General features: G+C 39.7%; 1 protein-coding gene across 2 annotated transcripts; it reads left to right on the top strand.

The window, feature by feature from the left end:
- The first annotated feature begins 35,041 nt into the window (after nucleotides 1-35,041).
- Nucleotides 35,042-141,452, top strand: ABCB7 (ATP binding cassette subfamily B member 7). Of its 2 annotated transcripts, none has more exons than XM_004592764.4 (16): nucleotides 35,042-35,251; nucleotides 88,539-88,616; nucleotides 91,729-91,815; nucleotides 109,094-109,213; nucleotides 125,547-125,679; nucleotides 126,527-126,795; nucleotides 127,908-127,996; nucleotides 128,089-128,176; nucleotides 129,515-129,689; nucleotides 130,759-130,916; nucleotides 131,472-131,635; nucleotides 131,793-131,922; nucleotides 135,436-135,607; nucleotides 136,938-137,041; nucleotides 139,530-139,637; nucleotides 141,143-141,452. In XM_004592764.4, the coding sequence occupies exons 1-16, from the start codon at nucleotides 35,084-35,086 to the stop codon at nucleotides 141,356-141,358; spliced, it is 2,259 nt and encodes a 752-aa protein (XP_004592821.1). In that variant the 5' UTR covers nucleotides 35,042-35,083; the 3' UTR covers nucleotides 141,359-141,452. The 2 variants fall into 2 exon arrangements, with proteins under 2 accessions (XP_004592821.1, XP_004592820.1); XM_004592763.4 differs by having other exon boundaries at nucleotides 88,536-88,616.
- Nucleotides 141,453-144,179: the final 2,727 nt, after the last annotated feature.

Below are 144,179 nucleotides of genomic sequence, written 5' to 3'. Positions count from 1 at the left end.
GCGGCTGGCCGCCCCCCAGGGCTCAGGGCGGCCCTGGGGGAGCAGCCCAACCAGGCCGGACCCGAGAACGAGGACTCAGCATGCCAAGACCACCACTGCAAGGCAGTGAGGGGATCCCTGGCTTCGGGCGGCCAGTGCACCAAATGGTGCCAGGCTCTGCCTGCTGGCTGCCCGGCGGCGAGCTATGGAGTTTTATGATCAGAAAAAGCTGCTCAGGGACATTCTTGAATAAGGACAGCCTTTGTGTCGGTCAGAGATGAATTTCTGGTGATTCCCAGCAATAGTAAACATAAACGCTAGGGCAAGAGTGGGACTGAGACATGAAGGTTTGAATGAGATTACCCATAAGAACTATTAGAAACAGATTGAATTACCAACCAAACCAAGACCCAGAAGCTCCAGTGTCCTAGTAGGGAAATAATGGACATCTTCCTCCTAGGTAACTACCCCTCTGATGAACACGAAACCAAGATAGGGATGGGAATTCTAAATGAAGCTCATATGCCAGTATTTATCTGGGATGGGTAGAGGGCTGGTCAGGTCGAGTTTGGCTTCAAAATGCATCAATAATTTCCGGAGTTTAATGAGAGGCTGGACAGACTGAACAAGACTGCGGTAATGTTTTTATGTCAGTCTGATTGCTCCCAAACAATCTCTTTCCACTAAAATTCATCACGTGCTCATGAAGCAGACGATGGCATCATTTTTCCCAAAAGACTTCTGTGTTTCCTTTTAATTAAGCATGTATAGGTTACTCAGAGGCGCATTATTTTACTAGGGTGCTATACTCTGCTGTTGATGTTGTTGTGGTGGTGGTAATTGATGTGGCTGTCATGAAATGAAGTCAATCCAGAAAACAGTAATATTGTTTCAACCCCAAACAGCCTGTGTCTCATGCAATAAGACATTGTGAGGTGGCCAATGAACCAACAATCGATATGAGTCAGATTGCTTATGATCTGCATCAAGAATTGTAAGACCCAATAAATTTGTAAGGCCCTATGATACTTGGAAATGGGAGGGAGGGCAGAGAGATCTTACATCACCCCAGTAGGTGTGAGGAAGACGGGGGAAGTATAACCCATCAGGATCATAACAGGTAACTCATAGACAGCAGACTGGAGTCAGCATTAGACAATAGCAAAACTACAAAGACATGTGGAGGGAATCAGGAGCAATCCTAACAACCTCTTAACAGGAGGTCATACGCATAGAGCAGGACGGGGCCCCAGAGTGGAGCAGGGGGACAGGAGGAGGCTTTTATCCCAACCCTCAGGACTCCCAAAGGACTATCGGTACGACCACCGAGGACTACATCCCTACTGCCAAGGAGACTGCGGGGGAAAAGGAGTGCCTTCAGAGGCCAAGAACTCTGAGATCACCCACTCCCATTTGGATCTACAATGTGGGATGGAAGAAGCCCAATTCCTCCTTTGAAGGATCCAGGGTCATCGGAACGACAACCAGGATCCCTGAGCAGTCCGCAGAAACAGAAGAACAGTAAACTTCCATCGGAACTAGGGAGAGGAGCTTTCTCTGGCCCTTGCCTGCTTCCAACTTTGGGTCCCCACCCTCTTTTGTAAGGACCATCAGGATTGCTCCAGAAACCCCTCACAACAAACAAGAGTGTTTTCACAAGTTGCTCTGCTTATAATCCTGCTTCAGTTTATTTGAAATGATAGCCTTGCAAGCTTCTTGATCTCTTATTAACCCAACACTGAGTCAAAAGGTTGCCTATTTTGAATGCAAAAGTTCTGCCATAGAAGATTCACTAAGACAACCTAATCCAAAATATTTCCAGGAGCACAATCCTGTTTTAATCATCTTTGAAAATTTCATTCCTATATACATTATGGAATTCCCATGTAGTATTATTTCCATTTTGCCTGAAGCATATCTAACAGGATTTCCTTTAGTAAAGAACTGTTGGTGGAGAATTTTCCTATATGCTTTTTGTAGTAAGATGTCTTTATGTTATCTTCTTTTTTTAAAGAAAATAAAGACTAATTTTATTATTTACACTCAAGGCAGAGTTAGAGGGAGAGAAAGAGAGAGAGAGAGAATACCTTTCTTCCTCTGGTTTACTCCCCCAAATGGCTGCAACACCAAAGGCTGGGCCAGGCCTAAGCCAGGAGCCAGCAGGTTCTTTCAGGTCTCCCACATGGGTGTCAGGGCCCAAGCACTTGTACAATTTTCCACTGCATTCCCAGGAGTATTAGAGAGCAGGATTGGAAGTAGAGCAACCATGATGCTGGTGTTACAGGCAGAGGCTTAATCTAGAATGTCATAATGCTGGCCCCAAACCTTTCTTGAAACATATTGTTCAGAATTTTGAGGCAGAAGGCCCAGTGCAGTAACCTAGTGGCTAAAGTCCTCACCTTGCATAAGCCCGGATCCCATAAGGGCATCAGTTCCTGTCCTGGCTGCCCACTTCCCATCCAGTTCCTTGCCTATGGCCTGGGAAGGTGGTAGAGGATGGCCCAAGGTCTTGGGACCCTGTGCCCAAGTGGGAGATCTGGAAGAAGCTCCTGGCTTTGGATCAGCTCAGCACTGGCCATTCTGTTCACTTGGAGAGTGAATCAGCAGATAGAAGATCTTTCTCTCTGTATTTCCCCCGCTGTAAATCTACTTTTTCAATAAAAAAATTAATTTGAAAAAAATTTCTAGGCAGAAATTCTAAGTCTGCAATTATTTTCTCTCATTATATTAAAATAAACTCACTACAAGAAAACAAACTACTTGGTACAGAAACAGAGAAGATCAGTGGAACAGAATAGAGACATTAGAAGGAAGCCCACACATGTATAGTCAATTAATCATTGACAAGAAAACTGAAAACAATTCAGACAAAAATCCAGGTCTATTCAACAAATGCTGTTGGGACAACTGGATAGCAGCATGCAGAATTAAGAAGCAAGACCCACACCTGTCACATTATACCAAAATCAGCTCTAAATGGATCAAGGACCTAAATCTACACCCAGAAACCATCAAACTGTTAAAGGAAAACATAGGAAACACACTCCAAGATATAGGAACAGGAAGAGACTTCTTAGAAAAGACACCAAAAGCAAAGGCAATCAAATCCAAAATGAACAAATGGGACTACATCAAACTAAAAAGTTTCTGTACAGCAAAGGAAACAATTAACAAAGTGAAGACGCAACCAACAGAATGGGAGAAAATTTTTGCATAGTACACAAGTGATAGGGGACTGATATCTAGGATTTACAAAGAGCTTCAGAAACCCAGGTACAGCAAAAATAACAACACTGTAACAAAATGGGCAAAAGAAATGAACAGACATTTCTCAAAAGAACAGATTCAAATGGCTAACAGACATATGAAAAGATGCTCAAGCTCCCTAACCATCAGAAAGATACAAATGAAAACCACATTGAGGTACCACCTAACTCCAGTGAGATTGGCCTACATTCAGAACTGTACTAACAACACCTGCTGGCGTGGATGTGGGGAGAAAGGCACCCTCTCCTTCACTGCTGGTGGTAGTGTAGGCTAGTACAACCACTGTGGAAATCAGTATGGAGAGTTCCTGGAAAATTGCAAATAAACCTGGAATATGACCCAGCTATCCCGCTCCTAGGAATATACCCAAAATGAGTGAAATCTGCATGTGAGAAGGGGATCTGTAATCCTATATTTACAGCAGCACAATCTACAACAGCAAAGACATGGAAACAAACCAGATGTGCTTCCAAGAAAGAGTGGTTAAAAGAAGCTGTGGTACATCAACTCAATGGAATATTATTCAGCTATTAAGAAGAATGAAATTACTCTATTTACAACCAGGTGATCCCAACTAGAGACCATTATGCTCAGTGAAATGAGTCACTCACAAAAGAACAAATACCATATATTCTCTCTTATATAAGGAAACCAACATGGAAAGTGTAACTCCAATAGTCCAATCCATACTGTTTTTTGATTGTTTGTTTGTTTTTTCTTTTTTTTTTTTTTTTGGCAGTATCCCATGTGTTTTGATGTTTTTATTTCAGTTTGATTCTTTCCAAATAATTTCTCTTCTCTAGTCTAATTCATCATGGGCTCATGAGTTATACGATGACATCATTTTTCCCAAGTGACTTTTGTGTTTCCTTTTTTTTTTTTTATAAATATTTATTTTATTTTATCAGAAAGGCAGATGTACAGAAAGGATGAGAGACAGAGAGGAAGATCTTCCGTCCAATGGTTCACTCCCCAAGTGGCTGCAATGGCCGGTGCTGTGCCGATCCGAAGCCAGGAGCCAGGAACTTCTTTCCAGGTCTCCCACGTGGGTGCAGGGTCCCAAGGCTTTGGGCCATCCTTGACTGCTTTCCCAGGCCACAAGCAGGGAGCTGGATGGGAAGTGGAGCTGCCGGGACTAGAACCGGCACCATATGGGATCCTGGCGCATTCAAGGCGAGGACCTTAACCATTACGCTATCGCACCAGGCCCTGTGTTTCCTTTTTGTCACCCATGTATTGGTTACTCAGCAGCACATTTTTTATGGTGCTGTAATTTGTTGTTTTGTTGTTGTTGTTGTGGTTGTTCTATCTCATGCCAGCTGTTGACCTTGTTTCATGGCTTCTCACTTATGGTAATGTATGGTGATGGAGTCCTGGGGTCTATCATATACAGACGTGGGGGTGTAATGGAACATGCATCCCTGCTTCCAGATGAAAGATGGATTCCCAATGAAACTGTTGGAGATGTATTGACAATGGAATGCTGGACTGTCTGACATTGTCTGTACCAACAATGTCGGGGTTCACTTAAATAAGATTCTGATAGAATTATGATTCCTTATGAAGGACTACACTATTGTAACAAAAAGGGAAAAAATCTGACGGGGGTGGGAGGTTTTTTTTGGGGGGGAATCCCTGCCTATACAAATTTTTTTTTTAAAGATTTTATTGTTATTGGAAAGCTGGATATACAGAGAGGAGGAGAGACAGAGAGGAAGATCTTCCATCCAATGATTCACTCCCCAAGTGAGCCGCATCGGGCCGGTACGCGCCAATCCGAAGCCAGAAACCAGGAACCTCTTCCGGGTCTCCCACGCAGGTGCAGGGTCCCAAAGCATTGGGCCATCCTCGACTGCTTTCCCAGGCCACAAGCAGGGAGCTGGATGGGAAGTGGAGCTGCCGGGATAAGAACCGGCACCCAAATGGGATCCCGGGGCTCTCAAGGTGAGGACTTTTAGCTGCTAGGCCACGCCGCCGGGCCCACCTATACAAAATTGTAAATAATAATAATAATAATAATTTTAAAAATAAAAAATTATAAAAAAGAAAAAAAAAACGAAAACAAGCTACTATCTTCGGCTTCCATCATTGTTATTGAGAGGTTGGTTGTCATTCTGATTATCACTGCACTTCTCTTTGTACATGTCTTAGAGTTCTCCAGAGAAACACAAACAATAGGATATATATCAACATAGATAATGATATAGTGAATGGGGAATTTGCCTTACAAAAATATGGAGACTAAGAAGTCGCATGATCTTTCATCCATGAAAGCCACTGGTGTAATTCAATCCAAGTTTGAAAGGGGGAGCTGATGATACAAATCCCAGTCCAAAAGCAGAAGATGAGATGTCCTAGCTTGAACAGTGAGGCAGGAAAAAAGAGCAAATTACTTCTTCCTCTGTCTTTTGTTCTCCTCAAATTCTCAATGGACAGATGATGCCCAATCACACTGGGGGAGGCAATCTTCAATAGGAGTCCACTGATTCAAATGCTAATCTCATCTAGAAATACCTTCACAGATACACTCAGAAGCATTATTTATGTCCCATTCAAATCAGAAAAAAAAAAAGAATGTTGCTGGTATTTTGATGTTATACTATTTTTCCCACCGTTTTATGCATGGGTGTTGATTTCCGCTATCTTCTCTCTTTCCTTCCTCTTCTTCTTTTTTTAAAGATTTATTTAATTTTATTGGAAAGGCAGATCCACAGAGAGAAGGAGAGACAGAGAGAGACCCTCCATCTGCCGGTTCACTCCCCAAGTGGCCACAATAGCCAATGCTGAGCCAATTAGAAGCCAGGAGTTTCTTTTGCATCTCCCACGCAGGTGCAGGGTCCCAAGGCCTTATGCCATCCTCGACTGCTTTCCCAGGCCACAAGCAGGGAGCTGGAAGGGAAATGGAGAGCCAGCACATTAATTGGCACCTGTGTGGGATGTGGGCTTATGCAAGGCGAGGACTTTAGCCACTAGGCTACTGCACCGGGCCCCTCCTTTCCTTTCTTTGACTGTTTGAGGTTCATTTGAATTCCTGCCTTTAATTGGTTATGGAAAATTGTCAGCTATTACGTCTGCAAATTGACCTTGGATCATTATTTCTTGTGTTTCTGGAACTTTTTTTAATAAAGATTTTATTTATTTTTATTACAACGTCAGATATACAGAAAGGAGGAGTGACAGAGAGGAAGAGCTTCCATCCGATGATTCACTCCCCAAGTGAGCCGCAACGACTGGTGCGCGCTGATCCGAAGCCGGGAACCAGGAACCTCTTCCAGATCTCCCACACGGGTGCAGGGTCCCAAATCTTTGGGCCGTCCTCAACTGCTAACCGCAACGGCCGGTGCTGCGCTGATCCCAAGCCAGCAGCCAGGAACCTCCTCCAGGTCTCCCACGCAGGTGCAGGGTCCCAAGGCTTTGGGCCGTCCTCTCCTGCTTTCCCAGGCCACAGACAGGGAGCTGGATGGGAAGTGGAGCAGCCAGGATTAGAGACGGTGCCCATATGGGATCCCGGGGCGTTCAAGGCGGACACTTTAGCTGCTAGGCCATGCCGCCGGGCCCAGTGAATACAGTTTTAAATTCGCTTTTCTCTGAAGAATAATGATGCTAACCTTTTTTCAAATGCCTATTGGACTTTGTAAAGTGTTAAATTTCTTGACTGTATATGATTGGGTTTCTTTTTTGTCCATTTCTTAGATGGTTTTGGAAGTGTTATATGTCCTAGATACAAGTTCTATGTCAGATACATGCATTGTACAATCATTTCTTAGTGGTTCATTGAACTTTTAAATGTATCTTACTTCAATTATTACTTTTTATTTCCAGTTTTATAATGTGTGAACCTTCATGGATCAGATTTGTTTTCAAATTTACCTTTTTTTTTTTTTTTTTAAAGTACAGGGGACAGATTCATACAGAAATCTTTCCTGACCCAGTTCACTCCTTAAATGCCTACGAAGGCTGGGACTAGCTCAGGCTGAAGCCAAGAGTCTGGGACTTAACTCAAGTCTTTCATGTAGCTAGTGAAAGCCCATATTGTGCTCCCTAGAGCATGCAAGAAACTGGAACTGGAAGCAGAGCTAGAACTGAAATCTAGGTATTCTGAGAAGAGATGTGGTCGTCCCCAGCGGCAGCTTAGTAACTGGGTCAGGTATCCATCCTCATGAATCTCATTCTGCTGCCTGTATTTTCTCTCTTTCATGTGGCCCTGTGTTCTGAAATTTTTGCTGTGCTTTCATATATCTTGGAAATCTATCAATGCTGATTCTTTGAGTCATAGAATAAAAGTGGATTTATCCAGAAAAACTTGTGCTTACAGTTACAAACTGAAATTCTGAGAGTATTTTTACATACTAAATAGTAGAAATTTGGATGTCAATACTGGTTTTGCTCAAGAACACTCCAGGGAGACTAGCCTCTTGCTTTTTCTTTTTCCTGCATGGCTGTATTTGAATTTCTTCTGTTTGTTAGTGAGTGGAGTGGGAGACAGAATTATTTATGGTGAATATTTTGTTGAAGGGATAGCCAGGGGAGTCTCAGCTTTATAATGAGTCTTTTTTTTTTTTTTTTAACTTTTCTTGGGAATGAACACTCAACTTTTTCACCTCTTTCCTCACAATCCACCTGACTGTGAAAGCTGAAACCCAGTTTAACTGGGATCAGCAAGTACTCTCCCTGTGAAAGCTAAGTTAGGTGTTTTACTCCGCTCTGCTGATTTTTACTTCATTGACGCATTATCCAGTATTATTAGTTTCTACTAGAAACATTGGTCAAGATAATCAGACCTCTGTACTGCTAGAAATGATATAGCATTTTAATTTAAAATCAGTAATTCATTCAACTGCTCATTTGTAAGCTCCAGATAATTAAATTTACTCATTTAGCAGAATGTGTATTAAGACTCTATCATGTGCTGAACCAAATTAAGTTAAAAATTACATAAGAGGCAGATGTTTGGCGCAGTGATGAACTCACCACTTGAAAAACTTGTGTCCCATGTTGGAGCGCCTTGTTCAAGTCCTAGGTACTGTACTTGTGATTCAGCTTTCTGCTAGCGCACATCCTGGGAAGCAGCAGGGCATGACTCAAACACTTGGATCCTCACCACACGTGTGGTAAGGGAAAATTGGGATTAGAAACAGACCAGACTAACTCCACCCCACTGCCCCTTGCCAGCAAATACAAACTGCAGTTTCCTGTCAGCACATACACTGAACAAAATAGGATACAAGTTCAGATATAACAGCATTTGCCACTGAACAACAAGATTTAAGTTTTGACCAAACAAAAAGTTAGAAAAGGTCCCATTAAGACTATCTTTACCCTTACAATAGCTATTGTGTAGTCACTATGTTTGCTTTTTGGAGATGATGTGTTAAAGACATACAAATACCAATAGACTGTGAGACCTCAGCAACCTGGTCTTCTTCCTTTGAATCTCTCCACCCCCCCCCCAAAGACCCTTCCATTCCTGGAAGCTACTCTGTTTTCTATTCAAATAAAACCACTTCTCTTTTCACCATTGTATCCAGTCTCATAAATTGTCACCGATAACAGGAAACCAATCTAGACTCATCCCACCAGTTCTCCTGCAACACCAGGAGACTTGAATGGAGTTCCAGGCTCCTTGGCTTTATCCTGGCTGGCCCAGCCATAGCTCTGGTGGATCATAACTGATGTACCAAACTCCTATCCTAACAAGCATATACTTCAAAATGATGAACTCAATGTTATGCGAAGTGTATCTCAATAAAACATGCTATGTGGGGGCCTGGCCAGGTTTGGTTGCGATAAAAACAGTACAAAACACCAAATGCCAAGGTGAAATGGCCTGTGCCAATAGGGAATGCAGCATCCAACCAGCACACCTCCCACTGGTTTAGGTGAGGGACTAGTGTGTGATGGGCAGAGCTGGGAAGAGCTGCAATACTCATTGGTTCCAATGGAGGTCAGGGCTCAGAATAGAACCAACCCAGGGGTTACAACCACCAGCTGATAGGAGTGATGGACTGTGGTAGGCACTGTGCTTACTAGTAGTGCATGTAGGAGCCAGAACTGGGAACACCTCAAAGTTTCTTTGGGGATCCCCTGAACAAAATGGAGGAATCAAAACATTAACCAAGAAAAGATAGAAGGTGGAGTAGATCAATCAACCACCTGAGCTATATGTTTGCAGCGGAAAACTGGACAAGGGGAAACTCTAAGATGGACTATGTCAATCAGTGGACTCTGCACCAGCCTCATCATACCTGGACTGTTGCTGATGATATGTTGGAGCTTCTAATTGATCGAGGCGATGCTCTGCTGGCTCTGCCTTCAAACCTGACAGGGCCTCCCTAACAGGCCGTTGAACTTGACTGGACAAGTGGGATGCTGGACTCTGTATGGTGTGAGCTTTTAATTAGGGAGTCTCGGTGGAACTTGGGCTGTGGTTATGCATCAAGGTGGGGGGACTCACCATGGGGGAGGGGTTTGGGGTGAAGGGGGGGGAATCCCAGTACCTATGAAATTGTGTCATGTAATGCAATGTAATTAATGAATAAATGAATAGAAAAAAAACATGCTATGAAAAGAGAAAACTAGTATTTACAGGAATAAGATTTCTTGCCTACTTTGAGGATTATTTTGCAATATATAGTCAGTTTCTTTAAAAAAAAGATTTATTTACTTTTTTCTTACAAAGTCAGATATACAGACTGGAGGTGATACAGAAAGATCTTCTATCCACTGGTTCATTCCCCAAGTGGCCGCAACAGCTGGAGCTGGGCCGATCCAAAGCCAGGAGCCAAGAGACTCCTTCAGGTCTCCTACGCGAATTCAGGGTCCTAAGGCTTTGGACCGTCTTCGACTGCTTTCCCAGGCCACAAGCAAGGAGTTGGATGGGAAGCAGATTAGAGCAGCTGGGACACAAGCTGGTGCCCATAGGAGATCCTGGCGTGTGTAAGGTTAAGACTTTAGCCACTGGGCTATCGTGCTGGGCCCTAAAGAGTCACTCTTAATCAGGATATCTTTTTTTCTGTTATGTCTAGATTCTTTCTTTTTTGATCATCAAAATTTCTAGAATCTATTAAAAAATAAATGAAAATAAATAAAACATAAATTCAAAAATGTATACAAGTATTAAAAATTTTTCTAGAATCTTATTTCTCCTATCTCAGTGATAGATTTCATTTCTCAAATTTGTTTTACATGATTTTATTTAGGTATTCTATCACACTAAATACAAACATCTTCAATAGGTATTTACAGGATTCTTAGGCAAGGTATTGCAGTAAGTAATATGGGGAAAATGTCCTCAAATGCCATATTGTGATAATCATTATTGAATATGTCAAAAGAATCACTTCTCAGCCTTTTGGCTAAGGTCAAGGAAATATGTCAAAAGAAGAAATGCTTCTAGGAAAGCCCATGGAAATACTAAAATTCAAGCTCATTATCATCAATATGATTGCCAACATTTGAGGAGCTATTTTAGGCACTAGAAGTTGTCCTACAAATTATGTAACACCGAAATCACTTGAATACAAGCTGCAACTGACCAATGTTGGGCCCTGTAGAGCGTGGCAGCCATGATTTAGTAGCCATTCATAGTTTAAAATGTCAAGCAAAACGAATGAATTTTTACTTTGATGCAAATGAAGAATTTTTTTATGACAGAAACCCTACTATCTTATGTGTTTTTGAAAGAACTTTAAGAGTAGTTACTTTGGGCCTGATGCAGTAGCCTAGCAGCTAAAGTCTTTGCCTTGAACGCTCCAGGATCCCATATGGGCACCGGTTCTAATCCCGGCAGCTCCACTTCCCATCCAGCTCCCTGCTTGTGGCCTGGGAAAGCAGTCGAGGACGGCCCAAAGCTTTGGGATCCTGCACCTGTGTGGGAGACCTTGAGGAGGTTCCTGGTTCCTGGCTTTGGATTGGCACAGCACCGGCCATTGCGGTCACTTGAGGAGTGAATCATTGGATGGAAGATCTTCCTCTCTGTCTCTCCTCCTCTCTGTATATCTGACTTTGCAATATAAATAAATAAATCTTTAAAAAAAAAGAGTAGTTACTTTACTCCAGGCATCAATTTCTATCTGTATGCTCTAGCAGGGCCACAATCACAGCACGTTCTAAACCACTCAATACTTCCTTCTATCCCTCTTTCTCCATCAGGTACCCGAAAACTTATTCTTTTTTCTGTGTCCCTTTTTTAATTTAAATGCATTACCATCTTTCAAGTTTTCATGACTAGAAACCCCCTTGATTCTGTTCACATTTTCCATCTGAACAGTCAACAAATGTTGTCCCTATAAAATCAAAACCTTCTCTTCCTTCTCATTTCTTCTGTGAATATCCTTTCTCAGTCCTCTGTCACTTGTTAATTAAACTGTTGCCATAGTCTACCAACTTATTCTCTTGTTTTTAAACTCTGTCCCTCTCAATTTATCATTTTCCTTGTTATTTGTTGGCTTCCTAATACAAGATGAATCATATTTGCTCTCCTCAAAAGAGTTGTCATTGCTTACAGCATAAATTCTGAGATCCTTAAGTCACAGCGTCTGGTAATAAAGAACATAAACTGTTAACATTGTATAGTTGGGGGCCCGGCGCGTGGCCGAGCGCCTAAAGTCCTCGCCTTGAAAGCCCCGGGATCCCATATGGGCGCCGGTTCTAATCCCGGCAGCTCCACTTCCCATCCTGCTTGTGGCCTGGGAAAGCAGTCGAGGACGGCCCAATGCACTGGGACCCTGCACCCGTGTGGGAGACCCGGAAGAGGTTCCTGGCTGCTGGCTTTGGATCGGCGCACACCGGCCTGTTGCGGCTCACTTGGGGAGTGAAACATCGGACAGAAGATCTTCCTCTCTGTCTCTTCTCCTCTGTGTATATCCGGCTTTCCAGTAATAATAAAATCTTTAAAAAAACATTGTATAGTTGGGCCTGAATCTTTGTTGCACTGCTTCCTCATTGTATCAGAAACTATTTACTTAACCTATCTGAGCCTCAGTTTCTCCCTTCATGATATGATACGGAGAGTATATTCCAGCCCATAGTTGATGTATAAACGAATGTTAATGAGATCATGCTATGTGCTTAGTATCATATAAGAGTTCAGTGTTAGCTACTATTAATACTATTATTAGACCTCCATAGTCTCATCTGTTCTACTTCTCTTTCTTGAATTTACTTTTTTGTTTAAAAGACAGATCGAAGAGAGATAGCCAGAGATTTCCATTCACTGGTTCACTCCCCAAATGTCCACAGCAGCCAGGGCTGGGGCCAGACTAATGCCAGGAGTCTAGAATTCAATTGGAGTATCCCACATGGGTGACAGAGATCCAAGAGTTTGAGCCATCACTTGCTGTCTCCCAGGGTGCGTATTAGCCAGGAAATGGAACTGGAAGCAGAACCACAACTAGAACACAGGCACTGTGACAGGTGTGCAAGCATCCCAAGTAGTGTCTTAACTGCTGTAAGGAATGCTTGCCCCTCTGTTCTACTCTCAGTGGAGTTTTTGCCTGCTTACTACGTCGCTCTCACCGTATTGTGAAAACATTCTTTGTATTCTTATTTTTTGTTGGTTCATTAACCTGGAGTGCTGTCTATCCATCTCTTTTCCTATTAGAATTCTCTTTCAAAATTCAGTTCTGATGTTTTTCATTCTGTAATATTTTCTGATCCAGGCCCCTTCTCAGTCAGAATTATTTTTTCCGTTTCTTACTGATAGCATTATGTTTATTCTTCTAATTAATACTTCTTTTGTTCTGCATTGTATTACTTACATATTTACTTATGTTTCTATGCCCTTTGCTATGCTATGGGTTATTTAAAGGACAAAGAGCTATTATTGTAACATTTTCGTTTTTGCACTGATTATCGTGCCTTTTTAAGTACCACAGTGCCTTCATATACACATTTGCTGAGTCAATTAAATAGCATGCAATGAACAGTAAGGGAATCCAAGAAAAAACTACTATTTTTTTTTTTTTTGGCAACAGAGTAGTTTGTCACCTTAGAAGCTCTTTGTCTATACTTTTAAGGATTTATTTTATTTATTAGAAAGGCAGAGTGACAGAAAAGGAGAGAGAAAATCTTGTTTATTTATTTATCTACTTACTTAATCTATTTAAAAAGCACAATTAGAGAGAGAGTGAGCAAGAAAGAGAAAATGTTCCATCTACTTGCCTATTCCCCAAGTGGCCAAATGGCCCCAGTGGCACAGGATCAGCCACATTGAAGGAAAGAGTCTGGAACTCCATCTGGTTTTCCCAGGTGGGTGACAAGGGCCTAAGCATTTGGGCCATTTTCCTCTGTTTTCCCAGGCATGTTAGTAGGGAGCTGGATCACAAATGCAGCAGCCAGAACTATCACCAGTGCTCATATGGAATACTGGCTCAAAGGCTTAACCTGCTGTGCCAGAATGCCAGCCCTAGGTAACTTCTTTTTAGTCTTTCAGTTGAAGATCCAATCTTTCCAGAACCAGAACAATTGTGTAGCTGAACACTTAAGCAATTCCTCTTTCAAAGCATATGGAGATAATATATTGCATAATGCTGTTTGAAAATTAACTTTGAAATCATAAAATTAAATATGTGCACACTTGGGCCCGGCGGCGTAGCCTAGCGGCTAAAGTCCTCATCTTGAACACCCCGGGATCCCATATGGGTGCCGGTTCTAATCCCGGCAGCTCCACTTCCCATCCAGCTCCCTGCTTGTGGCCTGGGAGAGCAGTCGAGGACGGCCCAAAGCTTTGGGACCCTGCACCCGCGTGGGAGACCCGGAAGAGGTTCCAGGTTCCCAGCTTCGGATCGGCACAGCACCGGCCATTGTGCTCACTTGGGGAGTGAATCATTGGATGGAAGATCTTCCTCTCTGTCTCTCCTCCTCTCTGTATATCTGACTTTGTAATAAAATAAATAAATCTTTAAAAATATGTACACAAAGTTGAACATAATAGTTAAAAGCTACATAGAAATCAATTCACTTATGTTCTTCGATGATTTAATCAAAACATTGCTTAGATACTTCTTACAGGTTTAATAATGTTGCCTAGTTGCTTAAAGATGATAAAGAGATATATATAGTTCATATCCATGAATCATTTAAAGAGCAATACTAAAGTATTTCCAGCAAAGCTATATAATTCTGTTTCAGAAGATTCAGTGTGGGAGATTTTTGTGACACATGTAACCAACAATGAACTTATATCAGAATATATAAACATGCTTACAAAGAAAAAACAAAAAGGAGTAAAATGAGAAATCTTGAAAAGCATGTCACAAAAATATCCCAATTTCTGATAAATATGAAAAACGTAAAAATTTTAGAGAGTACAAAATTACAAAAATTAACTACAAATTGAGAGTAGGATACAGCACTGTATATCAACAGTATGTATAAAAGGAAAAATATGTATACATCAGTACAAGTTCAAGTCCTGGTGAGGCTTGTGACTCAGCAATTCTTCTTCTAGGTCTATTCACAAGAGAATCGCATGCCCATGCACACCAATGGAAAACTTATAGGAGCCAGCGTTGTGGTATAGTATGTTAAGCCATTGCTTGCAGTGCTGGTATTCCACATAGGTGTTGATTCAAGTCCTGGCTGCTCCACTTATGATCCAAATTTCTGTTAATGTGTCTGAGTAAGCAGTAGATGGTGGCCCAAGTACATGGGAGAACTGGATAAAACTCATGGCTCTTGGCTTTGGCTTGAGCCAGTCCTAGCTGTTGTGGCCATTTGGGGAATGAACTAACGAACAGAAAATCTCTATTTTCCCCCTCTCTCTGTCTACCTCTCTCACTCTGTAACTCTGTCCTTCAAATAAAAAGTAAATCTTTAAAAAGAATACATACAGTAACATGACTCACAATGGTCTCAAATTGGAAACAACTCGAATGTCTATAAAACAGGAAAAAGGATAAAATCATGTGATGATATTATGACAGAATATCAATGTAACAGAATATGACATGCTAATAAAAATGAATTATACAGCTGCATGTAAATACATGAATGTATTTCACAAACAGAATGTTGGGTAAAAATATGACAGGGAAAATCAGCATATGATTTCATTGACTATAATAAAGCAAGTCTAGTTCCAGTAAAGGTTTCTTTAGTTTTCTTTAGTTTTTTTCTGGGGAGAGGGAAGTTTGTAATTGGGGACCTCTAGAAGTTTAGTAATGGTCTATTTCTTCGCCCAGGTGATGGTTGCTTGGATATGTTAATAGAAATAGTCATTTTACCTTTTATATACTTTGATTTAAATTATTCTTCACAATAGAAATAGTTAAAATATAATTTAAAAACAGACTATTTGGTGAACAAAATACCTGAGCAGAAGAATTTAAATGCTTTTAAGGAATGGAGCACATGCAATCATAGTCTTTAAACATACATCTTCATTATGGAGAAAGCCCCATGGAAAAGTCTGTAAAGTTCTGTCAGGCTGGCTTCCTCTTTCCTAGAAAGTGTTAGAAACAAGCTGGCAAGTCTTAGCTTTTCAACTCTTTCCCCACTATGCAGAAACCTGATGTTTCTATTTTTATTGGTTACCGCAATATCATTCATCTCAAAGTGAAATTTCTTTTCGAAATACATTTGTGTCTTAGTCTCTTCTGTATTGCTGTCAAAGAATGCCTGAAGCTTGATAAGATTAAGATTGATTTAGTTCAGAGTTCTGAACATTTAAGACCATGATGCTGATATCTGCTTGGCTCTAGTGAGATGACACAACAATGGTGAAAATACATGTGAAATGAGCAGTGTATGTAGAAGATGGATCCAAGGAAAGGCATCAGACTCCCTTATAACGACCCATTCTCATGAGAGCAAATCTAGTCCCACAATATCTGCAATAATCCCTTCTGTAGTTGGTTCCACCATGACCTAAATATCTTCCCCAACACCCCATTTTTCTTCTTTAAAAGATATTTATTTTTATTCAAAAGACAGATTTTAAATAGAAGTAGAGACACAAGAGCGGGCTTTCATCTGCTGGTCCACTCCACACAGGGCCAGTTGCAAAAGCCAGAGCTGAGCTGATTCAAAGCCTGAACAAGGAGCTTCCTCTCAGTCTCCCATGCGGGTGCAGTGTCTCAAGTCTTTGGGCCATCTTCTGCTGCTTTCCCTGGCCATAAGCAGGGAGCTGGACTGGAAGGGGAGCAGCCAGTACCCATAATGGTATGCTGGCACCACAAGTAGAGGATTAGGCTTTCTAAACCACTGTCCTGGCCCCTAGTCACATTTCTTAAAGGATCCACATGACCACATTGGGAACCAACTCCCCAGCACATGGATCTCTGGTAAACAAACCGTATCTAAATCATAATAGTTGGTAAAAAAAAAAAAAACCCTATAATAAATAGACAAACAACAAAAAGTAGAGCTTGGAATCTGACAGGAAAGAGCTGGCGTGGATTGGCTCATGCCTCGCTGGGGGGGACACAAAGATTAGTCACTCCTCACCATGGTGTTGAGGATTTTCCTGCACACCCCTCCCCCCCAAAAAAAATGTTCTGCACCTTAATTGTCGACAAATGTCTTATTAGAATTACAAGCCAGTCTAGATTATCCTAAAATCTGCCAAGATCAGCAAAATTATACTTCAACACAACAAATGGCTAAATACTGAAATGAAATAGACACGAGACAGCTGAATGGTACCTTATAGCCATTTTAAGGTATTTAGCAGCTGGTCCTGTATATAAACTAAAATTGAAATGTCAATGAGCTAATCATAGGTTGTGGTTAAGAACTTGCTTTTTTTTTTTTTTTTTTAAACATACTGGTTACTCAAAACCATGTCAATTCCATAATGTTGCAAATTGCTGTCGATGTTATATTGGGACTCTTAATTGACTGGGATGATATTCTACCAGCTCTAACTTCGGACCAGAAATGGTCTCCCCAAGAAACTGTTCAACCCATCTGGACAATAAGATGCTGGACTCTATGTTTGGTATACGTTTGCAAGGAAAGAATCTTGATTGAATTTGAACTGTAATACTGCATCAAGGTGGAGGAATCCACCAGGGGGGAGGGGCGGGGGAAGGGGTGGGGAGATTCCCAGAGCCTATGAAACTGTCACATAATGCAAAATAATTAATAAAAAAAAATCATAATAGTTGGAAATTGGTCAGTAGGGAGAAGATAGGCAGGAAATGTTTAAAACATGGGGAAGATATTTGGAGGGCAGAATTTTAAAATTTATACTAATTTTAGTTTTTGCATATCATAAGCATTATGAGTATAAAAGGGATAAGAGGCCAATTTTGTACAAAATTCTTCTAAGATTAAACTTGGACAGCTAACCATTCCATTTTTCACAGTTACTCTAGTTTTAGTATTAAAAATTCTGTATCACATTTTAATATTAAATGTTTTTATTGATTATATTTTGGATTGATGACTTCTTTTCCTGATCTTTTTTTTAAAGATTTATTTTTTTTATTACAAAGTCAGATATATATAGAGGAGGAGAGATAGAGAGGAAGATCTTTCGTCCCATGACTCACTCCCCAAGTGAGCGCAACCGCAAGTGCTGAGCCAATTTGAAGCCAGCAGCCAGGAACTTCCTCCAGGTCTCCCACACTGATGCAGGGTCCCAAGGCTTTGGGCCGTCCTCGACTGTTTTCCCAGGCCACAAGCAGGAAGTTGGATGGGAAGTGGAGCTGCCGGGATTAGAACCGGCGCCCATATGGGATCCTGGCACGGTCAAGGCAAGGACTTTTTAGCCGCTAGGCCATGGCGCCAGGCCCTCTTTTCCTGATCTTATGAATAATCTGCCTTTAGCACCACACTATAGAATGAACTCTCCCTTAAGAACATGTCACAATATGTGAATTCTTCATCATTTTAATGACATTATTTATTTTAAAACAAAACTATATAAAATTATTAAAATTTTAAAAACTAGCTTCTGATGTTTTCAATTTTCTTTTTAATTTTTTCCCCACAAAAATATTTTTGTGTTCATTTAGCCTTTCCCTGTAGGCATTTTTAATATGTCATTGACATGTCTGTCAATCTTTGTGATTTCATCTGCTGCTTTAAACCTTAGAAAACTGTAATCCCTGTGGATTTTTTTTAGTTTCAATTAAATAAATGTCTTCCAGTCCCTCATATCTTATCCTTTCCTTGACCTTTGCTTTAAATATTGCTTGTTATGGATAGACCCCAAGGTAGATCTTACTTTTAAGCTTGCAGCCTTGTTTATCTCTTACATATAAAAGGATCAGATGAAGGGCAATGATATTTCAATTTATGAGGATTTATGAGTAAAGGTTAGAGAAATTGGGCTTGTTTAGCTTTGAAACTGGATTAGCTTATTGATGCTGAGGACAAGGACTGAAGAATTTTAAATAAAAGACTTCAAGTAGATGAAAGGGATAGATAGTCCTGAGCACCTGTTCTCCATTTCTGTTGAGAGTGAAAAGAAATGAACGTATGAGGGCAAGGATTTAGTCTTGAAAATATAGAAAAGATGCCCAGCCATCAGGATGAATATTTTGGGTGCTATTATCAAGAGAGCCTGAAAAAGAATTACGTTGATCCTGCCTTTGATTGTAAAGCTACAGACTACTTAAAAATAATTTTAAAATTTTGTTTAGCATTTTACAGTTTAGAGAGCAGTTCCTGGTAATTCATTCATTTGAACCTCACTGCAACCTTTGTGAAGTGGAATTATGTCTGTTTGAGGATAGTACTACATCCATTATATCCACTTAACGTTGGGGAAATTCAGTCTGAATTATCAAGCTTCAAAGGAGATAGCAAGTAGTACAGCTCAATTTCTTAACACAGCTTTATTAGGTATAATTAGCAGCCACTCCACCATTTCCCCATCTGTATTCCATCTTTATAAGCCTATTCATGTCGGTCATTTCATATAAATGGAATCAGGTTTGGGGTTTTATTTTATTTTATTTTTTTCACTTAGCATCTTTTTGAGGTACACAACTTTTGAAGCGGATACCAATGTTTATCCCTTTGTATAGCTGCAAAAATAACTCATTGTATACACATACAACAATTTTATTCATCCTGTCACAAGTTTATGGTCCAACATTTTGTACAGTTTTGCGTGTGTGTGAACATATTCTCATTACAACTTGGTCTTTTTTTAAAGATTTATTTTATTTTTATTAAAAAGTCAGATATACTGAGAGGAGGAGAGCTAGAAAGGAAGGGGAGCTGCCGGGATAGAACCAGCGGCCATATGGGATCAAGGTGAGGACCTTAGCCACTAGGCCACGCTGCCGAGCCCACAACTTGGTCTTGAACTGCACTGTTTTCTAATAGGAATAATTCTAGGATGGTCCCCGGCTCCCAGTACATATATTCCATGTGATTTTCTTTCCTTAAGTGTGGGAAAGAAGATGACAAAAATCAAAGAGAATTATCTGGTAAGTTATTTTCATGAGGTAGCAAAGCAGTTGAGGGGATTGAGTATGGTACCAACTTTTTAAAACACTTAATTATGTATGTGAAAGGCAGAGTTGTGGAGAAAGAGGCAGAGTGATCTTCCATCTGCTGGTTGGGCCATCCTCCTGTACTTTTCCCAGGCCCCTAGCAAGGTGCTGGATCAGAAGTGGAGCAGCTGAACACGAACCAGAGCCAATATGAGAGGCTGGTATCACGGGTGACAGCTTTATCTACTGTGCCACAACACTAACCCATGCTATCAATACTTTTCTAAATATTTATTTCATGTGGGCTGTCATGATGGCTAATCTTCCTAATGTAAGCTCTGGCATCCCATATGGGCACCGGTTCGTGTCCCAGATGCTCCACTTTTGATCTAGCTCCCTGCTTGTGGACTGGGAAAGCAGCAGAGGATGGCCTAAAGACTTGGGACCCTGCACCAACATGGGAGACCCTAAAGAAGCTCCTGGCTCCTTGCTTTGGACTTAGCCAGCTCTGGCCATTGAGGCCATTTGGGGAGTGAACCAGCAGATGAAAGATTTCCCTCTTTGTCTCTCCTTCTCTCTGGAAATCGGCCTTTCCCATAAAGACAAATAAATCTTTTAGAAATAAATAAATAAATTTTAAAGATTATTTACTTATTTATTTATGTTATTATTTCTCTCTGGTTTTTGTCTTCTTCTTACCCCATACTTGAGGAAAGAAAATCATATGGGATATATGTACTGGGAGTTGTGGACCATCCTAGAATTATGCCTATTATAAAAGACAAATAAATATTTTAGAAATACATAAATACATTTTAAAGATTTATTTATTTTATGGGAAAGACAGATTTGCAGAGAGAAGGAGAGACAGAGAGGGAAATCATCCATCCACTGGTTCACTCCCCAAATGGCCTCCCCGGCCAGAACTGGATCAGTCCAAAGCCAGGAGCCAGGAGCTTCTTCAGGGTCTCCCACATAGGTGCAAGGGCCCAAGAACTTGAACCATCTTCCACTACTTTTCTAGGCCCATTAGCAGGGAGCTAGGTTGGAAGCAGAGCAGCCAAGATTAGGACTGTGTCCCATATGGGATGATGGCACCTCAGGTGGAGGATTAGTGTTATATACCACAGCACTGGTCCCTGAATCTATATTTTTTTTATTGGACAGAGGGAGAGAAGGAGGAGGAGAGGAAAATGGAGGAGAAGAGAGGAGAGGAGAGAAGAAGGAAGGAGGGGAAGGGAAGGGGAGGGGAGGGGAGAGGAGAGGAGAAGAGAGAAGCTCCATTTGCTGGTTCATTACCTCCATGACTGCAACTACTTGGACTAAGCTGGGACTACAAGAGCTGGGAGTTAGGATCTCAACCCAGGTTTCCAACATAGATGGCAAAACCCCATTACTGGATCCATTGTCCTGCGTTGCACAATCTGTATCAGAAAGAAGCAGGAGTCAGGAGCTGAAGCTGGATATCAAACTCAGGTCTTCCAATATGGAACAGATGTGTCGAGCAGCATCTTAGCCACCAGGCTAAATACTCAGCCCTGATATCAATGTTTAATAGGCCTAGCCTGTTGAAGATTATAACCAACTGTTGATACAACATCTTAAAGATTTACGCTTAGTTACATCTTCATCATGGGCTACATGGTACACAGGTTAGGAAGACATATTTTGTCAGTTTACTGGATCCTTCACATCAGGCCGAAACTGTGGATTCACAAAACTACAAGCTAATTAGACATTTAAGACATGAAATCAGGGTATACCTAGAAACACTCCTAAGGAATCTGCTTGATGACACTCTAAGCAATGGCATGTGTGGTGTTCAAAAAAAAATTCCTTTATTGTGCATGAGCCCCACAAAATTCCAAGATCAATTTTTTAAAAAGAAAAATCTTAGACACTGTTTTATAATGTACAGGAGTGCATATGTTATTAAACAGTGAAAACAGCTTTAGCATACCTCCTGAATTTTGTGAATGACATCAACACATAAATGAAGAGGCAGCATGGTTTAGATTGGCAGCACAGATATTGGAGTCAGGCGAAGGAGTGAGTTTTGACTCTGCTGTTTATGGAATAAGAGATATTGTGCAGGAACCTCAATTTTCCTCAGCAGGAAAAAAATGATCATTACTACCTCCAACATTTGGAAATATTATGACATCATGTATGTAAAGCATGTAGAAAGTTCTGGTTAAAGGATAAGCACTCAGTATTTGATGGTTGTGTGTTATTATGCATGAGTGATTAATACATGGCTATTTTATATTACATGCAAATGAACCTGCTCACTTAGAAATTTGCAAAGTATCTTCCCTTGGGAGTTAAGAAGCACTGTTGACTGAATTCTCTAAACATTTACTAAGTTAAATACAGCTAAAACTTTTTATAAGCTTTTGCAATTCTATTTTGCACAATCAGCAATGATGAAAATATGCTATGGCATGGTGATAAGATGTTCTGGAGTGAGACCTCCTGCATTTGGATGTCAGTTCTACCACTTCCAAGGTACTTGAGCAAGCCCTAAGCTTCCTTTTCCTCATTTGTGAAATAGGAACTACAATCGCATGTACTCTATATACTCTTTTTTAAATTATTTATTACGTTGCATTATGTGACACAGTTTCATAGGCTCTGGGATTCCCCCAACCCCTCCCCGTGCCCTCCCCCCCATGGTGGATTCCTCCACTTTTGAAGTATTACAGTTTAAATTCAGTCGAGATTCTTTCGTTGCAAACATATACCAAGCATAGAGTCCAGCATCTTATTGTCCAGATAAATTTACCAGTTTCTTGGGGAGACCATTTCTGGTCTGAAGGCAGAGCTGGCAGAATATCATCCCGATCAATTAAAAGCCCCAGCACAACATCAACAACAATTTACAACATTATGGAATTAATTGACATGGTATTGAGTAATCAATACGTTATAACAGTGCAGGTTCTTAACCACCTCCTGTGATTACTTCATTGACCCTTCAATTTTAGTTTGTACACAGAACCGGCTGCTATACACCTTAAAATGGCTATAGGGTACTATTCAGCTGTCTCGTGTCTGTTCTCATTTTAGTACTTAGCAGTTTATAGTGTTGACGCATAATTTTGCTGAACTTGGCAGATTTTAGGATAGTCTAAACTGGCTTATAACTCTAACAAGGCATGTGTCAACAGTTGAGGTGCAGAACAGTTTTAGGAGGGGTGTGCAGAGAAATCTTCCATCCCCTAGTGAGGAGTAACTAATCTTTGTGTCCTACCTAGTAATGTATATGTGGATCCACGCTGACAGTTTCCTGTCTGGTTCTAAGCTTTCCTTGTTGTTCTCTATCTATTCTATTTTTTGGGGAGGAGGGGAGCTCCGGAGCGATCCTGATGGTCATTGCAAGAGAGGGTGGTTATCCAAAGTTGGAACTAAGTAAGGACCAGAGAAAGCTCCTCTCCCTAGTCCTGAAGTAAGTTTGCTGTTCTTCTATTTCTGCAGATCCCTCAGGGCTCCTGGCTGTTGTTCCGATGACTTTGGATCCTGCAAGGAAGGATTTGGGCTTCTTCAATCCCATGTGGTAGATCCAGATGGGGCTGGGTAACCTCGGAGTTCTCAGCCTCCGCAGGCACTCCAATTCCCCATGTTCTCCTTGGTAGTTGGGATGTAATCCTTGGTGCCCGTACTGATAGTCCTTGGTGAGGATCTGAGTCTTCAGGGTTGGGATACAAACCTCCTCCTGGGGCCCGGCGGCGTGGCCTAGCGGCCAAAGTCCTCGCCTTGAAAGCCCCGGGATCCCATATGGGCGCCGGTTCTAATCCCGGCGCTCCACTTCCCATCCAGCTCCCTGCTTGTGGCCTGGGAAAGCAGTTGAGGACGGCCCAATGCATTGGGACCCTGCACCCGTGTGGGAGGCCTGGAGGAGGTTCCAGGTTCCCGGCTTCGGATCGGCACGCATGGGCCCGTTGCTCACTTGGGGAGTGAATCATCGGATGGAGCATCTTCCTCTCTGTCTCTCCTCCTCTGTGTATATCTGGCTGTAATAAAATGAATAAATCTTTAAAAAAAAAAAAAAAAAACCTCCTCCTGTCCACCTGCTCCACTCTGGGGTCCCCCTCCTGCTCTGTGCATATGACCTCCTGTTAAGGGGTTGTCAGTATCGCTCTGGTTCCCCCTATATTATATGCTCTTTGAGAGGATTAAATTCTATGGTAAGTTGAAGCACCTGGTGTAATGTTTAAAATAAAATAAATTTTGAATAAAATATTCCCCTGAAACATGGGGAAAACAACTATTTTAAAACAGCAACTTGTGAGACGGGAAGTTGAGCTACTACCAGCAATGTTGACATCCATACCACAGTGCTGGTTTGAGTTATCCAGCTGCTCTGCTTCCTATCTAGGTCCCTGATAATGTGCCTGAGAAAACAGAGGAAAATGGCACAAGTTTTCGGGGCTCTGTCACCCAAATGTGAGACCCAGAAGAAGCTCCTGGCTTCACCCTGATCAGCCTTGGAGGTTGTGGCCATTTTTACATTCATTTACTTATTTGAAAACCAGAGTTACAGAGACATAAGGAGAGACATAGGGAGAGAGAAAAGGAACTTTCATCTACTGGTTCACTCCCCGAAAGATTAAAGCCAGGAGCCAGGAGCTTCTTCTGGGTTTCCCGGATGGGTACAGGAGTCCAGATACAGGTGCTTTAGCATGGAGCTGGATCAGAAGCTGAACAGTAAAGTCTCAAACCAGAATTCTTATGAGATGTTGGCATTCAGGTAGCAGACTTATCTTTTATCCCACAGTACCATCCCAAATAGAATAAATCTGAAAATAAATCAACTGCTTATTCTATTGAAAGTTTAATAGTAATAAATGCATGTGGATATATATGCACATATAAAACATACATGTGTATACACATGCATATATATGTACATATATGAAGGAACTTCAACAAGTTCATGGAAAGCAGAATAAGAAGATAAGTTTGTCCCCCCACCATAGGCAATTACCTAGGTTGCCTTGTACCTGGGCAAGTGTTACACTGCTGGGAGAAAAGGACCCAACAGCTTGCGGGCATTCTGGGCCTAATAAATGCCAAATTTGAGTTAACTATACCAATATGCCAGCATAGTTACTTATTCTATTTTTTTTACTTTTAAAGATCTTGGGGGGAGGGGATGGAGTACTCACTGTGCCGCCACAGTGCAGCCAGCCAGGGCTACAACAATTGCATCACCACTGCTATGAGCACATGAAGGGGCATGCATTAGTAGGGGCTGGGGGACTGGGGACAGGTCAGAACAGGGGTCACTGAGGGCTTGCTTGATATATTTATGTCATGATTTCTGGGGTCTTCCATGAACCGAGCAACTGTACCCACATGTAACTGAGGGAGCTGAGATGGGGTGGATCAGAAGGGGGTCTCCCTGAGTCATGCCAAAGCATCCCACCAATGCACAAGATCTGATCCTGGGGATAGACTGGGCCAAGCCAGGCTAGATCACAGCAGCTGAGAGCACAAACGAAAATTGAGCGTGGGACTGACCAGGCAGGTGCACCCAATGGTGCATGTATTGGCTGGTGCAGCAGGCAGATTAAGCCTAACCCCACAGCATATGGCACACGTGAGAACAAGGTCTGAAAGATCTCCCAGGTAAGGATTCTTAGGGTTATCCGACTAGACTAAGCACTTGACCTCTGACCTCAGGGGAACTTACATAGACTCATGGTCTGATCCTGGAGTACATGTTTTAGGGACTGGGCCACCTCCCTGGCTGACCCTTGTGCAAGAACGGAGAGCATAAACAGATGAACATGAAAGACAAGACAGCAAAGTCATCTAAGCCAACAGAAGATTTTGAGTACCTCATCAAATAACGAAAGAAAGACAAGACAATTTGAACAACACTACAGGCCAAGCTCTATAGCAGGTACCTAGCTAGGTCTGTGGACATATTGAGATAGACAAGGGCAGAAAAAGATCTTAGAAAGAATTTTGCACCTCTGGTGTAACAAAGCTGACAACTTCTCAGAACAATCAAGACCATTCAAGTAATACCCTTTAAACATTTTTCCCTATACTGGGGATTCAAAGAACCATTTTCATCCCCCTGTACTGATGTAGAGTCACAGCAAGGAGTGGCACACTTTCTATCCGCTGCCCATCTTCTGAGGACACAGAAGAGTGAATCATTAATTAAATCCCCTGAACAAAGAAAAATCCAGGACTGGGTGGCTTCACTGCTGAATTCTACCAAATATTACCAGGACTTCAGCCCGGCTAGTGGCCTAGCGGCTAAAGTCCTCGCCTTGAACGCCCCGGGATCCCATATGGGCACAGGTTCTAATCCCAGCAGCTCTGCTTCCCATCCAGCTTCCTGCTTGTGGCCTGGGAAAGCAGTCGAGGATGGCCCAAAGCCCTGGGACCCTGCACCCATTTGGGAGACCCAGAAGAGGCTCCTGGCTTTGGATTAGCTCAGTTCTGACCATTGCGGCCACTTGGGGAGTGAATCAATAGAAGGATCTTCCCCTCTGTCTCTCCTCTTTATGTATATCTGACTTTGCAATAAAAAAAAAAAAAAAAGAATTACCAGGACTTCCAATGAAACTGTTAAATATATCTTGACAATAAGATGTTAGATTTTATATCATTGCTTATACCTTCAATGCCATGATACACTAAAATAGCAGAATGATGGACTTGTGACAGTTCCTGAAAGACTATGCTATTGTAATAATATGGAGGAAAATAGTGGGATGGGAGAATGGGGAGGGAGAAATACGAAGTAGAGGAGATAATCCCTACACCTACAAAACTGTATTGTGGAAAGTAATAGTAAAAAAAGAAAATATTAAATAAAAAGGTTGATTATTATGGCCACATCCTCATATTCTTGCCATCAACATGGGCAGCTCAGATGGAATTCCTGGCTCCGGACTTCAGCTTAGGCCACCACTTGTTGTTGTGAGCATTTGTGGACTGAATTAGGGGATGGAAAAATTCTGTCTCTCAGTGTCCTTACTTCTCTCTGTCACCCTGCCTTTCAAATAGTGCGTCTTTTCAAAAATATGTGTATAAGGGCCCAGTGTGGTAGCCTCATGGCTAAATTCCTCACCTTGTATGCGCTGGGATCCCATATTGGTACCAGTTCGTGTCCCGGTGCCCCCGCTTCCTATTCAGCTCCCTGCTTGTGGCCTGGGAAAGCAGTTGAGGACGGCCCAAAGCCTTGGGACCCTGCACCTGTGCAATAGATCGGAAGAGGCTCTTGGGTCCTGGCTTCGAATTGGCTCAACTCTGGCCATTGCGGTCACTTGGGGAGTGAATCTTCTTTCTATATTTCCTTCTCTCTATATATCTGACTTTCCAACAAAAACAAATAAATCTTTAAAAAGTGTCTAAAAACAAATAAGGTAATTTTAGAAAGTGATAGGTGCTTTCAGTACCTCTCAAATTAATAAGCATATGAATAAGCTAAGGAATTATTTAAAATCAAATTTTCAATCTTTAGGTCTGGTATGGGGCCTGAGATTCTGTGTTTTTTTTTTTAAGATTTATTCTATTTTTATTACAAAGTCAGATATACAGACAGGAGGAGAGATAGAGAGGAAGACCTTCCGTCCGATGATTCACTCCCCAAGTGACCGCAATGGCTGGTGCTGTGCCGATCCGAAGCCAGGAGCCAGGAGCTTCCTCCAGGTCTCCCACACAGGTGCAGGAATCCAAAGCTTTGGGCCGTCCTCAGCTGCTTTCCCAGGCCACAGGCAGGGAGCTGGATGGGACCTGGAGCTGCCGGGATTAGAACTGACACCCATTTGGGATCCCGGCGCATTCAAAGCAAGAACTTTTTAGCCGCTAGGCCACTGCACCAGGCCCAAGATTCTGTGTTTCTAACCACCACCCAGCTATTGCCAGTGCTCACAGTCCAGGGATCAGATTTTTAATTTATTAATTTATTTAGTTATCAATTTCTTTTTTTCATGATAGAGTTCTATGGGCACAGGGATATCCACTTCCATCCCTGCCTTCCTTCCACACTGTTTTCCCTCATATTGTTACAGTAGTATAGTCCTGCAGCAACAGTCACAAGTCCATCATTCTGCTATTTAAGTGTATCTTGACATTGTAGGTATAGACAATGGTACAAAATCTAGCATCCTATTGTCAAGATATATTTAACAGTTTCATAAGCTAATCCCCAAAGCACAAATACCATATGTTCTCTTGATATAAGGCAATCTTTATGGCAAAATACAAGATATATATATATTTGTAAGCATGTATATACATATATTCTCATAGATGAAGTGTATAATGGAGACTAGCATATCAGGAAGTGATGGTGTGCTTCAGTATACATCTCTAATCCTGAATAAAAGGACTAGCAGGGAATTTAAGACTTTAAGGGAAGGGCCTGGCAGGGTAGCCTCATGATTGAAGTTCTTGCCTTGCATGCTCCTGGATCCTGTATGGGCTCCCGTTTGTGTCCTGGTGGCCCCGTTTCCCATTCAGCTCCCTGCTTTTGCCTGGGAAAGCAGTAGAGGATGGAACAGTAGACCCAGAAGAAGTTCCTGGTTCTTGGCTTCAGATCGGGTCAATTGTGGCCACTTGGGGAGTGAATCATCGGATGGAAGATCTTCCTCTCTGTATCTCCTCCTCTCTGTGTATCTGACTTTGCAATAAAAAGAAAAAAGAAAAAAGAAAGAGACTTCAAAGTAAGTAGTGCAAGGCACTGTGGGGCATGGAAAGATGGTGGTAGAGAAGGTATTATTGGAAAGCTTCTTTAAAGAAGTGACGTTCGAGCCTGGTGCCATGGCCTAGCAGCTAATGTACTTGCCTTGAATACACCGGGATCCCATTTGGGCGCCAGTTCTAATCTCGGCAGCTCCACTTCCCATCCAGCTCCCTGCCTGTGGCCTGGGAAAGCAGTCAAGGACGGCCCAGAGCCTTGGGACCCTGCATCAGTGTGGGAGACCTGGAGGAAGCTCCTGGCTCCTGGCTTCGGATCTGTTCAGCTCCAGCTGTTGTGGCCATTTGGGTTAACCAGAGGTTGGAAGATCTCTGTCTCTCTTTCTCTCTTTCCTCCCGTAACTATGCCTTTCAAATAAAAAATTTAAAAAGTCTCCACGCATGAAGTAAAGGCAAGGAAAGAGAAGTGTTAATTACTCTGATTTTATCAATACATGTTGTATACATATATTGAATTATCACAGTGTACCCATAAATATTCATATTATTATATGGTGATGAAAAAAGTTTTAATTTTTAAATTTTTATTGGAACGTCAGATATACAAAGAGGAGGAGAGACAGAGAGGAAGATCTTCCATCTAATGATTCACTCCCCAAGTGGTTGCAATGGCCAGAGCTGAGCCAATCCGAAGCCAGGAGCCAGGAACCTCTTCTTCCAGGTCTCCCAGGTGGGTGCAGGGTACCAAGACTTTGGGCCATCCTCGACTGCTTTCCCAGGCCACAAGCAGGGACCTGGATGGGAAGTGGGGCTGCCGGGATTAGAACCGGCACCCATATGGGATCCTGGCACGTGCAAGGTGAGGACTTTAGCCGCTAGGCTATCACACCAGGCCCAATGAAACATTTTTAAAGTCTGCAGGGGAGATGTTCCAGGTAGAGGTAGAAACAGTTGTTACAATGATTTCTGTCACTTCCTAGAAGCAAAGAATATTGCAACCTATTTAAAGTATTCAAGTGTTTTCCCCACATTTCAGGTGTAATTAAGAGAAAAGAGCACTTGATTTGCAATCATAAAATCTCCGTTTGGTCTCTATTCCATTAGCTCTGTGGCCTGTCGTCATCTCATATTTCAGCTTCAGTTTCCTCATAAATAAGAGAATATGAATAAGTAATAGCAACCATCCAGGAAGGTTGATATGAGCATTAAATGTGAGGTGGGATAAAGCACTTTTTAAATTGCAAAATATTATGCACATTTAGGTATGATTATTGCATACACAGTGTTATCATGTGATCTGTGGCTGCATCATCTATTTATAGCAGCTTTTATTCTGTGTACCTCCGTCTATTTGATTTTCAACAGACACGTGTCAAGTTGCTGTGGGCCAACTTGGCCTGTCTGTTGCTGCTGTTCCCTAGCAATGTGCAGCTCTTACAATGCTTCATGTTCTATTTCTAGGTACATTGCAAGTTTTCTTTGGATTATTTGGCAAATAAATGTTTGTCATGCTTTATATCACTGGTGAATAGCTCTTTGTGTATTTTGATACTATTTACATGCTTTAAATAGAAAAGTTGGCTGCAATGATCATTACTTCCATAGAAACACATTGAATTCATTCAAAGACCTTGGTACTGTTATTCCACATCAAAAATATTTGTACATAGCTATAATACAGTATTTCAAGAATTTTAAGGGCAGGCCCGGCGGCGTGGCCTAGCGGCTAAAGTCCTCGCCTTGAACGTACCAGGATCCCATATATGGGCACCGGTTCTAATCCCGGCAGCTCCACTTCCCATCCAGCTCCCTGCTTGTGGCCTGGGAAAGCAGTCGAGGACGGCCCAATGCTTTGGGACCCTGCACCCGTGTGGGAGACCTGGAAGAGGTTCCTGGTTCCCGGCTTGGGATCGGCGCGCACCGGCCTGTTGCGGCTCACTTGGGGAGTGAATCATCGGATGGAAGATCTTCCTCTCTATCTCTCCTCCTCTCTGTATATCTGACTGTAATAAAATAAATAAATCTTTAGAAAAAAAGACTTTTAAGGGCTATTTTTTGTGGTAGGTGTAGGTATTTCAGGCCTCTAAAGTGTTCTATGGCTTAATGGTTTTTCGATTATGGTAGCAGGTTTTTGGAATAGCAACTAAGATCCTGCTTGGGAGGCACATGCCCAATATCAAAGTACCTGGATTCCAGTCCTGGCCCTGCTGGCCATTCCTGCTAATCTGTATCTTAGAAGGCAGCAGGTGATGGCTCAGGTGGGAGATCTGGATTGTGTTCTACACTCTTGGCTTTGGCCTCAGCTAGGGGCTACTACAGGCATTTGGGAAATGTCTCTGTATCTAACTCTCTGCCATTCAAATAAATAAAATAAATATATAAGCCAATCTTATGATTTTATATGGCTTCTAGAGACTTTTGTTGAGTCTTGTTGTCGCTCTTCGTGCATGGAGCTCATAATAACACACATGGACTCTGACTGATGGTCAAAAGCTGAAGTTTATTAGTGGCATCAGACTTTATACACTGAGGGTCATCTGGGATAAGGGAGGAAGTATTGAGCTTATCAACAAAACCCATCAACTGTCCTATGATTTTGTTTGGAACTCTTTTTGTTTTGTATATTCTACCAAGTGTTCTCATTCACATGCTGTCCACTCCACTGTTCTCATACACATGATATCCAATCAGTTATACAAAAGATATACATTTGGTTGTTGTCATACAAATATTATCTAATCAATTGTAATCCTGTGCTGGCTGACCTTCTAGGGTCATATTGTCTTTCTACACTTGTGTGAGTGTATAGGCAACATCCTTTTTTTTTTTTTTTAAAGATTTATTCATTTTATTACAGCCAGATATACACAGAGGAGGAGAGACAGAGAGGAAGATCTTCCATCCAATGATTCACTCCCCAAGTGAGCCGCAATGGGCTGATGCGTGCCGATCCGAAGCCGGGAACCTGGAACCTCTTCTGGGTCTCCCACACGGGTGCAGGGTCCCAATGCATTGGGCCGTCCTCGACTGCTTTCCCAGGCCACAAGCAGGGAGCTGGATGGGAAGTGGAGCTGCCGGGATTAGAACCGGTGCCCATATGGGATCCCGGGGCATTCAAGGCGAGGACTTTAGCCGCTAGGCCACGCCGCCGGGCCCAACATCCTTTTTTTTTTAAAGATTATTTATTTTTATTGCAAAGTCAAATATACACAGAGGAGGAGAGACAGTGGGAAGATTTTCTGTCAGATTGAAGAACCTCAGTATCAAAATCCCAACCATTTGCTCATGGCTCATTGCTACTAAGAAACAGGCTAAACGGCCTATGTGACCTTTAACGACCTATGTGACCTTTAATACTGATGAGTCCCAATTCTTATGAATCAAGACCCACCTAAGTCTGGTTGTCTCACGGGTGGCTCCAAGTAATTAAGTGCGCGCTTCCCTTAGTTGCTGGAGGCATGGACTGTCCAGCCGAGATAGTTAGGGAGTGTGTGGTATTTCCCCTCACCTTGCAACTATTGTGAATTGCCCCTTTTCAAGCTATTGTGGACTGCCCCTATAAAAACCCTATGAATGTTCCATTCAGGGCCACACTCCCGGTAAGGGGTATTGGTCCCAGCCGACCAGTCAGCCAGCTGCCTGCTCTCAACCAAGAACCCAGGCCCAGATGTACTGAGCTTCAATAAACCATTCTTGTGCACTTGGATCAACTTCAGACTCCTGGTGATTTCTGGGGATCACAAAATCTGGGCACAACAAGATGATTCACTCCCCAAGTGGCCGCAACAGCCAGTGCTGCGCCGATTCAGAGCCAGGAGCCAGGAACTTCTTCCAGGTCTCCCATACGGGTACAGGGTCCCAAAGCTGTGGGTCGTCCTCAACCGCTTTCCCAGGCCACAAGCAGGGAGCTGGATGGGATTAGAACCGGCATCCATATGGGATCCCAACACGTTCAAGGCAAGGACTTCTAGCTGCTAGGCCACTGTGCCGGGCCCTAGGCAACATCTTTTAATGTTCAGAGCACAACTACAGCCAAAACATGATGGTTTGGTTTGTATATCTATTACCATAGGCTTGAACCCTTAATACGTAAAAGGTACTAACACCTGCAGAAAACTGTTTAGATTCAGGGAGATAATGTGTGTATCTGAAAATGCAAAAATGTAAGATGATATTCAAAGAATATATATTACATAGGTTTACACATTTAAAAATATTTGTTTATGTAAAAGGCAGTTAGATAGAGTCAGGGAGAGAGGGAGGGAGGGAGGGAGAAAGGGAGGGGGAGAGAGAGAGAGAATAGAGAGAGATTTCTATTGGTTGGTTCACTCCCCCAGATGGGCTGGAGCTGGGCTGGTTCAAAGTTAGGCGGCAAGACATTCCTCTGAGTCTCCCACGTGGGTGTAGGTTGCCAAGCACTTGGCCATCTCCTACTGCTTTCCCAGTTACATTATCAGGGGGCTGAATCAGAAGTGGAGCGGCCAGGACTCTAACCAGAATGCGAGCACTGCAGGTGGTTGCTTTACCTGCATGCCACAGTGCTGACCTCAGATTTGTACTTATTTATTGTTTTAAATGACAGCATTATTGGATAATGCCTGAACTAGACTATACCAATCAGTGGCACTATTCAATCCTAACAGAAATCATTTCTCTAGTCCAGAGTTTCTTTAACATAGACTGTTGCTATCTAACATGAAAAAATTGTTATGATACAGTCAGTAATAAAAGAGGGCATTCCTCATTTACAGCAAATAAAGCTAGAAACATCCAAATCGTCACTAAGCCCTGTCAATCCCATCTTCTTAATATTCTTGGAATTGATCTATTGTCACTGTTGGTTCAGGTCTTTATTTTATGATTGAACTGCTCCATTAACTTCCTAAATCCTATTTGAGCTTCCTCCAACCCAACCTTCCCACTTCAACCAGAGTGGGTTAATGCACAAAACAAATCTGATTGTTATCAGTCTGAATAAAATCCTTTACTGGTTACAGGATGAAGCATTAACTGTTAAGTTAATGAAATACAAAGAATGAGAATGAAATGCAAAGGAAATGGAATTATTAAAAATTAGTTTATTTTGCTGTAAGGAATTTGGAAGCCTAGGGATTCTTTCGTAATGTATTGTTAAAACATTTATTTTATATAAAGTGAACAAAATTCATGTATTTCACAATACAGGTTTAAGAACAAAGTGATACTTTCAAAAGAAAAAGTGATACTTTCCTCTTCAACCTCTCTGCTACCCTCATTCTCCACCTACCCTTCTCTTTCCTTTTTTCCTTTTTGAACAAAAAAATTTACAATGGTAAACTTTTGGTTAACTTTGCAACCACATAACTCTCTCTTAGGTAAAGAATTCAACAAGTAGAAAATGGGGGGGGGGACCCTACTGTTCCACAGGAGTATAGACAAAGGCACATTTCTGATGGATTTCAACATTTTTTACATCAAAATAAACTCATCCTTTAATTCCATTTTCCACGAACTTTTTGAACTACCTTCATATAAGCTCTCTGGTCAAGCAGTCTCATTTCCTGGTACTTTGCCATTCATTCCCCTGTCTGCTGAGGCTGAAAATATTCTCTTTTACTTCCTTGCTTTTAATATACCATCTTCTTTATATGAAAAGAAGTTGAACTTCTTCAACTTGAAACTGTGTTATTCAACCAAGGAGTTCAAATATCTTTTCAATGGAAACCTGGAGTCTAACACTTTTTTTTTTGATAAAAGTAAATGTAATTGTATGGGTTACATATATTCTTGTTTTTTTTTTCATCAGATTTATTATTAGTCCACAGTTCAAGAAGTTTGCAACTCTGTGTGTTCTTTTTTTTGGGGGGGGGCGGATGGGGTAGGATGGGAAAGATTTGAGAACACAGCAATGAATATAAAATTGCGATTGCATTATTGCCTCCATGGTTTCAGGTAACAACTACCTCAGTTTTCCAGGTAATTGTAAACATACTTGAAATAATTATTTGATGATAATAAAAACGAATAGAAATCTGTCTTAAATAAAGACTTCTTGATTTTTTTCATTTGGCCATCTCTCAGCCAACTGATAGGTTTTTCAATAGTTAGGGATCCTGTAGAAGAAACCAAACGTAAGAGGTAGTAAGAGAGGCAAAATATCAGGGCAAAGATGTTCGGGGTGTGTGTCCATGTGTGTCATGGTCTCAAGAGCAACAGAACTAACGAAAACGGCCTCAAGGTTTATGTCAAATTGAACAAGCAGCAAAGTGAAAGTGATTACAAAACAGTGACAGTCTCACAGCCTAGGCCTTCTCCCAGGGGAAATTAGTATTTGTAGTATAATCTTTTCTAAACATTTGACCACAGGACAGTGGAGATAAGAATATGCATAGGGAAAACAGAGAAAGTGGAGCGTGGCATTGAGCTGAAGGCAATAAGGCAAGAGTGGAATGAGGAACAGGCTAGGGCTGCCAGGTGTAATAAACTCAGTGTTTTGAACATACCCATATAACAAAATATTCTTTTGTCTGATATTCAAACTTAACTGGAAATCCTTTATCTGGCAACCCTAGAAAAAGAAAGACAAGCTATTCCCACGTTCTTGGTCGTACAGAATAATCAATGCGGGCCGTAGGGGAGAAAAAAAGGCAGGTAGCCGAAAGATCACAATCGGCACACAGGAGCTATTTCCGGTCGCGAGCCCTGGGGAAACGAGGGGGCGGGGAGAGAAGATTAAACCTGTCGCCTTCGGTCCGCCAGTGTCCCACAATCCTCCGCTCTTGGTTCCTCTTTCCTCGCTCAAGATGGCGCTGCTCGCGGTACACACTTGGCGTTGGGCAGCCGCGGCGGCTGCTTTCGAAAAACGCCGGCACTCGGCGGTTCTTCTCCGGCCTCTAATTTGTGTCCGCGGCTCAGATCCTCAATGGAGAGCACCTCAGCGCGGCGCCTCGGGAACTACTCGGATCTACCAGGTGAGCCGCCGTTCACTGGGAAAAGTGGGGTGAAGGACAAGGGGACCCTTGGGGAAAAAGGTTGCCCTGGTGACCTCGGGTCGGAAAAATCACCAGAGAGTCTCAGAGCTAATCGGCGGCGACAGTAAGTGAAAGAGAGTGGTGTTAGTAATTTGAAGGAAGAGAAAAAGCTCTGGGGACAGTAAAGCGAGAAGGGGCAGGAGGTTCTGGGCAGAGGGCACCTGGAGCGCTGGCGTCTTGAGGTTAGATTTTTCGTTTTTCTCTGGTATTGGAAGACTGGGTACACACCACTCATAGCCCACTTACTTTTCTAAATACAGGAAGACCTGACTACTTCCCAAAGTTAGTAATGGCATTTGGCACCAATTTGCGTTAGCTTTCTAGATTCTCAGACGGCAGCAATTTGAAGAGTACTGTGGGATGACGGCAAACCGTGTATGAACAAGCGGCAAATTGAGTTAGCGCCAGTTAACTCCCTTGTTGACAGGACAAAACCATAATTATCTTTTCCTCCAAAACATAGACTGCCTTAAATTCATATATTAACACAGATGTCCTTTGATCTGAAAATACCGTGATGGTCTATGTGCATAGGTCACTTTGGAAGCCATAAGGCTTCTAATTCTTAACTTATGAATGTCATTGTGGTTAGAGTGCCTCCTAGTATTTGTATTCACTATTCTCTCACTCAAAAGGAGTTTTTTTAAAAAAATTACTTGTACTTCTGTTCCTCAGCATATTTTTCTCCATGTTATTGACAAAAAAAAATTTTAAGTGCTACAATTTGTGCATCCGTATCACTTAAAAAATGTTTGCTTTTTAGAAAACAAATAACTATTGAATTTTGATTATTCACCAAATATGTAGCATACTAAGTATTAGTTTACTATATGTACAGCAGTGTGCTAGATAATGGAGTATCAAGAGAAACATACAGTTACGCCCTCAAGGATTGTATACTTTAATTAAGGAGATTAGATCTGTACGTTATAAGAATAACTGAAAAAACAGAGCAATAGGTTAGATGTTAAATGAATAGTAGCAGTAATGGGCATAAGCATCCAGATGAAGAAATTATTATTAAGGAGCATCTTATAGCAAGGATCTCCGGCTGGTGCTGGAACTAGGGAGAACATTCCAAGCAGGAAGGGGGAATGATGCTAGATATGTAGAAGGCTGGTGGAGTTTGATTCATTTATCCAGTAATCATTGTGCCCCTTGATACTGTGAACAAGCAAAATATAAATCCTGTCTTTAAAAAGACCTGACATTTAGCAGTGGAAATAGATAAATAGGCAATTACAATGAAGTAGAATTGAGCACTGATGGGGGTGTGTAGAGTTTAGGGAAAGCTTACATGAGTGACATTAAAAATAATCTGAGAAAGATTGCCTTGAATAACTGATATATACCTGAAAAACAGCAGTGGGCTAATTGAAGACGGAACAAGTTCTGCAAAGGCCCACGAACATAAAGGCAGGCATCTGCCGTGCTGAATAAGACCCCACTTGAGACACCTGCATTCCTAACCAGAGTACCTGCACTCAAGTCCTGAATCACTTCTGATTCTAATTTCCTGCTGTTGTAGAGCCTGGAAGGCAGCAGTAGTGGCTTGATTAGTTGGGTGTCTGCCTCCCATTTGGGAGACCTGAATTGCGTTTCTGACTATTGGCTTCAGTCTGGTCCAGCACTGGCTGTTGGGAGCATTGGATGAAAGAGCTCTTTGATTCTGTCTCTGTCTCTAATTTCAAATAAATTAAAAAAAATTAAAGAATATGAATCTTCTGTAGAACTGAATATAGTTTATAGTGAGAATTCTAGATAGGGAGTGGCAGAAGATCAAGTTAGAGAAACAAATCCTGATTATTTCAAGATTTTATTATTATTTGGGAGTTGGTCATGTGAATGCTGATTTGTGTCCTGGATGCTCCTCTTCTGACTGTACTTTCTGCTTGTGACCTGGGAAAGCAGTGGAGGATGTCTCAGGTCCTTGGGCCCCTGCACTCTTGTGGGAGACCTGGAAGAAGCTCCTGGCTCCTGGCTCCTGGCTCCTGGCTTCAGATCAGCTCAGCTCCGGCCTTTGAGGCCCTCTGGAAAGTGAACCAGCAGATGGAAGATCTTTTTCTCTGTTTCTCCTTTTCTTTGTAAATCTGCCTTTCAAGTAAAAAGAAATAAATCTTACTTCATAGCTTTGACTTTGTGCCACATTTTCTCTTGAAGCTGTTTTTGTTCCATTGAGCTCCAGCAAGCCAGATGAAGTTATGATAAAGTTTATAGGACTATTCTCAGGCTAGAAGAATGAGAGAGAATTCTGGAGGAATCATTAGGGATTTCAGAGGGGGTGTTGGTAATTAAAATTCAGCCTTCCAGAAAGTGCCATTAGGTTAAAACTACCCCTGTGGTGCTGACATCTCTGATAGGCAGTTCCCTGCTAATGTGCCTGGGAAAGTAGTGGAGAAGTGCTTAGACTCCTGCACCCACACGCGAGATCTGGAAGAAGCTCCTGGCTGCTTGCTTGAGACTGGTCCAACTTTAACCATTGCAGCCTTTTGCAGACTGAGCCAGTGAATGAAGATCGATCCTTTTCTTTCTGTCTCTCTGTCTCTCCTCTCTTTGTTGTAATTCTGGCTTTCAGGTAAAGATTAAAAAAATAAATAAAACTCAGCCTTTTCCTATGTGCACTATTGCTACAACTTTGTTCTACTCTCTGCTCTAAATCCTGCTATTTTTTTTTTTATCTTAGGAGGTTTATTCCAAGGGAGCAGGAACAGGGTAGGGGTGTTGAAGATCAGGAAAGAAGGGCAAGAAAGAGGGGGAGAGGAGAGAGAGAGAGGAAAGAGCCAAATCCTGCTGTTTTATTTGATCGCCATTTCTCAAAAGTGTGATCATTATTTAAATACAAAATGAGTAAATTTCATGCTTTTCATGATACATATTTAGAAGCATAGAGACTCTTCTGTGCCCCTCTTCCTTCCTTATTTCCTCTCTTCTCTTACTTTTTCCCAGGTTATCACATTGGCAAATCACAGTAACAATCTTAACATTTCATTTTATATAAAAATATCATGAACATAGCAAGTAGAAGAAAAAGAAAAAAGAAAAATGGATGTCCTACTATTATTCAGAAGTATAGACACAGACTATGAATGACAGTTCATTTCTAGTATGTTAATCTCACTTACAGAGGTTACGTTTTTTGGTATATATTAGTTGTTCCAGATTAGAGAGAACATATGATATTTGTCTTTTGGGGATTGTCTTGTTTCACTAAGCATGATGATTTCCATCCAGATCCATTTTGTTGCAAAGATAAAATTTCATTCTCTTTTATGGCTGAGTATTATAGTGTATGTGTATTACATTTTCTTTATTCAGTTATCAGTCGATGGGTATCTGGGTTGGTTCCATATCTTAGCTATTATGAATTGCGCTGCTATAAACATAGGGTACAGGTCACTTTCTCATAAACAGATTTCATTTTGATTGGATATATTCCCAGGTGTGGGATCGCTGAATCATATAGTAGATCTAGTGTCAGATATCTGAGACATCTCCATATTGTCTTCCATAATGGTTGTTCTAGTTTACATTCTTACCAACAATGGATTAGGGTACCTTTCCCCCCACATCCTTGTCATTATTGCTTCTGATTTCTGTGTGGTAACCATTCTCACTGGGGTGAGGTAGAACCTCATTGTAGTTTTTATTTGTGTTTCACTGATAGCGAGAGAGCCTGAACAGTTTCATATGTCTGTTGGCCATTTGAATTCTGTCCTTTGAAAAATGCCTGCCTGATATCCTTCTCTCATTTCTTAACTGAATTGCTTGTTTTGCTGTTGTTGAGTGTCTTGAATTCTTTATAAACCCTGGATATTAGTCTTCTGTCTGTTGTGTAGTACAAATATTTCCTCCCATTCTCTTGGCTGCCTCTTCAGCTTGTTGGTAGTTTCCTTTGCAGTGAAGAAATTTCTTGGAGTGATGTAATCCGTTTGTTTATTTTTACTTTAGATGGCTGTGCTGCTGGGGTATTTTCCAAGAAATCTTTGCCTACACCTATTTCTTACAGAGTGGTACCTAACTAACATTTTCCTCTAGTAATTTGATGGTATCAGAATGTAGATTTAAATCCTTGATCTGTTATAGTTGATTTTTTACAAGGTGTAAGATAGGGGTCTTTTTTCTTACTTCTGCATGCATAGGTTTAATTTTCTCAGCACCATTTCTTGAAAAGGCTGTCTTTCTGGATTTATTTTGCTATTTGTGAAAAATTAGTTGGATATAGATGTGTGGGTTTATTTCTGTAATTTCTCTTCCGTTCTGTTGATATTAATGTCTTTTTACGCCAGTACCAGGCGGTTTTGATTACAGTTATCCTGTAGTACAACCTGAAGTTTGGCATTGTGATACCTTCAGCTTTGTTTTTATTGGTAAGATTGCTTTAGCTATTCGGGTCTCTTGTATTTCCATATGAATTTTAGAATAATTTTTGTCTAGAGCTGGGAAGGGTGTCATAGGAATTTTGATTGGGGTCACACTGATTCTGAAAATTTCTTTTTGGTAATATAGACATTTTGATAATATTAATTCTCCCAGTCCACAAACAGATTTTTTTCATATTTTGTTGTCTTCTGATGTTTTCCTTAATATTTTGTATTTTTCATCATAGTGATCCCTCACATTTTTGATTAAATTTATGCCAAGATATTAGGTTTTTTTTTTTTTTTGGTCAGTGGGACTCATCTTAACAAGTTCTTTCTCAGATTTGGATTTGTTTGTGTTTTCCTTCCTGAAAATGTCCTTATTCCCTTTGTGACTAAATCTGGGCTAGACTGAAGCCAGGAGCTAAGAACTCCCTTTGGGGTGGTCAGGAAACAGTTATTGAGCTCTCACCTGCTGCCTCCCAGGGTCTGCACTGACAGGAAGCAGAAATCCAATAGGAAATCAAACCCAGGCATTCTGATATAGGACATCGGCATCTTAACCATTAAGCCAATTGTCTGCTTTTGTCTTCTACTTCTAAAGGGCATGGAAGGCCTTGTGTTTAAAAAAAAATGGATTTCACAAGGAGATAAAAGCAGAATGTGGTGTAAACTGAGCAACCTACCTGCAAGTTATTAGTGACTTGTGACTAAAATTACAAGATAAATATTGAATATACCTTTAGGAGAATCAGTAGTATATGGTATGGTATTTGATTTAAGGAGAGATATTGCTCCTTTTTTACACATACACACATTCCCACATATGTGTGATTATTGGTGTGCTGTTTAAAATTTATTTTTCATGCAGGGTCATGCCATAGAGCTGTGCTGCGCAGTTTGGTAAATACTAGTTTCGTGTGGCAAGTAACATTAAAAGAAAATTTAAAAAATATGATTCTGAAGTTATATTCACCACATTTCTAGGATTCAGTAGCCACATATGGCTAGTGGCTATCATTGAGCACCATAGATACGAAGTGTTTTTCTTGCACTCCTGAAATTGTAGTTGGGCAGTGCTGCTTTGGAAAATATCATATTTAGTCTTTCTGGTTTTGTCAGTGAGAAAACTAAGTCCCAGTATGAATAAATGACAGGCTTCATTAAAGGAGGAAAGTATTTTAAATATTTAAAATTTTAAATGTTTATTTTAATTCGAAAGGCAGATTACAGAGAGAACAAGAGACAGAGAGAGAGAGAGAGAGATCTTCCTTCCATTGATTCACTCCCCAAATGGCTGCAATGCCTAGACCTGAGCCAGTCCAAAGTCAGAGCCAGGAACACTTCCATGTCTTCCACATGGGTGCAGGGTCCTAAGGGCCATCCTGCACTGCTTTCCCTGGTCACTAGCAGGGAGCTGAATGAGAAGTGGAGCAATAGTGCTCTAATTGGCATGTATATGACATGCCAGCACCATGAGTAAGAGGATTAACTTGTTGTGCCACAAACCACATGCTGATCACAAAATATTTGGATTCTCTCTTTTTTAAAGATTTATTTATTTTTATTACAAAGTCAGATATACAGAGAGGAGGAGAGACAGAGAGGAAGATCTTCCATCCAATGATTCACTCCCCAAGTGGCTGCAATGGCTGGTGCTGTGCTGATCCCAAGCCGGGAACCAGGAACCTCTTCCAGGTTTCCCATGTGGGTGCAGGGTCCCAAAGCTTTGGGCCGTCCTCCACTGCTTTCCCAGGCCACAAGCAGGGAGCTGGATGGGAAGTGGAGCTGCCGGGATTAGAACCGGCGCCCATATGGGATCCCGGGGCGTTCAAGGCAAGGACTTTAGCCGCTAGGCCATGCCGCCGGGCCCTAAATTCTGAAAATTGAAAGATTTCATGTAAGATTTAAGTTGTATGACTTATGCTTTTGACAAGTACATTAATGTTAAAATAATTTATAAATTTTGAATGATAAAATTTTGGATTTATTTCATTAATATTTAAATGTGTAAACTGATATATAATACAGTTTTTCCTTAACACCTTTTATCCAAGATTAAAAAATCTTAACTATAGGGACTAGTGCTATAACACCCTGGGACTGGTATTGCAGGCATGAACTGGAACATAGAAGATTTGTTCTTTCTTTCCCAGCTTGATAAACAAATAGATCTTTTAAACATCTTGATTGTATTGATTCTGACACTGATCACACACTATATATATTAAATATCTTTTAAACAATTTATCCATTTATTTAAAAGGCAGTGTGGCAGAGTCCTTCCATTCACTGCTTCACTCTCCAAATGGCTGCAATGGCTGGGTGGCCCAGGCAGCAGCCAGGAACCTGGCATTCCATTTGAGTCTCACATAAGTAGGTGTCAGGGGCCCAAATACGTGGATCATTTTCTGCGGTTTTCCCAGGCACATTGGCAGAGAGCAAAGCCAGATAACAAGTTTTAGTGAGGATGTTGAGAAATTTGAACCTTCATATGGCTTCTAGTGGTAATATAAAATATTCGACTTCCCAGGTACCGTATCAGGGAACTGCATCTCAAGCTGAACAGCTGAAACTGGAGCTACTGCTCTGATATGGGATGCAAGATGCTAGCATTGAAAGTGGTAGGTTAGGGTCCGGCACAATAGCATAGTGGCTAAAGTCCTCGCCTTGCACGCTCGGGATCTCATATGGTCGTTGGTTCTAATCCCAGCAGCCCTACTTCCCATCCAGCTCCCTGCTTCTGGTCTGGGAAAGCAGTTGAGGATGGTCCAAAGCCTTGGGACCCTGCACCCATGTGGGAGACCCAGAAGAGCTCCTGGCTTTGGATTGGCTCAGCTCCGGCTGTTGCGGCTGCTTGGGGAGTGAACCATTGGATGAAAGATCTTCCTCTCTGTCTCTCCTCCTCTGTGTATATCTGCCTTTCAATAAAAGTAAATAAATCCTTAAAAACAAAACAAAAAAAATAAGACCCCTGTTTTTCTCTGTATCTCTACTAAAAAAAAAGTGGTAGCTTAACCTGCACCATAATGCCCACCCCAGTTTAATTTTTAACATTTTTATTGAGTTTTGATTTATATGCCGTGTGATTCACCTATTTGAAGTGTACCATTTAATGGAGTCTAGCATATTCTATGATATGGACCATCACTGCCACAATCAGTTTTATGTTTTTTTTTAAAGATTTATTTTATTTTCATTACAAAGTCAGATATACTGAGAGGAGGAGAGATAGAGAGGAAGTGGAGCTGCCGGGATTAGAACCAGCGACCATATGGGATCAAGGCAAGGACCTTAGCCACTAGGCCACGCCGCTGAGCCCTGTTTTTTCTTTAAAATTTTTATTTTTTGGGCCCGGCGCCGTGACCTGGCAGCTAAAGTCCTTGCCTTGAACGTGCCAGGATCCCATATGGGCGCCGGTTCTAATCCCGGCAGCTCCACTTCCCATCCAGCTCCCTGCTTGTGGCCTGGGAAAGCAGTCAAGGACTGCCCAATGCATTGGGACCCTGCCACCCGCGTGGGAGACCTGGAAGAGGTTCCTGGTTCCCGGCTTGGGATTGGTGCAGCACCAGCCATTGCTGTCACTTGGGGAGTGAATCATTGGATGGAAGATCTTCCTCTCTGTCTCTCCTCCTCTCTGTATATCTGACTTTGTAATAAAAATAAAACATATCTTTAAAAAATTAAAAAAATTTAAAATTTTTCTTTTTGATGTTGTTTACATAGTTGACAAGCATGCAGACCCATGAGGACCACTAAATAGAATGGGGACGCTTGAGGCCTGAGGGAAGGTGGGTAGGACAAATGCTTCTAATTTTCCCTTTCTTCCCTTTTCTCTTGTATGGAGGGAGAAAAAGGGAGGGAGCTGCTCCCAGTTGCTGAACTACATCGGTACCTGGGGATGGGGAAGTCCGTTTTTGATCTTAGGAATCCCAGTGTGGAGAATGTTCCAAGGGTATTGCTTGAGTGATTTTTGATGTTTTTTTTTTTAAATTTATTTCTTATTGGAAAGTCAGATTTACAGAAAAACAAGGAGAGACAGAGAGAAAGATCTTCTATCCACTGGTTCGCTCCCCTAATGGCCTGACAGCCACATCTGAGCTGATCCAAATCCAGGAGGCAGGAGTTTGTTCTGGGTCTCCCGTGTGTGCTTGTATAAGGCTTTGGGCTGCCCTCCACTGCTTCTCCAGGCCAGCGGCAGAGAGCTGGATGGGAAGTGGAGCAGCTGAGACACGAACTGGCACTCATATGGGATCCTGGCACTTGTAAGGTGAGGATTTAGCTGTTTAACCATCATGCCAGGCCCTGTATTTGATAGTTCTGAGACACTGTTGGTTTTGTAGCTCTAAGGTTGAGAAAATCCTTTCAAGGCCCATTGGCTGACAGAGTCCACCCTGGTACATCCACTCACCCAGACACTTGTTTCCTAGGCTTGACCAGAAGAGTTGTGCAACCTGTTCTGCCCTCCATGTTCTTACGTGGCACTTGATGTCCTCTGTAGGCCCAAATGTGCTGGCCATCGTGTCCACCCTATGCACCTGAGTATGCTGTCCACTGTATAGACATTGGCAATCAAGGAGGCACAGAGCTGATACATGCAATCCAAGGGCAGACCACAAATCCTGTGAGTCTCCCTGTTGCCCGAGTTTTATGTTTTTTAAATCTCTCAGAGTGAAACTTGCAGGATAGTTGTTTGAACTAGCAGGTAAGATGGCTTGCATCCCGTTATCGGAATGTCTAGGTTTAATATCAGCCTCTGTCCCTTAACTCGAGTTTCATGTTGATGAAGACTGTGGGAGGCAATTATGATGGCTCAGAAATTGGGTTCCTACATTTATATGGTTGATATGTGTTCAATTCTTGGCTCCTGGCTTTGAACCAGTCATTTGGGGAGGTAAACTGGGAAGTAGGAGTTCTCTGTCTCCCATCAAATAAATAAAAACAATTAAAAAATGAAACTCTATCCTTTGGCTATAACTGTCATGTGCCTTTCCCCTACCTTCCTCTATGAATACTCAGTAATATGTCTTCAATCTATACATATTTGTTTATTCTGAACATTTCATATAAACAGAACCATGCAAGTATGACATGTGACTTTTGTGACTGGCTTCTTTCAGTTAGCATTATGTTTTCAAGGTTTATTCATGTTGTGGCAAATATAAGTTCTTTATTTCTTGTGGCCAAAAAAATAGTCTGTGGCATGAGATATTTTTGGTACATTCATCATTTGATGAGCATTTGGATTGTTTTCACCTTTTAGCTGTCATGAATAATGCTGCTGTAAATAGTTAAATACATGTTTCTGTGTGGATAGAAATATCTGTTTCTCTTGTATGTATACCTAGCAGTAGAATCCCTGAATCATGTGGTAACTGTATAATTGTTTGAGAAACTGCCAGACTGTTTTTCCTTTTTGAAAAAGATTTATTTATTGTGATAACACAGCAGAAAATGACAGGATGGAAAATGGAGAGGGAGGAAGGAAAGGGGGAGGGCTGGATGTCTATTCCTACAAAGCTGTATTGTAGAAAATAAAAAAAGAAACAATTAAAATCCATCCTTTAGTATGGATTATGGTTTATACATAAAAAGGAAAATACTTTGTTAAAAAATTAGTCCATATTATGGACTTGGATCAGAAATGTGTTCATGATAAATTTGTTAATCAAAAACAGAGCAGCAATATGTATGCTTTGAAATAATGAAATGAAATAAACTATTTGTATATGTAAAAAACAAAAAAGACCCCCAAATTTATTTATTTGAAAGGCAGAGTGATGGTGGGGTTTGGGGAGAGAAAGAGAGAGTGAGCGCGAGTATCTTGCAGCTGCTGATTCAGTTCCAAAATTGCCACGGTAGCTGGGGCTGGGCAGTGGGCAGGCTGAAGCCAGGAGCCAGAAGCCAGGAGCTTTATCTGGGTTTCCCATGTGAGTGACAGGGACCCAAGTACTAGGATCATCTATTGCTCTCTATGTCATCTTCTATTGCTCTCCACGTGCATTTGCAGGCAGCTGAATCAGGAGGGGAGCATCTAGGACTAAAGTAATCACTGCACATTTTATATCACCACTAGAAGTATATAAGGTTCTAATGTCTCCATATTCTCACTGAAACTTTATCTAACTGATTCTAACCTTCCTTATAAATATAAAGTGGTATTCCATTTTGATGTTGATTTGTGGCTATATATAGAAAAAAGATTTATTTTACTTTATTTGGCAAGTCTGAGTTACAGAGAGAGACGGAGAGGGAAAAAGAGAGAGATCTTCCATCTGTTGGTTTACTCCACAAATGGCTGCAAGGACGAGAACTGGAGTGTTTCAAATGTGGGACCCCGGAGCTTCTTCCAGATCTCCCATGTAGGTGAAGAGGTCTAAGGACTTGAGCTATCCTCTGCTGCTTTCCCAGGCCATAAGCAGGAAGCTGGATCAGAAAGTGGAGCTGCTGGGATATGAACCGGCATCCATATTTGATGCTGGCAAATGGAGGATTAGCCGATTATATCACTGCACTGGCCCTGATTTGTGTTTTTTTTTTTTTTTTAAAGATTTATGTGTTTTTATTGGAAAGGCAGATATATATAGAGAAGGAGATATACAAAGAAAGATATTCCATCCACTGGTTCACTCCCTGAGTGGCTGGCTGCAAATGGCTAGAACTGAGCTGATGTGAGTCCAGGAGCCAGGAGCCAGGAGCCAGGAGCCAGGAGCCAGGAGCCAGGAGCCAGGAGCCAGGAGCTGCTTCTGGGTCTGTCACACAGGTGCAGGGCACCAAAGATTGGCTGTCCTCTGCTGCTTTACCAGACCACAAGCAGGGAGCTGGATGGGAAGTGGAGCTGCCAGGATTAGAACCAGCGCCCATATGGGATCCTGGTGCATACAAGGCAAGGACTTTAGCCGCTAGGCTGTCACGCTGGCCCTTGTATTTTCTTGATGACTAACAATACCAAGCATTTTTCCGGGTCCTTAATTGTTGTTTATATATCCTCTTAGGAGAAATGTTATTGTTCCTTTCCTTATTTTTTTTTAAAGATTTATTTTATTTTTATTAGAAAGGCAGATATACAGAGGGAAGGAGAGAGAGAGGAAAATCTTCCATCCAATGATTCACTCCCCAAGTGGTCGCAACGGTCGGTGCTGCGCCGATCCCAAGCCGGGAACCTGGAACCTCTTCCAGGTCTCTCACGCAGGTGCAGGGTCCCAAAGCTTTGGGCCGTCCTCTCCTGCTTTCCCAGGCCACAAGCAGGGAGCTGGATGGGAAGTGGAGCTGCCAGGATTAGAACCAGCGCCCATATGGGATCCTGGCACGTTCAAGGCAAGGACTTTAACAGCTACGCTATCGTGCTGGGTCCTCCTTTCCTTATGTTTTAATTGAGATACTGATGACTTTTATTATTTTGTTGTAAGAGTTCCTTTAAAAAATATTTGATTTCCCTTTTTTTGTTTTTTAGTAAGTTTTATTTTGTAAAGCACACAAGAGATGTAGAGAGAGAGAGTTCTCCAGTCTGCTGGTTCCCTCTCTAATGATTGGAATAACAAGTGCTGGGCGTCATTGGTTCACTTCCCGGATGCTAACCACAACCAGGGCTGAAACTCCATCCATGTTTCCCATGTGAATGGCAAGGACCCAAGTCCTTGAGCTGCTGCCTTACATGGTGTGTGTTACCGAGGAGCTGAAATCCACAATGCAGCTGGGAGTTACGATACAGGATGCGGATGTCTCAGTAGCATCTTAACTGCAAGGCCGAATTCTTGCTCATATTTTTGGTGTTGTAGCTAAGAATTCATTGCCAAAGTTGAGGTCATGAAAATCCATATGTTTTCTTTAGATAATTTTATAACTTCATTCTGGTAAGATATAGAGACATTACTCATATGTATCTGCTTCCCTGTTTGTTTTATTTTTATACATAAGTGTTAAAATCTCAATAATATCTTGTCATGATTATTGCTTTATATATATCTTTTAGAGATGCTGAGAGAAGAGAGCTAGTACATATTTATAGATTTTGTCATTTTAACCATTTTGTTTATTATTTTTTTCTGCTTTACTCATGTATTTGCGTTATTCTCTGGAGTAATTTCCTTATCCCAGTACGGTTGTGCTTCCAGCCATCTACTTGTGATGTTGGTAAATATATCTGTAAATGTTATCGGATAGGCTTCACAGTATATCATATACATATAAATTGTAGATATAATTTTTTTATATACTAGACTTTTAAATCAGTGTCTTTGCACTGATCATAGTCTTTTACAGTTGCACAACTGCCTTTTCAAATGCTCTTTTTTGGTATGAATTTGAAGTACAGTCTAGGATCACATGTTTTCAGCCTTGGGAACTTCCCTTAGTATTTTTATGAGATTGTTTTTGCTAGCAACAAATTCTTTCAGTTTTTGTTTGCCTTGGAATGTATTTTGTGTCCATTTTTGACCAGTATCTCTGCTGGATATAGGATTTCCTTTTTTTTTTTCTTGAAGGCTTATTTATCTATTTGAAAGGCAGAATGAGAGAGAGAGAGAGATGGAGAGAGTGATCTTCCACCCAGTGGCTCACGTGGGAGCCAGGAGCCCAGGAACTTGATGTCTTTCATTACTTTCCCCAGGTGCATTAGCAGGGAGCTAGAGTAGAAGGTGAGCAGTTGGGACTCAAACTTGATTTAAATGGGATGCTGGCATTGCTTTAGGCGGTTTACCCACTGCACCATCATGCTGGATTCTTACTTGCCAGTTTGCTAATTTATTTAGTATTTTGATTGTGGTACCTCATGGCCTTGTGTTCTGTTTCTGCTAAGAACTCTGCTGTTCATCCTAGAGTTCTCTTGTTAGTAAAGTTTGTTTTTATTTTTGTTTTTTTTTTTTTTTTGTCTTGCAGGTTTCATTGTTTTCTCTTTGTGTTTGACTTTCTATTTTCTCACTTGTCTGTGGTTCTCTTTGCATTTTTCTTGTAAATTTTCAACCATTGTTTCATTGATCAATTTTTGTTCTCCTGGTATACTTGTTATACATATGTTAGTACATTTAATAATGTCCTGTATTTTTCAGAGACTTTGTTCATGTTTCTCCAACCTTTATCTGTGTTCTTCAGGTTGCATAAGGCCTATTGATCTGTCCTTAAATTACTAATTCTTTTTTCAGCTAATTCAAATTTGTTGACTTCTTATAGTGAATTCTTCATTTTGTAATACTTATCAATTATCGGATTTGTTTCTTTTAAGAATAATTTATGATTATTGAAGTTCTTTATTTAATGTGACATTACATCTTCCTTTACTCCTTTTAGTGTGTTTTTCTTTAGCCTTTGGTCTCATAATGACTATGTTGAGGGTTTTTTCTCTTTAATCCAGCATTTGCTCAAAACCGCAGTTTCTCTTTATTTTTTTTTTTAAATTAATGTATGTCCTATTTTTTGTTTCTTAGTGTATCTCATAGCTTTTAAAAAATTGGACATTTTAGAGAATATATTATCATCTCAACTCCTGAGTGCTGGTTCCCTCCCTTGTGTGGCTTATTATTTGTTTAGAAAAGGGTGGATTATTTTAGCAATGATTCCCTTTCATACCCCCACCCCCATCTTTGCTTTTCAAGGGGACATAGCTCTGAGTGCCTACAAACCATCCTAGGATGATAGTGGTTTTGGCAGGGTTCCCCTTTTCTCATTCCAAGTTGTGTTCCACTAATTGCTGGTGGATTGTGCTGTTGCTTTCCATGTGCTTACTCTGCGGCATAAATTATTAAAGGATGTTTGCTGAGGTCAGAGCTTGGGATTTTTCTGAGCCCAGACAGTCCACTATCAGCTGTCTTCTCTTGGTTGTCTGATACTCAAGGGCAAATGATCAACCTCTGTGGATTCCATCATCTCTGCCTAATTGCCTTTCCCCCATAACCTTCATTGTTGTTAAGAACAGTCTGAAACTTGAGTTTTTTTCTCACCCAGTTGAAAATAAAGTCCAATTCTGGAAAGACATTTGGGACTTTCCCAGCCTGAGCTTTGGGCCTGGGATGAGGTCCATGGTACTCTTATGTGTGCTAGATGGAGAGGCTGAGAACAGTAACCTCAGATGTTCTTGGGCTTTCTTCATATGGAACCAAGGTCTTATGAGCTGTGGCTGGAGGTTTGGGGCCTTATGAGTCTCAATCTACTACACCCAGGGCAGACCTTTGTCCCTCCAGTGGGAATATGTGGAAGAAGAAAACTGCTACCTCTTTGACACCGTAACCCAGAACAGCTTCAGCAACAGGTCACTGGGGACAAGATGAGAACTATTGCTGTTCTGCTTTTCCCAGTAGGAAGTCTTCAGAGTAGCAGCTCTAGAATGTGTGTGTGTGGTGAGGTCCTATACCATGCCAAATGGGGTCTGCATCTCGCTGAACTGGGAGAGAGGGAGCCTAGGGATATGAAGGCCTTCAAAAAGCTCACAGAGAATGTCTATCACAATATGTGGGATTTCTGCCTATAAAACCCCAGCAGTAAGTATGCAGTGCTACTCATAACACTTACCATTCTTACTAACACATGAGTAAGCCTTTATGCATCAGAATAAGCATCTTTTCATTCCATTTCCATGAACTTTTCGAAATACTCTCATATATTCTGCTTTACACACCAGAGAGCGTTTGCGTTCTTACTGAGCTTAGTAGATTTTCTTGAATAAACATTTCATTTGCTCTATGTTCCCAGGACTATTTCTAGGGCCCTTAAATGATTGTCCTTTTATGATTTTTTAAAAACCAGCTTTGCTGAAGAGTTTGTTCAAGGGGCTCCTTATGCTTTTGTGCCAGATGTACAATTTTTTTTTTCATTTTTGACTGGCTCATGTCCTTTAGCTTACTGCATGCAGTGAAATAGCATATCTTTTATTTTTACTTTGTAGGACATATTCCCTATGAGGTCTTGCTCACTTTTTGTTTTCGTATGCTTACCTTGTGTGTCCCGTGTAGTAGTTCTTTTGGATAGGTACCATCTTGTTATTTGTTGACTTTGACCTCATGGCCAAAGGGTGGGAGCTTCAGTTTTTTGGTTAAAGTTTACTTATTTAAAGGTTTAATCACACACACACAGTTTGGGGGAAAGAGATCTTCCATTTTCTGATTTATTTCCCAAATGTCTTAAACGGCTAGGACAAGGCTAAACCAAAATCCAGATCTTTTGTGTGTGTGACAATGTTTGAGCTAATACCTGCTGTCTCCTGGCATGCACGTTAGTGGGAAGCTACATTATAAACAGATGAAGCTCAATCCCAGACACACTCTGTAATGGGATGCCAGCATCCCAGGTGGCAGTTTAACCTGCCCCATAATGTTGTACCTACATATGATCCTTATACTTTGTATTTATTGCTTTATCAAAGAAGATTTATTTGTTTAAAAGAGTGACACAGAGAAAATGGGAAAGAGAGTTTCCATCTGTTTCACTCTTCAGGTAGTCATGATGATCAGGGGTGGCCAGGCCAAAGCTAGGAGCCAGCAGTTTTATTTGGGCCTCATGTGGCTGGCAGAGGCCCAGGTATGCAGACCATCTTCTGCTGCTTTCCCAGGTCCATTAACTGGGAACTGGATTTTATTTTTTTATTTTTTTTTAAAGATTTATTTATTTTTTATTACAAAGTCAGATATACAGAAAGGAGAGACAGAGAGGAAGATCTTCCATCCGGTGATTCACTCCCCAAGTGAGCGCAAAGGCCGGTGCTGCGCTGATCTGAAGCTGGGAACCTGGAACCTCTTCCAGGTCTCCCACGCGGGTGTAGGGTTCCAAAGCTCTGGGCCATCCTCGACTGCTTTCCCAGGCCACAAGCAAGGAGCTGGATGGGAAGTGGAGCTGCCGGGATTAGAACTGGCGTCCATATGGGATCCCGGTGCGTTCAAGGCGAGGACTTTAGCCGCTAGGCCACGCTGCCGGGCCCGGGAACTGAATTTTAAATGGAGTAGCCAGGAATCAAACTCTAGTGATCATATGGCATGCTGGTGTTGAAGGCTGCAGCTTAATCTACTGGACCATGAAGCCAGCAATTCACATTTTTCTTTTGTAATTGTACAAAGCTGTATCTAATAAAACAGAAAAATTACTGTAACCCTGCAGTTTTAGCATTTTTCTTTCCCCTTTGAATCTCTGCTCTTACATATGCCTCATTTTACATAATTGAGGTAATTTTATGTTCTATTTTTTTGCATGTAAGCTTATTTTTCTTAGCTGTCAATTTTTACCTATAGTAGATCTTTTAGTATCTATCTATCTATCTATCTATGTATCTATATAATTCAGGGTATGTATATATATCCTAAGTATGTGTATTTAGTTGCCTGCAAAGGATGATATTTTCGTTGACTTGATTTTCTTTATTTTTTGAGCAAAGATTTATTTACATATTTGCATAATTGAGGGATTGTGTGTGTGTGTGAGAGAGAGAGAGAGAGAGAATTTTCCACTTGTAGGTTCACTCCCCATATGACTGCAAAAGTTAGGGCTTTCTTCATCTGAATATAGCGACTTAATCTTTCTCTTTTCTCTCTGTGTGTAAACATATAAAAAGCTGAAAGAATAAATTCTTTTTTTAACAATTTTTATTGGAAAGGCGGATATACAGAGAGGAGGAGAGACAGAGATGAAGATCTTCTGTCCGATGGTTCACTCCCCAAGCGGCTGCAACAGCCGGAGCTGAGCCAGTCCGAAGCCCAAGCCAGGAGTTGGAGCTCTTCCAGGTCTCCCACGCAGGTGCAGGGTCCCAAGGCTTTGGGCCGTTCTCAACTGCTTTCCCAGGCAGGGAGTTGGATGCGAAGCAGGGCCGCCAGGATTAGAACCAGCGCTCATATGGGATCCCGGCGCGTGCAAGGTGAGGACTTTAACCACTACGCTATCGTGACGGGCCCAAGAATAAATTCTAAACTTTATAAACAGGTAATTGATACCCTCTACAGAGGGCATAGGTTTGGAGATCAGAAAACAAAAAAGAAGCACTTTCATTTTATTGTAAATACTTGAGCATATGACATATTTTGATATATTTGTTTTTAGAAAGAGAAAAATTTGATATTTAGGCTTTCCAGTTGGCTAAGTTTTAAAATAGATTATATTAATATGTTCATTTATTTGAATGCTAATTTATTGTATTTATTAGCAAGAAATTTTAAACTCCCGTTAACATGACTCAGTGATTATTCTGCAAATCCTAAAAAGGTCTCTAAGATGTTGAAAAAGCTTTACAGGAAGTATTTTACTTCTTTCAGATTTAATCAATTTTATTATTTTATTGTTGAATTGAGAGTCTGAAAATTGAATCTGTTTCTTATTCATTATAGTGTACAATTCTAATATAGAACATGTGCATTCAGCATGTTTAATTCTGTCTAATCAAGAGCTATCCAAGCTTTGTCTTTATTGTTGATAACAGTTTTTTCTTTTTAAAATAATAATTCATTTTTGATGAGGTTTACATAGTTGAGAAGGGTACATGCCCATGTGGACCACTGATCATAGTGGGGAGAGTTAAGGAATGGGGGAGAGTGGAAGAGACAACTGCCTCCAGTCTCCTTTTTTTTTTTCTTCCTGTATCTGGGAAAAGTGGGAGAGAAGGGGAGAGGGCCACTCCTAGCAGCCCAACTGCATCAGTACCTGGGGATGGGGGACAGCCACCCGATGTCATCCCAGGGTCCTGGATGTGGAGTATAATCCGAGGGTAGTGCTTGAGTGGTTTCAGTAGTTCTGAGATGCTGTTGATTTTGTTGCTCCAAGGTTGAGGAAATCCTTCCTAGGTTTGTTGACTAACACAGTCCATCTTAGATTCTCCATTCACCCAGATACTTGCTATCAAAGCTTGTCTGGTAGAATTGTCCAGTTTGTTCTGCCCTCCATGGTGCTAGACGTCCTTTGCAGGCCTCAGTGAATTGGTTGTCCTGTCCCCCAGGAGCGTCTTGGCATGCTGTCTGCTGCACAGGCTTCAACAACCAAGGAGATCCAGTTCTGACATATGCATGCCATGATCAGACCACAAATCCTTGATTTTCCCTGGTATTAGAGTTCTAAGTCAGTGGTCCTGTTGTGGGGGGTCTCCTAAGAAACCTTGTCAGAGGTGATCCCAGACCTGACTCTTGTGTGTGCCAGCCAGTGCAGGGTCCGGTTGAGTCCATCACTCTCACTAGCCTATACATACACATTGGTGGTTGCAGTTGCCTGTTCAGTTCTATCCTCAGCCCCATCTCATATGTAAACCAATGGATGCTGTGGCACAGCCCATTTCTACCTATCTCTATTTTTTTTTCAAAATAGAATTCTTATATTTTATGAAAAATATTTTTAAAATATTCATTTATTTTGAAAGACAAGATAACAGAGGGAGAGACCGGGTGGCTAGCTAACTCCCTAGATACCCACAATAGCCAGGGCTAGGTCAGGCTAAAATCAGGAGCCAGAACTCTATTCGAAGTTCCACATGGATTGGAGGAACCTGGGCACTTGACCTATTATTTTCTGCCTCCCAGGTGTGTTAGTAGGTAGCTGGGTGGGAAGTGGAGTAGCAGGAACTCAGATTGGTACGGCATCTTGGGATCTGAGCATCCTAAGCAGTGCTTTACTTGCTGCACCTGAATACCTGTCCCCTGTCCTGTACTTATATTAAAAAACAAAACAAAACAGGGGCCTATGTGGTAACATAGCAGATTAAGCTGCCGCCTGTGACACTGGCATCCCATTAAGGCACCATTTTTAGCCCTTGGCTGCTCTGTTTCCAATCCAACTCCCTGCTAGTTTGCCTTGGATAGCAGCAGAGGATGTTCCAAGTTCTTGTAATGTTACACCCACATGGGAGAGCCAGAGGAAGCTCCCAGCTCCTGGCTTTAGCTGTTTGGGGAATGAACTAGCAGATGGAAGATCTCTCTGACTCCCCTGGCTCCCAACTCTGCCTTTCTTTTTTTTAAATTTTTAAAAAGATTTATTTTATTTTTATTACAAAGTCAGGTATACAGAGAGGAGGAGAGACAGAGAGGAAGATCTTCCATCCAATGATTCACTTCCCAAGTGAGCCGCAACGAAGCCGGGAACCAGGAAGTCGAGCTGCCGGGATTAGAACGGGCGCCCATATGGAATCCCGGCATGTTCAAGGCGAGGACTACAGCTGCTAGGCCACACCCCCGGGCCCCCAACTCTGCCTTTCAACTAAATAAATAATTTTTAACAAATTACCAAAACATACAGATTTACTTATGAAAAATTAGAAAATTCAGAAAAGAAAAAAAAAAACCACCTCTGCTAACACTTTGGTATTATAATAGTTTTATATAATGCCTTAAAAAGTCACTTCTTTTTGGTTCTACTTATTTAGTACAAAATACAGATGTTCTTTTGTTTATATCTTTACTGTCCAATAAAGTAAATATTTGCCATATGAAGCTATCTAAATTTAAATTTGGTTAAAATTTAAAATATAGTAGCTTAGTCATGCTAGATACAATGCTAGGGCACAGTAGCTGTGTGTGCCTTAAGTGGTTCTTGTATTTGATGAAATATGGAACATTTCCATTATCACACAAATTTCCATTGGACCTGACCAGCCTAGAAAGTAGTTTTAAGTAGGGAATGACATTATCAGATTTGTTTTAGGAATATGATGTTGGCTGCAATTTTTTTTAAAGATTTATTCATTTTATTACAGCCAGATATACACAGAGGAGGAGAGACAGAGAGGAAGATCTTCCGTCCGATGATTCACTCCCCAAGTGAGCCGCAACGGGCCGATGCGCGCCGATCCGAAGCCGGGAACCTGGAACCTCTTCCGGGTCTCCCACGCAGGTGCAGGGTCCCAATGCATTGGGCCGTCCTCAACTGCTTTCCCAGGCCACAAGCAGGGAGCTGGATGGGAAGTGGAGCTGCTGGGATTAGAACCGGCGTCCATATGGGATCCTGGCACGTTCAAGGCGAGGACTTTAGGCGCTAGGCCACGCCGCCGGGCCCATTTTGGCTGCAATTTGAAAGATAGATTAGAGATATGCAGAGATTGGAGATAGGGGCATCAGTTAGGTGGATATTGAGGTAATATAAGAGAGAAGTGGTAAGGGCCCATACTGCCTGTCATGAGGTAAAGTTGTTAGGGTTTGTCATGAAGCATTCTTGTATCGTGGAAAGAAGACAGGATTTTGAAATGGGTGAGTATTGCATTACTTTGTTTTAAGCTACTTTATCTTATTCTCAGTGTTTTTTGTTGAAAAATTTGTATTTGATTTGAAAGGTAGGAAGAGAAAGAGGCAGAGATCTCTCGTCTGTGGATTCATTACCCAAATGTTTGCAATAAGCACTGCTGGACAGGCCAAACTGTGACTCTTAGAACTCAATGTGGGTTTCATACCTGGGCAGCAGGGACCTGAGTATATCGGCACCTGAGTGCCAATGTATGTGGGCACTCCAGTATTGGGTATGGGACTCCCACGTAGTGTTTTAACTGCTGTGCCAATTACCTGTCCCTTGTTCTTAGTGTTTTTAGATTGTAAAATTGGTATTTGAGTGAGATTTTTTTTCATCTCACAGTTCTTGTGCAGGGTCAAGCGAAATGATGTGTATGGAAAAACTGGTTAATTATAAAGTGCTGTAAATTTTACCATTACTCTCTTGGCTTATCATGGTTCCATAATAAAGCACAGCCTTTGGTGATGGAGTCTGTGGGGATGGCCTGTGCAGTTCATATGATTAGGTCATAGTGTGAATGCTCTGCAGCATTCTACCATCTGCTACTTTCATCAAATATGGGATCGGTAAGATCACCTGATTTGGAACTTTGAACCTTCTGAACTGTGAGCCAAAATAAGCCATCTTTCATAAGTAGTTTCTCTTAGGTATTTGGTATAGTTATGAAAAACTGGCTAATACATGTATGTATAATGATGTGTTTCCCCTAAACTCTCACTAACTGATAATGGTCTTAATGGCCTTGTTAAAAAATCTGAAAACTCAGAAATAAATCCATATAGTAATGGCAGAGTTTTCAGTTTCTGTTAGTCTGTATATGTATGCTTACGCCAATATTGTAGGCCTTTAGTTATGTACCTTTACCTCTGAGCACTGCTTTCATTACATCGCAGAAGTCTTGGGTTGTTAGTATTTGTTTTGTTTTCATTTAGCTTTCATTCTTTTTATTGTGATTAAATGTATATAACATACATTTACCACTTCATTGGAAATTTTTACATTTATTTGGGAGAGAGAAACAAAGAGTTCACATCTGATTCACTCCCCAAATGTCCGCAACATCTGAGGCTCTGCTGGGGCTGGAGCTGACAGGTAAATCGAGGTTTCCTACATGGGTGGCAGGTGTCCGATTATTTGAACAGTCATCTCTTTCCAGGTTCTTTGTTTGCAAAAAACTGGAGTTGGGAACTGAAGCCACGAATCAAACCCAGGCATCCAATAAAGGATGTAAGCATCTTACTTGATGTCTTAACCACTAGGCCAAACCCCTTCCTCCCTGCCCTTTGGTTTTGAATGTACTGTTCTGCGACTGAAGGATGTTTACATTTTTATTCAAGCCATCTTCATACATTCAGAACTTTCTCATCTTCCCAAACGGATACTCTGTACCCGTTAACCTCCACTACCTCTTTTCTTAGCCCCTGACAGCCAGCATTTAACTTTCTGTTTTGATTTATCTTCAGAGTTCATCCATGTTATTACTTTGTGTCAACACTTCCTTTCTATTTAAGGCTCAATAATATTCTATTGTAAGCATATATACATTTGGTTTGTCTTTTCCTCTGTTGATGGAACTCATGTTTCTTCTGTGTTTGATCAGTGTGAGCTGTGAGCATGGATATATAAAATGTCTGTTTTAGTTCCTGATTTCAATTCTTTTGAGTAAATAGTAACCCTACTTTTAATTTTTTTGAGGAACCACCATATTTTCTGCAATTAACTGTACCATTTTGTATATATCTATGTAAAGATTTATTTGTTTTTATTGGAAAGTCAGGCATACAGAGAGGAGAGACGGAGAGGAAGATCTTCTGTCTGCTGATTCATTCCCCAAGTGGCTGCAACGGCCAGAATTGAGCTGATTCGAAGCCAGGAGCCAGGAACTTCTTCCAAGTCTCCTGCGTGGGTGCAGGGTCCCAAGGCTTTGGCCATCCTCGACTGCTTTCATAGGCCACAAGCAAGGACTCTAGCCACTAAGTTATCGTGCTGGCCCCCCCAAAAATAAATCCTAATAGACAATGTGTACAGTTATAGGATTATGTTTTAATGTTTACTTTCAGTTTTGACTTAAATGATGTTTGAAATTGCATTAAGGCTTCCTTTAAGAATTTTACTTCAGGGCCCGGCAGCGTGGCCTGGCAGCTAAAGTCCTCACCTTAAATGCGCTGGGATCCCATGTGGGTGCCAGTTCTAATCCCAGCAGCTCCACTTCCCATCCAGCTCCCTGCTTGTGGCCTGGGAAAGCAGTTGAGGATGGCTCAAAGCTTTGGGACTCTGCACTTGTGTGGGAGACCTGGAAGAAGTTCCTGGCTCTGGCTTTGGATTGGTGCAGCACTGGCCTTTGCGCTCAGTTGGGGAGTGAACCATCGGATAGAAGATCTTTTTGTCTCTCCTCCTTTCTATATATCTGACTTTCCAATAAAAATAAAATAAATATTTAAAAAAAGAATTTTACTTCTAAGAATTTTAATAAAAGAAAACACAGATTTCAGTGATAGTCATATTAGAAGGCCAAATATTGTATTCTATCCAAATTTCATTAAAGTGTATCTTGTTTACTTTTGGATGGTATTTCACATGTCTTGTTAAGTAATATATTAATTGCCAGCAAAGGCAATTGCTTTCTTAAGTGCAAGAAATAATTATACATGAGTCATAGACTTGTTAGATTTAGATTTAAAAGATGTTAGAGTTGATTTGTTTCATTTTACTCATTTGATAATGAGAAATGGAACCATTATATGCCTAATATAATAAAGCAGTGAATGAGCTAGGGATACAATGAAAAGCTTCTAATTTCGGATAGAATATTTGTCCCAATTTTTTATTCAGTTCACCTAAGCAGGCTTTTATTGTAGATGTTATAGCCTTTCTTTAACTCTTCCTTAAATTCTAACCTCAGTACTGCTGAGAAGTGAAAATCCATGCACAGGCTGATATTCTGATGCAGCAAGTTCTAACCAGCTGCTTGGGACACCTTATCCAAAGTGTTGTGCTGACTCTGATGGAGCTCCCTGATGATACACCTGGGGAGCAGCAGTTAATGGGTTAATGGCCAAGTACTTGAGTTCCTGCTCTTCACCTTGGAGACTTACAGCCTGTTTCAACACTGCCTGTTGCACTCATTTTGGGGAGTGAACAGTAGATGGAAGATCTCTATCCCTTTTTCTCTGTCACTCTACTTAAAAAAGAAAACCCAGAGAGAAATTCAGGAATAAATGAGGATGTTATTTTCTTTCCAAGGGTGCTTAGTAGTACATTTTAAACCAATCGGAAAGTTGAGCAAGTTTGAATTTAATCACCAGTAAAGGGAAATATTGCCCCAGGGCTGGCGCTGTGGCTGAACAGACTAATCCTCTACATTGTGGTGCTGGCATCTCATATGGGCACTGATTTGTGTCCTAACTGGCGTGTTTCTGGTCCAGCTCTCTGCTTATGGCTTGAGAAAGCAGCAGAGGATGACCACAGTCCTTGGGATCCTGCACCCAGATGGGAGACCTGGAGAAAGATCCTGGCTTCTGCCTCCAGGCTTCAGATTGGCTCAGCTTTGGCCATTATGGCCACTGGAGGAGTGAATCAGTGGATGAAGGACTTTGTGTTTCTGTCTCTTCATCTCTCTGTAAATCTGCCCATCAAATAAAAAAATTACTCTAGGTTTTTTTATTCATTCAGTTAGTTATTTATTTGACAAATAAGAACCATGCCACACAATGTGAAGAGGCTGTTGAAATCACAGAAGAAAACATACTATGTCACTGTATTTTTCCTTTTGTCAATAAAATGGATAGGGTAGATGGGGATACATACATTAAATGATGATAAAAATTAAAATGCATAATTAGAAAGATGATAGGTGCTATATCAAGAAATGCATGTCACTGTGAGACTAGCTATTCTGGATACTTGATCTTTTTTTAAAAAAAGATTTATTTATTTTTATCACAAACTCAGATATACAGAGAGGAGGAGAGACAGAGAGGAAGATCTTCCGTCTGATGGTTCACTCCCCAAGTGAGCCGCAACGGGCCGGTGCTGCATCGATCCGAATCGGAACCAGGAGCCTCTTCCAGATCTCTCACGTGGGTACAGGGCAGGGTCCCAAAGCTTTGGGCCGTCCTCGACTGCTTTCCCAGGCCACAAACAGGAAGCTGGATGGGAAGTGGAGCTGCTGGGATTAGAACCGGTGCCCATATGGGATCCCAGCGCATTCAAGGCGAGGACTTTAGCCACTAGACCACGCCGCTGGGCCCTGGAGACTTGATCTTAAGAAAGAAAAATTTTTCCTGAGAAAGTGATGCCCAAGTTAAGATCTAAAGGATGAGTAGGCCTTTCCTAGGTAAGGAAAAAGGGAGAATTCCAGGCAGAGGCAAACACATGTACAAAAACCCTGTGGTGACTGGGAGTCTACACACACAGGACAGTGTAAGGTGCTACAAGATAATGCTGGAGAGACATATGGGGGACCTAACTGCAATATCTTCTGGGTCATATTAGGAAGGCAGTAATTATAGAATCATAGCAAAAATCTGTTCTTAGGTACCTATGAGGCTTCAAGTGTTTCTGAAAGGAGTGTTACCAGTGGGTGGGAGTTGGGGGAGAATGTCTTAAAAAAAATTCCTATAATCAGGACTGGCATTGTGGTGTGGCAAGTTAAGCTGCTGTTTGGTATCAGCATCTAAATAACAGAGTGCCCGTTTGAATCCCTGTGTGCTTTGTTTCAATTCCAACTCCCTGCTAACACTCCTGGGAAGGCAGTAGGTGATGACCCAAGTATTTGGGCCACTGCCACCCACATTGGAGATTGACATAGTACCTGGCTGGTACTGGTTTAGGCCTAGCCCAGCCCTGTCCATTACAGCCATTTGGGGATTGAGCTAGCCAATGGAAGAGTGCTCCATCTTTTTTTCCTCGCTTTTCCTTTCTCTCTGCCTCCCTTTCTGTAACTCTGCCCTTTAGGGAAGCAGAATCAATCTCTTTAAAAAAGTTCGTAAGGTGTTTTTTTTTAGATGATATCTAGACAAATTTCTACAAATAAGCTTTTAGTCTGTAAGTGTATAGTTATAAAGCTCTACAAATAAAGATATCAAGCTCTACTACAAAAGCTCTGCATACTTTCGTGCATTGTGAAGGTGCCCTTAGTTTGTGGAAAATGAGTGAAGACTTTTACAGTGCTGACAGTACATATACACATTAACAGTAAGTTTTTACAGAATGTTTGAGACTCATATGTCTAGAGCCATAGGACGTTACTGGAGTACATAAAATGAAATTTGAATAAATGGAAGAAAATCCTTCATTATGTAGCATTATGCTTATGTTGTTTTCCAAAATTAATTTGAGATTAAATGGAATCCAATCAAAATTCCTACAGGATTTTTTGAAGAGACCTTGACAAATTTATTTTAATAGCTTCTCACTGGTGAGACAAGCCAAAACATTTTTGGAGAAAAAGTAATGCAGGCATGTTTAGAAGGAGAAATTTACTCTATCATATATTAGATTGAACTGTAAACAGTGTGATACTGGCATATGAATAAAGTGATTAATGAGGCCAAATATAGACTGTTGAAACAGACCTAAATTAGAAATTTACTGTTTGACAGATCCTTCAAATTTCATATCAGTAGAGGAAAAAAGGAAGAGCTAGTTCTTTACTTGCTGCTATAATAAATGTGAATGAATGGAATAAAGGTTAAGTCTCATAAAATTAAACTTTAAAATCATTGAAGAGAAATTATATGACTGTTTGTTTCCAGTATAGAATACTTTTTTCTAAGTGTAACAGCAAAAGGAAAAACACATAAATAAATTTGATGATATATCTTTGTCAGAGATGACATAAAAATATTTATGAGGCCAGTAAACAATTGATATTCCTTGATATGAAAATAACTCATATGAATGAATTTTCAATTAAGACCAAAATCTCAATTGGGAAATAAAGAGGTGAGAAATAAATATTGGATGGATCATCATTAAGAATTTGAAAAATATTTGGGGCTGGTGTTGAGGTACAGTGGGCCAATGCATTACCGTGCTTGTTCCAGTCCTGGCTGCTGCACTTCCAGTTCACCTTCTAATGTTCCACAGTGGAAATGGCCCACTTGCTTGGACTCTTGATACGAGATGGAGTTCCAGGCTCCTGGCTTAAGCCTGGCCCAGTCTTGTCTGTTGGAGCAATTTGTAAAGTGACTGAACAGAAGCAGCTGTCTCTCTCTCTCTCTCTCTCTCTCTCTCTCTCTCTCTCTCTCTCTCTCTCTACCGCTTCCTTTCCCTTCCCTTTATTCTCTGTCTCTGTAACTTTGTTTTTGTTTTGTTTCTTTAATTTTTATTTTAGAATGTGTAACTTTAAAAAAATGTATATTTTTTTAAAGATTTATTGATTTTTATCACAAAGTCAGATATACAGAGAGGAGGAGAGACAGAGAGGAAGATCTTCCATCCGATGATTCACTCCCCAAGTGAGCCGCAACGGGCCGGTGCGCGCCGATCCGAAGCCAGGAGCCTGGAACCTCTTCCAGGTCTCCCAAGCGGGTGCAGAGTCCCAAAGCCTTGGGCCGTCCTCGACTGCTTTCCCAGGCCACAAGCAGGGAGCTGGATGGGAAGTGGAGCTGCCGGGATTAGAACCGGCGCCCATATGGGATCCCAGGGCATTCAAGGCGAGGACTTTAGGCGCTAGGCCACGCTGCCGGGCCCTAAAAAAATATTTTTAAAAGGTGGTATAGTAGGGGCCCAATGCAATAACTTAAAGGCTAAATCCTTGCCTTGTAACCACTGGGATCCCATACAGGCACTGGTTCACGGTTTGGCTGCTCCACTTTCTTTTTTTAAAACTGTGTGATAAGATATTGGGTAGCTATTATTACTATATTCTCTATATTAAATTTTTTTTTTACCATGAGCCCAACTTTTATTTTTGTAAATCTTTAATATGAGGATACCTCAGAAAGTTTGAGAGAAAAATAAAAGAAATTTATTTTGGTGTAAAAAACAAATTGTCACAGTTTTTTTCTTAATATCTGTTTTTCCACCGACTTTTGCAAGATCTGTCATGTTACAGTAAATATATAGTTAAAAGCCTAGTAATTGTTTCCCATTTGCTGCAGCCTTTAAATTTCTTGAGGAAGGGATTGCCAGAATCTGAATTGCTTTCTGCTTGTGTGGCTTTATTTAGAATAAAAAGATGCCAACATGCTGGTGAAAGGTGACTTTATTTTTTGTTATATATATATATATATATATATATATATATATATATATATATATATATAACCATTTTATGATACAGTTCCATAGTCTGCTGAGATTTCCCTTATCCCAGCCCCAATTCCCCCCCCCCCACACACACCTAGTTCCTCTATATCATTACTAAAGTATAGTTCTTCATACACAGTCATATGTCCATCATTGTGGGCATGGACAATGGCAGAGAGTCCAGAATCCTATTGTCAAGATAATAGTAAACAGTTTCATTGTAAGTACATGTTTGTTTGGAAATAGAAATGCATACTACACTGCATCCTCACATCTGGATGTTAGTCTCCATTTCACAGCTACTGTACATCACCTTAAATGAAAAGTCACAGCACAGAATCAAAAATAGGAAGAAAAATAGAAATTTACAATGCCATGAAGTTAAATAGCATGTTACTGGATATGACAGTCTCCATTACACAGCTACTATACATTCCCTTAAATGAAAAGCCACAAAACAAAATCAACAAGAGAAAGAAAAAAGAAATTAACAACACCATGAAGTTAAATAACATGCTACTGAATGACTAACGTGTAACTGAAGAAATGAAAATTAAGAACCTTCTTGCAGAAAATTATGCTACTGTATGATCCAGGAGTCATTGAAGAATTTAATCAGAAGAAAGTGTTTTGAAGAAATGAAACAAACAGAAAACATCAAAACCCATGCAAAATAGTTTCCGCTGATTTTTGTTGGTGAAATATGTCTCTTAGACAACAAATAGATGGGTTTTATTTTTTTTAAATCCAGTCTACTAATCTATGACGTTTGATTGAGCTTAAGCCATTTATTTTCAGGGTTAGTATGTATGGGTGGTACTTTGGTCCTGCCATTTTAGGAATGGGCTGTTCATTGATTTAGTCTTCTGTTATTTTACTGGGATGTTCCTCACATTTGCCTTTGGTTTTGTTTGGTGATATTCCTCTTCTCTGTCAAGAGAACATCTTGAAGTATCGAAGGGTGACTTTAGCTTACCACTTTCTGTGTGCCCTTCTGCATCCCGAGGACGTGAGTGTTAGAGTGTCTTTTTTACCTTAAAAGGTTATGTCTTTTTTTTTAACATATATTTTTATTGCATTTCCTTTTTTTAAAAACTAATTACATTGCATTATGTGATACATTTTTTTATGCACTGGGATTCCCCCCACCTTACCCAAGCCCTCCCACCCCCATGGTGGATTGCTCCACCTTGTTGCATTTCCATAGTTCAAATTCAGTTGACATTCTTTCATTGGAGGTATTTACCAAGCATAAAGTCCAGCATCTTATTGTCCTGGTAAGTTCAATGGTTTCATGGTGAGACCATCTCTGGTCTGAAGGTAGAGCCGGCAGAGTATCATTCCAATCAATTAAAAGTCCCAACATAATATTTCCAACCATTTACAACATTATGGCATTAATTGACATGGTATTGATTAACCAATATGTTAATAGGAAAATGCAGGTTCTCAACCACAACCTGTGACTTCTTCATAGACATTTCAATTTTGGTTTACATTCAACCGTATTCTGTACACCTTAAAATGGCTTAGATTGCTATTCAGCTGTCTCATGCCTATTTTAATTTTAGTCTTTAGCAGGTTATAGCATTGAAGCATGATTTCGCTGAACCTGGCTGTTTTTCAGGTGGTCTAACTCTATAATTATAACAGGATATATGTCAACAGTTTAGGTGAGCATGTTTAGGAGGGGTGTGCAGAGAAATCTTCCATACCCCAGTGAGGAGTAACTAATCTTTGTGTCCCACCCAGTGAGGTATAAGTGCATCCCCGCTGACCGTTTCCTGTCTGGTTCTAAGCTTTCCTTGTTGTTCTCTATCTATTCTAGTTTTGTTTGTTTGTTTGTTTGTTTTGAGGGGTTTCTGGGGCGCTCCTGATGGTTATTACGAGAGGGGGTGGGGACCCAAAGTTGGAAGCAGACAAGGACCAGAGAAAGCTCCTCTCCCTAGTCCCGAAGGAAGTTTACTGTTCTTCTGTTTCTGCGGACTGCTCAGGTGTCGGGGTCTTCTGTCCCGCAGAAGAATTCACCCAACACTCCAGGTTCTGTATCTTGAGGCACTTTATTCTTCCAACCCGTCCGTTTCCCAGCCAGTCGACTCGACTTCTCCCTTTTCCTCCCGTTTGTCTCCGCTTCATTTCCCCAACCTCCTCATCACCCCTAGTCTTCTGTCCGTCCGTCCGTCCGTCCCAGTCGTACTCTGTCCTCCGTCTCAGTCCGTCCGTCCGTCTCCGTCTCTGTCTTCCTGTCCTGTCCCCCTTTCTTCCTGAAACCCCCACCGCTAAATACAATCCTAGTCCAATCAGCTTAAAGGTCACCGATGCACGCGGCAGGCACGCCAATCATGGCTCTGATCACGTGTAGCACACGCGCTAAGCATGCAGCTATGGGCCAATCAGAAGGCACTTCCTGAAACCTGTGTACCACCACGCTCCGGAGGGAGGATAGGTCTCAGCGCCATCTTAGGGCACACGTGCAGTGCTCCCGACACTCAGGGATCCTGGTTGTTGTTCCGATGACCTTGGAACCTACAAGGCAGGATTTGGGCTTCTTCCACCCCATGTGGTAGGTCCAAAAGGGGGTGGTTGACCTCAGAGTTCTTGGTCTCCGAAGGCACTCCATTTCCCCGTGGTCTCCTTGGCAGTAGGGATGTAGTCCTCGGTGCTCCTTGGTGAGGATCTGGGAGTCTTCAGGATTGGGATAAAAGCCTCCTCCTGTCCGCCTGCTCCACTCTGGGGTCCCCCCTGCTCTGTGCATATGACCTCCTGTTAAGAGGTTGTTAGGATTACTCCTGATTCCTCCATATGCCTTTGTAGTTTTGCTATTGTCTAATGCTAATTCGAGTCTGTTGTCTTTGAGTTACCAGTTATGATCCTGATAGGTTATATTTCCCATCTTCCTCACACCTTCTAGGGTGATGTAAGATTTCTCTGCTCTCCTTCCCCATTTCCAAGTATCATGGGGCCTTACAAGTACATTAGGTTTCACAATTCTTTGATGTAGATCATAAGCAAGATTACGTCTTGATGTTGAGGTTCCTACTACTTTCTCCAACTCTGAGGACTTGTGGGTAAATTGTGAAGAATGTCAGGACTTGATAATAGGAGAGGACAAGAGAAGTGCTTTGGCCTTCGGTTCTGTTTTCTTTTGCTTTCATTTTTGACTAGATAGCTTTTCTTACCCTTTTTCTACATCCTGCCTTTAAATTAAAGAAGGTATCTGAATAAATCCAGATATGTGATTTCATGGTAGCAAAAAAAAAATCTTTGCTCCTAACTTCATTCCTAATCCTATCCTAACCTAAGCTTTCATTCTACTTATCTATAGGAGTGAGAACTGAGATCTTCCAAATGGAAAGGAAGTGAATTAAATGAATATTTATATGAGTATTTCCCAGGAGAGGCATTATGAAATTTGGTATGATAAATATATAAAAAAATGACATGCTGCCTGTCCTCATTGAGTAAATAGAGGTAGTGGGTAGAATTTAGTACACACTTTAACAATTAAAAGATTTAAAGAATGCTTTACAGGGTGAGAGATGTCTGGCCCAGGTTGTACAAGGCTGTCAAAAGCATTTGGTCTGGGCCTGGGGCGGTGGCCTAGCAGCTAAAGTCCTGGCCTTGAATGCACCAGGATCCCGTATGGGCACTGGTTCTGATCCTAGCAGCTCTGCTTCCCATCCAGCTCCCTGCTTGTGGCCTGGGAAAGCAGTCGAGGACAGCCCAAAGCCTAGGAACCCTGCAGCCATGTGGGAGACCTGGAGGAAGTTCCTGGCCCCTGGCTTCAGATTTGCTCAGCACCGGCTGTTGCAGTCACTTGGGGAGTGAATCATCAGACGGAAGATCTTCCTCTCTGTCTCTTCTCTTCTCTGTATATCTGACTTTGCAATAAAAATAAATAAATGTTTAAACCCACAATGGCCAGAGGTGAGCTGATCCAAAGCCAGGAGACAGGAGCCAAGAGCCTCCTCCAGGTCTCCAAAGTGGGTGCAGGGTCCCAAGGTTTTGTGCCATCTTCTGTTGCTTTCCCAGGCCACAGGCAGAGATCTGGATGGAAAGTGGAGCAGCCGGGACACGAACCAGTGCCTGTATGGGATCCCAGTAGTTACAAGGTGAGGATTTAACCATTGAGCTATCGTGCCGGACCCAGCAGGCAGATATTATACTTAGTCAACTGGCCCTTGACAGCAACAAGGTTCCCTTTCCCTGATTTCAAACCGTGGTAGAAGAGATAGCATGATTAATTCATCAATGAGCTTTGTAAACAGGTACTCAAGGAAAAACTGCTTTTGGACAACAAAGTGGTGTGGAAAATATTTGGGAGGAGGTGGAATTTTGAGTGAGATTTTGAGGGACAAGTTGGATTCAGATAAAGAGGAAAGAAGATATTGTAGACAAGAGAACTGATGCCAGGAAAAGTACAAGTCATGTTGGAAATACAGTGAACATAGTAGTCATTTGGTATCTGAGTGACTGCTTCTAGGACCTCCATGGGATACCCCAAAATTTTCACATAGCCTATGGATATCCTCCAGTATACTTTAACTCACTGCTAGATGATAACACTTACTATAAATACTATGAAATAGTTATGCTAAATTGGCAAGAAATAAAAACCTTTACATGTTCAGTGCAAGTGTAGTATTTTTTTCCAAATATTTTTTATTCATGGTTGATTGAATCCATCAATGTGGAGCCCATAAAAAGCCAACTCTGTATCACTTTGAATGAAGAGTGGATTATGAAAGAGAGCTGGAGGAGATAGGACTGAAAAGATCTGTTGATGTTAGGTCAGAAGAATTTTGTGTATTGTTCAAAAGATATTGTTGTTACTAGGGAGCAAAATGAAAGGTTTTCAGCATTATTTTAGAAAGACTGATCTTCTGTGGTATGCAAGTGGTTCACAGAAATGAACCTGTGTTTAGGTGCTGGGCTAGTCGCATCAGATTTATTTAGCATCCTTAAAAAGTAGTTTCACATCCCTGGTTAATCTTATGCAGTAAGTTTGGGATAGTTGTACATTTAGGGGATTCTGAGGCATTCTCAGGCTTGGAAATTACAATGACTCATAAGAAGTAACAGAGATCACAGGGCACTGGAGCCTGTGCCCTGGTTCAACAGGCTAATCCTCCATCCTGTGGTGTCAGCATCCCATATGGGCAACGGTTTGTGTCCTGGCTGTTCCACTTCTGATCCAGCTTTCCACTTATGCTTGTAAAAGCAGCGGAGGATGGCTCAAGTCCTTGGGCACCTGTATCCATGTGGGAGGCCCAGAAGAGGTTCCTGGCTCCTGGCTTTTGGATTAGCTCAGTTCTTACCATTGCAGTCGTTTGGGGAGTGAACCAGCAGATGGAAGATCTTTCTGTCTCTCTCTCCTTCTTTCTGTAAATCTGCCTTTCAAACCAAAAATAAAGTAAATGTTTTTTTAAATCTGTTCTGACTGTTGTTACTTGCTAATAGCTGCAAAGTGATAGAGAAGGTATCCTTACTTCCCTCTGACATTAATACCTAGTTTGGAAAAATCCTTATAGTGAATTTTTAATTTTTGCTTTGTTTTTCAAAGACTTGAAAAGAGGAGTTGGCATTGTGGCATAGCAGATAAGTCTACATCTGGATATTCCAGCATCTCATATGTGACCTAGTTTGGGTGTCAGCTGCTCCACTTCCAGTCCATTTTCTTGCTAAAATGCCTGGGAAAACAGCAGAAGATGACCCAAGTGTTTGGGCCCCTGCTGTCCTCCTGGGATACCTGGGATTACCCTCCTCACTCCTGGCTTTGGCCTGGCTCAGTTCCAGTGATTTTAGCTAGTTAGGGAATGAACCAGCGGAGGGGAGGCCTGTCTTTACTCTCCCTCTCTTTCTCTGTAACTCTGGCTTTCCAATACATCTTTTAAAAGAGACTTTGAAAAAAAATTGTAAAGCACCCAAAACTAAAACAAAAACCACTAAATAGATTTGACTAACACAGTTGCCAAGCCTGATTTTGTGTATATGTGTATGTATATATGTGTGTATTCATCTTTATGTCCATATGTGTGTGACAGTTGCAGAGTACATTCTTTTCTGTTGGACCTTGTGCGCACAGTCCTCCCTTACTGTGTTTTTTTCTTACCAAAATATTTTTAATTAAAGATTTACTTATTATTTTAAAAGATGTATTTGTTTTTATTGGAAAGGCAGATTTCCAGAGAGAAGGAGAGACAGAGAGAATCTTTTATCTGCTGATTCATTCCTCACGTGGCCACAATAGCCAAAGCTGAGCCCATCCGAGGCCAAGAGCTTCTTTTGGGTCTCCCACGTGGGTACAGGGTCCCAAACTTTGGTCCATCCTCGACTGCTTTCCCAGGCCACAAGCAGGGAGCTGGAAGGGAAGTGGAGCAACCGGGATACGAACTGGCACACGTATGGGATCCTGGTTTATGCAAGGTGAGGACTTGAGCCTCTAGGCTACTGCTTTGGGCCCTTACATATTTATTTAAAAGAGCCACTAAGAGGGAGAGAAAAATAGATACTAAATTTGCTAGTTCATTCCCAAATGACTGCAACAGTCAGGTCTGAGCCAGGCTGAAGCCAGGAACCAGGAACTCCATCCCAGTCTCCCACATATGTAGCAGGGGCCCAAGTGCTTGGGCCCTCTTCTGCTGCTTTTTCAGGTTGCATTAGCTGGAAGCTGGATCAGAAATGAAGCAGCTGGTACGTGGACTGGGACATCAGTCTGGATTACCAGCATTGCATGTGACAACTTAATCTCCTATGTCACATTACTGGCTTCTGTAGTTTTTTTTTTTTTTTTTTCAGTTTAAGCTCATATGGGATTCCAGCATGTATACGGTGAAGATTTAACCACTGAGCCATTGCGTAGGGCTCTCTCAGGCTTCTTTAAGAAAATGTCTGGGGCTTTTTTAAGAAAATGTCAGATTTTTTTTTCCCTTCAATTTCTAAACTTGCACTGATTTGCTTTTTCCTTCTTGTATTTTTCTTACATGTTTTGGATAAAAGTCCCTTACCTGCAATATCATTTGCAAGTATTTTCTGTGTTACATAAATTGTCTTTTCATTTTTTTTCCATTCATTTGAAACATTTAGAGACAAAGGCAGATAAGAGAGAGAAAGTGTATCCATCTGCTAGTTCACTCCCTAAATGATTGTAACTGCTGAAGCTGGTCTACTATGAGGCCAGGGTTCCAGAAATACATCTAGATGTTTCAATCCAAGTGTCAGGGACCCAAGTGTTTGAGTCATCTGTTTGCTGCCTGCCAGGGTATGTGCATCAGCAGGAAAGTGGAATCATAAATGGAGCCAGGACTCAATCCAGGTGCTCAGATGTGGGATACGAGCATCCCCAGTGATGTCTTAAAATTACACCGAATGCCTTCTCCACTTGTCGCTTTCTTAATAGAGTCCTTGGAAGCAAAATGTCTTAAATTTTAATTAGGTCCGTTTTATCTTTTTTTGTTCTTACAATCTTATCCTTTTGGTGTCTTCTCTAAGAAGCCTTTGTCTAACCTAAAGACATGAAAAAATTTCCCTATGTGTGTTTTCTTCTAAGTGTAACAGCTTATATCCTTAAAATTTACTATGCAGTCCATTTTCAGGGGATTACCTTTTTGAGTAGCCAGTTGTCCCAGAAAGAATTGTAGACAGAACTGTTCTTTCTCCCATCTTCCTTTCTTCACACTCTTGTGCAACGGCTGGAGCTGAGCCAGTCCGAAGCCAGGAGCCTCTTCCAGGTCTCCCACGTGGGTGCAGGGTCCCAAAGCCTTGGGCTATCCTCGACTGCTTTCCTAGGCCACAAGCAGGGAGCTGGATGGAAAGCGGGGCTGCTGGGATAAGAACCGGCGCCCATGTGGGATCCTGGTGTGTGCAAGGCGAGGACCTTAACCACTATGCCATCGTACCGGGCCCCCATAAGTGTGTTTATTTTTTGACCCTCAGTTCTCTTCCATTGATCTATGTAAGAGTACTCAAAAAAGCTCATAGCCAATGGAATAAAAGATGAGTTTATTGTGCGAACTTTAAAAAAAATCATTTGTGGATTTTCATAGTAATTTCCATGGCATTTTTGAAATATTTTCACATTTGTATTTTTGCTTACATACACCCTTTCTTAATTACTGTCATTTCGTAGTGAGTTTTGATATCAGAAAGTATGGTTTTCTTCTTCAGAGATATTATTCACGTGCTGCCTTTTCTTTGTGTATATTCAATCATGTCACTTCCTCTTGATTTCTCTTTTGTTTGACATCTTTGATTCTTGACATTTTCTTTTCACCTTCTTCTTAAGACATGATTTGCCATTGCATTTCCTCTAGTTTGGAAAACCCCCTAGTCTTTCTTGGGCTGTTTCCTCTTATTTCTGAGTTTTCCTCGTTTTGATATATTTTTGCTTTTTCATGTATCATTTCTTCCTTTGTAGCTTATTTTAAAATTTTTTGTAGTTCTGACTTGTTTTATATGCATGTCTTTTTCTTGTGCTTTGTTTATGAGATTGTCACATTGTTTTCTAACTTTGTGTGAGAGTTAATAGTTATTTTTCCATTGTTCATTTTTATGTTTCTTTTTCTGAAATTTTTTACAGTGACTTGGTTTAGGTTTCTAACTTCATAAAGCCCCCTTTTGTGTTATACTCACTGAGTCTTTCTTCTTCTTTCATTACTTTTATTTTGACTTCTTTTCCTTTGTTTTTGTTGCTCTGGTCCTGCCCAATTTTAATTCCACTTCCAGCAGTTTTTATCACAGTGTTCTGAAAGGGAGCATTCACTGCTCAATTTTGAATATTTATGGGTTTATATTTTTTCAATTCCTTCAAATCTTACTTCAGACCACTTGCGTTCATCCACTGTTGAAATGGACACAACCTGTTCCAATTTCAGTTTCTATTTGTTTCACTGAGTATTTAATGGGTTATTTGAGTACTCTCCTAGTTTCAGGTCTGCACTTGCCTCCTGCTTGTTAAAGTCATTGCTGATACCTTGTACTTCATGTGACTGTTGGCAAGTGCTCTTCATGTCCGTGGAATTTTGATATTCAAGGGGATTTGTTATAACCTGATTTTGTTGTAAATGTTGTTTATAGAGTCTGTCCTTGGTTTTATTTGAGTCTGTTTTTCTTGCAAAGATTTATTTTTACAGAGACATAAGGAGGAAAGGATGGAGGGAGAGAAGTAGTTCTGTCATACACTGGTCGACTTCCCAAATGATCTCAGTTTTCTAATTGGGCTGAGCTGAAGCCAGGAGCCAGGAACATTATCCAGGTCTACCATGGAGGTGGCAGGAATCCGAACACCCAGGCCATGCTCTGCTGCCTTCCCAGATGCATTAGCAGGAAACAAATCAGAAGTAGAGTTCAGGACTGGAATGCTGGCTTCAATATGGTTCCGGCTTAGCCCACCACACCACTAGTCCCTAGTTGAGTCTGTTATTAATGTGAGAATTTGAAAAGATAAAATAGGGCCCAGTGCATTGGCTCGATGGTTAAATCCTCACCTTGAAAGTGCCAGGACTCCATATGGGCACAGGCTTGCCTGTTTGTGTCCTGGCTGCTCTACTTACCAGCTCCCTGCTTATGGTCTGGGAAAGCGATGGAGGATGGCCCAAAGCTTTGGGTCCCTGCACCCGTATGGGAGACTCAGAAGAGGCTTCTGACTCCTGGCTTCAGATAAGCTCAGCTCTGGCCATTGTGGCTACTTCGAGAGTGAACCAGCAAATGGAAGATGTTTCTCTCTGTCTTTCCTTCTCTCTGTAAAATCTGCCTTTCCAATAAAAATAAATAAATCTCAAAAAGATAAAATAATTATCTACTGCCTTGCCATCTCCCCCATTAAATTATTTTTTTACTTTTTGTTGAAGTATATGTGCAGAAAAATGCAAGTGTCATAAGTGTACAATTTAGTGGTATTAAAAAGACAACAGATTTATGCAAATCTGTGCCAATAATGTCATTTTATTTGAAAAAAATTTGTTTATGAAACGGTTCAACATTCTTGTTCAGTGCTTTGAAAATCTTGCTCCCTGTCTTTTTCCATTAGTGTCACTTTTGAAAAGTTTGACGTCCTGATTTATTTTATTTCATCTTATTTGTTATTCCTATATATTCTTTTATACTATATTATTTAGCTTTTTTATTTCATTATGAATATGCCTTATGTTAGTTTCTTCTTATCACTGCTATGGGCATTCTGTGAAGTTTTATTTATTTTTACTTGAAAGGCAGATTTTCAGAGAATGAGATACAAAGAGAAAGGTCTTCCATCTGCTGGTTCATTCCAGAAGTGGATGCATTGGCCAGAGTTGAGCCAAGCCAAAGCCAGGAGTCAAGAGCCTCTTCTGGGTCTTCCACACGGGTGCAGGGACCCAAAGGTTTGGGCCATCCTCCACTGCTTTCCCAGGCCACAAGCAGGGAGCTGGATTGGAAATGGGGTGGCTGGGACACAAACAGACAAACCCGCGCCCATATGGGGTCCTGGCACTTGCAAGGTGAGGATTTAGCCACTGGGCCATCATTCTGGGCCTTAATATTTTCTTTTTTTAAGATTTATTTATTTGAAAGTAAGAGTGACAAAGGAGATTTTCCAGCTTCTGATTCACTCCCCAATAGTTGTAAGAGTTAAGGCTGGGCCAGATCCAAACCAGAATCCAGGAATTTCATGCAGGGCTCCCACATGGGTTGCAAGGGCTGAAGTACTTGGGGCTGTTTTCCACTGTGTTGCCAGATAGATTAACAGGAAGCTGGATTGGAAGTGGAACATCCAGGACTTGACTGGAACTTTAGCCAGCACTCCAGTAGGGGATGCTGATGTTGGTACAGCTTAATCCGTTGTACCGCAATGCTCACCCCCAAATACAATCTTTTGTCTTTAATTTTGGTATTTGTAATCTCTTATTTTTGTAAATATTTTTTCCTTCTAGCTTAGTTGTTTTTCTTTTCTTCCTTCTTGGCATCATAGAGGCTGATACTCATACTTTTATGTTCCTTTATTTAACTGTTGCTGATTTTCTTACCTGGCATTTCCATTATTTTCAAAGCCTTTATTTCTGCTATGTATGTCCTTTTCTAGGATCTTTCTTCCTAGGTGTTTTACTCTGTTTGCTGCCTTATGGTCTTATTATCTCTTGCCCCAGGTAAATTTTTTTAAAAAATTTTCTTTCAACAAATGACCCTTGGAGGGACACTGAAGCCTCAAGAGAGTTCTAATGGGCACAAGGCAAGTTAAGCTTCCTGACAGTCCTTCAGGGAACTGCCAGACAAGTTAAAAAGTCCAAGTGCAATTTTATGAGAAGGTCCGTGTTCCCCTTCTGTTACCAGAAAGCCATACAAAAAATGCGGGTTATCATTCTCCTAGGACAGTGACAGGAGTTGGAAAGACAGTATATGAGTAAGCACAAATGTTCTAAGTCTTTTCTGAAATTTAGCAACTGGTTTTCTATTAGAATCCAGAGTTCTGAAAAAGTTGATTTAGATCTGATCATTTTTGATATTATAATCATTTTAGTGAGAGTGAATTTTGGGAGTTTTATTGCTATCATTTCTGGCACAAACTCTTGGATTTTTAACAACCCAGTTGGACTGATGAATGATCTACAAGATGACAATTAGTAGTTTTAGGTGATCTTTGATTTTTTGTTACTGTTAGTATTGATAGTATTGGGAATGGCTATCTCCATTCTTGTGCTTAATTGCTTCTGTAAACTTGAATAAGTTAATCTGTCTGGGCCTCAGTTTCTGGTATATAAAATGAGATGGTAATAATAATAGTTGTAGTAGCTACCTTGTAGAGTTGCAATGAGATTGAACTGGGAAAATGTAGTATTGGACATTAGGCTAACAAAACAGTAAGTGCAAAAGTAATGGTGTCTTAATCAAAATGATTATAGAATAATTATTACTAATTCACATTACTGAATAATTTAATAAAAACTTAGGCAGGATTATAGTGGCAATATGAAAAAGAGTAAAGTATTAACTACCTTGTCTTTTATTGAGTCAACTGTATTGTTTGGCACTAAATGTCTCTAGGAATGAACTAAAATTGAGGAGTCTTTTGGGGCAGTTGATGGTGAGAAGGAAGCCAAGATATTATAGTGGGGCTGGCATTGTGGCATAGTGGTTAGAGTTGCTGCCTGTGACATTAGCATCCCATATGAGCATCAATTTTAGTTCTAGCTGCTTCATTTCCTTTCCAGTTCCCTGCTAACCAACAGATGACCAAAGTGTTGGGGCTTCTGCGGGGGACCTGGATGATGCTCCTGGCTTCCGTGTGACCTAGCTCTGGCCATTATAGCCATCTAGAGAGTGGATCAGTGGATAGAACATCTGTTTCTCTATCTCCCTCCCTCCCTCCCTCCCTCCCTCCCTCCCTCCCTCCCTCCCTTCCTTCCTCCCTCCTTCCCTCCCTCTCCCTTCCTCTCCCTCTCTCTTCCCTCCCTCTGTTTGACTTTCAAATCAATAAATAAATCTTTTGAAAAAATATTGTCTTGCCATAGCACGTGCTTTGGTGTGACATCTATACTTGTTAGTTTCCGTGTATGAATTTCTAAGGCATAAAGATCATGCATTTAAAAGTCTTATTGTGGACGATTCATAAGGTAAAATGTTCTTTGTGTTGTAATATGAGTGCAAGTCGAGAAGGTTGGCCAGACAATTTAGGGCAAACTTTGTTTTCTTTTGAAGAATTCTAGAGCAACTTGAAGGCTCTAGGTACTTCTTTCCAAGGTGGCTTTAAAAAAAAAAATAGTAAAGATGCTTCTGGGAGAGCTGGCATTTTTAGTCTGTGATTATGTGAAAACAGGTGTTTCAGTTATTGTATAATTATGGCCACCTTTTGGAATTTCTAAAATGCAGTTGAGAAGAAGAGTGGATATTTTTAGAAAAGAAGTGACAGATTTTCAGGGCTGAAAGAGACTTAAGCAAAAGAGAAAGAGCAAAATTAAGACGTGTGTGTGTGTGTGTGTGTGTGTGTGTGTGTGTGTGTTACCTTTGGCGATAAGGGTTGTGATAAGGGGGTGATTTGCAGTGCCCTTTGAAAAAACATCCCCCCTTCGCAGCACCCATTGGTTTGTTGAGGATGGAGGGCAGAAGGAATTGATCAACTATACCAGTGAAGCTTGACAGCAAATTTCTGGGTTGAAGGAGACTCACAGGTGGAGTATCGGTTGGATTTCTTCATCCTTGAAGCGGTGTTATCAGCAGCATCTCAGAACTATCGAAACCACATGAATAGAACCCTCAGAAAGTGCTCCACAGTGGGGTCCCTGGGATGACATGGGGTGGCAGCTCTCCATCCCCCGGGTAATGTGGCGGTTGGGAGACTGGCGTGATTTCTTCTCTTGTATCCCCCGTCTCCCCCATATACAGGAAGAAGAAAAAGAAAATGTGTAAACAAGGGTCTCACTATCCCCGATCCTCAACTCTTTCCATCTTAATCAGCTATGTAAACACCATCAAAAATAAAATTTTAAAAAAAGAAACAGAAGAAAATACTCCCTCTTAAGGAACATGGTTCAGCTCAGCTATGGTACAGCTGCCCAAGGTGGAACAGCAACCCTCCCCCCCAACCTACCCAGGCACTAACACTGAACTCCGGATATTGTCTCCAGTGCCAGTCTGCCCTGAATCTAACCCCACACTCCTGCTGTGTCACCATGTGCAGCTAAGGTACAAATGCCACCCTTTGTAAACATCCTGATTTATATTTAGCCAGGATCTTGGTCCCAAACATTCCCATTGGCTCTTGGGAGGTTGTGCCCTAGGGTCAGCCAGAAAACCTTGTGGCAAAGTACAGGACACGTATATGGATCCTAGCCAGAAGGGTGAATGGCAGTACAGGTTTTCCAGGTGCCCATAGAAGGCCCCAGCATGTGACCCTGGAAGGCCTACTTTGCAGGAGCAGACATTGACCAACTTCAGAGGAAAACAGGCTCTGTGCACTGTGCTCCCAAAGCAAGGACATTGTGTGTATGTGGGAGGTCACATGCGAGTGAAGTAGGCCAAAGCTAAACTGTAGTATTTATTACATCTGCTTTGATGACAATAAATAATTCTTCACACACACATGGAAAAGATCACTCTCGTTTTTTTCATTGAGGAACTTTATTCAGTAGGTGTTATCAAAAACACAGTTACATTCTATATTTACAAAAAAGCACAGTTACATTATATATCATGTTTCTGTTCAATTAGTCCACGTGCAGACACGTGCAGATAATGGAATAGGGGTTAGGAACCTTCTTCAGCTTGAGTGTCATTAGAAGAACTAAACAATTAAAAACTTACGCAGAGGAAAAGAGAAATCCATGAACATATAAAAGGAGAAAAATAAGCAGCAAAGGTGTATAATAATATACCTTTTTTTCTCATTTTCTGATATTTTTATTGAAATCCACATTAAATAATATTAACATATCTACCGCTGCTTTCTTTGTGTTTGTATTTTCCTGAAATATTTAACTCTTAAATCTGGCAGATCTTTTTGTTGAAACATAGCCCACAACTGAGTTTGCCATGTGATTCATTCTTTTTTTTTTTTAAAGATTTATTCATTTTATTACAGCCAGATATACACAGAGGAGGAGAGACAGAGAGGAAGATCTTCCATCCAATGATTCACTCCCCAAGTGAGCCACAATGGGCCGATGCGCGCCGATCCGAAGCCGGGAACCAGGAACCTCTTCCGGGTCTCCCACGCGGGTGCAGTGTCCCAATGCATTGGGCCGTCCTCGACTGCTTTCCCAGGCCACAAGCAGGGAGCTGGATGGGAAGTGAAGCGCCGGGATTAGAACCGGTGCCCATATGGGATCCCGGGGCTTTCAAGGCGAGGACTTTAGCCGCTAGGCCACGCCGTCGGGCCCCATGTGATTCATTCTTAAGACCTTTTTGTCTTAGTGATTTTTACTTAGAAAATATAGGTAGTGAGGAGGTAAAGACAACCACTTATGTTGAGAAGACTGACAGATAGCTATCACAAATGATCCCAAATGCCTGTGTTGACCTATTTCTTAGTAGAAATTTTTTATCATGCTAGAAAAAGACTAGATATGGGTAACACAAAGGGCATTTAAAATGCACAAAACCAAGTACCATCCTAAACATTTTTTTCTCTGTATTTATTTGAGAGGCATAGAGAACGGAAGAGAGACAGGTCTCTCATTAACTGGTTCACTCCCTAGATGCCTGCAATGGTCAGGCCTGGGCTAGACTGAAGCCGGGAATCAGGATCTCAGTCCGTGTAGGTGATAGGAGCCCTATTTCTTGAGACATCACTTGCTGCTTCCCAGGGTCCACATTAGCAGGAAATGGAATTTGGAGAAAAGCCAAGAATCAAGCCGAAACACTTTGATTTGGGATGTAGGAATCTTAAATGATAGACTACATTCCTGCCTGCCCCCTAAATACATTCTTTTTTCTTTTTAAGATTTATTTTTATTACAAAGTCAGATATACAGAGAGAGGAGGAGAGACAGAGAGGAAGATCTTCCCTCCAATGATTCACTCCCCAAGTGAGCCGCAACGGGCCGATGCGCGCCGATCCGCGCCGATCCGAAGCCGGGAACCAGGAACCTCTTCCGGGTCTCCCACGCGGGTTCAGGGTCCCAGTGCATTGGGCCGTCCTCGACTGCTTTCCCAGGCCACAAGCAGGGAGCTGGATGGGAAGTGGAGCTGCCGGGATTAGAACCGGTGCCCATATGGGATCCCGGGGCTTTTAAGGCGAGGACTTTAGCCGCTAGGCCATGCCGCCGGGCCCTAAATACATTCTTTAATATGTGTTTTTCAATTAGTGCTAAGTAAGAACTCATTATATATCATTTATTCATCCTGATGCTGGGTTTGTATTAAAACCAGTATTCTCTTAGTCTATATCTCTGTTATAATTAGTCTATGTTACTCATTTCCTACCTAGAGAACTATCTGTTAACAGAGTTTGCTGTACTGCAGAAAAAAAAAATTTTGGGAGGGATATAGGGAACCTTGCAGAATGACCCAAGTAAATGAAAATGTTATCTTCTGTGAGTTTAGGGTGATTTTCCAGGTAATTTAGCCATTAACGGCAATCTGACACATCCATGAAGTGCAGCAAACATAAAATGAGCATTTATAGGAAAATATAACTAAACAAAGTGACAGATCTACTAACGATTCAAGTTGTCCAGCTGTGGAACTGAGAGTTAAGAAATATGCTTGAGGGTTCTTTCCCAAGTCCATATTAGTAAACATAAAGAGCAAGACTATTAAATTATTGAAAGTTGAAACCGTAAAGTAGCAGAAAATAGGTCCAATTCCACTTTCTGACTTCTTTCACATTATCTCTGCATTCCAGCTGCAGTGTGAAATGTGTGATAATGTCTCTATTCCATGCATAAACACAATAGGACTAGGAATCTTAAAAGTACTAAAAGATTCATACCATTTTCCAAAGTTCTTGGGTTGTAATAAATCAGCCTGATGAAATAATGCAGTATTAAATGGATCTAAAATATTTCCTTCTGAAATTCACTCTTCATATGATAAAGTCCTTTATGTGTTTATCTTTAATTTCATGATTTAGAAGGAGTTGGTTCTGAAGTTTTCTTCCTTAATATTTAGTATTCTATCATCGGCTTTTATTACCCTGAATTTGGCAAATGTTTTATAAATCTTTGTTACTGTTAGCAAAATGGAATCTAATATCACTCAGCTAAAACTTAAGGAGTGGTGAACAGTTTCATGGTAGCAAAATGCCATGATCAGTAAGTTGCTTATGTGAGTGGAAAACAAAGAAATTTTGCTTTATGGAAGTTGTCTAAACAGAGTTTTTATGTTGCTACTAAATATACCTTGCTGCTGGCTTCCAATCCCAGAGATATGAAAATTTGAGTGACAAAATTAGGAAAACTGTTGGAGGAAGAGGGGAATTTTGTACATGTGTTTTGTTTCTGTATTGGTTTTTTTATTTGATGAGGCTTATTTCTTCCCAAAATACTTGGAGAGGTTGAAAAAATCTTAGAAATTGTCTAGAACAATCATGGGCCTTGGGCCAAATCCACCATAATACATATTTCATATGAGTCCTCTGTGCTTTTTTTTTTTTTTTAAGAATTTTTTTATTTCTTCAAAAGGCAGAATTATATAGAGGGAGATAAGAGAGGGAGTGGGAGGGAGGAAGAAAGGGAGAGAGGGAAGAAGAGAGAGAAAGAGGATGTTCCATCTGTTGGTTCATTCCCCAAATGGATGTAGTTTAACTGGGCAGAAGCCAGGAGCCAGAAGCTTCACCTGGGTCTCCTACACATGTGCAGGGGCCCGAGGAATTGGGCCATCTTGCAATGATTTCCCAGAAGCATTAGTAGGGAGCTGAATTGGCAGTAGAGTGCTGGGACTTGAACAGGTTGTCCATGTGGGATGCTGGCACATGTTGCTGCTTTATCTGTTATACCATAGCGCCAGCCTCTGGTTTTCTTTCTTTCTTTTTTTTTTTTTAACTTTTTTTATAGCTTGGAAAAACAAAGCTAAGAAGATTAATAATTTGTGATAGATGACAATTATCTAATATGTGAATTTCATTGTCTGTAAATAGAATTTTATTGGAACACAGCCATACCCATATTGTCTATGGTTGCATTTGGGCTGTGGTAACACAGTTGAGTAATTATGACAGAGACCATGGTTTTATTTATTTTTTATTTTCTTATTAAATTTATTCATTAATTACATTGTGTTATAATTACATAGAATCTGGGATTCTCCCCCCACCCTCCCCCCATGGTGGGTTCCTCCACCTTGTTGCATAACCATAGTTCAAGTTCAGTTGAAATTCCCTCTTTGCAAGTATATGCCAAGCATAGAGTCCAACATCTTATAGTCCAGTCAAGTCCAACTACTTACTGGGTAGGCCCTCTCTGGTCTGAGGGCAGAGACAGCAGAGTATCATCCAGGAGACCATGGTTTTAAATCCTAAAATACTGTTTGAAAAAGAAAGTGAAGAAAAAGGTCTCTTTTATCATAGAATTTAAGAAAATATTGGAGATAAACTTACTGAAGACAGTAAAATATCTGTACACATAAAAGTATAAAATACTGATGAAAGAAATCGAAGGAGATACAAATGGATATTCTATGTTCACAGATTAAAATTATTGTTACCAAATTTCCGTACTACCCAAAGCAATATGTAAATTCAACATAATTCTTGCTAAAATTCCTATTAGCATTTTCCCCAGAAGTAGAAAAGAAATTCCTAAGATTCATATGGAACAACAAAAGACCGCCAAATAGCCAAAACTATCTTGAGAGAGAACAAAATTGGGGAAACACCACCCATCTTGATTTCAAATTATGTCATAAAGTTGCAGTAATCAGGACAATAGAGTACTAGCACAAAAATATTGCTATGCTTAGTACTATTGGGGAAATTACATGCCATACTAGAATAATAGTGATTGAGGAGATTGCTAGTTTATATTATGCTTCTATCTTATAGTCTTCTAAATATTTATTTATTCAGAGACAGAGAAATTCCATTCACCAGTTCAATTCCCTTATGCCCACAAAGGCTAAGGCTGGGCCAGGCTGGTAGGGGGAATCTGGAACTAAGTCTGGGTTTCCTGTGTAGGTAGCAGTGAGCCAAGATGATTGGCTTCCTTCCAGGGTGGCCATTAGTGGGAAGCTTCAGTCTGGCGTGGAACAGGAATTACAGCCCAGATTCTGTAATATGGGATTCAGGCATCTTAACTGCTAGTCTACACTCCTACCTCTTACCTTCTTAAAGTTAGCTTTGCTGTGGTTAGTAAATATTCTTCTAAAATATTAAAAAAATATATATTGTGTGGGACCCAGCACGGTGGCTCAATGGCTAAATGGTCACCTTGCACGCGCTAGGATTTGATCTAGGAGTCAGTCAGTGTCAGTTAGTGTCCTGATTACTCCACTTCCCATCCAGCTCCCTGCTTGTGGCCTGAGAAAGCAGTGAAGGATGGCCCAAAGCCTTGGGACCCTGCACCCACATGGGGGACCTGGAAAAGCTCCTGACTCCTGGCTTTAAATCAGCTCAGCTCTGGCCATTGAATCCACTTGGGGTGTGAATCAGTGGACAGATCTTTGTCTCTCCTTCTCTCTGAAAATGTGAGTTTCAAATAAAAATAAATCTTTAAAAAAATACTGTCTGGCCTTTTGCAGAAACATATTGCCAATCTTTGTTCCAAAGTAGTATAGTGATAGAGTTCAAACAGATTGATTTTGTGGATGAAGTGAATTGTTCACAGTCTTTGTACTGTACTGCCACTTATCTATTAATTCAATAAGCATTTATTGAATAAATAATATACCTAATGCAATAAAGGAAATCCTGTCTTCTTCAATATTTGGCTGAGAACTTTAAAAAAAAATCTGGGAAGTCAGCCTACCATTCTCTTTTTTTCCTCTCCCGCCCCTCTGATAGCTAGGTCCTTGATAATTAGGAAGAAAATAAAAATTCATGCCTGATTTTTCTACCATTAAAGTAGATTAAATGTAATTTTAAGTCACAGCAGTTTCTCGTTAAGCAGGTATTGAGCTGAATGTTTTGGGTTTTGATCACAGATTAAATGATTAAATTAATGATCAGGTGGCAGCTATTCACACATGACTGTTATTTGATGCTGTTGAAGTGTTCCATGCATCCTGGATGGGTTAATTGTAAAACTAAGTTTTCTTGCTAAAGCTTCAGGAATCAGGAGTATATATTTGGCTTCAAATTCCCTGATGGGTATTATAAATTTTTTTTTAATCTCTTTATAAGGTAGATAATTCTTTGGTTGTGGAACACTGTACATAATCTGAATTTGCAAAGCTAGCTATTATAAAAAGGGATGCCGCCGTTAATAATTAGTAATTAATTAGTAAGTTAGTTGGTTAAACTGAATTTTTACGTTAAAGGGAGAATGCATTCGTAATATGAATAAGTTTCATTTTTTTTTTCTTTTCTAGCAATCCTCGCTTGGGTGTTGGTCTTATTACATGGAAATGGTTGTGTCTGCTAGATAATGGTTTTAGTGTTGATATTCATTTTATAAATCTTTATTGCATGTTGACACAGAGCAAGGCATTGTGCCCATGCAACTGTCCATTGAAGATTAATGTGTTTAGTAGAAGAATACTTATGATCCAAATGAGAATGTACATTGTTATGCTTGGTGATCACAAATTCCTTAACTTTGCTTTTCCAAAATTTCAGTATAAAATTATAACTTATCTGCCTCCTAAAATGAACTGTCAAGTTGTCATTTTCAGTGTATTGGATTTGTTCAGTAACTGTACACATCATGTCCAGTATGTAGAATAATATACAGCTGAAAGCTATCTTTGTCACTGGTTGGGTGGAAATGGGTGAAATTATAAACAAATTGAAATGCTAGATTTACTGAAGAAATAAATGATAATTTATTCAGTTAAGTTTCTAAAAATCCAATCATTAACAGCCACCTTTTCATCTCATCCCATGAGAGTTATAGAATTTCAGAATTGGAAGAGAACATTTAATTCTACCCTCTATTTTCCAAGTTAAGTTTCATAGAATTAATACTCTTGTGTTCTGTTGTCCACCTCAGAGTGTAAATGGAAGATATTTTGCTGTAAGCTTGTCCCTAGAGATTTTATATAAATAGAGCTAGTCTCTAATTTACAAATGAATTGTGCTTCAGAAATGTTTGTGAATCTGTTTAAGACTCAGAGCATTTTCCCTTAGAAATGATATTATAAATATCTAAGAGTGGACCTCAAAGGTTGTTAACTCCTTATGTGAATGAAATGTTTACTTTTGCAATCAAAGACATTTGTAGCATTTGGTACTTATTAATTCTGGACGACAGAGAGATGACATAGGGGCATATGTTGGGGGCTCTCGTTTTGTCTGTTAAATCTTAGGCTAGTGAGTGAATATACATGTGATAATTTGTTGTTTTCTGAGTCTTTTATGTCTGAGATATAATGTTAACTGCTGTTTTAGAATTCAAAGTTGAATTTAAATGTGAACATTTAAAATTTATTTACCTTGGCAGTGAGCATTGTGATACAGCAGATTAAGCCACTGCTTGGGACACCCACGTCGCATTGTCAGAATATTTGGGATTGTGCCCTGTCTCTGCTTCTGATTCAGCTTCCCACCAATGTGCCTGGGAGTCAGGAGATGACTGCCCAAGTACTTGGGTTTCTGCCAACACCATAGGAGATGGGAATAGAGTTATTGGCCCCTGATTTTGTTCTGATGCCCATCCTTGGCTGTTGCAGGCATTTGGGAGATTGATCAGCATATCAATCCCACCCTGTCACTCTGTCTTCCAAATACATAAGACTTAAGAAAAAAAGCCCATTGTTTTCATTAGATACCGATGCTTTAACATTTTTTTTTAATATTTTATTTTGAATTTTGAATTATGTGGTACAATTTCTTATAGGCTGGGATTCCCTCCCCTCCGAAAACTCCCACCCCCGACAGATTTTCCCCATTTTACTACAATGATGTAGTCCTTCATAAGGAATCATAATTCTATCAGTCTCTTATGTAAGTGTACCCCGACACTGTTGGTACAGACAATGTCAGACAGTCCAGCATCCCATTGTCTACACATGTCCAACAGTTTCATTGGGAATCCATCTTTCATCTGGAAGCAGGGATGCATGTTCCATTACACCCCCACGTCTGTATATGATAGACCCCAGGACTCCATCACTATACATTACCATAAGTGAGAAGCCATGAAACAAGGTCAACAGCTGGTATGAGTTAGAACAGCCACAACAACAACAACAAAACAAATTACAGCACAAAGAAAAAACACGCCACTGAGTAACAAACACATGAATGACGAAAAGGAAACACAAAAAATCTCTTGGGAAAAATGATGCCATTGTGAAATCCATGAGCCAGTGATGAATTCAACAAGAGAAAAGAAACTATTGTAATAAACAAAACTGAAATAAAAAACATCAAAACACATGGGATACAGCAAAAACAAACAAACAAAAACAGTATGTATCAGATTACTGAAGTTATTGAGGTATTGATTATTGAATACTGATGTTTGAGTAAGAAAAAATAGTTGGATTCTAGAATAAAGAGGTACTTGAGGGCCCAGCGTGATAGCGTAATGGCTAAAGTCCTCACCTTGAATGTGCTGGGATTCCATATGGGCGCCAGTTCTAATCCCAGTAGCTCCACTTCCCATCTAACTCCCTACTTGTGGCCTGAGAAAGCAGTTGAGGACGGCCCAAATCTTTGGGACCCTGCACCTGCGTGGGAGAACTGGAAGAGGCTCCTGGCTTCAGATTGGTTCAGCTTCAGCCATTGTGGTCACGTGGGGAGTGAATCATCGGACAGAAGATCTTCCTCTCTGTCTCTTCTTCTCTGTGTGTATCTGTCTTTCCAATAAAAATAAAAGAGGTACGTGAAAATCTGAGGGAGCTTTAATGGCTACTTTGAAAGGCTTAGATTCATTAATAATTGTCTCTATTTTGCACCAGTATCACTTCAGAATATATTTTTTAGTGTTTAAGTTTTTAAAAAAGAATTTATTCTTTTGAAAGGCATAACTATAGAGAGGGAGAGACAGGCACACACACATACAGATCTTTCATTTTCTGACTTTTTTCCCCAAATGGCCATAATGACTAATACTAGATTATACCAACGCCAGGAGCCTGGAACTCCATCTGGGCCTCCCATGTGGTGGTAGTGGGGCAAGCACTGTAACCATCTTCTGCTGCTTTCCCAGAAGCATTAGCAGGGAACTGCATCAGAAGTGGAGCAACTATTTAAACAGGTGGTTATGGGATGCTGGTGTCACAGACTTACCCCACTGCAGCACAATGCGCGCCCCTAAATACAAGTTTTTGCTGGTATGTGTATCACCAACAAAGATTGATAGTCATTGACAAGATAATTGGACAAGTTGTGAACACAAAGTTGAAAACTTACCCAGATGTGCAAAAATGGGTGTAATCTTGTTGTGGTATGCAGTACTTGAACTAGAGGCTTGTCTAAAACAGGAAAATGGGCGGGAGCAGGTGGTTCTGGTTAAAGCTTATGTAGGGAAAGCCAGTGAGAAAAACAGTGGAGTTAGATATGAGAAGGGTATCATTGACAGTGAATGGCCCAGTAACTGTGGATTTGGGAATACGTGGAATGGTGTGGGATGTTGAGTTCAACAAGATAATGTGCAAACAGTAATATGTATTTTTGAAATTTTCATAAGTCAGAAGATGGCATATGTATTTGTAAATATACATAAGTAGGAATCAGCTACTGCTACTGCATTTTAGAAAGACAAATGATTTTCTCAGTGATTTGGTTGCTTTTTTGTATGTAGAGGGTTTTTTTGATGTTTTTTTGATATTTTGTCATGTACCACTGATTTTTATAGAGAAAATAGTCCATATGTGCAATTCATTTATTGTTTAGAGAAAGACCAATATTAACTTGCCTTTCAGAAGAATCTGATCTAAGAAGCTAATTTTCTTCAATAAATTGATGGTGCTTTTCAGAAATACTGTGTCCATTTTACAAATGTCTTTCTGGTGTTACCATGGGGAGTTCTGTATATTGCGTTTTTCCAGCTCTACTTTTAGAACATTGCCCAAAGGGTAAAGCACTGCCCCATGGTAAATTTCATTGGAATCCATCAACTAGTTATATAGAAATGTTTGGCAAAACTGGTCCCTCTTTTTTTTTAAGGTTTATATATTTATTTATTTGGAAGGCAGGAGGAGGGGAGGGTAGAAAGAGATCTTTTATCCACTGGTTCATTGTACAAATGGCAATGGCTGGCACTGGTCTAGGCTGAGCAGGAATCTGGAACTCCATCTGGGTAGCCCATATGAGTGGCAGGAATTTAGGTACTTGGGCCATCTTCAGCTGCCTTCTCAGATGCACTAGTATGATGTTGGATCAGAAGTAGAATAGCCAAGCTGGGGTTGTGTAACAGGGAAAGCCTGCACCTGTAATGCTGGGTTCCAGCATGCTCATTGGTTAGTGTCCTGGCTGCCCCACTTTTGATCCAGCTTCCTATTAATGGCCTGGAAGGGTAACAAAGAATGGCCTAAGTGTTTAGGCCCATGCCATCCATGTGGGAGATGGGTATGGATTCCTGGCTCCTGGTTTTGGCCTGGTGAAACCCTGAGCATAGCTGCCATCTGGAAATTGAAACATCTATCTCTCTATCTCTGTCTCCATATCTCTATATCTGTAACTGAATGACTTTCAAAAATGATTAAATCTTTTTTAAGATGTATTTTATTTTTATTGGAAAATCAGATATATGGGGAGGAGGAGGGACAGATGGGAAGATCTTTCATGTGTTGATTCACTCCCCAAGCAGCCTCAACAGCTGGAGCTGGCCTATCCAAACCCAGGATTCTGGAGCCCCATCCAAGTCTCGCATGTGGGTGCAGGGTCACAAGACTTTGGGCCATCCTCGACTGTTTTCCCAGGCCACAAACAGGGAGCTGGATGGGAAGTGGGGCCACTAGGATTAGAACCAGTGTCTATATGGGATCCCGGCGCATACAAGGCGAGGACTTTAGCTGGTAGGCTACCATACCTGGCCCATAAATAGTTAAATTTGTACAAAGTGGAACTTCAACTTGACTGCATCAGAAATGATAATTCAACCCACTTTTCTACACTGCCCACAAAACTAGTCTTTTAACCAGTATCTAATAGTGCAGAAGGAATGGACATGAGGTTAGTAATAAAACGCTGTAAAGGTAGTTAGAACAAAGGAAGAGGGGACTAGGGTTGTGGCACACCAGGTAAAGCTGCTATTTGAAAAAAGAATCACGAAAGGTATTTCAGAAAGAAATGAGGTTGCAGGCTTTAAGAATAGATTTTAAAATATGGAAAATAGGAAAGAATAAAAAGAGAAACATAGGAAAAGTAGTTGGAAAATACAATTTGACATTTTTAATGAGTAATGTAATTTGCTTCGTGCTTGAACCACAGATCTTTTCAGGTATGTATTTAAAGCATGATCATCTTTAACACTGACTAGCTAGGGTTTAAAATTTTTTAAAGATTTATTTAAAGGCAGAATTACAGAGAGAGAGTGGGAGATAGCAGAAAGAGAGGGAGAGAGATATTTCATTTGCTGGTACAGTCCCCAAATAGCCACAATAGCCAAGGTTGGGCCAGGCTGATGCCAGGAGCCAGGAGATTTTTGCGGGTCTCCTTCATGGGTGCAGGGGCCCAAACTCTTGGGCTGCTTTCTGCTATTTTCCCAGGCCTGCTATTTTCCCAGCAGGGAGCTGGATTGAAAATGGAGCAGCTGGGACAGGAGCCAGTGCACATATGGGATACTGGCATTGTGGGTGGTAGTTTAACCCACAATAGGTAGTAAACCCCCTGTGGTTTTAATTTAGTGCATGTTTGTGAATAAAGGAAATAATCTATGAGTATTAACTCCTCACTCTAAAATTCCTCTCCCTCCTTTTTCTCTCCTAAGCAGATCCCAGAGTCATTAGGAAATACCACAAAGCAGAGATTGGGAAAAGGCAATTCAAGAGAATTATTAGATGCTACAAAGGTAAGATTAAGCAAATTCTTCTACATTATAGCTAGGAAAAATGTGTAAGCCGTTGGAGTATTTCCCAATTTATACTACATATTTTATATTTCCCAAATAATTTTCTTTTTTATATTTTCCTAAACACTGGCAGGAAGGTATGCTCCTGGAAATGAAGAGAGAAATCTCGATGTTTTTCTGCCCCTGGAGAAATCTGTCTGAATCCCTTGAGATCAGTGCCAACCACAGTAACATTTTCAGAAAGCTTTTATAAATGTAATGGCAGCTTGTTGACACTTAAATTTATCCTGGTAATTTGTATCTGATATGTGGAATGCTGTTAACTTTTTCAAGTGAGTGAAGTTTCTTTACCTTAGAAGATGTTCAGATAGCAGAATATCAAGGGATTGTAAGCTTATTAGAGCCGGTGACATAACCGATGCTGAGTTTACATGTTGATGAGGGTTATTTTTCATTGCTAATGTAAGTGAAAGACATCTTTAAAAAGTCCTAGTGTCTTAAAATAAGACATGTTAGGAAAAGACTAGAAAATTAGAAAATGATATAAATTATGAATGCTTTAGTTTTTCTTTCTGATTGGTAATTATTTGCCACCAAGGTACAAAAGTATTCTCATTTAAGCAGAAGCTGAAAATTAATTAGATTTCAATGATTAAGTTAAAGCTTTAAACGAAAATGTACACGATCTTCTCATTGTCTGTGAAACCACTGAGATTACTTATATTTTAGTCTTCTTCTTTGCTGAAGACCCTAATTATCGCATGTGGTTTTCTCCAGACCCCTTGATAAAACTTGTTGCCTAGTCTTTCAGAGGAGAAAATGTGACAGAGACATTGTCAGCGCGAAATTACCTTTTGATGTTTTCTTTTTACAAAATGCTTCAAGATTGTTGATCCAAAAATCAATAATCCATTTAGGACAATTACTTTTAGAGTCTCAACTGGTGAAAACCAGAGGACGTCTTGGCTTTTTTGTAACTCCATTTTCAAAGCTTGGCCCTGAACTGATGCTGTAATACTGTGTATAGTATTGATACACATTTGTTTTTGTTAAGAACTGAGTCCTTGTTCTTTAATTATTGATTATTATGGTTACTGAAAAAGCATCATTCAATCCAGTGTATCTCATTTAGTATTTTTCAATTGTGAGAATACTTTAATATTTGCAAACCTTCATTTTAAGCCTATTCTTTTTGTTTTTTAAAGATTTATTTATTTTTATTGGAAAGGCAGATATACAGAAAGAAGGAGAGACAGAGAGAAAGACCTTCTGTCTGCTGGTTCACTCCCCAAGTGGATGCAACAGATGGAGCTGAGCCAATCTGAAACCAGGAGACAGGAAACTGCTCCGGGTCTCCCACATGGGCACAGAGTCCCAAGGGCTTTGGGCCATCCTATACTACTTTCCCAGGCCACAAGCTGGGAACTGGATGGGAAGTGGAGCTGCCAGAACATGACCCAGCACTCACATGGGATCCTGGTGCATGCAAGGTGAGGATTTAGCCACTAGGCTGGGTCCAAGCCTATTCTTTATACTATCTTTTCAACTATTGTATTTGCTTGAATTTGTTTTATATATCACTAGCCTCAGCAGCAATCATAAAGCTCTTTACAAGATTTAAAATGGTTAAAATATTTAATATTTTAAGGCTAGCTGGGAGTATTTTAGATAGCTGTATGTTAAAAATGAGACCTAGATTGCCCAAATGTAGGACCCTCTTGAATGTGCTAAGGTGGAAAGATAAAAAGATAAAAATATATTGTCATTCATCTAAAGTTTTCCATTAAATCAGAAAGACAAAACATGTATGAGAATTTCTGTAGCATAAAGATATATTATGACGTATTCAAAATATTTTATTTCTAAATATAACAGGTTTTAAGAAGGGTTCATGGAGACAAGCTTTGCTTGGATTCCAAAAAAAAAAAAAATTTGCACCAAAATATTTGAATTTTGTTTTCCATTAACTTTTAGAAAAAAAAAATTTTTAAATTTTATTTGAAATATAGGAAGACAGAGAAAGAGATCACCCATTCACTCCCCAAATGCCTGCAACAGTCAGGAATGGGCCACACCAGAGCTGGGGACCAGGAACATGCCTTGTGCTGCACTGGGTTAACCTATCACCCACAACAAATGGCATCCTGGCTTGAGTCCTGGCTGCTCTGTTTCTGACCCAGTTCCTGATCCAGCTCCCTGCTAATGTGCATAAGATGGCTGAAGTGATTGGCCCCTGCCACCCAATGTGAAACCTAAATGAAGTTCCAGGCTACTGGCTTCAGCCTTGTGCCCAACTTTAGCCTTTGCTTCCATTTGGGGATTAAACCGGTGGATAGAAGAGTTCTTTCTCCCTGTTTTTATGTTGTTTGATCTTTGCTTGTGCCTTTCAACAAAATAAAATAAATCTAGGTCTCCTACTTGGGAGCAGGGACCCATGTGAACCATCACCACTGCTTCCCAAGGTATACATTACGAGGATTGGAAACAGTCAGGATTTGAATCCACGATACTCTCAAATGGGTTGTGGTCATCCCAAGCAGTCTCTAACTGCTGTGGCAAATATTCCCTATTTTTAATAGAGAGGACCCTTTTAAGTATTTAAAAAGAATTTTTTTCACTTTATTTGAAAAGCAAAGAGAGGAAGAGAGAGATATATCAATCTTAATTGGTGGTTTACTCTTCAAATGCACCCAACAGTCAGGGCTGGGCTAGGCTGAAACCAGGAGCTAGGAATTGAGATGTTAATTAATTAAATATGTATTATTTGCTTGCTTATAATCATATAACAGATTGCCAGCATTATACTGGTGTTTACTGGATGACAGTAAGAAAAGCAGTGTACAAATGAAATATGAATGTAATGTAAATTAAATCTTGTGAACATTAATTTTAAGGTTTAGAGACAGTGAGTTATGAATAAGAATTCTATATAAAAATTCATGATAGTTCAAAATCGCCTATATACATTTAACTGTAGGCTAATTCTGATGGTATTTTTATTTACTATTCCAGACTAAAAGCTAATTTCAGCATTTGGGAATTACTTGTTAGATTAGACTAAGCCAGAGGTTTAAAAACTTGAAATTGCTTACTTGATATCCTTATCCACTAGGCTCTCCAGGCATGGCCACTGATAGAAAAGAGATCATGTTGGCATGGTCATGCAGGAGGAGGACTCCATACGGACCCAAAAGAAGGGGTAAGAACTGCTAACAAGAACTGGAAACTCTTGTTGATAAATATACTTAAATGGAAGATAATAGGTATTTAAGAATACGTGACCCATCTAACTTCTTGTTCTGTCATGCAGAACCATTTGAATTGATCTTGATTAGGTAGAAAAAATTTTCTCCTGCTTAAACACAAAAATCATGATTCACTCAAAAAATGTCAACCCAAAGACATCTTAATTCTTTATTTTTAAAATTTTGTTTTGATTAGCTTTACATAGTTGATTAGTGTGCAAAGGGTCAAGGACTAAAGGAAAGTGGGTAAGACCATTGTTTTCACATTCTCTCTCTCTTTTTATTTTGTATCTTGGGTAAGGAGGGAGATAAAGAGAGAAGCCCCATCCAGCCTCCCACCCATCCCTGGTCTCCGACATGGGGCATGCTCCGAGGGTCCTGCTTAAATGGTTATGATAGTCCTACAGTTCTGAATTGCTGCCAGTCTTGCCATTCCAAGCACCATGAAATCTCTCCAGAATCCACTGGCTGACATAGTCTACCCTACAGTCTCCATTTGCACAGATATGCACTGCCAACACTTGGCTGGGGTAGTTGATCGATTTGTTCTGTCCTGTGTGCTCTGTTGTGGTACTGGGTATCCTCTGCAGATTCTGATGGACTGCCGTATCCTCCATGTGCACCTGGATATGCTCTCCACTGCTCCGCCTGAACACTGAGCACTGAGAATCTTAGTTCTTGAAAATAATATTGGTTGAGATTATTTGTTGTGTAATACAGTCTTACAAATAAATAGACATATTAGAGCTAGCTATTATAAGTAATTTGTGTGCATTTTAAGGTTAATGTTTCCCTTTCTATACATTTGACTAGAAAAATCCTAGACTATCCCATAATTTCGTGACAAAAAATATCTATATAGCTAATCCATCTATTTAAGTATCTATATTCTTTATCTTTCTGCAAGTACACTAATCAGTATAGCCACTAGGAAAAAATTTCATTGCACTACATTTTTTCTTAGTGAATGAAAATGTCATTAAAATAGTGTTACACATTTCTCCATCTGGCCCTTTTCCTCTGGGCTTGCCTTTATTTTCCTTGTCTTGTTTGATCCAGTGTCTCTCTGTGTATATCTAAGTAGAGATAATAGTTTTAGTGTTGGTGATCAAATTAATTGATTTAATGTTAAATGGCTCTGTAAACTCGAGAGGTAGGTAATTATTACTTGTGTTATCAATAGAGGTTGATTGGTAAGAAATACTGTTTAGTGGTTTTCTTAGATTACTAGTGTAGCTTTTTTCTTTCTAGGAACTCAAGCTTCACATCTCTTTTTAGGCCCTTTTGCACATTACCATCGCTTATGTCCGTCAAAACAGCCAAGTGTCCAAAGAGAATATTTTAAAATGAAGCCAAATAGTGATATTTGTTTATCTCTGTGTTAGTCTTTGGCATGGTATTTGCCAGCCTTCAGGATCGTCTGTTATCCAGACCTCTTAAGGCTAGTTGCTGATAATGCTATAAACACACCCAAAAACTATGCTAATAAAGAAGTACTCACTTCTCTTAAACTCAAGCAATAGACCTCAACGTAGTTTCCTCTCCAATAAAATAAAACAGAACAAAATTATTGTAACATTTTGTAGTTTTTCTTTGTTCTTTTCTCCCTATCACCTTTGTGTTACTGTAGCTTTACTAGCTAAATGGAATCATAGAATAATGAATCTTGCAGTTTATGCCCTATATTAAAGAATCAGTCCTGGAGCCATACTACCTGGATTTCAATTATGCCCTCACTTTCTAAAGGAAATGACCTTGAACAACATACTTGATTTCTGTGTGCTTCAGTTTCTTCATCTGTAAAATGGGAATGATTATTCCAATTGAAATGAGTTAACTCTTCTGTTCAAATTCTTAAATAGTGCCCAAGACATAGTAAGGACTCAATAAATATTGACTGTTGTTATTGTAATGTGAGATTGTGAAGTTTGTCATCTATCATAATCCGTTCATTTTAAAAGTATATTTTTAATACCTTTTTTTGTGCTGAACTCTGGGTTAGTTACCAGAGATAGAATAGTGAAGACTAATGAACAAGAAACAGTCCCCTGCCATTTAGAAACTGAAAAGTTTACAAGGCAGATTGTCTAAACTACAATGTAGAAGGTTTATCACTCTAACAAATAAGACTTTACTTAAAACCAGCTGACATCTTTATTACTTATTCACTGCTACTTGTGTGTATTTATTTATTTATTTATTTTTTGCTACTTGTGTGTATTTAATGAGTATTAATCAACATTACTCTGCATGTCAGAATGTATTTATTTTTTTTTCATTTTTTTTAAACATTTATTCATTTCATTACAAATTCAGATATACAGAGAGGAGGAGAGACAGAGAGGAAGATCTTCCGTCCGATGATTCACTCTCCAAGTGAGCCGCAATGGCCAGTGCTGCACCAATCCGAAGCCAGGAACCAGGAACTTCTTCCGGGTCTCCCACACGGGTTCAGGGTCCCAAAGCTTTGAGCTGTCCTTGACTGCTTTCCCAGGCCACAGGCAGGGAGCTGGATGGGAAGTGGAGCTGCCAGGATTAGAACCGGCGCCCATATGGGATCCCGGGGCGTGTTTAAGGCGAGGACTTTAGCCACTAGGCCATGCTCCCGGGCCCAGAATGTATTTATCTTTTTATCCACTATGGTTATAATAAAGGGTTCATGAAAAAGCAGTGGTAATCCAGTATTTTGAAACTCCTATTTTGTTCTGTTTTTAAAGATTTTTAAAGATTTTTCATTGAAAAGGCAGATTTGCAGAAATGGGAGAGAAAAATCCACTGATTCATCCCCCAAATGGCTGCAATGTCCAGAGCTGACCCGATCCAAAGTCAGGAGCCAGGAGTTTTTTCTGGGTCTCCCACATGGGTGCAGGGCCCCAAGGCATTAGGCCATCTTCGGTTGCTTTTCCAGGCCATAAGCAGGGAGTTGGATGGAAAGCAGAGCAGCTGGGACATGACTGGTGCTCATATGGGATGTTGGTGCTTGGATGTTGAGGATTAGCCAGTTGAACCAAAGCACCAGGCCCCAGTCCTGTGTTCTTAATGAGGATGTGAGTAATTCAATACTTAATTAAAACATTGCTTTTCAGAATTTTCTTGATTTATTCTTTTTTATTTAGAAATACTTCCTCATTGATTGAATACAATCTGAAGCTAACATTGTTAAAGGTTGACACTTAGTAGAGCCATCTCAGAAGTTTGATATAAATATTGATTTAACCAGAAGAAATGAAACAGCAACCTGAAGTATTAAAAATTAGAAGATTAGGGAGATAATGTAATAATGAAAGTTTAGGCTTGTTAAAATGAGTGGGTACTCAAACCAGTGGATAGGAATACCTGGATGACAGGGGGAGACTATTCTCTTATTTCATATATCATCAAACAGCCTTCTGATGTTCATTTGGTTTCTGAAATTGACTTCTCTTTGAAAGAGAAATCACTGACTGGCCCTGGGAATATCAGTTGGCTTAATAGTTATTTTTCTTGCAAATTATTACTTAGTGGGTGACTGTACAAATTTATTCAACATGTAGCACAATCCATTTTTTTCATAGAGCCTAATCGCTGCTGGGTAATGCTCTTTGTTGAAATTTCAGACCAACAGAACTTAAAAATCAAGCCCTGAGCTGTAGAGTAAAAAAAAAAAAATTATAAATGCTTTTTCTTTTTTTTTAAGGATTTATTTTTTTTATTGTATTTTTGTTGACAATCTTTACATAGTTAATTACGGTAAAAAAAAAAAAGGTTCAGGGGGTATAGGGAAGTGGGTAATAGTATTATGTCCATATTGTTTCCATCATGTATCTGAGGTAAAGGGGGATATTGACAGAGAAGCCCCATCCAGTTTCCCACCCACCCCAAGTCCTGGATGTGGGGCATGCTCTGAGATCCTTGCTCAGGTGGTTTTGATAGTTCTCCAGTTATGAATCGCTGCCAGTTTCACTCGATGAGGTGGTCCACTGATTGTCACAGTCCATCATAAAGTCTTCATTTGCCCAGTATTTCGCTGCCAACATATAGGTGAGGTGGTTGATTGACTTGCTCTGTCCTCTGTCTTTTCTTGGCTATGGATCGGAGTCCAGCAGTTCTATTGGGGAGATCTCCAAAGAAACTTTGAGGTATTCCCAGACCAGATTCTTGTATGCTCTAGCAAGCACAGGACCTGGCACAGTCCATCACCACGATCAGCTGGTGGTTGCAGTTGCTGGGTTGGTTCTGTTTTCAGTCCTGATTTCCACTGGAACCAATGGGTGTTGCAGTCCAGCCTGGCTCTGCCCAGCACACACTCGGCCCTTGCATCAACCAGTGAGAGCTGCAGCCTAGTTGGGGCGACCCACAATAACCCCCACCAGGCCCGCCCCCTACCCTGGTTTGCCAGTATGTATAGCAGACTAGTCCAGTCTGTCCCACATCCTATTTGGCTCTTGTACTTGTCAGTGGGTATTAACGCTTAGTTCCATCTAACCAACTCCACTATCCAGCCCTCACAGATGTTGTTGAGTGCCTCTCTGTCTAGCCACCCCAGCCCCCGTCTAAGTTTTCATGCCCTCCCGCGGGAGTAGTGACCCAAGAGGGGGGAACCCACTTTTTCCCTCTCAGGTCTCTCTCAGTCCCGGTTTATGCACTCTTCGGGTGGTTATGTGGTTTGACTTGACAGAATTAGTCCCCAGCGCCAGCTTCTGCCAGTTGATGCTGTGGCTAAGCCCAAACATCCCTCACCCACTCTAATTTATGCTTGCACCAGCAGGAATAATCCGCCTAGCCTGGCTTTTCCCTGATCTAGGCCACGTGCAGCGCACAGGTGTTGCAGCCTTGCTTAGTCTGGTCTGTCCCCATCCCAGCCCAAGCTCTCCAGTGGGAGTAGCTGTCTGGCGAGGGGACCAGCCCCTTAATTCCCCCGCCGGCTCTGCCCCTCTCTTCCTGGATCTCGCACGTGCTGGTTGGGTGCTGCAGTCAAATCCAGTACAGGCAACCTCACCCTAGCGTTCCATAGTGTGCACTGGTTTTGTCGCGACCAGTCCTGTCTCGACCCACACTCTGTTCTGGTGTTCGGATTTACCAGTGTATGACATGAACTGATTCAGCCTGGTCTGCCCCTGACCCATGCCAAATGTATGCCAGTGAGAAACTTTCCATGGCCTATTCTGGGCTGTTTCCTATCATGCTTCTTGCGCTTACCTGCAGGGACTGTGTGCTGCCAGAGGAGTTGCTCAGGCTCCTCCATCAGAACCTCTCCCAATGCCAGATTTTGCGCATACCAGGGGATCCATGAGCCAGCCCTATTCAGTTCACCTCATGTCCTAGCAGGAACAGTGGCTTTTCCTGGCTTGCTTTCACCCCATTGTGGTTCTTGTTGTTGGATGTTTCAGCCCAGCCATGGCTTGTCCATACCCACGTACAGCTCACATATCGCTCAGTATGGGGTTGAGACCCAGCCTAGTCAGTCCCACATCTATCCTGGTTATCCAGGACACCAGATGATGTTGGAGTCTGGCCTGGCCTGGTGCATCCAATCCCAGTCCACACTAGTTCCTCGGGAGATTGCAACTATTTCCTAGATAGAACGCAACCCCATTCCAGCACATGTACCCCTTGGTAGGAACCTCAACCCAGTTAAGGTGTCCCCTTACCTCCCCAACTGGGCCTGTTCCTAGCCATAGATCATGCGCCTGCAGTGGTTGCTCTGACTCAGCTTGTCTCAGTCCCTCACTTGTCCTGGCCTCTGCCTTAGACAGTGTGATGTAGTGTCCTTGACTCAGGTAGACCAGTAGGTGCAAGAGCATGGCTCGGCATGACCTGTGCTCCATGCTGGTTTCTAGTTTTGCTTGTAGGCTAAGGTTTGCTAAGTCCTGCCCAGTACATTCTGTTCCCTTACCAAATTCTTCAAAGGAGGAGTTATCGCCATTGGGAATGTTAAGGATTGACTGAGATCCCAGAAGCACAGTGGGATCAACCTGGAGCTACCTAAGAAGCGATTCAGACAACCAATACCCCAGAGCTCCCTGGCCGGGTGGCCAGCAGGCAGAGCCTGGCACCACATGGTGCACTGGCTGCCCTGGGGGAGGCCGAGGACTCGTTCACTGCCTTGTGGCAGTGTCTTTGGCATGAGCCCCCAGCATTGGGTCCGACCCGGCAGGGGCACCCCCCACAGCCGCCACACTGTGAGGAGTGGCACTTGCCCCCAAACCCAAGGCCCGAACCCCTCCCAAACTCACCCAGCCGCCTGATATTAGCAGCTGGGTGGAGCTAGGAATTTTAAGCCAGTTCCCAAGTTCCCTCATGGCGCACTTACCCTGAGGAAACAGCTCTCTTGGGTCCTGGGTGAGGCCGAGGACTCGTTCACTGCCTTGCGGCAGTGTCTTTGGCGTGAGCCCCCAGCATTGGGTCCGACCCGGCAGGGGCACCCCCCACAGCCGCCACACTGTGAGGAGTGGCACTTGCCCCCAAACCCAAGGAATGCTTTTTCTTAAAATTAATGTTAAAATGAATATTATCCTTCCCCACACAAACTTACTAGACTTACATCTCCAAATAATGTGGGGGGAGTTTTCCAGTTATCATTTGGATTTTATAGTTAAGCAGCTACTGAACTTATTCCTTTTGGCCCAGTTTTACTAAGGCACTGTTTGCCCTAAAAGTATTAAGGTAGTGATTTCAATTATTCGTTTAATTGCATGTCCCTTTAGCTTGGGTTGAAGAGGTAGTTCTTTTCTCTGAGCAATTGCTTGCTCTTGAAATTGTGGGCACTTTCGAATTTTCTGCTAAATGAGTTCTTCAGGGAGAAAATATTCAGCCCGAAGCCCATATTTTTATAAAACAGATAGTATTCCAAAAATTTTCCATTAGTCTTTCTTTCTCACCACAAAGTTTTGCCCTCATGTAGTTTCATTTGAAACAAGTCCCTTGATTTGTGAGAAGTTCTTGTTAATCTGTAAGAATGTTTGTAAAACAAGATTTTTTTTTTGAAATATTTGCTTATTTTTATTGGAAAGGTAGATCAGATTTACAGAGAGAAACCTGGATTAAGCTCCTGCCTCCTTGCTTCAAATTGACCCAGCTCTGGTCATTGTAGCCGTTTGGGTAGCGAATTAACAGATGGAAGATCTCTCTCTCTCTCTTTCCCTCTCTCTGTATTTCTGATTTTCAAACAAATAATACAAATAGCTATATGTTGATAAATACACGCTTTGTTTCTAAAATGGTTAACTTTATACCTCTCACCAGTAAAGGTTGTCAAACACTGAAGCTAAAGCACATTTGTTCACCAAAAGCTCATTTCTTACAAGGTAGTGAAACCCATTGGGCCTTTTTGCTTTTCAATTTTGCTTTTGGCCTTTGGCCTTTGAGAAAAAAATGAAGCAGTTTAAAAAATGATCTTTTAATAAAGGTTATAGAATCAGTATTTCTTTAGCTAGTCTGGTTATGGGCCCAGCATGAAAGCTCAATGGCTAAATCCTTACCTTGCACACACTGAGATCCCATATGGGTGCTGGTTCATGTCCCAGTTGCTCCATTTTCCATCTAGCTCTCTGCTTGGGGCCTGGGAAAGCGGTCCAGACCCAAGCACTTGGTACCATCTTCTGCTGCTTTTCTCACACACATTAACTGGATTGGAAGTGGAGCAGCTGGGCCTCAAACCAGTGCCTATGTTGGGATGATGGTACTGCTGACAGCAACTTTACTCACTACATCACAGTGCCATCCCAGTTATCTTTTCTTTTTTTAAAAAAGATTTATTTATTTTATTGGAAAAGCAGATGCACAGAGAGGAGGAGAGACAGAGAGGAAGACCTTCCATCCAATGATTCACTCCCCAAGTGGGCCGCAATGGCCAGTGCTGCGCCAATCCGAAGCCAGGAGCCAGGAACTTCTTTCTGGGTCTCCCACACAGGTACAGGATCCCAAGGCTTTGGGCCATCCTCGACTGCTTTCCCAGGCCACAAACAGGGAGCTGGATGGGAAGTGGAGCTGCCAGGGTTAGAACCGGTGCCCATATGAGATCCCGGGCGTTCAAGGCGAGGACCTTAACCACTAGGTATCGAGCCGGGCCCAGTTATCTTTTCAAAATGATTTATTTACTGGAAATCAGAGTTAACAGAAAGAGGAGAGAGTTCTTCCATCTGCTGATTCATTCCTGAAATGACTGCAACTGCTGGGGCTAGTCCAGAAGCTTTTCCAGATCTCCCACGTGGGTGGCAAGGGTGAAATCTTTGGACTATCTCCTTCTGCTTTTCCAGGGCATATTAGCAGGTAGCTGGGATGCAATTGGAGCAACCAGGACACGAATTGGCATGAATTGGCACCTATGTGGGCTGCTTTTGTATTAGTCAGTAGCTTTACCTGTACAGCACATTGCCAAACCCACAATTATCTTTAATATCCAAGAAGTCTACCAAATGAGATGCTACAGGTGTTTTGATTCTTTCAAATTATTGTGCCCTGTCTTCATGTTACTTCTCTCCCAGGTCATATGGTCAAGTTGAGCACAGCTGCGTAAAAACAGTATGCCCCTTTCTAATTGCACCTTTTTGAGTCAAATGTTTTTTGTTTTATTAATGTATTTTTCTGGCCCACTGTTATTGTGTTGTTTCATCTTCCTGTATGTAAGTAGATGTTTCTTTCATTATTTCTTAACTCTCCGGTGTTAGGATGCTTTTAAAGTTATATAGTAATACCAAATAGGTAAATATTTAAAAATCTGTCAAAATTTGTAATGACTCAATACATCAAATATTAAGTGTACCTATGGATATTAAGAATTGTTCTTCTGTGTTTGAAAATACATGGATTAATTAACTACTTGAGTATATATTGATGGTGTTTTGTGTGTCAGTCACGTTTCATTTTCTGGCACCTGTTTTTTCCTCTGGACCACCTTGTCTGTAGTTACTTTCATCTCCTCTGGCAGCCCTCTGACTATTCCAAACTTTCCTTTTAAAAATTTCTGGTGAAAAAGTAAATTATAATTTAATTTTGTAATGTAAAATTTTGTAATTTAAAAATCAATATAATTTTGTAATTTAAAATTGTAATGTAATTTTGTTATTTGTGAAGATCTCAGTGAACAGCTAACCTGAATTTTTTTTTTGTTCTATGTGTGTGTGTGTGTGTGTGTGTGTGCATTGTTTTTCTTTAATTGCTTTCCTCTAATTGTGGCTATCAAATTCCAGTTTATTTAGAATTTTTCTAGAAACAGTCTGTTTTCCACAATAAGAACTTTACATTATAAGTTAAATATTTTTCTTTAATGTTTATTTTTCATTTATTTGAGAGAGAGAAAGGAGGGTGTGGTAAGATAGATATTCTCCATTTGCTGATTCACTCCCAGGTGCCCTCAAAAGCTTAGTCTAGGCCAGACCAAAGCCAGGAGCCAGGAACTCCTTGCAGGTATCCCAGAAGGTGATTGAAATCCAGATGCTTGGGCTGTCTTCTGCCTCCCAGGATGCATTAGCAGGAAGTTGGACTGGAAGTGGAAGAACCAGGACTCAGCTGCTGTGGAATGTGAGCATCCCAAGATGTGGCTTAACCCACAGTATCACAGTGCTGGTCCTCACCTGCTTTTTTCCTCCGGATTCTTAATTATTTTTTTTTTCCAGTTAATGTAATATTAATACAAACAGAACAGGTTTAATGAAGTTCATAGATGCAATTCTAATATGTTTTTATTCCCTTACTCCTCCCCTCCCTTACCTTCCACTCACTTTCCTCCTTCCTTGTTTGCTTTCTTCTTTCCTTCTTCCTTCCTTTTTGTTTTAGTTTTTGAAATAATGTATTGACGTTGCAGTCAAGCACTTAATACACTGCTAAATAAGGAAATCAACAAGTAAAAAAGTGAAAAGCCATAGTTCAGCAAATATAGGCAAGCCCCATGTAAATTTTAAAATTTGAGGTTATTAAGCTTCCACATAGAGGCCACATTATTTATATTCTGTTAGCAGAGGAGCAAAGTAGATTCACTCCTACTTCTGCAGGCCTTTTGTAACATTTCTAGGAAGCTTTTGTCATGACACGATTATATTTTTAAAAAATTTTTAAATCCTATTTACTATAAAAATAATAAACAGGAAAGTTATTAGGTCTATACTTTCTGTCTGTAAAAAGGGAAGCTTTAAAAAGTCTATCAGTAGCTATATTGCTCCAAGAATTTTTATCTTGAGAAGAAACTTCATTTTCTTAAATCACCGTTGAAATTATTCCCCTATATTACCATAGTGAGACCATACCAAGACTGACTACTCTTTAGGCAGCAACTTTTTTATACAACCATCAATTTCTTGACTATTTCCTGTGTTTCCTACTTTATGAGTGTGGTGTTCAAAGGGTATATGTGTTATTTGTGTTATGCTTACACCCTGTTGAGTCAGAGGGAAAATGAGTAATTGATGTGAAGGTGATGTCTAATTCAGTCTCAAGCTAGTGGCTGGTCTCTTTTCAACTGTAGGTAATCCTTTTGTCTTTTAGGATTACTATTGGGTGGTCGGTATAAATTAACTATGGTGGTTTTGAAAGGCAGTGTATTTTATGAACTGTGTATAGACCACCTGTTTTACACTTGTGCATCAGAATAAGTTGATTCAAAATTCCGTAAAAATGTCCCTCAAACTCTGAAATGCCTCTTTGATTTGGCCTCCACTTAAAAATAAGACATTATTTTTCAAACTTTATGGTTTACCTAAACTGTAACTGAAGTCTTGTCCTTTATCGCTTAATGGACTCATAATGCATGATTACACAACTTCAGAACCCATTTTGTTAAATGAAGTGGTGACATTTTATGCACTATTAAGCCAGCTAGAATAATTTTCTTGCTCTTAGCCATAACTTCTGTGTGTCCTTATTGAAAAAATTCTGGGGTGTGTTGTAGAAGGTTTTGACAGGAGAGAGTGTTTCTAAAGATACAGGGAAACAGGGCCTTTTTTTCCATTATTCCATCATGAAGAATAAAGCAGACAAAGCTCATGAGATGGAAAAGTGGTTGAAATATTCCAGTTAATGCATTAAATTATATTTATTTAGTAATAGTTCCAGTATAAAAGTGAATTTTGAAATTACTGCCTTATATCCTCTTTTTAATGCCTTGGCAGTTATGAGAGCGTGTGTGTGTGTGTGTGTGTGAAATGAATCATTAAGAACTAATACTTCCATACTTTTTACTCCACATGTATTTAAAATAACTCAGAAAGGTAGTCCTTTTGTTTTCAGTACAGTATGAACAGTTTTGTGTCTGTTACTCTGTATATAATAACTGGCTTAAAATACTAGCAAAATAGTTTGCTGAGCCCTAGGGAGATAACCATAATAAAACTACCTTGTATTATATAATAAACTGTTCTGTGTTTCTTACATACTTCTAATTTGCCTCAATCCATGCTGTTGAAACGCACTTGAAATTGAATAACTTTTGCCTCTTGAAATGAATTAAATGTCTTCTTATTTTATGTGATGTACGGAAAACATAAGTAAGCAAAAAGAAGAATGTAAAAAATGATCAATGATACTGCCTACTCATGGCCACTTATGATAGTACTTTTGGAAATATTGCTTTTCAAATCCACTTATGAGTCTATGTAAACTCATATATATTACATTTTTTCCCTCAAAAAATGAGTTTCTAATATTGTACTTAAAAACACATTTCTGTGTCATATATTCTTGAATGTCTGTGCTCATATTTTGTTATATGTATTCACCCTAATTTATCCTATCCTCTGGAGTTGATCATTTGAGCTCCTTCTAATTTTGTTTCCATTAGGATAGCACAGGCATAAATACCCTTATTGCCAAATTTTTCATTCCTTTATTTAATAAATATTGAGCGCATTCTGTATATCAGCCACAGTATTTAGTATTGGGTTACAAAATTATTGCTCCCATGACACTGCAATTTAGCAGAGGAGCAAATATGAATTAAATAATCTTACCGCTGTATATTGAATTTATAACTGAAATGAATACTCTGAAACAAAGGAATACTGTTTGGTGAGATCATATAGTAAAGGATCCCAACAAGAGTTATTCTTTTTCTGTTAATTTTTCTTTCTTTATGTGTTTGAAAAGTGGGAAAGGGAGAGAGAGGTTGAGAGAGACAGATAGGCATTGCTCACCTGTGATTCACTCTTGAAATGTCTGCAACAGCCAAATGTGGGCCTGGCCAAAGCCTGGAGCTAGGAAATCAGTGCTGGTCTCTACGTCTTTAACATCCTCCTAGGATACACAGGTCAGGAAGCTGGAATTGGAAGCAGAGCCTGGACTCGAACCTAAGCTCTTCAGTATTGGATGCAGACATCCCAAGAAACATCTCCCGCCTCCCGACAAGAGGTTAAAGAAGACTCCATTGAGGAAGTGCTGCTTGAGCTAGTAGTTGACTGGTTGGACTATTGAGAGACTACGGGGGAGATACTGGAGAGAGAGAAAGAGAGATTATTATAGACAGAGTGAACACTATTGTGTAAAAGTCCTAAGACAGGAATACTGAATACTGATTACGTTGTATGACTGAAGAGGTAGTCTGGAGCCAAGACACACAAACCCTTACAAGGGGTTTATCTTTATTCTAAGAGTTATAGGAGTCTGTATAAGAGTTTAAAACTAAAAGTGATATCTGATTGTAGGGGAAAGTGATTAGACAGTGAATGTAATGGGTGTAAGGAGATCAGTAAGGAAGTCATTGCGTTGGTTTATATGAGATTTTATGACAGTTCATATTGGTGGTTGGATATGGAAAAAAATAAGTTCAAGAGTCTAATTTCATTAAACTTGGAGCATATTTTTAAGGTTTTTCTTGGCATGAGCTTCCAGACATGGAGTTCTTGAAATTGAGAGCAGACTCACTTGAAAAGTTTAAGCAGGTATACCTTGGAGATATTATAGGTTAAGTTCTTGATGACTGCAATATAGTGAATTTGGTAATAAGTAAAATCATTTATTATTTGGTTTCTCAGTGCATATAGAAGTTTGCTTCCTTCTTAGTCCATTAATTTTCAAAGACATGTCTACGCAGTGTACATAACTTAATTTTAAGACAATACTGAAAAATATTGGTAATCATTCAAGCCCTTAGCAAGTCGTAAGTCTTGCTGGGGGAGGATCTTGCCTTGATACTGGTGGCTGCTGACTGAACAGCATAATGGTTGCTGAAATTTGGGGCTTCTGTGACAATTTGTTAAAATGAAACATCAGTAAATTTGCTGCATGTACCCACTGACTCTTTTCATGAAAAACTTCTCTGTAGTGTGCTGCTGCTTGACAGTATTTTACCCTCAGTAAAATGTTTCAAAGTCTTCGCAAATGTTGCCACCGCTTTATTAACTGAGTTTATAAAATATGCTAAGTCCTTTGTTGTCATTTCAGCAATATTCATAGCTTCTTCACCAGGAGTAGATTCCATCCATCTCAAGAAGCCCTCCCCCAACCCTTTTTTTTTCATTCATTCGTAACGAACAACTCCTAAATCGTTAAGGCTTTACCATGAGATTGCTGTAATGCAGTTACGTCTTCAGGGAACATTTCGGATTTTCTTGCAGTTTCCAGCATATTTGCAGTTATTTCCTCCACTGAAATCTTGAATCCTCAAAGTCTTCTATGATGATCAGATTGAATTTCTTCCAAACTCCTGTTAATGTTATTTTTTTTTTTTAATCTCTTCTCATGGGTCACAAATGTTCTACTGGTATCTAGAATGGTGAAGCTTCTACGGAGGTTTTCAAGTATGCTTTTTCCCGTATCCATCAGGGGAATCCATGGCAGCTACAGCTTTATATTACTCCTTGATCAATAGGCTCCATGAAGAATGGGTGTTGAGTTAGAGGGCATAAAAACAACAATAATCTCATTGTGCGTCGTCATCAGAGCTCTTAGATGACCAGGTGTATTTTCAGTGAGAGGTGATATTTTGAAAAGAATATCTTTTTTTCTGAGCAGTTGCTCCCAGCAGTAGGCTTAACATATTCAGTAAACCATGTTATAAACAGATGTGCTTTCATCCATTTATAGACATAGGTAGAGTGTATTTGCTATAAATTCTTAAGGACCCTAGGATTTTCAGAATAGTAAAGTATTATTGGCTTCAGCTTAAAGTCACCAGATGCATTAGCCCATGACAAGAGTCAGCTCTTCCTCTGAAGCTTTTAAACCAAGCATTATCTTCTCTCCTGGATGGCATTTTCTTTCAATAAAAGGCAATTTTGTCTACATTGAATATCTGTTAAATGCAGCTGCCTTCATCAGTTATCCTGGACAAATCTTCTGGGTAATGAATGGCAGTTTCTCTATCAGCACTTGATGCTTCAACTTCTGTTAGGTTCAGGCTTTCACCTACAGTTTCCTCGCCTGTCTTGGCCCTCATAAAATTGAAAAGAATTAGGCCCTTACTCTGGATTAGGTTTCAGTTTAAAGGAATATCATGGCTGATTCAATCTTGTACATATTGCTAAAACTTCCTTGATACTGGCAGTAAGGCTGTTTTACTTGCCTATCTATTCATGTGTTCACTGGAGTTGCACTTTTAGTAAGAAAGGTTTATTTATTTACTTATTTGACAGGCAGATGACAGAATAGAGATGGAGAAGTGAAGGGAAATATATATTCTGTCTACTGCCTCACTCCCAAATGGCCTCAATGACTATGACTGTTCCAGGCTAATGCCAGGAATACAGAAGTCTATCCAGGTCTCCCATATGGGTAGCAGGAGGCCAAATATTGAGGCCATCTTCTGCTGCTTTCCCAGGTACATTAACCAGGAGCTTGATAGAAAGTTGAGAAGCTAGGAATTGAACTGGTACTCCATGCCAGCATCACAAACTGATGTTAATCTGCTGTTGCACCACAGTGCTGAACTGTGGAGTAACATTTTTAATTTCTTTGCTTCCTTTTCACTAATTGGCTGAATACTTGGGGCAAGAGTCCTATCGTTCAGTCTGTTTTGGCTTTTAACATGCCTTCCTCACTAAGTATAATCATTTCTAGCTTTTAAGTGACAGATGTGAGAGTCCTCCTTTTGCTTGAACACTTAGAGGTCATTTTCTGGTTATTAGCACAGTTTCAATGTTGTTTTGTCTGAGAGACCTTAGGGGAGGGAGAATGAAGACGCTACAACTAGTCGGTGGAGCAGTCAAAACACATACAACTTTCTCAGTTTAGCTCACCATATTATGTGGGCATAATTCATGGTGCTCCAAAACAATTAGAATTAAACCATGAGATATCACTGATGACCACAGATGTAATAATAATATAAAAAGTTTAAATTATTACAAAGATTGCCAAAATGTTACACAGACATCCAAAGTGAGCACATTCATTCAGCTGGAAAAAAATTGCTCCATTAGACCTGCAGGATGCAGGATTGCCACAAACCTTTAATTTGTTTTTTTTTTTAAGTATATGAAGCACAATAAAAGTGAAATAGCAAAATACAATAAAATGAGGTATGCCTAGAATAGATATCAAATTGTCTTCCAGGAAGATTGTTTCAGAGTACTCCGTATTTTATATTAGACTGCTTATTTCCATATACCATCAGGAGCATGAGCCTTCATTTTTTTTAAAAAAAAAATACCTTTTCTAGATGTTATTATTTCAGTCTTTTTATGTGTTTTTTTTAACCAACTATAAAATTATGTAATATGAAAGTATATATGTACTCTTTATTGGTCTTAGAATATGTGATTTTGAGTTTGAATACTCTGTCTTTAAAGCTGAAACTGAAAAAGACATAATGGGAATTTTGCCTCAGAAGCATGGAGAAAAAGAACAGGAGATAATTTCCAGTCAGATTAAGCATGATGAAAAGCCTTCACTTTTTCATAACTTAGTATCCGTTCCATATAGTTAATACCAAGATCCCTACTGTTTTTTAAAAAAGATTTATTTTTACTGGGAAGTCAGATCCACAGAGAGGAGAGGTGGAGAGAAAGACTGGAATCCACTGATTCACTCCCTAAGTGGCTGCAGTGACCAAAGCTGAGCTGATCCGAGGCCAGGAGTCACGACCCAGGAGCCTATTCCAAGTCCCTCACAGGGGCGCAGGTCCCAAGGCTTTGGACCATATTCTGCTGCTTTCCCAGGCCTCAAGCAGGGAGCTGGAAGGGAAGTGGAGCAGCTGGGATATGAACAGTTTGCCCACATGGGATCCTGGCACATGCAACTAGCCACTAGGCTATTGCACTGGGTTTTAGACCCCTATTTTCTTAAACACAGTGTTGTAACTCTGTTCTATGAATTACCTAAAGGTGTATGTAATTTTTGACTACAAAGAAATATGGAAACATTTTAAAGCTTTGTATCATGTTTGATGGTGTTATAGATGAGAAATATGTGTCTGTTCACCATGATGGAATAATTTTTTAGCACTAAGAGAGTGGCTATAGTTATCGACAAGAAATTTAAAAGAAATAAGTACCATTTTATTTTAGTTTTGAATTAACTTGCAGTACTTGCACATTTTTAAGCAGCAAGATGCAGCACATACACATAGCTTTAACTGATCATACCAGGTAGCTTGTGTTTCCATATCCTTATTTTCTCTTTGTGTTTGAAGCCTTCTAGTACTCTGAGCCAGTTCTATATACAGAATATGCTTCCTGATAAGCCATAGTCATCCCACTGCACTGCAGAACACCGAAACCGATCAGGTTCACCCTGCTCTGTTTTGGTAACCATTGCCCACTCTCGTCTACATTCCTCTCAATTTCTGTAATCAGGTCATCCCTCTTCTGGATACGTATCTGAAGGAAATACAGTCAGTACATGAAAGAAATATCTACACTCCCATGTTCATTGTAGTATAATTCACAGTAACCAGATATAGAATCAACGTGGATGTCCATCAACTAGTGATTGGATAAAGAGAATGTGATATATACACACAATGGAGTATTAGTTTGCCAGAAAAAGTAAAATTCTGACGGTGAAGTTGGTAATACTGGAAATCGTTACATTAAATAAAACAAAACACACAGGAAGATAAATAATGCATGATCTCATGTATGAAGTTAAAAGTAATAATGTAGGTATGTATGTTCAATGTGGATTTAAAATGAGTTGCTTTAAAAAATCAGTATCATTTCTTTTCTCCAGTATATTTACAGTTTGACATGGCCTTTGATTCAGGATCAATTATGTTTACAATGTTTTCATGTTTTTACAAATATTTGTATGAATTTTATATTACTAAAATATAGTTATAGTTGAAATGATATGTTACTCACTGCTATATTTTCTTCCTTCCAACAGTTAAAAGATGTTGATACTCGGAAAATCATAAAAGCAATGCTTTCTTATGTGTGGCCTGAAGACAGGCCAGATCTGCGAGCTAGAGTTGCCATTTCCTTGGGATTTTTGGGTGGTGCAAAGGTAAGAACAGAAAAAATTATGCATTGTTTTGTTACTGTATCTAAGAAATACTGCCACATTTCTCGTCATGAGCTCTGGACTGGTATAATCCCCATTAGAGGAAGGATGGCCAACTTTTAGGACTTTCTTTTAGTTTATACAATTGCTTCATGCAATTGCTAGAAATTGTGTAACAATGCCCAATTTATTACTGGATCAGACCAAAGAGCTTCAACCTAATGGAATTAATTTCTGAAACAAATATAAGAAACAGAAGTATTAGTTGTAATCAAACAGGAGGAGGTTTATAAATGAAGGTATTGAGTCTTGTTGGCTCTTAATACTTATTTCTGATAAACCTGGTTCCCAGCCACCAATGAATTGAAAGAGGATAAAGGCGTTAGGCCCATTGATACCCACTAGCTGGCATTTTGATCATAAGGTACCCTCTACATTCCAGCAGCCTCTTCAGTTTGTCTTTGTACTGTAAAACAGATTTATAAGTGATGACCCTGAGTTTTCAAGAAAAAAAAAATCCTTATTTTTAATTTACTCAGATGTTTAAGTCATGATAGTATGTATGTATAGGTACAGTATGCCTGCACAGTGACAAATATGAAATCAGGCTGCCTGGATTCTACCACTTAATCCTGTGGTCTTGGGCAAATTAATTAGTCTCCATGAATCGGTTTCCCTATTTATAAAATAAGATTTGTATGTATTAAGGGAAGTTTTATTTTACTGCTGTCACGCGAAGTTTGTCATAAATGATTCTTAAAGGTACAGTGGTGCTCTTGGCTTTTTTTTGCTTGTTGGACTCTTCTTTTAGTGGAACATTCAACGTTTACTGTGTAGGGAGTAAAGCCACCATCTGTTGATGCTGGCATCCCATATAGGTGGCTGGTTTGTGTCACAGTTGCTCAGCACTTCTCATCCAGCTCCCTTCTAATGACCCTGAGAAAGGCAGTGAAGATGGTCCAAGTGTTTAGGCCCATGTGGGAGGCTTTGATGACGCTCCTGTCTCCTGGCTCTGACCTGATACAATCCTGGCTATTACAGCTATCTGGAATGTGAACCAGTGGATGGAAGATCTCTCTCTCTCTTCCTCTCTCCCCCTTTCCCTTCCTCCTTCCCTCCCTCCCTCCATCTTTCTCTCCCTTTTGCTCTAGCTTTGGTTTTCAAATAACTACATTTTAAAAAATGTTATCACAAAAGTTATATAAAAGGAGAGAAGAGGAAAGTATCGTAATCTTAGACTAATTATCTGTGAATTACATGAATTCTGCTCTCTTTATATGAATAAAAATGGAAATAAAAAAAGAAGTACCAGTCAAATGATATGGCAGTTTCAGAGGAAAGATGGGAAGCACTGTGATGGGAAGTCAGGAAAGGTTTTTTTTTTCTTTTTTTTAAAGATTTATTCAGTTTATTACAAAGTCAGATATACAGAGAGGAGGAGAGACAGAGAGGAAGATCTTCTGTCCAATGATTCACTCCCCCAGTGCGCCGCAACTGGTCGGTGCGCGCCGATCCAGAGCCAGGAACCAGGAACCTCTTCCGGGTCTCCCACACGGGTGCAGGGTCCCAAAGCTTTGGGCCGTCCTCCACTGCTTTCCCAGGCCACAAGCAGGGAGCTGGATGGGAAGTGGAGCTGCCAGGATTAGAACCGGCGCCCATATGGGATCCCGGCACGTTCAAGATGAGGACTTTACCCACTAGGCCATGCCGCCGGGCCCAGTCAGGAAAGGTTTTTACAGAGGGGATCACATCTGAGGCTGAGACTGATGAGTAGAATTGGTATAGGTGTAGGCACAACATGGAACTGTAAACTAAATAAAGCACATTGTGGAAGTTAGCAGTCCAGCTTTGCTCCAGTGAGAGGAAAATGTTTCAGAATGACTAGAAGTAGGCTTAGAAGGAATGCATAATGTGCAATACCTGCCTTACATGTAAAACAGAAAAATTTATTTCAGTATGTGGAAAAAAGGAACCTCTGCTTTATGTAGAAGACTACAAAAATTAGAACTGTGTTTTAGGGAATTTGATCGTGCTCTGTTGTCCTACATGATTTAAAATGCTGAGAGACTTAGAGTAGAGATGCCATTCATTCCTGTCATTGGTTCCGCTAATGTTTAATAACCAGTCAGGAAGCTAATGCTGCATGGAAATAGGAAAGGGTTTGTTCTAGAGTGGTGGTAAAATGAAGGTCAAAGATGTTAAGAGATAATGTGAGGTAGAGTCAACCAGACTTAACCAACAGATTTGATATTAGAAATAACAATCAATCAATCAATAAATAAATAAAAGATGATGCCAAGATGAAAGCATACTTGTGACTATCTCAGAAATAGGCTGTAAGTCAGGAGTTCTTGCTTGTGAAGGCGAAGTTCTCGATCTTGAGCATATTAGAGGTGCCAGTGAAGCATCCAGATAGAACTATTCATTTGGTAATAAAAAATGTAGTGTAAGCGCAGGTAGGAGACCACAGCTGAAGAAATTAAGAGGTGGTGGTTGAAGGGCCCGACGGTGTGGTCTAGCAGCTAAAGTCCTCGCCTTGAAAGCCCCGGGATCCCATATGGGCGCTGGTTCTAATCTCGGCAGCTCCACTTCCCAACAAGCTCCCTGCTTGTGGCCTTGGAAAGCAGTTGAGGATGGCCCAAAACCTTGGGACCCTGCACCCATGTGGGAGACCTGGAGGAGGTTCCTGGTTCCTGGCTTTGGATCAGTGCAGTACCAGCCATGGCGGTCGCTTGGGGAGTGAATCATCGGACGGAAGATCTTCCTCTCTGTCTCTCCTCCTTTCTGTATATCTGACTTTGTGATAAAAATAAACTAGATCTTTTAAAAAAAAGAGGTGATGGTTGAAACAATGCAATTTGATGATATCATCAAAGAACGAAACAGACATAGAAGACTAAGGGCGGAATTTTTGGTTACTGTGCTCCTGAATGGAAATAAAACAGTAGACAAAGATGGTTAGAAGTGATTAAGACCAAAATCATTCACTGTGAGACTATTTTCTTTCTTCTTAAAATTTTTATTTGAGAGTCATATATACAGAGAGGAGGAGAGATAGATCTTTTGTCCACTGACTCACTCCCCAAGTGGCCACAACAGCCAGAGATGAGCCAATCTGAAGCCAGGAGTCTGAAGCTTCTTCCAGGTCTCCCATGTGGGTGCAGGGTCCCCAGGCCTTGGCCGTCCTCCATGGCTTTCCCAGGCCACAAGCAGGGAGCTGGATGGGAAGTGGAGCTGCCGGGATTAGAACCGGCGCCCATATGGGATCCCGGGGCACTTGCAGGGTGAGGACTTTGGTTACTAGGCTGAGTCCTATATGCTTTATTTTTAAAAGTTTCTCATCTGGGAGTGAATGGCAAGGAGTATACTTATTTGCTGGTTTACTCCCCATTATGCCTGCAAGAGCCTCAACTTGGCCTGACCAAAACCATGTTCTGGGTACTTAGTCCATTTGTTCTGCATGGGTGATTCCTAATTAGTTGAACCATCATCCGTGCCTGTCAGTTTCCTCATTAACAGGGAACTGGTGTCAGGAGCCAGACCCAATATCACACTCAGGCACTCCTGTGTAAGATGCAGGTGTATTCACTGCTAGGCCAAATGTCTGTCCCAGATTCTTTTTTCTTAATTTCTTATCTCATCTGCGGGCTCTGTTGAATACTCTCTGAATCTGCCTGCCTGGGGACAAGTGCAAATACTTGCTGTAACATCAGGATGCTGTTGATCAAGAATCTGTACTTCATTTATGTAAGCTGAACAGAGATCTAATTTTGTTAGCTAATGTTGAAATTTTTGGTACCTAATGTTGGAACTTCTAAACTCATGTTCATTTTAAGCATAGTACTAATTAATGAATGAATTGTCTTTTACATATAAACTACTTGGGGAAAAATACGATTCTGAGCTCTTATACAAAGCAAGCTTACAGACTGGTCTTCATTCTTTTCTTGGCTGTTCATACTTTTCTGACAAGTTAAAGACTGATTATTTTCTTGACATTTTTGTATGTTTTCTATCATATTTTTCATTGCTATGTAAAAATTGCACATATCTATAGGGTATTGTGATGCTTCAATATGTGCACATGTGTAATCCTCAAATCATGGTAAACCTGTCTTCTTTAATATAATTTCTTTGCGTTGAAACCAGATATCTTCTGAGTGTTTTTTTTGAGATGGACTTTTTTAATTAAAGAGAGCGAGTTAGAACATGACTAATTAAGCTACCCAAAGTGAGACGTCTTAAATAATGACATCTTTATTAGCATTTATTTTTAGAGCGAGCTTCAGTCCTTCAAACTGTGGATTTCTGTTGCTTGGTGACAGTATCAGGTCAATATCAGGCCATGCAATCTTAGATGTAAGCTAACTTCCTCAAGGACTGAAATTTTGAGAGAGCTAAAATGTTAAGAAAACCAAACGCAGATAAACTAATTGTAAGTAAACAGAAATGAATCTAAAAATCCTCCAAAAGTATATCTGACTTATTTTCGGTCAGGAAAAGGAAGAAATTTCCAGATGTTGTAGTGAGTCCTTGTTAATACTTGAAACATGTAGGAGACTAATTTCTATTTACTGATCAATAACTAGCCCATACATTATCTTGGTGTGCAGAGCATAATAGTAGCATATAAACTTTCAAAACAGCATTTTTTTCGGTTTAAAAGTATACACTCTTCCAAATCTTCACAAACTGTTCATTGTTTATTTTGAGCAGCATTGCAGGTACATTTTATAATCGGTGTGATAATAGATGGAACCATTACATCTTTTGATCCCTTGACTTCCTGTTTTTCTTCAAACTTGATTCCATACTTGCATGTCTAAATACTTTTGACCAATTGAGAACCTTTTACTCTGATCTTCCCTACCTCTTCCACATATTCTATGGATTAAAAAAATAATTTATTTGTTCCGTGATATAGATGTTTTTAAGATACATTTTTGTTTTTTTGTTTGTTTAACAGAGATTTTATAGAGAGGGAAGGATAGATAGAGAAGTTCTCCCATCCATTGCTTTACTTCCCAAATGGCCACAGCTGCCAGAGCTGAGCTGATCTGAAGCCAGGAGCTTCCTGTGGGTCTCCCACATGGGAGGAGCAGGATCCCAAGGACTTGGGCCATCTTCCACTACTTTTCCCAGGCCACAAGCCAGGATGCAGATTGGCAGTGGAGCAACCACTTCTGGCACTACAAGGTGGAGGGTTAGTCTGCTGCATCACCACGCCAGCTCCCATGATACAGATTTATAAGTATAAGGGATCATCTCTCCCTTTCTTCTCCCTCCCTATATTCCTCTCCTATTACTTTTCCCTGGCGATTATAATAGCATAGTCATTAATTTTATTGTTGTAAGCTTAACTTTCTGAACATAAATCTCATGACAAGGCAAATATAGGAAAAGGAAGAAAATAAATTAACATAAAAGTATAAATATTAATGGGAATCGTATTATTGATTGGGAGTAAAGACACATGCTGTATTTATCCATTATTGCCCAGTATGTTAATCTGCCTTGTAGAGTATGTATATATGTACATATAAATCATGCATATAGTGTATATACACATATACATACACATATACATTGTGCTTTATGTATTTGTTGTTTCATGTCAGAGGGAACATATTTGAGGAGTTTTTTAGTGCAATATTCACAAAGTTCAGCTTTAAATGCCATCTAGCTGACTGTGCAACCACAGTGGTATCATGACTATGCCTGAGGCATAGGTAAGAGGAGAGAGAGAGAGATCGAGTAAGAAGAAGGAGAGGAGGAGAGAGGAGAATTTCTTGCCTGGTATTTGGGAGCACAGTATTCCTACCATCTGGTTGCTGGTTTACCTTCTGATGTAGATCATTTTTGATTTGGAGCATGTTAAAGTTAGCATTGTCTCCAGCAAGGATTTTAAAGACAAACTATTATATACAGATGCTTCGAGACAGACATGTATTTCTTCTACTTCTGGGGATTCAAAATGAATATGTTTGGGTTTTGTATGAGATAAAGTTTAGAGATTTTGCTGTCAAGAGAGAAAAAAAACACTATTTGTCTTCATCCCTTAACACTCCACGAGTCATTTGCCCTACCTTTTTTCCCCTTCTCTGTATATATCATGGGAATATCATATCTCAGAATTTTTAAGTCAACATTTCTATTAGTATTTTATATACAATCGTGGTAGGATTTAAGGAAAGCATAAAGGTTATTTACTGAAATCTGATTTTATAAAATCAATGTTACCCTTTAGTATTTTAAAAAGAAAAACCTTATTACCAGAAATGGTCTCCCCAAGAAACTGTTCAACCCATCTGGACAATAAGTAGCTGGACTCTATGCTTGGTATACGTTTGCAAGGAAAGAATCTTGATTGAATTTGAACTGTAATACTGCATCAAGGTGGAGGAATCCACCAGCGGGGAGGGGAGGGGAGGGGGAGGGGCGGGGGGATTCTCAGAGCCTATGAAACTGTCACATAATGCAAAATAATTAATAAAAAAAACCTTATTATATTCATCAGTTAGTCAACAGAACCATGCAATGCAAAGAAACTAAAGTATTAAGCGAAAAAAGGGCTGTCAGTAACTGTTAAAAATCAAAATAAGTTATCTTTAAAATTACAAAACAGTTTCTTAGGAAATGTGACTTATAAAAGTAAAATCAATATCCTTTTTCTTCAGAAATGCAGATATTTATAGCAAGTGGTAATATATGTATTAAGCAAGCATTTCTTGAGTGACTGTTAGGGGCAAAGTAAAAAATGGGTAAACCATGGGCCTTGCAATTCTGAAGTTACGGCATACTAGAGAACAAAAGCATAAAAATAATGATAAAATATCTGTGGTGTAATATAAAAATCTAGAAGGAAAAACAGATCAAACTCTATAGGTACCAGGTATTAGGCGTTTAAGAGAAGGTTTCATGAAAGAGCTAGCATTTCCTTATAATGATGCTGACATTTATCACTTCAAAATTTTCATGTACTTCTTACTTGAGTTTGATTTTTTTGAATTTTTTTCTGAAAGCACTTTCAAAAATAAACCTATTCTACTTGAGCCTTTAATTATGTTAAGCACAATTCATACCTTGGAGTATTTTTTAAATTAAAATGTCTTACATTTTCGGGTGTAGGCATTATGGCACAGTAGATTTAGCTGCCACTTGGGACATCTATACATCTGTATCTATATCAGAATGTCTGTTTAGAGTCTTAGCTACTCTACTTCCCATCAAGCTCTCTGCTGGGAAGGCCGTGGGGAATGGCTCAGATATTTGTATCTGCTACAACTGGTGTGACATAAACACGGTTGGAGAGGGAGAAGACATGCAGTTGAAAAAATAAGAAATGAGATAACCACAAGGTAAAGACTCCGAAACTGGGGCAGCCAGAGGGAAGTCCACTTCACTAAGGAAGGGAGTTGACCCATAAGGCTTCCTACCTTAATCTTGTTCTTAACTGATTGATGTGGCACAAACATCAATAGCTGCTTCCTATATTGATGTTAACTAGCCAGTGTTTGATGATCAGAAAGCAACAGTGTGACCAAAGTACAGAAGTCAGTGTGTGACTGTATCAAGGATATCTCTAAGCACACAGTTATATGGCGTTGGAACGTTGTCCAACTGTAGACCCATGCCCATAGGCCTCAGCCTAGGTGTGGGACTTTTGGACACTCAAAAGCCATATCTTGCAGTTTGACCTCAATCTCTGGCACTTGTAAACTCAAGTTTCCAGGCACAGTCTGCCCTGCTCTTCCTTATCAAGTCACGCTGTTATATATATTTTTGCCAACTACCTGTGGCAGAATCCCTGCTACTGAAGGGAAATCCAGACCGAGTGCTTGGCTCCTGTTCCAGGCCTGGCCCAGCTCTGACTGTTGTGGGCATTTGGGGAGTGAACCAGCAGATCTTTTAAAAATTCTTTTTCATATTTTAAATCAGTTAGTACAGAATTCTTATATCTCCCTTTTCCTTCATATACAGCTTCTTCTATTAACATATTAGTGTGATAAATTTGTTAAAAATTGATGGAACAAGGCTGGTACTTAAACATAGTTAAACTGCTGCCTGTAGAGCCAGCATCCTGTATGTGCAGTGCTTTGGATCCTGGAGGCTGTACTTCCTATCCTGCTCCCACCTAATGTTCATGGGAAAGCAGCAAATGTTGCCCTAAGAGCTTAGTCCCCTGCACTTATGTGGGAGATCAGGAAGAAGCTCCTGGCTCTTGCCTTCAGCCTGTCCCAACCCTGGCTTTTGCAGCTTTAGTCGTGGCAGCCATTGGAGGAGTGAACCAGCAGATGGGAATCATATTCTAGTTTTGTAAGAGATTGTTAAACCATTTGCCCTAGTGGCTCTGCCATCACAAGCAATGAATGAATAATTCCTACTGTTCCATATTCTTTTTTTTTTTAAAGATTTTATTATTATTGGAAAGCCGGATATACAGAGAGGAGGAGAGACAGAGAGGAAGATCTTCCATCCGATGTTTCACTCCCCAAGTGAGCCGCAACGGGCCGGTGCGCGCCAATCCGATGCCGGGAACCTGGAACCTCTTCCGGGTCTCCCACGCGGGTGCAGGGTCCCAAAGCTTTGGGCTGTCCTCCACTGCTTTCCCAGGCCACAAGCAGGGAGCTGGATGGGAAGTGGAGCTGCCGGGATTAGAACCGGCGCCCATATGGGATCCCGGCACATTCAAGGCCAGGACTTTAGCTGCTAGGCCACCATGCCGCCGGGCCCACTGCTTCATATTCTTACCAGCTTTCAATTATTTTTAGATTTTAACCAGTCCTAAAGGCAGGCAAAATTTTAATTTGTACTTGTCTGAAGACTTAAAAAGATGTATGTTGTACATCTTCTCACGATTACTTTCCACCTGTGTAATAACTTCTTAAGATGTCTGTTCAGGTCTATGACCTGGTTTTTCCTTAGGATATTTGCTTTATTAAAACTATTTTTTAAAACTATTGTTTTAAAACCATTTTTAGATTTTGAACAACAGCCTTTTATTTTATGTGTCTTTGGTAACTATTTTCTACCATTTTGTAATATTTACTTATTTGAAATGCAGAGTGTTAAACAGAGATGGGGCAAGAGAAACACAGAGAGATACTGCACCCAATGACCACAACAGCCAGGACTGGCCCAGTTAAAATCACTACCTTGGAGCTCCATCTGGATTTCCCACCTGCGTGGCAGGAATCTAAGCACACTTGGGCCACTCTCTGCTGTCTTCCAAGTACATTAGCAGCAAGCTGGGTCAGAAGCAGAGCAGGGACTTGATCCTAGACACTTTTTTTTAATATATTTTTATTAATTATTTTGCATTATGTGACCATGTCAATTCCATAATATTGCAAATTGCTGCTGATGTTATATTGGAACTCTTAATTGACTGTGATGATATTCTACCAGCTCTAACTTCGGACCAGAAATGGTCTCCTAGACACTTTAATATGGGATACAGGCATCCCAAGTAGTGGCTAAACCTACTGCACCACAGTACCTACTTCTTTATCTCTTTTTCAAAGAAATTTTTCTTTTTAAATGTTTATTTACTTGTCTTTTGTTAAATTTAAAAGACAAAGAGACACAGAGATTTTCCATCTGCTGGTTGGTTGCCCCAGGTGCCTACAACAGCCAAGGCTATGTCATGCTAAATTCAATGAGCTCAGATCTCAATCCAGGCCTTGGACATTGGCGGCAAGGACCAAATTTTTTGAGCTATAATCTAATGTCTCCTAAGGTGATAATGGAATCAGAGGCAGGACTCAAACCTAGGCACTCTGATATGGAATACAGGTGTCTTAAGCAGCATCCTCTTCTAAATTGTTTAAGTTATTATTTATTTTATTTGAAAGGCAGAAACAATGCTTCATCTACTGGTTCACTCCTCAGATATTTGAAATAGCCAAGACTGAAGCTAGGCTCCAGAAACTCAATCTGCGTCTGCCGTATGAGTGTCAGGTATCCAAGAACCTGAACCTCAGTATGTATATTAATAGGAAGCTGGTTTGAAGAAGAACTGACACTCTAGCACAATGACCCCAATATAGAACGTGGGCATCCCAAGTGGTGACTTAGCCACCCACTGACAAACACCTGGGCCGTAAGTGGCATCTGAACTGTTATGCCCAATACTTACCATGTAACTTTTTTTTTAATAATGCCTTTTACAGCAGAAAATTCTAATATTGGCAAACTCTGAGGTTATTGAATTTAGACACTTCTTTTGTAATATATACTTTAAATGTTTTGAATTAACCTCTAAGCACTGCTTTTATTACATCCCACAAATTTCAGTGAGCTAATTTTTCTAATCTAATTTGTTAAAGTATTTTGTAATTTGAGACTTCTTTGACCTACATATCATTTAGAACTGTGTAATTTAATCTTTAAGGTTAACCATCTTTCTATTTTGCTTTTATGGATTTCAAATTTAATTCTATTTAATTCAGTTTCCTGAGAATAGGTAAGGATACATAAAAAGTTTCATGGGAAACAGAACTTTTGATAAATCTATCAAAGGGGGTGGGGCTTTTAGATAAATTAATCAGATTTTGGGATCTATTCATGAGTGATCCTCAAAATGTTCATGGAAAATGCATATTAAGAGGGAAAGGCTATACTTGGATTTCAAGATTTAATTCTATTTTCCATAAAATTATTGGAGTGTCTTCATACTTTGTATGTGCATCCTTTTAAATTTTTAAAAATTTGTTCTGGGGTCCAAAATGTGGTTTTTCTTGGTGAATGACTTGTATGAGCATGAGAAAAAGGCATGTTTTGCTATTGTTGAAGTATTGCATAGGAGCTGTGAATGTACACCAAGTCTCCCATATTGGGTGGCAGCAGCACAAACATTTGAATCATTACCAGTCCCTTCCCGGATCTGCCTTGGAGGCAAGCCGGAGTCAGGAGCTATGGAAGAACTATGAGGCCTTGCGTGTGGCTGGAAGGATCCAAATTACTTGAAGATATTACCGGGGTACGAAGATATTACAAGAGGCTGGATTCAGGATTAAGAGGTGAAAAATGGAGCAAAGCCACTCCAATGTGGGGTACAGGTGTCTTAACCACTTGGCTAAATGTGTGCCCCTATCAGTTCTTTAGGTCTCATGATAATTAAGTTTTTCTTAATCTGAGAGTGCTGTGGTGTTCCTTCCCTTTTCTGAAGGCTTGATAGTTTTCTTTCTTCATTGAAAAATGTTGTACCGCTTTCTATTTGTCTCACTGGAAATCTATTTTCAGATGGTTTTGCACGTATATAGAGTGCATTGTTTGTGTCTAGCTACTTCTGAGATTTTGTTCTCTGAGAGTGGCTTTTAACCTAGGGATCTAACACACACACGTGTCACACACAACACACATACACACGTGTCCCACATTGGAGTAACTGGATTCAATACCTGACTCCAGCTTCCTGCTAAGGCAGAACCTGCCAGACACCTGGCACTAGTTTAAATAACTGGGGAATTGCCACCCTCATGGAAGACCTGGGTTGAGTTCTTGACTCCTAGCTTTAGCCCAGCCCAGTTTCAACCATGATAGATATAGTGGGAGTACATCAGTAAACGGAAGTTTCTCTGTCCCTCCCCTAACCTCTCAAACAACAACAGTGATTATGATGATTTTTTTTTTCTCTAAGCTTTTGGAATTTTAATTATGATGTTTCTTGGTGTGGATTTCTTTGGATTTATCTACAGGTTGGGTTGCTTTAGTTCTTGAATTTGTAGGTTTTATGTTAATGCCATATTTGGAAAACTTGAGGCCAATTTTTTTTTTTCGATTTCTTTGAATACTTTTTCCAGCCCACACTTTTGTCTCCTTTCCTGAGACACCTAAAGAATATGGCTCAATAGGTCCCTCTGTCTTGGTTTCCTTTTGTCCCCCCTGCAATCTGTTTTCCTCCCTTGTTCACTTAGGTAATTTCTGTTACTCTACGATCAAGGTCACTGATTCTTCCCCTCTGTACTTTTTATTCTGCCATGGATCCCATCCAGTGAGTATAGTTTATTGGTTATTGCATTTTTTCGGTTATAAATTTTTTTATTTTATTCTTATCTTCTATCTACTGAGACATCTTTTATTTTTTCATTTGTTGTAAGCATGTTGCTAAATGCTGCTTCAAGTAGTTTGTGATGACTCCTCCAAAATCTTTGTTAGTGTTCTGATACCTGTCTTACTCTGATGTTAGAGTCTAATGATTGTAGTATTCGGACTGATGTCTTTCTGTTGTTGATATCGTAATTGATTTTCAAAGCCGGGGCACTTGAGATTCTGGATCTTAGGTAAATTTTCTGTTTAGCAGGCCTCCTGTGACACTGCTTAACTGGGGCAGGGGTGCTGCCTTATCACTGCAGGTGAGGATGGAGACTAGGTTCCCACCTCTGCCTCCATGATTCCCGGGATAAGGGGTTCTTCATTACTGCTGAGTATTGTGGAAGTTTATACTCCTCAGTAAGATGAAAGATAGTATAGACTGGGGAGAGAGTATTTGCAAAGTGCATATTTGACGAAGGCTCATGTCTACAATATAGGGAGAACTCTTAAATCTCAAACTCATTAGCAGGGACAGTCCAAATTTAAAATGTATAAAAGACATGAAGCAAAAAAAAAAAAAAAAGACATTAGCCAGAGGAAACACAAATGGCAAATAAGTACATTAAAAGTTACTTGATATTTTCATTTTGGCAATGCAAATCAAACTGCAGTGAAATATCACTACATACCTATTAAAGTAGCTTCAAAATAACTAAAACAGTGATGATACTATGTTAAGAATGCAGAGGAACTGAGTCACAGCTACTGTGTTGTTTTGTATGGAAAAATGGAGAGAACATGTTAATTTCCTCAAAAGTTCCACCTAGACTTGTCATAATACTTAACAGTTGTACTCATGGGCGTTTATCCCACAGACATGAAATTTTATATTCACCTGTGTGACATTTTCAGTTCATCTTTGCTCACGATAGCCTGCACTGGGTGGCTGAATTGTTGTGTATGTCTATGAAATACTACACAGCAATAGAAGGGATAGGCTATTATGTATGCAACAACCTTCATGGATATCAAAGGTTCAAGTTCAAACGGTTACATATTGTATGTTCAGTTTAAATAATATCTTTGGGCCCAGTGCAATGGTTCAATTGCCTAATCTTCCACCTGCAAGTGCTGGAATCCCATATGGGTAACAGTTCACATCCCAGCTGCTCCACTTTCCATCCAGGTTCCTTCTTGTAGCCTGGGGAAGCAGCAGAGGATGACTCAAGACCTTGAAAATCTGCACCCGTGTGAGAGACCCGGAGGAGGCTCCTGGCTCATGGCTTTGGATCGGCCCAGCTCCGACCGTTGTGGCCACTTGGAGAGTGAACCAATGGATAAAGATCTTTGTCTTTCCTTTTCTCTGTAGATCTGACTTGCCTTTCCAATAAAAATAAATAAATCTTGTGACTAAATTATAGCGAGCAAGAACAAATAGTATTCACCAGAGAACAAGAGTGAAAGTTAAGTGTAGAGGTCAGTTGGATTAGTTCTGAGTCTTGATTGTGGTGGTAGTTGCCTAAACCTAAAGATAGAGTAAAATTGTATGAAACAATATAGACAGACACATAGGGTACCATAAACATGCACATGAATGCAAGCTTAAAATTATGAAATCTGAATGAGTTCTGTAGTTAATAGTGATGTGTCAATATTAAACTCCTGATTTCGGTATTGAATTATAGCGAAGTCAGATACCATTACGAGTTGCTAGATAAACGATATTTCTTTCCTTTTTAAAATTACTTTTATAAGAAAACTGACAGTACCCAGTTATTAGATGTAGTGCCATAATTTGGCACTATGTTAACCATTGTTTTCCTACCAATAAAAACACAGGACAGGTGACTTCCACAGGTTCTACACACTTACAAGGAGATTCCCAAACTAGACCCAATCCCAATATATTTTCAAGTACAATTGCACAACGCTGTTGGTGATATCGTAGTTTCAGTCACCACTCACTATGGTTGTGGCAAAAGTATAATGGACTGTGGGTGATGAGAATTGCATGTTAGGTATAATATCACTTTTTTCTCCTATTCAGTGAAGTGTGTTAGAATGCAAGCGAAGAAATACAGCCTTATTAAATCTTATCAAATTTATCAGCCTTGGGCCCAGCGGCGTGGCCTAGCGGCTAAAGTCCTCGCCTTGAAAGCCCCGGGATCCCATATGGGCGCCGGTTCTAATCCCGGCAGCTCCACTTCCCATCCAGCTCCCTGTTGGTGGCCTGGGAAAGCAGTTGAGGACGGCCCAATGCTTTGGGACACTGCACCCGCGTGGGAGACCCGGAAGAGGTTCCAGGTTCCCGGCTTCGGATCGGTGCGCATCGGCCCGTTGCGGCTCACTTGGGGAGTGAATCATAGGACAGAAGATCTTCCTCTCTGTCTCTCCTCTGTATATATCTGGCTGTAATAAAATGAATAAATCTTTAAAAAAAAATTTATCAGCCTTTAAATCTTGTCAAATTTATTTAAATCACGTGTATATTTGAGAGCATACATTTTAGGGTTCATAACAAGTATATAGTCTTGCCTTCTAACCTGGTAATATGGCTGTATGGTGAACTAGAAAAAGCTCTGACTTCAAATGTCAGATCTGAATTTTAGTTCTGCTGCTTACCATTCAAGCCATTTAAATCTCATGGCACCTGGGTTTCCACAACTATAGGATTAATACTTATTCATAGTTATTTATTGTAGCTCTTACCTTTGTGAAAATTATCTAGCACCGTACCTGACTCATATAGCTGTTGTCCACTAAGTTTGTTTTACCATAAAAGGTTTGTACAAAGCGGTAAATCATGTACATATTTGTATACATAGAAGTAAAGTGATGAGAAGTATATCATAGAAGTGATAAATACTGGAGTATAATCTCTAAAATAAAAGGAGATAGAACCTGGATAGGGCCAAATTGGCTGCAAGTTTCAGAGAAGGCATTATGTTAGAAATGGGATTCAAATTGGGCTTTGAAAATTGGAGAGGTGGAAACTATCCAAAAACAAGCACAAGTCCAAGGTTATGTGATTAGAAGAAAATTAGAGTTGAGAAATGTGTACTATTTGGGACTTCCCATATATTCTATTAGATAATGTTTTTGAAGTTGAAAACTTTAAATTTTTAAGCAGTTTATTTCAAAATGTTGCATTCTTCAATGCATTCGTGCTGTATAGTTTAAACAGTATTGTCAACCATGAGGACACTTGCTCTTACTATATTATCTGGAAATCTTGATTAGTAAGATTGACATAATTTCTATCAGTTGTAGCTAAACTTCTTAGCAATAACCTCTTATGTTTAACAAAAGTGGATGGAATAACAACAGATTATAAATGAGAATTGGAATATCAATGTTTTTATGAAGGCTTATAGAATTGTTTCTCCTTTTTATTAATGTGTATTAATTTATTCCTTAAAGAAAGCTGTGGCAGTCTTTTAACAAACTGGCTGTTCCCAAATGGTGGTTGATTTTTTTTCTTATGTTGTAAATGTAGAGATGTGGAACACGACGGCTAAATATTTGCTTTGAATATATAAAAGCATTGTACTGCTAATAGCCTCTTTGGTGTATTCTCATGGATAAATATGTTGGTTAAAAATAAAAAAAACAATAGAAGTAGCTTGGTTATTAAAAACAAAGTTTGATAGTGAATTTTGTATGCTGTTAGAGAAAATCTTTTTATGGAACACTAAGAAATATGTGTGATTTTTTGGGGAGGGGGTGCTGTAGTGAATTAGCCATAGATGCTTGCCATTTTTCTGTTTTTGAGATCCTTTTTGTTATACAATTCTGGTTTTACCATTTTGGTGAAAAATCGTATTTAGAAAACATTTGTTGAATATATACTGCATCCAAAGCTTTGTACTCAGCGTGAATGAGACAAAAAAAGTAATGCGATACAGACTCTGAAGAACCTAGTCACAGGGGAAAAGATGTACACAAATAACTGCAGGAGAAAGCAGTTTGCTATACGTGCCTTGAGCTTTGTAGGATTTCAGATAACAAAGTGTTTTTGAATAGCTGATCATGGCTGATTATATTGAAGGTAGAACATTTGACTAATTCACAGAGCTTGTATATGAATATTAACATGGCGGTGTGGTGTAGGAGTCCTGAAATGACAGCTCTTTTAATGCCGAAGATTTTATCTTTATAGATTGAGGAACTGATTCCAATACTAATAAATGGTTATAAACTAAACATTACCATCAATGCTAATTTAAGGTAAATATTTGTACTTTCATAAAAAAGATTTTTGCGAATGATAGATAATTGATGTTTTTTTCATATTTTTTAGGCCATGAATATTGTGGTTCCATTCATGTTTAAATATGCTGTAGACAGCCTCAACCAGATGTCGGGAAACATGCTGAACCTGAGTGATGCACCAAATACAGTTGCAACCATGGCAACAGCAGTTCTGATTGGCTGTATGTGTGATTCTTTAATCTGTCCACAGGTGTTTCTTCAAGAAGGTTTCATCATGTTTGAGCAGATGACTTTTTAGCATGTTTGATATTTATTATTATTTTATGTGAGATTTTTCTTTGTGTTTTGTTTTTGCTTTTCTTATATGATACACCTAAGAATCTGTTAATATGAGCAATTTCCAAGTTCTAGAAAATAATAATATGAAATAAGACATAAAATTCATTACAACCACTTCTAATAGTTGAGCTTTTATGAGCTGTCTTTCTGGTAAAATCAATAATATTATTGCTAGTGTTAACTGTTAAATAGAGAATAAGTAAATAACAGTGTGTATATATACATATATATATATATTGCTGCTTTATTAAAATATATCTAATAACCATGACATTAATCTGTTATAAGAAAAAACAGAGTAATCTGTTGCCATGTGTTATAAATATCACTTTGGGAGGTATGAGTGGGAAATGCTTTTAGTCTACATGATGTTTCAAGATCTTCATTTTGTCATTTGTTTTTGAGGGAACTGAATTAGATCAAAAACCTCAACAGATACTGTGCATTTATCCACAATATGGCTATATGGGCTATTATTTCTTAAGAGTATTCTAATTGGAAAAAAATCTTTCAACATCTGAAATCTAGGGAAAAATAACACTGAAAGGGATCCATGGTGGTGAAAAGGTTAGTATTTATTAGGGTGGATGATTTCTGGGTTGCTTTTAGTGATTTCTGGGTTGCTTTTAGTTAACATGTATGAAACATGTTAACTAATAATTTCTGAGCCTTTGCCATTTTTAAATGCCTATGATTCTAATGTTTTTATACCCCGTATTTTGTTTTTAGATGGTGTATCAAGAGCTGGAGCTGCCCTTTTTAATGAAGTTCGAAATGCAGTATTTGGCAAGGTAGCCCAAAATTCAATCCGAAGAATAGCCAAAAATGTTTTCCTGCATCTACACAACCTGGATCTGGGTTTCCACCTGAGCAGACAGACGGGAGCTCTGTCTAAGGCAATTGACAGAGGAACTAGGGGTATCAGTTTTGTCCTGAGTGCTTTAGTGTTTAACCTTCTTCCCATCATGTTTGAGATGATGCTTGTCAGTAGTGTTTTGGTAAGTAAAATATTTTTCATACCAACTTTTATAACATTCTTATTCATAGCAATTGAGTATTTGAAGCTGTTGGACTATTACATGATCATGGGTTTGAAATTCCATGACATGAGAAATATTACACAGCTTGGTTAGTTCTTTTGCCAGAAATCTCAGTGGATAGTTCAAAATCTTTTTTTTTAAGAATTATTTACTTGAAGGACAGAATTAGAGATCTTCCATTCACTCATCATGTTGTGATTGTAAACAACTGTTCAGTTCTACAGATAAATTAGTCACTAGCATTTGCAAGACTTTTTTATCAGGCATTTTTGCCTATGACATAAAGTGATAATCTTAAAATATCTAGGTGTCTATTCTCAAAATTTTACACAATTTCATCATTTGTATTTAAAAGTATACATAGCCACATATACCTCAGTATAATTTCTCCTCAAATTTATTACAATATTTTGTTAGTAGTATTTAACAGTAGTAAAAATGTAGCACGTTTAAAAACATTTTTTTTTATTGGAAAGGCAGATATACAGAGAAGGAGATATAGAGAGAAAGATCTTCCATCTGTTGGCTCATTTCCCAAGTGAACGGCTGGAGCTGAGCTGATCCAGGAGCCAGGGTATAATTCCAGGTCTCCCACACGGGTGCAGGGTCCCAAGGCTTTGGACCATCCTCTGTTGCTTTCCCAGGCCACAAGCAGGGAGCTGGATGGGAAGTGAAGCAGCTAGGGTACTTAATCAGCACCCATATGGGGTCCTGGCAGAAGCTAGATAAGGATTTAGCTACAAGGCTATTGTGCCGGACTTGTTTTTTTTTTTTTTAAGATTTATTATTATTATTATTATTTTCATTGGAAAGGTAGATATACAGAAAGAAGGAGACACGGAGAGAAAGAAAATGTGGCGAGTTTGACTTCCTGTATTACCCAAGTAGATTTTCCAGGGTATTTGATTTTCCATGCATTCAAATGCCATTTCTCATCATTCTATTTAATAAGCAACAGTAATTTACTAATAAATTAAAAGCTTTTAACTAGGCTTCGTTGTTGTATATTGTGAACTCTGTAACAAGAACATTGGCTATTTCTGATTTCTTCATTTGACTTCTTTGTCCAGTATTACAAATGTGGTACCCAGTTTGCATTGGTAACTCTTGGAACACTTGGTGCATACACAGCATTCACAGTGGCAGTCACACGATGGAGGTAAACTATTCCCCAGAGACCAGTAAAGGCTCAAAAATCAGTTATGCTTTTATAACACACATTTCATGCCTGTGCAAATCTTTGTCTTACAGAACTAGATTTAGAATTGAAATGAACAAAGCGGATAATGATGCAGGTAACGCTGCTATAGACTCACTGCTGAATTATGAAACTGTGAAGGTAATACGTTTAATTATACTTGCCTCTGCCTTTCACACTGTGCTAGGATTTGTTCTGCCATTTAATTTAATAGGTGCTGTAAGTTACTGCTTCAGATTTGGATAGGATTTCTAGGTGTGATGGAACAATGCTGCTTGGTTGCTTTTCTTTTGTTTAAATATTATCCTTTCTTTTCTCCTTAGTTATTGTTTGGCAACATCAGAATTTTACCTTCTGAATTAAGCTATGGGTGATTACAAATTACAATTAACATCTTAAATCTTTTTTTTTTTTTTTTAATTTGAGCGGAGAGAGAAAAAGACACTCCCATCCTCTGACTCACTCCCTAAATGCCTGCAATGTCCAGGGCTGGGCCAGGCTGAAGAGGGAATTCAGGAATCTGTGTCTCCTGTGTGGGTTAAAAAGAGAGCCAAGTACTTGAGCTATCACTGCTGCCATCCGGGGTCTATATTAGCAGGTAGCCAGAGTCAGGAACCAGAGCTAGGTGTGGAAAAAAGGTACTCCAGTATGGGACACAGGCATTTTATTCTCCAGTGCAAATACCTAGCCCCAATTTGCATATGTATTCATAATGAGCACTAAGGTAATCAAACTTGCATGTAAACTCTTGGCTCTATTTTTCAGGATACCTAGAATATTCCTTTTTATTAATTCTTTCACTTATATTTTTTCCATTTAACAAGAGAATTACTGAATGCTTCTTGTATACAAACCAGTATGCTAAGTGCTGTGATGAGGGGCTGGTGAAAATTATTTCCTGCAATGCCAGAATTTTATAATCTACTGAGTTCAAATAGGTATGCAGATGACTAGCCAAGAAGGCATGATGCTACTATGGCAATTAGGAGTGACTATTCTGCGTCTCAGGATCAGGGAAAGGTTTTGTAAAGGTGGTTTCATGGAAAACTCGTTTTTTTTTTAATGTTCTTTTTAAAATTTGTATTACTATAAAGAGAATAGATTTCATGCATTCCATAGGTGCGGTTCCTTCCCTTCCCTTATTCTCTCTTCCCTCCCTCCCTGCTCTTTATCAGTTTTGCAAAGACATAATTGCAGTCCACTGCATATTCACTGGCTTCCTTCACCACTAAGTTCAAATTATCTAAGCATCCTGTAAATGTTTGTTGGGTGAAATCTATAGAATTTCCAAATACAATCCACTGTGGAAAACTGCCAGAGTACTGTAGTCCAATGTATTAAATGGAATGTTCTTTAAATGGAAGCAAACAGTACAAAATTTTATCTATACATGGAATCTGATTGAAAGAATACCAATCAGTTAAGATAATACATTCCAATTATACTTGTCCATCATTGCTATTTTTATGTATTTTGTAGTATTTTAATAATGAAAATTATGAAGCACAGCGATATGACGGATTTTTGAAGACATATGAAGCCGCATCTTTGAAAAGTACCTCTACTCTGGCTATGCTGAACTTTGGTCAGAATGCTATTTTCAGTGTTGGCTTAACGGCTATAATGGTGCTCGCCAGTCAGGGAATTATGGCAGGTAATAATCTGTTGTTGCATTTATAGACTGCTTAACTTTTCTTTTAAAGATTTATTTATTTTATTATAAAGTCAGATATACAGAGAAGAGGAGAGACAGAGAGGAAGATCTTCCATCCAATGATTCACCCCAAGTGAGCGCAACTGCTGGTGCTGCGCCGATCCGGAGCCGGGAACCAGGAACCTCCTCCAGGTCTCCCACACGGGTGCAGGGTCCCAATGCATTGGGCCGTCCTTGACTGCTCTCCCAGGCCACAAACAGGGAGCTGGATGGGAAGTGGAGCTGCCGGGACTAGAACTGGCGCCCATATGGGATCCCGGTGCATTCAAGGCGAGGACTTTAGCTGCTAGGCCACGCCGCTGGGCCCAAGACTGCCTAACTTTTATAAATAAATATTAATAAAAGGGATATGTATATTGGTTCTAAGTGTAAAAGATATTCCATAAAGTGCTTTTTTGTCATTCTTTGAGTTTTGTGTATCACAATGTATATTTTTGTTTCATTATTTTTTTTTGCTTCCTTTTGTTTAACAGTGGCTCTTTCATTGATAGAAATTACCATGTATGCATTTTTGTGTCCGTAACCTAATTGCTTCAAGAGCAGTTTTCTGTTTTGCATCTGATATTTCTAATTACGTTTATAGACTTTGAAAGCAATATAATGATTTCTGTTTTTTGAACTAGCGATGACTAGTTCAAAAAAATTGACTATATCAATTTTTTAAAAATTTATAGACGATTCCATTTGGTATAATTTTTTATATGTATTCTTTTTGAGTTCTGTTTTATACTACAGAGAAACTATTCTTAGGAAGAATGGAGAGATTTTTTTGCTTTCCATTTTTATCTTCACATTACATATACCGAGTTCCCCATGTTATCTAAATCACAAATTAGAATGTTTTGAAATTGAGTAGCCCTAGAAGTTCTTAAATATGTATATTTTGAATCATGTATGAACTTTTTTATTTTTTTCACCCTACCCCTAAACTTTTCTATTTTAAACTGGAGAAGTTTATAACATTCAACTAAAATAACTTCTTTTTTCTGTCTACCAACTACATAATAAGGAACACTTACTGTTGGAGATCTTGTAATGGTGAATGGACTGCTTTTTCAGCTTTCATTACCTCTTAACTTTCTGGGAACTGTATATAGAGAAACTAGACAAGCACTCATAGATATGAACACCTTATTTACTCTACTCAAGGTAGACACCCGAATTAAGGTAAGTGACCTATGTGGTACCTTTTTAAAAGTACGTGCCCCTCATCCCATTGATAGAATTATTCTAGATGACAGTTCTTACATTACTGTGTTAGCAAACCAGTTACTATTTAGTAAGAATTGGGGCTAACATGTATTAAGGAATTGAAGATTTCACTTGTGTATTTAAATAAATATTTACATAATTAAATTTTTACAGTGAATAAAGATTCTACTTAGAAACTGAAGTTTCTTAAATTGAGCTGTTAGTAACTGGATTTGCATGATGTCAGATGTAAGACTGTATTTTCTCTCGTCCCTAGCCTTTTTATTTCTGTGCCCTATCCTCACAACCCAGGAAGAAGTTACCTAGAAACCGAAACACTCAGGGTTTCTTAACAGTAGCAAAAACCAGATCTTTATGCTTAGAAATGGTCTGACTCCACTTACAAATCTCCTCCTTCCTCCATTATGTTCTTTTTTCTTGCTTTGTGGATTAGAAAATTGTCTGCATTAAGGTACTCTAGGCAGTGTATAAAGTGGCTTTTTTTTTTTTCTTTTTCTTTTCCCTGCCTAGGACAAAGTGATGGCATCTCCCCTTCAGATCACACCACAGACAGCTACGGTGGCCTTTGATAATGTACATTTTGAATACATTGAGGGGCAAAAAGTCCTTAGTGGATTATCTTTTGAAGTTCCTGCTGGAAAAAAAGTGGCCATTGTAGGAGGTAGTGGGTCAGGGTGGGTAATTTAGTTATTTATAACATTCTGCATTATTGTTTGAATATTTCTAGTGTAATATTTTTCTTTATCATGATAGAATGATTACTGTGGTTTAAAATAGAGGTGCCCCAGTGCCAATGGAAGCTAAATAACCTTTCTTTATCTGCACTTTCAGGAAAAGCACGATAGTGAGACTGTTGTTTCGCTTCTATGAGCCTCAGAAGGGTAGCATTTACCTTGCTGGTCAAAACATACAAGATGTGAGCTTGGAAAGCCTTCGGCGGGCAGTGGGAGTAGTACCACAGGTATTTAAAAACAGAAAAAGTATTTGGAGAATGTATTGGTTGGTGGATCTGTAACTAGAATAATTTTAATCCAAGGAGTTAAACATATTTTAATGAAATGGGTGATGTTAGGCCCTACAGGTGAAATTCTGTTGCCAACACCCATTTTCTTAAAAGGTGGGAAAAATGAATGGAAATTTTGCATGATTAAAGAACTCCAAAGGCCCAGAAGGAAAGCATAGTATAGAATGAAAGCACAGACTACAGTAAGGCTGATCTTGAATCTTTTATTTTAAAAATCTTATTTTATTCTCCTTCTTGTTATCATTACTATTTGAGAGAGACAGAGGGAGAGAGAGTAAATAAGCCAGAGTGAGCACAGACACAATAAATCACCGTCTCCCAAATGCATGCAAAGCTAGCAACCAGGAACTCAGTCCTTATCTGCTACATGAGATGCAGAGATCCAATCTTTTTACCATTACCACTGCCTAAACATAAGCAGGAAGATGAACTCCAAAGAAGAGCCAGGACTCAAAACCGGGTACCTTTATATAGGGCACTGCCATCTTAACTACTAGGTGAAACGCCTTCCCCCAGACCTGGATTCTAACCATAGTTAATAGTTTTGTTGCTTTGGGCCTATTTCCTCATCTGTAAAATAAGGATACCATTTATCTTAGAGAACAGGATTATAGTTTTATATTAGGAATAATATATATATATATATATAAAAAGCATCAATATAATATCTATCACATAAAAAAGAGTATTATGCTTTTGAGTAGTTTCTGACGTAGTGAGTTTACGGTAATTGAAAAATAGTTTGGCTGCTCATCTCAGATTTCTGTGCCAATTTCAGCACTGTGCCTTAACTGCAAAGAATAATGCCTGACCTGTAAGTAAGTGTTTCGTAAACGTTTGCTTAGTTACATAGTTGAGGGGTGTAGGCAGGAGGGGAAAGTAAGCATCTGGGAAGACATGAAGTAGATAACATTAGAAATTGGAAATTTTTCTTACATTGAAAACTTACTGAGTGACCCGAGACTTAGTCGCAGTTAATATATGTTAGATTAGCTGTTAATCCCTGGAACTAGAATCAAGTCCCTGGGAGAACAGATCAAAATAAGGGGGAAGTGATGAGGAGGAACTGTGGGAAAATGGTTGGCCAGGGACATGTAGCTTGTAAATGACCCCCAGCTGATTCAACACATGGCACTTTTCTATCTTTTCCTTTACTGAGAATCCCAAATGTTATGAGCATGAGTTCCTTAGAGATATTATTAAAGCATCAGTTGTCTTTCACACACCTCAGTTCTGATTTTAGAGGGCAGTATGGAACCCAGAAACCTGCATTAAAAAAAAAAAAGTTTCCCAGATGTTGAGAAACACTAGCCTTAACTAAATGACAACTGGGTTGCCACTACGTTAGACTCAAGTGTGTTTAGCTGTGTAACTAGGTCCCTGCTACTTTCCTAGGCTGTGTACCAATTATCCTCATCCTTTTGGAAAAAAAATGAAATGCCAAGTAAAACTGTATATAAACAGTAAATGAAATAGAGTCTCACTCTCATTGAAGCCTGTAGCAATATAAATTAAGTCAACAATGGCATGCCATTCTTGACCTTTAACATCTGGCAAAAATTTTCAAATCAATAATGTCTACTTTGGGAAAGGCTGTGTAAAATAGATGATCCGTTGTTTTGCTGAGAGAAGTGTATACTTTTCCTGACAAGTGAATTGGTGATATGTGTTAGGTGCCTGAAAACTAATCCATGTCCTTTATTCCAATAATTCAGCTTCTGGAAGAATTTAGTAAGGAAATGAACCAACCAAGATGTAAATATACTTTTATGTACAAAGATGTTCATTTATAAAGCAAACGGCAGAAACAATATAAATATCCAGTGCAAATGGGTGATTGAATTATCTTTGTGGGGCAAGTGCCATGTGGTCTGTTATAAACAGTAGGTTTAAAAGAATATTGGAGGTCTAGAAAAATGGCTAAAAGTTTTTGAAAAAGAAGATGCCAAATAGAATAGAATATAAAAAAAAGCCAAAAAAAAGAATACAATATCCACATTTGGTAGTATTGATGGATATATATAAATAGAGAACAAGGAGAAATAGGAAAATGTTAACTGGTGTATCCAGATGATGGAATTGTGGTTTTATTAGTTATTTAATTCATAAAATTTGTTATGTATTTAAGGTATACAACATAATATTATGGATACATATAGATTGTAAAATGGTTACTATAGTGAAGCAAATTACTATGTCCTGCAAATAACTGTCGCTAGTTACCTGCTTTTTGTCTGTGACAGGAGCTGCTAAAATCTATCCATTTAACAAAAATATTGGGGAGGAAAGTCCTGTATTTTTACCTTACCTTATTTTAAATATTTCCATATGTTTCAGTTACCATCTGTTTGTTCATTTTTTTTAATGGAGAATATTTTAAAATAGTTTCTATTTTATAAAACTTTGTGCTTTGGGGTTTAAATGCCATGTAAATATGAAACATTTTGTCTTAATAGTAGATAATATAAAATTAAAATATTGTTTGGAGTATCTGAATTTATTTATCTGGTTATATTGTTAAAGAAGATTTTGATTTGATATTTCTGTTAATGAGAACCATGGAGACTGGGTTTAAAATAAGAGATGAATGATGCTAACTTTAAGTTTGTTTTAGTGTGCCATGTCAGAATAATTTAAAATATCAAGTGAATGTTTGAATTCACATTATATATGTATGTGTGTGTATGTGTGTGTGTGTATATGATAAATTTTCTGTCTTCTAATCTTCTAAGTCCAATATCAGAGCTTCTTAGACACTTAGGAAAACATGTTGAACCTCATTAGTAACCAGAAATGCTAATTTAAACAAAAGGTATATTTGACCCTCCTAAAAATGGTACGAACTAAAAAATGGTACCAATTCCAGGGTTGCTAAGGATATGGGCAATTCTCATATATTATTGGTTGCCTGTAAGTGGACTTTTTAAGTGGACTTATTCTTACGTTTTAATCCACCAAGCTACTTTAAGAAATTCTTCTTACAGAAATACTGTCATGGGCACACTCAGTCATACGTTCTTATTCCAACATTGTAGTAGCAAAAGTTAGGAAGTCACAGTAATGTTCAATAAGGGAATGAATAATAAATTATGGTATATACATAGTATAGCATATGCAACTGTTAAAAAGAATGAGGTAGTTTCTGTTACTGATGTAGACAATCTCCAGGATATGGTAAACGGAAAAAAAATTAATAAGCAAAATAGTATGCATAGAATGATTCCACTTATGTGAGGAACAAAAACATATGTTGAAAGCATATAATATTTAGAAAAGGTCTGGAATGGTACCCTGCATTTGTTTATGATGGTTAACTCTGGGAAGGAAATGGGATTATAGGGATAGGAGTGATGAAAGTACCGTTACGTCTCAGTTTTTATGCCTTGATATCTTTGATATTTGCAGTTTTTATAATGAATAAGTCTGTATTTATTTATACATCTGTTTTAGGATGCTGTCCTCTTCCATAATACTATTTACTACAACCTCTTATATGGAAATATTAGCGCTTCACCTGAAGAAGTATACGCAGTGGCAAAATTAGCTGGACTTCATGAAGCAATCCTTCGAATGCCACATGGATATGACACCCAAGTAGGGGAACGAGGACTCAAACTTTCAGGTAATCAAAGATTTTAGATTTATCCCCACCTTGGTTATTCTTTTCCAACTCTCAATTTGTCAGAGCCATTTTCTAGGAAGTTTAGTGATGGAGTTCAAACCAATGCTCATCCAATCACATTTGATGATGTTTCCAATCTCCTACCTCTCACTGTAAATAATTCATCATTTTAGAAGTGTTCTCAAGGTTTTTTTCACTTGTAGCAGAAAACATTATAGTTACTTAATATTAGGCAAAATATAGGTAAATACTCAGGTGAGTATATATAACAGGTTAATATGTGATCATTAGGAAAGCCAACTTTCATCTAGAAACAAAAGTATTGAGGGAAAAGAGCAGTAATTTAATGGTGAATAATGTATCTTCTTATTTTAGTATCCTACATCATTAGAGTTTGTTTTCAATATTTTTGGCCTTATTGCACTTATCCTACTAACTGCTATATTTTTCATACAGCCAGCTTCACTTTTCCTTGTTAGCTCAATGATCGATGAAATTTGGAGGCTTATAAATTTCCAGTTAAATGCTTAATTATGAGATTGCTAGGATAAAAAATGAATTACCTTAAAATGACTGAATATTTTTGGAGAATTCCTAAGTTTTTCTTTTTGCCCCAAATTACGTTTATTCAAGAGTATAACAGTAGCTAATACTTGAAAGAATGTATTTCCTAGATACTTATGTCTATATTTAGGGATAAATGTGTGGGCAAGCATGTTGCAATGGGAAGAATACTGTGAGTCAGTCAAATCTGGTCCAGATTCTATAGAGATTACTCTGTGTCCCTGAGCAAATCTCTGTACGTTTTTGTGCCTCTGCTTCCTTCAAGTAGTAAAACTTTATAGAGACCTATAAAAAAATAACTAAGAGGAAGTAAAAGATAATTTAGTATATAACCTTAGCTTTAAAGAATACTGCGAAAAATAACAGCTTCCTGTCAAAAAGCTTCTTTGATAATATTGGCTGAATGATTTTTTTTTTTAATGATACAAGGTAAATTTAGATACTCAAGTTTATATCTTCCAGTTTCCAGTTAGGATTTTTTTGGGTCTGTCAACTCTGTAATACTAAAATTGTTACCTGCCTTCATCATTATCATTCTTTTTGCCTACCATGAAGTCAGATTTCAGTGTTAACATTTATGCTCCAGGGAATATTGTTGTCAGAGGATATCATATATGACCTTAAACTCTGCAACTAGTAAAATGAGCAGTGATCAGGAGTTTAGATAAATGTTGAAGATATTACTTGGTGGTTGTGATTCATGGAAATGATGGAAACACACAACAGGTCTTGCTATATTTCCTTAAGCTAAAGTTTTTCTTTCCAGGAGGAGAAAAACAAAGAGTAGCAATTGCAAGAGCCATTTTGAAGGATCCCCAAGTCATTTTGTATGATGAAGCTACTTCGTCATTGGATTCAATTACTGAAGAGGTAAATGATGATGAAAATAGGAAACTCTTTAATGTTTACTGTTTCTCCTTAGAAGTTGCAGTTAAATGGGTGCATTTGTATTTTAAATGAATTTCAGCGGTAGGTGCAGTAGAACACATTCTCTAGATCCTCCCCTGCCCCCATAGCAAATGATGATGGTGGGAATCCAGATTGTATCATGATGTTGTTATGTCCTTGTACAAATATGTCTCCTTTGAAACTGTGTGACACTTTGACACATTTTATGGTGTTATCCATGTAAGGATTGTGTAATAATATGACTAAGAAATTCTTTAGTTTTTGTCCTGTTGCCATTTAGTGCCCATTAGAATAAATCATGCAAGTGATTTTAACACTGTGACAGTGTGCACCATAAACCATTTCACTTACAGAGTGACTCATTGAGGTACAGGTCAGGCACACACAACATGTGATGCTGTTGTCAACTCGTGTTCATTTCGCAGAAAGTGTTGTGAAGCACTAACATGTTGTGGCACTGGTATTGCCACTACCCAAGCAGCTACATTAAATTTCCAGACAGTGTCTTTACATTGTGTGCTGAAGTCTCAACACCAGTGATAATTTCACAACTGAAGCCTCTTAATCTGGAACCAAAGAAGGCAGATATCATTTGTCAGTTGCCTAAATTCAATCCAGCTTTTAGTTTAGTACATAGTATGAACCAAATGTTGAAGAATAGGCCTAATTGAGGCTTTACAGGCTGTTGGAGATAATAGTGGCATGCAGAGTTAAGTTGCAGTACACATTATTTGCTCAACACTTTAATTTCAATGTCAATTGACTAGCATAGGGATTTTGTTAGATGTAAAGTAAGCCTTAAGTATGCCCAGATTCCATTCATGGGAAGAGTGGAGAATGAATGCATACAGGAACTATAAACCTAAAAATGTGAATGCAAGTTAAAAGTTGCACTAGCAATCATTATTTGGATCTCATACCTTCATTACGTCAAGGAGCATAACCCATGAAGAACTAATGGAGAACCCAAAGGGAACAAGCTGATGGAAGACTGATAAATTGTAATGAGCCTTTTTTAAAATGTTCTGGAGTACTCAATGGGATATTAAAATTTTTGAGAATAAGGAGAAGTGGTCCCATAAACAACAGTTTCTTGGGATTGACCCTTTACATGATTATGATTCTGCCATAATGCAATACAAGCTCATTTTCTGAGTAAGCATCTGCTCTTAGTAATTCTATGCCTTTAAAAACTAAGGAAATGTCTGTAGGAAGCCTTTGAATATATTCCCTGCATTGTTTCCATCCGGCTACTTAGAACCAGATCTCCAAGCACAGCCACTGTATCCCAACTCCTTAAATTGTAGGAGAGATCGTCACAAAGTATGTATAATGAAAGAAATATGCATGAATTTAAAAAATTTGCACCAAAATAAGCCTGTCTTTATACCATGAACTTCAAAAATTACCTCATAATTTATAGACAATAAACAAAAATATGTTTTCCAGAATGCTTTTGAAAATGAGCTTTTCTCAAGTTAACAATAGTGTTGTCTCTGTGTTCTATCTTCTGAATTTGAACTAAGAAAAAGCAAATGTTCATGTGTTCCTCCAGTTTTTACCTTTCATCGCATTATTTTTTCATAGAACAATAGGTTAATTTTTTTAAGTGAATGAGAAGGCTCAGTTTGGTTTTAAATAACATTTCACTATTTTTAAAGATGTATTTATGTATTTGAAAGAAACTGAGAGGGAGAGAGAAAGTAAGTAAGTAAGCTGGTCCACTTCCTGAATGGCTGCAATGGTTGGGGCTGGAACAGTCTGTAGCTGGAAGCCTGAAACTCCATCAGATCTCCAATGGGGTGGCAGGGGCCCAAACATTTGGGCCGTCTTCTGTTGCTCTCCCAGGAGCATTAGTAGGGAGCTGGTTTGAAAGCAGGGACTCAAACTTTTACTCTGATATGGGATGTCAGTGCCACAAGCAGCAACATAACCTGATACACCACAACACTGGCCCCATATTTCACAATTTTTAAAAAATTAACAAGCATAAAATTCTTGTTATGTTTATTAGTACTATGTGATTTTTCAATACCGGTATACATTGCCTAGTGCTTTGGGTTATTTTAAATTTCCCCGCATCCTATTACTTGAATCTCCCTTTATTTTAGTTTTGTTTTCATTTACAAATATGGTTGGCTATTTCCTGATACCACTTTAGTTGTTTATTAATTACACAGTATACTCATGTTCTCTAAGACTTTGAAAAATGTTGCCCATCACATTGATAACTTTTTTTCCATGACTATGTGGTCATATGTGTCTTCTCTTTTTTGCTTGATATGCTTTTTTCCTAATTATTAGATTTGATCAAATAAATGGTATCAAGTTTACACAATAGGAAATTGTTATTTTATATGTTCCTTTAGGAAATGTGTGATTATTTTAATATATGTTAACCTATTGGACACATGTTTTTTCCTTCCTATTCTTCTTGTCAAATTTGTAGGCTATTCTTAGTGCCATGAGGGACGTGGTCAAACACAGAACTTCTATTTTCATTGCACATAGATTGTCAACAGTGGTTGATGCAGATGAAATAATTGTCCTGAATCAGGTAAGAAATTAAAGTTTAGGATCTGAGAAACATTGGGAATTGCTCTAGATACAGGAAACTTTACTATTCTTTTTAACTAAAATATACAGAATTTGCATTCAGACTGAGTCCTAGTAAGATTCTGATTTTAGCCCTTTTTGATAGGAAATAATACACGTTACTTACAAGAAGGAATACGCTGTATTTACTCACTTTCTATTGAAGTTTTCAGAGCAAAATTTGACTTTCAAGCATGTATAATAAAACAATTTTTCACACTTGTTTTCCCTCTGGATTGAATCCTTGCTGAATATTCTTGCTTTATTATATATTTTCACTGTTGTAATTCTGCATGTACCCTTATATACAAAAGAAAATTACCAGAAAATAAAGTGGTCATTTTCAAAACAGCCATTTTTATTTTGTGTTTTTCCCTATGTTGAAACAAAGAGAAAAGGCAACTTGCATTATCTTTTCTGAGGGAATAACTATACAAGTGTGCTATCTAAATGTACTGAACAAATCAGAGTCCTACTATTGTAACTGGTAGATTTGAAAATTGTAATAATTTTCCTTTTCTCCTCTCAGCAAGAACCTCTTCCTCCAACCCCTAGTACTTGATTATTTCTGACATTGTTCTGTTCTCCACCTTGCAGTCAGCCTTTTTCTGTGATTATTTTTTCCTTTTTAATAAATACATCCTCAGTTATTTATCATTTTGAAAGCCTGTATACTGAGAGTTCAGAGAAAAGAAGCATTCTCATGTGCTTTCTATATATTGAGTTATTGAGAGAGACTTTTTCACCCCACTAAAATTCATTACATGCTTCTCAGTGCTGTGATATAAATGCTATTTCCTTTATAAGGCACCAGTACACGTGTGTGCTCCTCGGCCTCTCAGTTTTATGTTCATAAACGTTTATATTCATTAGAAAATAAACTGATGTCTCCCAGCATGTTTAACTGTAGCTGTCAAGAGACAAATTAATTGTAGATCAGAGTTTGGAATCTATATCACATCTATACAATGTTAAGTTTAATAGCAGTTGTTAACAAAAATAGCCACTGGAGGAGGCAAACTTTTCATTTTCATGAAGTGTTTTTAATTTCAAAGTATACATAAGGATTTCAGAATATTATTTTCAAATCCTTGTATAAATAACAGTGCTTTTGACTAGAATATTTGCTGATTACAGAAAATACCACTTCGTTACCTTTTTATACTTCCCTTTCTTCCTTTCCAAATGAAAAATAAAACATTAAAATTGCACTTTCTTTAAGTAAAATGATATTTACTGTTTGAAGAATTTCATAGCTTTCTGTTTGTTCGCTGGCTCCAGATAGCTCAGTGAAGAAAAGCATCTCTACCTCTGTTGTCCCTACTTACACTGTGCGTGAGGAACTGGGAAATGTATTTTAATGAATGCAAATCCTTTAAATCCTTAGTTAGAAATGATTATGTATTTTTCAGTTTTTGTGCTAGTTAAATGACCTTTTCCTGTGTTTCTTTTGTGTTTGACTTCTAGGGTAAAGTAGCTGAACGTGGGACCCACCATGATTTGCTTGCTAACCCAGGCAGTATCTACTCAGAAATGTGGCATACACAGAGCAGCCGTGTGCAGAACTATGATAACCCCAAGTGGGGTGCAAAGAAAGAAACTATGTCCAAGGAGGAGGAAAGGAAGAAACTACAAGAAGAAATTGTCAACAGCGTGAAAGGCTGTGGAAACTGTTCCTGCTAAGCCACATGAGACATTTTCTGTTTTTGTTTTGGACTATTCATTAATTTGCACTGAAGCAGAATTGTTGCATTAAAAACCAATTCATACATTCCCATTTCCTAAACTCCTTCTTTCATGTGAGATTGAGCTAAAGCGGAATTTGAGGTTTGCATCTTTCACAGCCTATTTGACGTGGTAACTGTATTTGTCCCCAAATTATCCAGTGTGTGGTTATTGGATACTGTTTGACTAACTACCCCGATACCTGTTTGAAATCCCTAATCTTATAGATCAAATATGATTTCTTCATTTGTGTAGTTTTTAACACTTGGTTATGATAATTGAGACGGAAAGTGGCTATTTCTTACTAAGGTTCCTTGTTTCTTCTTCCCCCTTCTTCCAGTTAAAATACTTCATTGATGTGAAATGAATAGATAAGCATATTTAAAGGCTTTGTCAAAAATGAACGCACATTCGTGGTTATGGTATTTTCTTTGGTAGACACTGTATTTAACAGTTTTTTGAAGTATTTACTTCTACGTATATTTTTGGAGGAAAGCCCAAAGTTTTCATGCCATTATATAATATGGTGATAATTCATTAGTAACAGGCACGCTGAATATTTACTAGTGATTGGAATTTTTTTTTTTGACCAAAATGAGGTATTGCTTTTCTTTTGGACCAGATCTTTCCATTTTTTCTATAAAAACTTATAAGCGATGGTGTAATTTGAGGATTGCTATGCTGGGAGTAATCTGAAAAGCTTAGGGAGTTAATGGCCATTTTATTTCCATCTTAAAAGCACCAATTTTGCTCTCTGAAGACATCACAAAAAAGCAAGTGAATAGGATATGTGTCTGTGTTGCACATGCTCACACATATGTAGAAGTTAATATCCACTTGTCTTTTTTTTTTTTAAGATTTATTCATTTTATTACAGCCAGATATACACAGAGGAGGAGAGACAGAGAGGAAGATCTTCCATCCAATGATTCACTCCCCAAGTGAGCCGCAATGGCCGGTGCACGCCGATCCGAAGCCGGAAACCAGGAACCTCTTCCGGGTCTCCCACGCGGGTGCAGGGTCCCAAAGCTTTGGGCCGTCCTCAACTGCTTTCCCAGGCCACAAGCAGGGAGCTGGATGGGAAGTGGAGCTGCCGGGATTAGAACCGGCGCCCATATGGGATCCCGGGGCTTTCTCGCTAGGCCACGCCGCCGGGCCCTATATCCACTTGTCTTTAAGTGATAATGAATCTAATCCAGTTTAACACTTGGTATTACTTGATTTTAAAAATTTCCCTTCCTTTTTTGATTTATTTAGTGAGTTCCTTTAAAGCCTAGTGTAACAAGGAGGAGCCTAGGCGATATAATCACATTTTATTTTGGGGGGTAGGGAGGACAAGAGCAAAATAATTTTACCAGATAGAAATAATTAGATACTTACTAAAATGTGGGTATATGTTCACTTAGGAAGTTCCCTCTTTTCTGATTTGGATTTGTTTTAATTTGCTTAATAGTAATCGTTTTATTTGAGAAACATGGGTGTCATGAATGGGTACATAATCATAGATAATGAGATTTTATTTCTCAGAGAAGGACCTCAAATATTTACTTCATTGGTTTATGATTTTAATGAACTTTCAGCAATAGCTTGATATGAGAAAGATTTTTTTTGCTTTGTACTATTCACATTGTTGGGTAAATATCTAAATTTATCTACCACAAGGTATCAACTTTTGTTATATAAAGACAATTTGATAAGTAATTTAAAGGCAGTATTTCATAGTTAGTATTTGATACCAGAGTAAATTTATTGTTAAAAGATTGATTTTCTTTATTTGAAAGGCTGAGTCAGAGAGAGAGAGAGAGAAAATGAATCTTCCATCCACCAGTTCATCCCAAAATAGGCACAATGGCAAGGGCTGGGACAGATACAAACCAGGAGTTTCATCCGGGTCTCCGATGTGGGTGCAGGGTCCCAAGGCTTTGGGCCTTCCTCCACTGCTTTCCCAGGCCATTAGCAAGGGAGCTGGATCGGAAGTGGAGCAGCTGGGACTCCAAGTGGTAGCCATGTGGAGTGCCAGTATCAGAGGCAGTGGCTTAACCCACAACTACCCTGCAACACCTGTCCCTGGATCTTGCTTTTAAAGTCACAGTCAACTTGGAGGTGCTTAATCAACTGCAAAATGAGTTGGAGTAGGGGAGGGGTTGTTTGTTTTGGCTTTTCTTAATCTGAAGCCAAAGACGTTGTTGGAGAAAACAACCCACTTCCTTTAAATAAACCAGCTGTATTACTAGAAAGGTGATTAAAGTCTAGAATGATAGTTTGCGTCTTTGTTAATTCCTCCTGTACATTTCCAGTGTTGCTTGTGGAAAAGATTTGGCTTATTACCTAAACAAGAAAGTAAGATTGAAGTAAACATTAGTAATCATTCATTCTGAAGTGTGAATAGCAGTGTTCAAAGTAAGTTATTTTGTGATATGGGGAATATTCAGTCCAAGGGGGTATGAATGTTTTCAGGGTGGGAATAATTTCCCTAATAAGAGATTTCAAGCTATTTTCTTTTGATATTATTGCAGGTGATCCCAAGGCCATTGTCGTCATTAACCAGTTTTTCCAGCTAATAAAAACTTAAATTACCTGAAAAACACAGTTATTGTTGGGGCTATAACTAAGTCTTAAAGACATTTCTCTTAACCACATTCTATTAAGGTGGCTCTATACAGGGAAATAATAGACAAATTAAGCTGAAAATAAAGCTTCCTAAGATGATTCACTCAAAGGAAATGCCAAGAAAAAGGGCATTTAATTATAATGCACTAATTTTACATTACAATATTAT

This window comes from Ochotona princeps, chromosome X (assembly GCF_030435755.1).
Source record: "Ochotona princeps isolate mOchPri1 chromosome X, mOchPri1.hap1, whole genome shotgun sequence".
Classification (NCBI taxonomy): Eukaryota; Metazoa; Chordata; class Mammalia; order Lagomorpha; family Ochotonidae; genus Ochotona; species Ochotona princeps.
This window is presented reverse-complemented; position numbering and strand designations above follow the sequence as displayed.

Bases quoted from the DNA above. Each gene is read 5' to 3' on its own strand.
- ABCB7 (XM_004592763.4), top strand. From the start codon at position 35,084: ATGGCGCTGCTCGCGGTACACACTTGGCGTTGGGCAGCCGCGGCGGCT. The intron at 128,177-129,514 runs GTAATACGTTTA...TGTATTTTGTAG, and splicing joins TGAATTATGAAACTGTGAAG to TATTTTAATAATGAAAATTA. The intron at 131,923-135,435 runs GTATTTAAAAAC...CATCTGTTTTAG, and splicing joins CAGTGGGAGTAGTACCACAG to GATGCTGTCCTCTTCCATAA.